General features: G+C 38.9%; 5 protein-coding genes and 1 pseudogene across 5 annotated transcripts; 4 read left to right on the top strand and 2 right to left on the bottom strand.

Moving 5' to 3' along the window:
- The first annotated feature begins 26000 nt into the window (after positions 1–26000).
- On the top strand, positions 26001–33064 carry tent5d (terminal nucleotidyltransferase 5D). Its single transcript, XM_028460428.1, has 3 exons — positions 26001–26300; positions 28163–28477; positions 28670–33064. The coding sequence occupies exons 2-3, from the start codon at positions 28172–28174 to the stop codon at positions 31955–31957; spliced, it is 3594 nt and encodes a 1197-aa protein (XP_028316229.1). The 5' UTR covers positions 26001–26300; positions 28163–28171; the 3' UTR covers positions 31958–33064.
- On the bottom strand, positions 32554–32671 carry LOC114471705 (uncharacterized; annotated as a pseudogene).
- A 15614-nt stretch (positions 33065–48678) lies between the features above and the next one.
- hmgn6 (high mobility group nucleosome binding domain 6) lies at positions 48679–51909 on the bottom strand. Its single transcript, XM_028460514.1, has 6 exons — positions 51756–51909; positions 50805–50831; positions 50650–50679; positions 49909–49956; positions 49718–49837; positions 48679–49625 (listed from the first exon to the last, which is right to left on the bottom strand). Exons 1-6 carry the CDS (start codon positions 51768–51770, stop codon positions 49578–49580), a joined length of 288 nt encoding a protein of 95 aa, XP_028316315.1. The 5' UTR covers positions 51771–51909; the 3' UTR covers positions 48679–49577.
- An 876-nt stretch (positions 51910–52785) lies between these two features.
- sh3bgrl (SH3 domain binding glutamate-rich protein like) lies at positions 52786–67222 on the top strand. Its single transcript, XM_028459739.1, has 4 exons — positions 52786–52992; positions 61149–61334; positions 63454–63534; positions 66788–67222. The coding sequence occupies exons 1-4, from the start codon at positions 52948–52950 to the stop codon at positions 66821–66823; spliced, it is 348 nt and encodes a 115-aa protein (XP_028315540.1). The 5' UTR covers positions 52786–52947; the 3' UTR covers positions 66824–67222.
- A 926-nt stretch (positions 67223–68148) lies between these two features.
- LOC114471542 (uncharacterized) lies at positions 68149–71164 on the top strand. Its single transcript, XM_028460388.1, has 2 exons — positions 68149–68342; positions 70241–71164. The coding sequence occupies exons 1-2, from the start codon at positions 68198–68200 to the stop codon at positions 70900–70902; spliced, it is 807 nt and encodes a 268-aa protein (XP_028316189.1). The 5' UTR covers positions 68149–68197; the 3' UTR covers positions 70903–71164.
- Positions 71165–80225: 9061 nt separating this feature from the next.
- Positions 80226–87119, top strand: LOC114471159 (transmembrane protein 182-like). The gene is made up of 5 exons (XM_028459771.1): positions 80226–80527; positions 83081–83204; positions 85003–85101; positions 85292–85429; positions 86366–87119. Exons 1-5 carry the CDS (start codon positions 80357–80359, stop codon positions 86584–86586), a joined length of 753 nt encoding a protein of 250 aa, XP_028315572.1. The 5' UTR covers positions 80226–80356; the 3' UTR covers positions 86587–87119.
- Positions 87120–116309: the final 29190 nt, after the last annotated feature.

The raw sequence follows: 116309 nt of genomic DNA, 5'->3' as shown, positions 1-116309 counted from the left end.
CCCCAAAACAACACTGGCAAAGTGACTTCCCAACACATTTCTGGTGTTTTCACAGACTAAATGTTGTGGCAAAACAATGGAGGATGTTTATTTTGTGGCTTACATGGAAAGATCCGAATCTGGTACAAATTGAATGTCTTGCAGAGTTAGTTGATGTTACTGGGAACAAACTAGAATAAAAAATTGTGGCAAACGAATCGCTGTCTTGCTTGTCTGGCAAAGAAATACAAGAAATCACAGTAAGATTGAAGTGAAAGACACTTTTTTGCATCCATCAATGGGACTACACATCCCATAATGCATGAAACTTTTCCAAAAATGTCAATAAGAGTGTTTAACGTGGAGATGAAAACAAACTTTTGAGCGGTAATTTCAACATTTTACGTCTTTTTTTTGAGCAAATAATCTTCTATTTATTGATCTATGAAGCCTATACTATATCTGATTAAAAAATGTCTCCAGCAGCTTTAAAGTTTTTCTCATGGTGATTTTAAATTGAGCATCATGCTCGGTCGCCCCTGACTGACAGTATGAGCTCATCACGTTTCTCGGTAATTTCTACGGAAGAAGACCCAGCTGCCAGAATTCAGGCATCTAGTTTCCTTTCCTGCTCTTCATTACAAATAATAGGACTAATCAGAGAAGCATGGGGGTGAAAGGGTTACCCTGCCAAAGCCCTGGTGAAGCCTGGAAAAATAAGGCCTATTGTGATACAGCACAGCTCCAGGATCAACAGTGAATTAACATTGCTGAGTGAGGAGCGTTTGGGATCAAAATGTGTAGAAAAGAAAAATCACCAAGAGCAGAAAGTTCAATGAAAACTTCTCACTGCTGCGGTACGGCAAATTGCTGTGTTTTCTTTTGGTCGGTACGAAGCAGGCACACCCGTTCAGCTGCTGATGTGATAATTCCTGCTTTTGACTTTCGACTGCGAACGCACCAAAAACCCTCCCGCCTCCTCCCTCTCACAGAGCCCGGGGGTGAGCGGTTTGGGCAAAGCCAGGGGAAATGGCCTGTTTCCCAACAAACGGTGGTGACCAAGCAATTTTCTTGTCATGGTTGAGCATGGAGGCAAACTGAGGCACAGTGGACGTTGAAAATAGCAGGAAGGAGTTAATTGTGGAAGGAGATGATGCCGCGTGTTTGGACGGGTGGTCACTGGTCAGGTGCATCGGTGATCAAACAGCCAGTCCTTTGTCTGCAGACAGACGTATATATAATCTGTGGCTGTTATTTGATACTGTCAGTCATTTCCATGTTTGCCTTTGCAGGACAATTATTTTAAACTCCCTAAAACACTAAGGGGCTGATTCTCTAACATCTGAAATAAAGGGTGGTAAACCACCTGTGTCCCTAATTCCTTTGGTAACGCAGTTTCCTCACCTCCTACAAGGAATTCACTAAGATTGCAGCAATGATTAGTGCACATGAAGAAGTGGTGGAGACCGCCCTGTTTAAATGAGCATTTTGTTCGTTGAATAGACCCATTTCATGTGATGTGTACATACTAAATTAGGTGCCTGTGCGCGCAGGCTCGGTGCAAAACAACCGGAGAACTGCATTGTACTAGCATCGGCTCGCGATTGAAACACTTGTTTTCCTATGAAAACAACACAATGCCATGTTTTTGCATTGTTGATTGGACAAATAGGAATATCAACAATCCAGGACTTAAACTTTACAACATATCGCTGGTGGGCATCCTTTTCAGAAGAATAGACGAGACTTATGGTTGTGTGCTATCAAACAGAGGCTGACAGCTGACGTATCTGACACACACACAGACGGAGAGAGTGAGAGAGTTGAAACATTCCATATAAAGTAAAAATCAGCCAATTTATGATAGAACTAAACAGATTCACGTTGCCAAATAACCACGTTACGTTTGTTCAGAATCGATCGTGTCAACGTAATCGCTGCTGAGGCGATCCGAGCAGACGGAGCGCTATCTCAGTCTGGATCCAGTAAAAAGTGATCATAAAAAGCTGTAAATGGACTGATATGCAGATGTGGGACAGTTAGGAGGAGACTGTTGAAACTGATCAGAATACGCGGAAATACACGGAAACCTTTGTTTTCAGGAGTGCAGCAGCCCACCTACCTGCCCGTTCATAACAAGTAGTTATAAGCATCTAGAGACTTGTATGCTTTTAGGTTTTCTTTTGTATATACACTGGGTTTTTCTATCAGATATGTATAAATGTCTGGCCATTGAACATAGGGCCAGGAGCGCACATCAGAGGACCACTCGTTTTCGGGAATGCAGCATGGGTCCCGCAATCGTTCACCTGTATTTAAAGTGAGTTTCCTTAAATAAGCGAACTATTTATAAGCCTTAACAGCGGTTCATTCATTGCCATTTTTCAATTTTTCAAGCACGTCAGTCACGTGCAGCAGACGTGCACTCCTGTAAGGCTTATAGCGCGTGGAGTGACGTTTGCACACGTTTTAATACCCCTAAACCTTTAGTAAATCCGTCCCTCAGTCTCATCATTCAATTAGACAAATTGCTCTCATACCAGGAGAGCTGAACTCTGAACCTGTCTCATTTTCATAGACATCATTCTCTGACATGAAAATGGCCTTCAACTGCAGAAAATAAAGGACTGTGAAAAACTGTTCACAACTAAACACAGGAGGTGCTACTGTATCAAAGTCTTTTATTGGTTATTATTGCATCGTATTTATCCTGAGTTCTTTTTTGAAAAGGAATCAATTGCCTCAATTTTTTAAAATTTATTAACTTAAGTCAAAATTTTGCAGAACTTAAAAGGTTGGACAGGCAACTTGTTGATAACAGTTAAATTAAGGTTCTATATGAATTGTGTATAGTTTTAAAGAATCCCCAACAACAGAAATAACAGGACTTTATCATTTTTACCATGTAATTACTGAAATATATTAAGTTGTACTTAAGTTGTGTTTATAAGTTATGCTTACTGATGAACAAATGTAGTTCCAATTACTCAAAAAAATATTAGTAAAAGTAACTCAAAAAGGAAGAACATGTTACACCAACTTGACATAATAAAGTTGGTCGAACTTTTTCTATAACTTTGAACATAAACTATTTCATCTATTTAATTACTTTGAACGTTCTGGTTTACAGTGTGTTCTTGGTCCTCTATATTGTTATTTATCTATCACACAGGAAGCTGCACCCATAAACCGGAAGTAGCAACCGCAGAAATTAGATGGATTGGAGAACAGTTGTTGAAATGATAAAAAGAACATTTTTGCTCTTATTTATACAGATGATTAAAAAAAAAAAAGAATCAGTTCTTAAAATGTGTACGTATATGTTTCGAGGGTTTATTGAGTAAGAATTCTACCAATGACTCCTCTGTAGGTGCTAACAGTTAGTAAGCATCTATTCGGTTTATTTGTAATCTCTTTGGTGAGAATATCCTTTGGTTAAAATTCACATTGCAAATTCACAACATGATGTGTCTGCATAATCATAAAGCAATCGAAAACACGAAAACGTTTTACTTTTGCAATGGCATGACTTTGGTCGGCTGTGCGTTGATTGACAGGCCGTAAAGGAAGAGAAACTTGACACTGAAGTGATTTGTTTCCAATCATGTGTAATGGCATCCTGAAACAGCAGAGACGCTTGGCAGAGACTCACAATGTGTAAATACACTCTGCCTTCATTAGATTATTATGTGTCACATGCACGGCACACACACGACTTTACTCCCAATAATAGTCTGACCTCCTGCACGCACACACTCCTACACACACACACTCACACTCATGCCCCGCAGGCCTACGCACAGCTTTTGACACTGTTTTCTCTTCAAACTCAATAAAAGCTGGTTATTTATCAGCTCAGATTATGGGACATGACTGAGCTCAGCTGTAAAGTTGAAAGTGAAACCATCTGTTACTGAAATTGAATTGCACTCGGTGAGTAATGTGAAAAGCAAGAGCAGTTTAACAGTTATTAAGCTCTGCTTTATTCCTCTATCGAGCTGACCAACAGCTCTTTAGTCACAGTCAAAGCTGGGGCTCCTGTCGCTGTGGCTTTGCTTTAATCCACTTTTGTTAGTGACACTGTTAAAAAGGTACAAATAAGGACTAAATCTGTTCCTCTATATTTAGACTCGCCTCAAATATTGTATGGCAGTTGTGTGTACACAATGTGCAACCAGTCGCATACTACACATTCAATGAGTATATACTGTCTACAATATATATCTATAAATCAAGGACGGTCTGTGTGTTTGCGTGTGTGTGTGTGTGTGCGTAGCACATATCTCCCTGACGCAGTGTCTGATCGACCAGAAACTTTTTGAACAGCTTGAAAATGGCCCTCAGGGTGTGTATCCATTATTTTGGACTTATTTGGTGGTCATGTTTCAAAATGTTTATTTTCATTTTATTTTTAACATGGGTTAGACCGGACGGGAGCCGCACGCACACAGTAGAGAGAGAGTTGCGACAACGGAAGTTCAAAATAGTTTTCGGAAGATATTGGCGGTTTGGGCAATTCGAATCCATTGATTTCGAGTGACATAACTGGGATTTTAGGTAATTTGTCCTCAATAACTGCATTGATTTACGGATGGGACATGAGAGTGGGGAGGGACTTCTGAGCCGCACGCACACAGAGCCGTTGAGAGAGAGTTGCGACAACAGAAGTTTGAAATAGACTCAAATTTTCAAAAGTGTTGCCCTGTGATGGACTGGCGCCCTGTCCAGGGTGTACCCCCGCCCAGCGCCCTATGAGAGCCGGAGATGGGCACCGGCAGACCCCCGCGACCCTGATAAACGGGAATAAGCGGGTATGAAAATGGATGGATGGATAGTTTCCAGAAGTTATTGGCGGGTCGGGAAATTCGAATCCATTGAATTCGAGTGACATAACTGGGATTTTAGGTAATTTGTCATCAATAACTGCATTGATTTACGAATGGGACATGAGAGAGATAAAGAGGACAGAGGAGGTGAAAGAAGAGAGTGAAAAGAGACAGTTTCTTCTTTAGGTCAAAACAACCAGTTCTCTGGTATCTCCTGATTGTCGTGAGTGTTGGAGGTGTGTGCGTGTATGGTGTTTGTGTGTATGAATGGATGTGTATTGGGTGTGTATGTGTGACTATGTGAGTGTGTGTAGGCATGTGAGTGTGTGATGCCTCCGTGTCTGAGGGATAAGATGTGTTTTGGGAAGCTGACCTCAAGAAGAGAGCAGAAAACATGAGACAGCAGAAATGAAAAGTCTCAACTTTTAAAGCCTTAAAAAGAATAAGGTCTATGAGTAAATATATGAGTAAATATGTTAATAAAAATAACTAACAATTTTTGCCCTGACAGAGGGGAGATGCGTACGCACACAGAGCCGTTGAGAGTAGGATTGCGACAACGGAATTTCGAAATACTCAAATAGTTCCCGGAAGTTATTGGCGGGCAATGGCAGAGGCTGTGCTCAAAGCGAACCGCGAAACATGCACATTTCTCCGCGAACATGGCATTATAAACGCTGATATTTTCACCACGTGTTTATAACCTAATGCGCACCTTGGATGTACATGACATCTTTGTGTGTAATTCATTTCCACACTGGGTTTTTTTTCGTTTTTCCTTGCCAAAGGAGGGTCTAAGGACAGGGGACGGTCCAGGACATTTATTATCTATTTGTTTAAGTCCAGCAAACATTGGTGCAAACTTTTTTTATCAATTTATCATGCGCATGTCCCATAGATTTCAACCAGGGAAATCGCACACACTATTGTCACTTTGCACCAGCACTGCACATATACCCTTTTATAATACTACAGAGTATATAGTATGTACACCTCTTTATATACATCCAACCTTCAAACACATACTCATTTGGCCATAATTGACAACTTTACTTAAACTCCCACTATATGAAAACATACTTCCGACGGGCACCTTACTAGTACTATTAGTACAATGAGGATAGTTAGGATGGTGACCGTTCTCACTGAAGTTTACTTCAAAGTTTCTCATTTCGAACCTACAATGACAAAAATCTGAAGCACACTGAGGCTAATCATCTCAGTTAATTCTCCACCTTTGAAAGTTCTGAAAACATTTTGAGTGAGAAAGTGACCAAGTAGAATGTCAACATGTGGTAATTTTGATCCATGAAACTCTCTGCATTTCATGCCAACATTTCGGAGACCCGCCATTCCAGTTAACAAGAGCCTTATTTACAAAAGGGCTAAAAACTAATGGAAGACAAGAAGAGATGCTTTTGTTTTGAAACAGGGATGTTTCCCTTTTGACTTGAAGCCGGTCCCAGTATGATTTTACGTTCCGCTCGTAATGCGTCATGGGACGGTTATGTATGACTAGTGTGCCCACCGTGCATATTTAAAAAATGTCCCGCCATAGTTTCAATTCGAGTATTTCTTGCATACTTATTCTTATACTATCTAATTGGAATGCACTACATACTCATTTTGACGTGAGACTTAACATGAGTAGTACGTCGGTATGTGATTTCAAACACAGCTTGCGTGTGTGCATTCTCTGAGATGTTCTTTGCCTTAAACCCCAGCTCTTAGGGGCCTAAACTGCAAAGCTAGATTTCCTCTAACTTCCAGGATTTAATCAGTGTGTGCTGTCCTACGAAGCTGGCTAATGTCTTGCAGAGCTACTGTAAATCACCTTGGTAACTTAGGCTGAACAACTAACCTGGTCGGGACCAGGTTTTGTTCTGGGATCTGAGCGAGTACTAAAGTCCCGCCTCCTGACCAATCAGATCTCTTGGAAAACGACCAATAAAACACATTGCTGTGTGGATCCAATGTGACAGCTGACAGGAGAGAGGATATTTAGACATTGATGCAATGCTTTCATTTACCAATGACATTCTAAAAGAAATATAGAGATTTTTATCTGACGGACTGATGCGTGCATCGGGCGCTTTCAGACCAATAAATTAATTAATTATTGAATTAATGTATTCTAGGGTGATGCAAAGAGCCTAAGTCCTGTAAGATAATGTAAAATATAAATATATTCCACTTTATGATTTAGGCTGATCTGTATGAATGCAGCATCAGAGCCACGGACAAGGTAAAAGAGAAAGTGAAACTGATCAAAGTGTCTGTTTATTCTCCATTTATAATCTCACTAATTTAAGCATTAACACTCATCAATTACTACTTTAATTCCTCGCTGCTTTTACTGCAGCAACAGTGTTGTTTTTGGTCTGTATAACGGATTTGAACTCTTAACATTTTTAAAGAATTACTCCCCAATTGTGACATAAATTGCTCTCCAGTTTATCTGTGATTGTGATTGGTCTGACGCTGTAATCTCCTCCTTTGTCACAAGAGCGCGAAAGTACTTATTATTTTGACATTTCTTAAAAAATTAATACAGCTGTCCCCAAAATGGTTTACACAAAAATTAGTTATCAACTGGTGGGTCGTGGACCTGTATCGGGTGGATTGCGCACAGCTTGTTAAAAAAATATAGACTTAATGTCTCTTATGTTGGACTTGTCTTTTATTTTGAAAAACACTTCTTTTTACAGACATGCTGTTAAATGGATGGTGCACAGGAAAATATATAGATTTATGATTTAAAAAAATATATGCGTGTGTTTTCAGCAGCTATTTTTGAAAAAATTCATGTGGTTGGTTGAATTCTATAAAAAAACGTGGGTCACAATTTAATGACTGGCAAAATGTAGGTCCCAGGTTGAGAACCCTTGTTCTAGAGTGTGAAAGTAGGCTGTATTCTGTCAAAATGCAGAGATGTGGTAGTGGAGGACCCAAATGCAGGAAGAGATTGAGGCCAAGTTTAATGATCAAAAACCCAAAATGGCACAAGGAAACCAAGAAGCAAGAGACAAAAACACAGCAACACATGAGGAAGGTGACAATGAACCAGCAACCATTAGGTGTCCAAACACAGCTAAATAGTGAGGGAGGCTTGAATGGGAACGAGCCACACCTGGGTGCAAAACATGAGGCAGCTGATCACTCACAACCCAAACACACTGACATCACTGGGAGGAGGAGACATAAATAATAATACCTGGGAACACAAAAGACAAGAGTTAATACATAAAACTAGAAATGAAAACAGAATAAACAGAGACTCGGAAAAACAAAAAGAGGACTACAATAGCTAAACACAACTAAAACCTCTAAGGAAGGCCCCTAACCCTAACTGCTTCACTGTGGCTATACCTACTGATCCTCAGATATGGGTTAAATGCAGAAAACACAATATGTGTTTGTAATGCATGCATGTATATGTCCAATAAAAGTGAATCACTCATTTCAAAACATTGTTACAAGCCTTTTTTTAATGAGAATGTACACTTTTCACCATTTCAGTGTATATTAATCTATTAATGATTTATTTGTTTTGTTTTTAGAAATTACAGACTTCAAATAAACACTTGATCAAGACACAACACTAAATGCTTTGTTAGTGTTAGGAGAGATGCAGCAGATTAAAATATATTCTTATATAAATGCAGCAAAGGATGAAAAATGAGAAAAAAAAAGTGACAGTTTGTTGCTTTTTTCTCATTTGTCATGGCTTACTGCATTTTCACCCAGTTTAAGTGTGTGCATCACATTTGCACTTGTTTTAAGGGTCTTGCGATATTTTAGAAAAAAAAAAATAAAAATCTGCACCAAGCTCCAAATATCCTCTTTGTCAGATAATGGCAGTTATCTGGATCCTTGAATCTGATCTTCGTAGCATGATCATTCACACTTTAAATGCTTGTGAGAAATGTCTATCCCCATTAATAACGATACAAAGCTCTAAATGTTTGGACGCCGTTTTTTTTTTTTTTTTTCATTTTAATTTAAATTTTGTTATTTTTGATGAAATGAACAATCCAGATTCAGTCCAGATGAAACTTGATGGAGTAATTAAGGAACAAACCCTGCTTAACTGACTCAAATCTCATATATATTGGTCAATTACGAACCGCGATATGACATTTTGTTAATGAGAGAGAAGCATTTTTTTTAATTTATTTTATTTTAAAACTGATCCAGAATCAGTATATTGATCCAGATTCCCTCCAAAATGTCATGTAATCATCCATGCAATAAGGTCATTCTTTGATCAAAATGTTGTCAAAATTTGTGAAGTACTTTTGATATAATCCTGCTAACAGACAAACAAATAAATGCAGGCCAGTGAAAATATGACCTTGGTGAACTGGGTGATGGTGTTATTTTTTTTTCCTTTTTTTTGGCTTACATGAGGAGGAGTTTCTGTATAAACACCACCTGTGCCCTTATATCATGATCTGGTTTTTACCATGGTGAATGTAATTGAATTACTGTAACCCTTTTATGTGGAGCTGAGTGTTGTGTCATCAGTGGATCTGTGGGCTTTAGTGTGTGGGGTGGCTGGAGGAGTGCTGTCAGCACTCAGCTTATGACCAACAAACACCAGGCACACTTTGACCTGAGCCGTCCATCACAGAGAACGTGCACTGCAAAGAGTGTGTGTGCGTGTGTGTGTGTGTGTGTGCGTGTGTGTGTGCGTGTGCGTGATAATTCCTGATTCTCCTTCTTGTTTAAAGGGCCAGGAGGTGAAGCGTGTGTGTGTGTGTGTGTGTGTGTGTGTGTGTGTGTGTGTGTGTGTGTGTGTGTGTGTGTGTGTGTGTGTGTGTGTGTGTGTGTGTGTGTGTGTGTGTGTGTGTGTGTAAAACAGGAAATCCACATACTTTTATTTAATACAAAGCTATAAATCACTCCTTCGGAACAAGAGATTTGAGATGTTCCTCGTTCTTCTCGCCCATATTTTGGACAGATGTATAGATGGTTTTCTACTTCTTTCTGCTTCCTGTGTATGACAGGTTATCACTTCTAGGACAGACATAGAAGAAAAGAGTAGGGGGGGTTAGAAAAGAGGCAAAGAGTGATTGAGTGAGAATGATGCTCCGTGGCCGATGTATCAGATGGCAAACTAGGGGACGGGGTTGAGAGAAATGAATGATTTAAGGCTGGCCTGTACTCTCCTCTCCTCTTATGCCTGCCTCCCTGCTTTCATGTCTCAACCGAGGGGTCGACCTGCACGCTGCCCCAGATGGTGCTGTCTGTCTGCACCGCCCTCCACAGGATGTGCCCCTCTCACCCCCACCACAACACACCTATGCTTGCTTAATTGATTTCAGGGGAGAAAGCCTTTGCCTCTCTTTTGTTTTTGAATCACATACACAAGCGTGTGCGCACACATACCGCCTGCCAAGGGCTACGCATGCGGCTGCCGCTGTGCATCGTCAATGCTAATTCAATTTGGGACACGGGAGTGTGACTAACAGCAGGCCTGCAGAGTGTTTTACCATATGTAGCACACACACAAAGAGAGAAACACGTACCAACACCAAAATTGAATAAGAAGTTCCACTTTTATTCATCCTTGAAATGGGTTTTTGTTTGTCAGCACCCACTTCATTCACTGTCCAATGCTGCAAAACCAGAATACGTTGATTTGCTCTCACTTTTAATCGAGTCCACTTCATACTGACGCCCTGAGTACAACTAAATATTTATTACCAAGGTCTTATGATGGAATTTTATGAGTAAAACAGGCAATAACATTTCGGCTTTTGTTTTCCAATGGTTACAAGAACATGTTAAGTTTCGTCACCATGACAGTAGTCACCAAAACAGTAGTTGAATTGCAGTCGAACATGTGTAGACACATATATAGTCACCCAATGAACATAAGTGTTTTTGACAATGGGAAAAGCCCAAGATTTACACAGAAACTCTATGGACCACATGGTGCTCATGTTAGCTTCACTACCTCAACTCTTTTGGAATGTGGATTGCTCAAGTCCTAAGACATAGATAACTGTCTGTAATTGCAATCCTCCACTTTGAACCAAAGGTGCTCCATACACCAGATGTATATTATCAATATCTAGAACTGGCTCACTCTGATTGGCTCAACGCACGGCATCACCAATGCCACTGAGAAAGAGATCCACTGATGTGAAACTGGTTAAGATGGATCAAGTTATCATCATCATCATCATCATCATCATCTATGGGTTGACTGTAAAAAGAATGGATGGGACAAGCTCCCAGGGAAGTGAAGCTTTTATTTTTTTAGCTCCCCCTGCTGACTGGCTGCAGTATAGGTCATGAACCCCGCCTCCTCAATGATAACGGATGGGATGTGGGTCAAACTGTAAAGTTAAAATACTCGTCACATAATTTGCTAATTTTTCTGTGAAGCTTGTTTTAAATAAGTTATTTGAGGTTGAAAAACGGGATTTGACATCCTATATGATGATGATTGACAGCCGTGGATCTTGCGTAGCTCTCTTTGTGAATAGCAGTTACGTCGTGAAGGAAAGCCATTTAACTAAATGAAATATATTGTGGTTTTGTACTAACCTCTATGATCTGAACAAGACGTTGGTAGAATTTCCGGCGGGAAAGATACTCATGTTTGTGACGTAGCTGAGCTTGCGTAAGTCATCAGGGCAGTACGCTAAATGGGCGGAGCGTGTTACCAGGGCTCCTCCCACCGGACTCTGCTGTGGAGACTCTGGCTCCAAATGAAGTGAAATTTGCAAGATGGAAGCACCATTACGTGTCGTATTATGTCTTGAAGGACGTTGAGTGGGAACAGCTACAGTGCACACAAACCGGTTGAAACAAGGCTATTATAATCAAATGGTGCAATGAGAATGGTGATTTGCGATGCTTTGGTGGCTTCTTGTTGTTCATTTATTTATTGTATCTATTTAATATTCATTTAACTAGGCATAAGACAGACTAAGAACACAGTTGTTATTTACAAAACATAGCACCTGTCGACTCTGCAGTTTGTGATTGGAGTGAGAGAATAGTGAATAGAGAGCTGTAATGAGTACTGAGGAGTAGTTACCATCACATAGATTGTTCTTTGGGTATTTTATAGTATAGACTGGGTGTGTCTTTACTGCTCGAGGAGGCCCGCCCATAATCAAGGCATTTTTTGAATTACCAGCCTTGATGGCCATCAGACAAAACCTCAGAGGGTTTTTTTTTATTCTTTAAAGGCTTGTAAGAAATGTTTATCTCTATAAATAACAGTTGGACCAATTTTTCTTTTGAAAAACCGTGATGAAACGTGCAATGCCAATTCGTTCTGGATGAAACTGGGTAGGGTAATTGAGAAACCAACCTGACATAACTGAGTCAAATCTCACACACGTTGGCCAATTACGAACAGAGAAATTATCATTTTTTTTTTTATTTTTTTACCTATGATGAGAAATAGGGATTTTTTTTTAATTTTGCAAACTGATCCATAATCAGTATATTTATATGGGTTCCCTCCAAACTTTAATGGAACCTTCTTTGGTTAAAATTTGGTCTAAATAAATGGCGGTCAAAATATTACCTCGTCGTCAACATCGTCTGAGCAGTGAAATGAAACATTTGCACTTCGCAAAACAAAACCATAAGAGAGGGTGATTGGAATGCAGAGCACAAAGAACTGAATGCTTGGCTTGGCTACGATCTTCTTCGTGATGCGAGGAGATATGAATGAGAAAAAGGAAGAATGGCACACATGCATTCATAGATGTGCAGCAGGAGAACTGACAGCCTGTGTCAAGAGAGAGAGAAATGGATCATCTTTGCTTCTATAAGCTGTTCTACTGTAAGACATATCAGGTTGAGAGGGTGCGGGCTGAGGTGAGGGTTAGGCTAAGCAGGGTTAACAGGGGTGAGTGCAGGGGTCGATCAGATCAGGTGTGTCTGAGGTCGCAAGGTCGAGAGGAGGAGATTGGTTCAATCTTAATGAAGCGTGCTTTGGAAAGCATGGATGGACAGGACCAGCTGTAGCTCGGTACGTGTGCGCATGTACGTATGTGCACAAGACAGTAATAAAACAGATTGAAAGCAGCGTTAACACATATGACAGGATACAATGGTCAAGAGGTGAATGGAAAGAAAGGGAAACTCGACCTGGAATAATTAGACACACTCACACAGCAACAGATGAAGTCTGGGGGAAAGCCCTGAGCCGCAGCGATTGGTCACACATTGATATCCAAGTAAAACCAATCAGCTCAGCTTCCTGTGTTTGACCTGACCTTTCATGGCTCATAATTGAATATTTTAAGCGGGTGGCTGAGGGGCAGAGGGGGGGAAGCAGAGGGAGAAAGGAGTTAAGAATAGCTCCCATTGCAATATGCAATATTATAATGTTTAAAAGATAATGGATTTTTTTAGAAAGTTATAGGTCACAATCACAGGTTGAGCTTTAGATATATCTATGACATCCAAATTATTGCTGATCCCATACTTATGGAAGCCCGTTTCCGCCACATAAAAAAAAAAAAAAATCAGTACCGCAAGTCATAATTCTGAGTTAGTAAAGTCATAATTTTGAGAAAGAAAGTCATAAGTAGAAGATACAAACTGAGCATTTGCAGCTCTCTACCGACACTGACTGTTACCATTCTTAATTACTCTTTGAATAATAATAATAATTCATTCAAAACACATATTTTGCCTGTTTATTCAGTTCTTAGAATTGAACACGTATATGTAGAAAATAGTGGAAGAACATAAATACCAAAGTCACCTTTTTGTACGTTTTTTTTTTTTTTTTGCAAATTTACATTAAAAATAATTTTTTCATAACTATTATTTTACGAATTCATAATTATGATTTGCGATAGTGATTTTTTAATTTGTTTTTAGTGGCAGAAATGGGCTTCCATACACACTAATTTCAAGATCTGATTACTTTTAAAATAATGATATTAATAATAATGATAATGTAACCTTTATTGATCACTGTAGTGAAATTCTTCTCTGCATTTTTACCCATTTGGATTGGGGTTAAGGGACTTGCTCAACATCCCATAGTGTTGGCCGTTGACCCTCTGATTACAAGCCCATTATCCTTAAACACTAAGTAAAATTGCCTCGTTGCCTTAAAAAAAACAATTTAGATCAAATAGATTGAATTAACTTCTAAGATGTTCAAATCTATTTAATCAAATCGCCATATATTTTCTTTTTAAGTAGTTTGCTTTTTTTTTTATTTATTTATTTATTTATTTTTAAGCAAAGTCAATTAATTCTTCTTTACAGAATGGATTATACAGAAAAAGATAGACATATATACCCGTAAACACTTCCAACGTAACAATAGTTGAACCACCATGGTTACGCTAAAGGGACAAAATCTCGATGCCAAAGTGTGGATTTTATGATTAGTTTCCTTATATTTTTAACCTTAGGTTTACAAGGCTTTTTTAGTATGGAATATTAAATTGTGTTTACTTGCATATGTATTACCGTTCGTCAGTGGTTCCCAAAGTGGGGTACATGTACCCCTAGGGGTACTTGAACACCTCTCAGGAGGTACACAGAAAAAATTGTGAATTTATTTTTTCAACATTATATATATATATATATATATATTTCTTCTTCTTTTTTTCTTTTTTTTACATGCACAGATTTTTTTCTTATTCATCAATAATAATTAGTGTCACAACTCTTAATACACCAAAAGGTAAAGTTCAAATTTTAAAATGAGCACAACATCAGAAATAAATGAATAAAAAGGCCTAAATTCAAGGTTCATGTTGGACGAGACACAGGAAAGAGTTTAGACAAGCCTGCAGACACAAATAAATAATGTATAACATGAGCTAAGGGGTACTTGTGATAAGAAAAAAAAAGGCTAAGGGACATGGGGCAATAAAGTTTGGGAAACACTACTGTAAATGACTTACTTTTACTGTGTTGCAACAAACAATCGTCTATAAATTCATGCTTTTTCAACATAATATTTCTATTTAACCGTGGATTAGTTAACCCACAACATCAATGAAGGCAGAGGAAACACACAGCTTGTCTCTGAATAACACATATTTCTGAAAACATTGTTTTTTTCGGTGTCAGTTGTTTTATTTTCAGATGAGCTTTGTGACCAAATGTTTGGGAAATCCACATTTTGTAGCTCTGCCTTCTCTCTAAAGATGGTCCACCAGGGCAAGACCACCGGTGCACTTGATTCTTGGCTGTCATCACGTGCCAGGCCTCCAGGAACAGGTATGAGGAAGTGTTGACGCCACCAGTGGAAAGATCAACTGGGTATCAATGCCTGACACGCATGCATCTAAACATGGGTTTCACCTCACCGCGGTGCTCATGGAGGAGTCATGTCCTGCACATCTGGTGGAAGCATCCCTTCACATGTGGTGGGATGCTCACACATGGAAAAATCAGCCATGACAGTCTCTCTCCCATAGCTTTAATCATGATGAAAGCAGAGAAAAGACCAAATAGAGGAAATAGATTTAAAACAAGACGTACCAAATGGATGTTGAATCTGGAGCTGCACGGGGACATGGAGTTTTCATTTCAGAAATAACCAACTTAACAACCGACATTTTAGAATAACCAACAGTTAAAATAACTGACAGCTGCTGCCGGATCACAGGGGTCGGAGGCGAAAAAAAAAAAACAAAAACAAAAAAAACATGTGCGTCAAATCCGTCAAAGTAGCTTGTAATAGGAAGAATCCAGACTCGTGTCAGTCTCCGGGCGCTGATGATGATTGTAGATGTAGTTAAGTGTGTGCTGATGATGATTAGCAAGGACACAAAAAGGGGTCAGAGGTGGCTGAGTGTCACTCTGACGAAAGTGTGTGTGTGTGTGTGTGTGTGTGTGTGTATGTGTGTGTGTGTGTGTGTGTGGATGATACCAGTAATGGCTCCCAGCTGAGACAGGTCTTCCCTCCGCTCTTTGAATACGCTGAGCTGTGAGTGTGTGTAATGAGAGACTGGCATGCGAATGGCAGAAGGCTGCTTCCTCTACAGGTGACACCTTTAACCTCTCATCTGTTCTCTGTTGGAGGAGCGAGAGGGGTCGGCAGGGGGGGGGGGGGGGAGGTGGGTGGGGGGGGGGGGGGGGGGGGGTGAGATGACAAAGGGGGACAGACAAGCACACGACAACCTGCAAGTTTCCAGATAAATCAAGAATCAGAATCAGAAGGACTTTCGTTATCCCAGGGGGAAATGACTTGTGTCACAAACGCTTGAGTATATATTAGAAATTAAAAAGAATAAACACTATATAAAGAAAGAAAATGAAAAAAAAAGAAAAACATACATGAGTTAATACAAGTGCACACGTTACAGTAGAACTAATAAAATAAAGACAAAAATAATAATACAAATGTACAAATGTAATACAGATATATTCAAAAATCAAAAAGCCGTGAGGATAAAGTAGGGAGTTGTACAGGTCGATCGCCACAAGGTGTTAAAACTACTTTAATAGTTTTCTGGGCGTGCGTAAAAGTGTGCTGTGTCAAAGGCCTTAGGGCATGGTGGGCTACTTCTATCAGTGGGGGCCACAAACATGTCTTTGCTTGATGGAAGGGCCACATTATCAACATTCATGTCAGCATTTAAATAATGACGGGTCTGAGCGTTAACACAGGAAAGAACAATGAGTTTTCATAGTATTTTTGTGTGTTTTTGTGTCATTCTGTGTGCGTTTGTTGTTGTCTTGCTCGTTGTGAGGTATTTTGGGCATTTTTGTTGTCCTTTAATGTATTTTTTTCTGTAAATAGTGTGGTTTTTTTTTTTGTTTTCATATTGTGCATTTGTGTTGTCATTTTTCTTTTTTTTGCCGTATTTTTTTATTTATTATTTTTTTTGTATTTCTGTTGTGATTTAGTTGTGTTTTGTGTACTGTTGTTGTCATTTTCTGTAATTTTGTATATTTTTTTTAGTCATTTTTATTGTTGTTTTATGTTATTTTGTGTATATCACTGTTGTTGTTGTTTTGTTTATTTTTGTCGTAGCTTTGGGTGTTTATTTTACTATTTTCTGTTTTTTTTTTTTTTTTTCCTGCAATGTTGTACTTATTTGTATTTTATAATGTATTCTTGTTTTTGTTTTGTCTATTTTTCTGTCATTTTGTACATTTACTTTAGGGGTCACATAAAATTAGACAGAAATGTGGACCATTTCTAACTTAGGGCTTTTACCATAAAGACAGAAACCATGATGCACACACATTAAACAGCTTCATTTAAGCAGAAAAGACAAGAAAGTGAAATGAAATCATTAGTTCTTTGCATACAACATACATGATTTTCTTGTTTTTTCTCTATTGTTGAACTACTGAGCAGTATTGAGCAGTATAAGTAAAATATGTACACCCTTTTTCACACAAAGGGAAAAAGGAATAGATGAATAGATCTTTTCTTATGAAATACTAGGAAGGCTTTTGAATTATTTCTAAAATGGGTGGGAAATATGAACAGTTAACTGGTTCACCATGACTTTAGTAAATGCCAGGAAGTGGTTGTCCACAAAGGCTAATGTAGGTCTGTGTGTTAGCATTAATGCGTGTTCTGATATAAAAGGGTCTGAATACACGTAGCATTACAGTGTGTCTCCTGTAAATTAGCTGACTAATCAGAAACTCCATGCTGACACTTGGAGAATGTCCTTTTCATTAATACAAGTGGTTCTAAAATTAGAAATTAGGGTTTGCATTGCAACCACTTAGGCAATGAAAAGCACAGAAGGATATATGAGTTATCAAATTGTCTGTTAAAAATGCACACACACACACACACACACACACACACACATAAAAATAAAAAATCTCCTTTTAGATATTGTTTTAATATTTTATTTATGTATATTTCGTGTGTGTGCCTTAGCATTAAATACTTGATACAATGATAATGATGATAGATGTGAATACAGGATAACGCTTTACATTAAGTCCTTATTAAATACCTCTTATTAATATTAATACAGCTATATGAGAGTTAACAAAAAATCATTAATATATTTATTAATGTTATTGACACACTGAAACTTCTCAATAAGGTGTTTTTAGGAGGCTTTTTAGCCTTTAATTTCTGCTTTTTAAGGCTTATACAAGCACCTTAATGTAAGGTGTTAACAAATTCAGTTATGATCATGATGACAATCATTTAAAAATAAATACATACATAGAACATTTGAATATTGTGCATAAATAAGCTACCAAATTCGTTGAAAAAATGAATAAAAATACACAAAAGCCAAAACACACACTAAGACATATGGCTATATAAGTCCTCCTAATATAAATTTGAAAGCTTTATTACAATTAAAGCATGAATTATTACTCTGAAGTCTGAATTTGTATCGAACAGAAACACAGCATTTCATCCACCGCTATCCCTAAAAACTTCCGCTAGATGTCACCTTAGGCACTTTACCTGCTAAAGCCTCTCCAAAAGTAGTTTAAAGTTTAAACAGGAATCTGACATCTGTTTATCTAATGTAGTAAAAAGTTACAAAATGCACACACACACACATAGTTTACAGTTTACTTTAGTTTCTGTTGGTCTGTTTTCTTCTGATCAATAAGTTTAGAAGCGGTGGCTCGAGAGCAGTGTGAGGAGGGACCGTCTACAAAGTGCAACGCCGAAAAGCTCATTTAAATGTGAAACGTTTAGCCATCCGGATAATACTACAAAAGCTATTAATGTATTGATACAATATATATATATATATAAATAAATAAACATTAAATGTTTTTTTAAATGTTAACAATAGGTTACTGTATATTTTTTCCAATAGCTTCGACAAAAAAAACAAGGGAGAAACCTGAAAACCACAGAAAATCATAATTTTGCATTCTTGTATATACTACAGGAAAGACATTCCAAAAAAAAAAAAAAAACACTTTTGTGAATTTTAATTATATTTTATAAGTCGGTTTTCATCAATTTCGTAATATTTCTTTCAATAGCTTCTACAAAAAACACAGGAGAAACCTGAAAACCACAGATAATCTTCATTTGGTGTTCTTTTATACTACAAGAAAGACATTTTGAAAAAAACTCTTTGGGGAATTTTAATTATATTTTATAAGTTGATTTTCATTAATTTTGCTACAGAAAATGTTGAAAATCAACTTGTAAAATATAATTTAAAAGTGTCTTTTTTTTTTGTTTTGTTTTTTAAATGTCTTTCCTGTAGTATATACAAGAACAACCATTGAAGATTATATGTGGTTTTCAATTTTCTCTTGTGTTTTTTGTAGAAGCTATTGAAACATATACTATTGAGGAAAATCAACTCATAAAATCTAATAAAAAAAAAAAAAAAAAATCACCAGGGTTGTTTTTCAAAATGTCTTTCCTGTAGTACATACAAGAACACCCAATGAAGGTTATCTGTTGTTTTCAGACTTCTCCTGTGTTTTTTGTAGAATTGATTATTAAAATAAATATTGTAATATTTAATAAAAAATTATCAAAGGGTTTTTCCTTTCATTTTGTCTGTTGAAGTAGATGGAAGTGGACCTAATAAAGGTTAACTAATGTTTTCAGATCATCAAAGTGCTTTTCTAAAAAGTTATTGAAAATTAAAAAAAAAAACTAGGAATAATAAATATACATATAATCAAAAATATACAAAATGATATTTTAGCTAAATAAGGATTGTAGTTTGACCGAATGAAGACCATCAACGTCCGCAGTAAATTTGGTCACGTTGTATGATCACAAACTTATTGAATATTCAGTATTTATAGAGGGTTTTCACCTACGTCACTTTCTGGGCAGTAACCCAGATGCGCGGCCATGTTGGAGGCAAGCAGATATTGACACTACATGTTGGAGGCTCATGGAGGTGTAGTCTGCGATGGATAAATCACATAAAAGCTCCTCAAAATGCGTTACAGATGCAAAGGCACACAGGGAAGGACTTGGTCCGCAGGAAACGTAAGCGGAGTGATCGGATGCCGAGCGGGGCTAGCAACCAAGCTAAAAGCTAATCCTCACAGAACACTGCTTCCTTCCATCCTTTATTTTAATGTCCTCTCCCTGGAGAACAAACTGGACGACCTGAAGCTGGAGTTAAATGCAAGATGGGAGATGAGGGACTGCTGCGCTATATTTCTCACATGAAACGTGGCTGAAACCATTGGATCCAGATGAGGCGGTTAGCACTGAGGGGCTGTTTTGGTCAGACATCAGCAGCAGTGAGCTAGTCTCATGTCACTGCTCTTCTGATGTAGAACTACTGACCATAAAACGCAGACATTGTTCTCCCTGATTTGTTATACGTTTTTGAAATCTATAAACTCCAAATGTTTTTCACGGTCTGACCCATTGGTTCAGCCAAAAAACACGGCAATATTTCACCATTTACTCTCGAAATTTGGGATTTGCTTGTACGTGTGCCGTTTGTAAACCTGCTGCATATCTCCAAAAAGGTGACCTCTTGCTTTGCTGACTAAAGTCTCTCCCCCTTAAAATACATCTTAACAGCTTTTAGTTAAAGCTGCATTTTCATAAATGATGCTTGAATTATATTTTCACAGTGGATTCTTGGTGAGTAGATGAACAAAACTCATAGTGGAGTTAGTTTAACGTCAAAGAACCCTAAACCAAGTATTTAGTTACAGGCCAAATTTTTGTACTAAAAGGTACATTTGATTAATATTGTATTTACATGTTATAACACCACAATGTCTAATAGATGCAGAACTGCGTGGTGCCCTCCATGAGGAACTAAGTTTGACACCAATACTGTATAGTAACACAAACTATATGGTTTTCATCAGTAAAGTGGATTTCTCTACAAACACTTCTCTTCACAATAAGAGGCCAGTAGATCGAGAAGCTGGAACTTATTTTACCCTGAGTCAAACAAAAACGTTTGGGGACACACAACCATTTGTCTAAAGAAATTTCTAAAAGGTTTTTTTTTTTTTTAAAAAAAAAGGTCAAGATTCAAATGTGATTTTGTTCTTTAAGTTTGAAACAAGGATATTGATCATGTTACAACCAGTAAAACACACGATAAGTAGCCAGTAGCAAATAGAGATATTGGTAAGGTTTTTTTTTAAGGTTGTTGTTGTTTTTGTATCATTTTAATATTAATATTATTTGTTTATTTATTTTTACCATTTTTTTTCTATTTTCTTTATCTATTTTCTTTTCTTTTAGATGGTTATTTGTTCCACTCAAACAGTGCTTTTTTTACACAATATTGGATCAAAGTAGTTCAAAAGAAACTGTCACGAAGCTAAAAGCATGACGTTAGAGCACATCTAATGACTTTACATAATGGCGTCTTTCTGTTCTTTTAATGGCTTGAAAGTAGTTCTATGTTGATGCTTGACAGACTGTGAAAATACATTGAATTTGCAAAAAGTGCACTAGTGATACAGTAATCGTGCCTATATCTAACAATGGAAAGGAGCCTATATGATCATAACAGGTGCTAGGAAACATTTTGTTGCTTTTCAGTATTAAAAATATTTGTCATATTTCATGATTTAATGAGTAAACATGAAAAATAACAAAGTGGAATTTCATTATAATTCAATGAAGTTAATGTATAATTTCTTCATTTAAGTAAGGATGGAAGCTAATGAAAGTTCCACTGAGCAGTTTGGCATCTATTCATTAGAGTACAATTAAGTATTTGGTGCTGATTCATGTGATTAGTGTCCTTTCATTACATTGAAGTCAGCCGAACGGTCTCAGAACCAATCAGATACAACCTATTCAGTTGTATTTGCCGATTAAAATACTGTTTTAGAGTGAGGAAATATTTTTAGTTAAATTAAAACCTATATGTTTGCTTGTTTTGGTTTTTTCATATTTCGTTCCATAATTTTACATTTAATTTCATTATTATTTTAGTTTCACTTATGGTATATACTTATTTATATACAGCAAATAAAACCAGTACTTATTAATCAGTTTGGGTGCTCCGCCTCCATTGGTTTTATTCTAATTGTTCCGAGTTAACTAAGACAATTTTTTAGTTAATTTGAAGCATCATAATAGGAAACGTGAGTTGAAGTTATTTGTTGAATGAAGTGTACACAGGGCTCTTGTTCATTCATTGCAACAACAGGGCATAAAGATTCACAAAAGTGACCTGGTATTGAATAAAAACAAAAAGTGTAATGTATGAAGTGATAAAGAGAAGTGAGTCATCAGTTCCAATGAAGCATCTGCAGTTTATGACATCTCTTATCATGCAGGAAGTTGCACATGATATGGACGTGCTCAGCTGCATGATGGGAGGATGTTGCATGTAGTTAAATAGATTGCTGGTACGAACATATATATTACTATTATTCCAAGCCAATACGACTGAGCACCTGCTTTTTCTGCTCTTTGAACACTATATCGTAGAGCTGTGTTGTGTATGACTTGCTTATAAATGACACTTTGAAACCCTATAAAATACAGGTCTCATTAAACATTACCATAACTCACGAGTGTTCACTTGTTTTTTTTTTTTTTTTTTCTCCTGTAGTTTGTAAAATTTGTAATAAAATAAGCATTAAGTTATCCCTCCATTATAGCAACACTCCTGCCCCCCCCCCCAAAAAAAACATGTTATAATATAATTATAATGTCAAAATATCAGAAAAGTATTAACAGTGAATTTTTTTCTTCATGTTTTCATGCATTAATTACGGAAGCATCGAGCTGCCTCAGTGGAAAATATCATTTTGATCACTATACTGTATGAACAATATGATTATATTGTACCAACAATATAATATACTGCACAAACAATATATTTATAGTGTACGAACATATGGTTATATTGTACAAACAATATATTATCACATTTGTACTGTATAATTATATTGTTCGTACAATATTGTAGAACAATATACTATATTGTTTGCACAATATACTATCAAGTTTGCACAATATAATTATATATTGTTCATACAATATTGTGATCAAAAAAAATATATTTTCCACTGTGGCAGCTATTCTGTAGAATACAATATGATCAAAACATAAAAAAGATGTTTTTCTCTTCTACAGCTCTCTGTCATTGTGATCTTTGTTCTTTCTTATCTTTCTCATCTCTCAGACCAATAACAGTTACTTCACGTCACACGCGGTCACGAATTCACTCGGCGTGCTCGCGCCTCCTACGTCACGGTTGCTGGTGAAGTGACCGGGTGCGCGTGTCCCAAGCAGACCACTATAAATAGTTTTGTACTCGTTGTCGGAATATAGGCTCAGTGCACGTCCAGTGACGTCACTTGTCTGTTTTATCGCATGCGGATGTGAAGGAGTAGCGCGTGACCTTTTGTTCAAATCCACGCGTTGTGTTGCTCGCGCTCACATTCACCCCCCCCCCCCCCCCCCCCCCCCCCCTTGCTTTGTTTTTGATACACAAACAACAACAGATATGAGACGTTATTGTTATGGTCGCTCAGGGAAACAGGGTGGGATTTGGAGGCAGAGCAGAGGTGGACACACTGGTGATGCTTTCATGGAAGTGGGGCAAGGCAGGATCGGGTTTTGGGGCAGAAACTAAAAAAGATTATGTGGTGTGGAAGGGAGGGTGGTGGGGGGGGCTGACGGTTGGGTCAGTGGGAGGGAACAGCGTGGATGACTCATACTCTGTCTGCTGTAAATCAATGTGGACACAACATTGTGTTTATATTCATGACAAAGGGCATAAAAAAAACTCCCAGGCATCCTGACTTGAAATTTTAGTGTCTTTATTTATCCTGTTTAATTATTATTGTCCAGGTTACACGTGTCAGCTGCTGCTATATGCCACGTGACACCCATCAGTGCACCCTATTATATAGGGAAATTGTTTTTAGGCTCACATTCATGCATAGAGAGAACACGCAACCCCATAAAGCAGTGGTTCTCAAACTGCGGGGCGCACCCACTGACGTCAGAATAGGGAAATGTGAAACTGTAAATATTATTATTTTTATTATACTGTCAGAAATATGTTATTGCACATTGTTATTTTTACTAGTTTTAAAGAACAGTCACAGTTCGTACCTTGAAGCGATCATCCATTGTTTTGTAGCTAAATTGTGGATATTTTAATGATGTAAATAGCCTCAATGTTAGTGTTGTGTATTTTGTTGTTTTGTGAATTGGTTCAGTGTTCTTGTTTTATCCAGGTATTTGTGTTTACGATGAACTCTGGACTTTGTACTGTATCTTTATGTACACTTTGTGCCTCGCTGTATGTCTTTCTCGGTCTTAGTGTGTCACATGTAAAATGTTGAATATCATAAATAAATTGGGGGGGGGGGGAAGAAGAAAAAAAAAACAGCGATTATCCGCAGGGTGAAAGGAGAGAAAGAAAATTAAAAAGCAAATGTCTCGATGTCCCTCCCTAAACTGCTTCCTTCTTTCCTCCGTCTCTGTGAATCTAGCAGAAGCCACGCCTCTACTCCGTGCATATAGCGGAACATAACAAGGTTGCATTGGGTCGCATTGATATAGGTCATCGTTATTCTCCTCCATGATGCTATGCTACTCACCTTGTTTCCGTGCACAGTTTACGCACGCGCATTCACTTTGATTGACAGTCTCCGCGACAGGAAGTCGAAGCCTATTGGCTGGGTGATCACGGCGCGGTTTGCAATTTGTATAGGGGTCTATAGGATACTGGCGCCCTGTCCAGGGTGTACCCCCGCCCAGCGCCCTATGAGAGCCGGATATTGGCACCGGCAGACCCCCGCGACCCTGTTAAACGGAAATAAGCGGGTATGAAAATGGATGGATGGATGGTCTATAGGATGAAGGCAGGACTTACATACATTGACGTATATGAATGACCACAAGCAGTAGACCATATAAAAGACGAGTTAGGCTTTTTTTTTTCGCATTTCAAAAGAATCGTACACATGAACGTAGATTTCTCAGAAACTCCGGATATGAGCTTTAATGCTACTACCCCAATATTTCTTATTAGATAAAATCTTAGTGTATGCCTCAAAGAGCAAATGAACATTATTTACTCCAAACGAGAGGCATAGTGTCATAATTGCTGCTTGCAAGTTTGTTCTCATCTTCACCGTAAACACTCAGCTTGTTGACATTACCCTAAGAAAGGCGCGAAACCTAAATAGTGCAATAAAAACTGGCGATGGAAACACCTGAATTTCAAAAGAAAAAAAAGACACTCAATAATTGATAAAAAGATTTTACGCTTTTATGAGGTTTTTCAGAGGTTTTGATACTGAAATCTATCGTAAAAGTGCAATGGAAACACCGTTTCCACAGTTACACGTTACAAGTCGAGATGTACCTGGTCATATGACTACTTCTCTCCGATTAAACATGGCGCGGTACGTATGGACAGAAGAGGAGACCGAGACATTTATTAGCGTTATACTTAAAAATCATTACAACCACATTGGACAGCAAACAACAAAGGAATGTGTGGTGTTATAAGGACGTTTTGAGCTTATATCTTCCTGCAACAAAGTCTCGCGGGATGAGATTTCAAGAGATTTACGAGGCTCCTGCCCAAACAACACATTCAAAGCGCAATTATGTCAAAACTTTAGAAATATAGCTTTTAATTTGCGAAAAACTGCAATAGAAACACAGCCACTGTCGCGCATTGCATTGTGGGATGTGGTGGAGTCACGTAAAAGGATGCATAGAAGTGTTTTTACTTCATTCTTAGTGTTCATAAAGGAAGTTCATTGTTCCACAAACCTGTGAAGTGTAGCAAACTGTCAATATTGTTAGCATATAATACATTTTACACAACAGTAGACAAACAGGAAGACAATAGTGGGTGGCTCAGAAAGATTAAGGGCATTTCAAAAAAGTCAACGCGTTGTCATGATGGAGGATTCCTTATGGCTAAAGCTGTGTTGAGGCTGTTTGAAAGACGAATGTGACCCCCACATTGTCTTAATATCCCATCATGAAGATTTAACTGACCTTGTAAAAGGTAAAGGCGGGACATACCAACTGAACAATTCCAGGAAATCAAACCTTTATTTATTTATTTATTTGTTTATTTTATTTATTCTTTGGGAACTGAATTATTGCTTTAAAACAAGGTTTCTTGTGTACATTCTATAATAAGATGATGGCAATAATAACAATGGTTGGCCGAGTATGTATTTGCATAACGTGTGACACTTGTTAACGCCCATTATTCCCACCACCGTCACTGTTGTGTACACACAAGGAGTCTCGCACATGCACACGCTCCCCAGTCATAAGTGAATGACGGCACGTCGCTATGGAAACTGTGTTACGCTCCGAGCGGCCGTAGGAGAAAACAACAGCGCGAGGACTTGGTTCATTCATTTCAGCACCACGCGCCTCCCGGACAGCGCCCGGATGAACTCGCGCGCATGGTTTGAGCACCGCACGCCTCACACGAGACAGACCAGCATCAGAAAAGGAGAGTCACGTCCAGAGCAGCCAGCAGAGCTCTCCGCGGACAGGCGGTAGAGCAAGTGGAGAGGGTGTGGGTTTGATTCCGCCAACCAAACAGGAGCCAGTAGCTCCAGTGGAAGGCACAGCAACAGGTAAGAACCGTCCTGTGTGCATGGTGGAGTTTCCCCACCGCCCTTGTTTTATTGCTGCGTTCCATCTTAATCAGGGTTGATTGTTTGCACCTGATGTCTCAGGTATAATTGGTGATTGGGGGACATGTCAATGATGTATATGTCAATTATATTTCAGGTTTTTTTTTTTTTTTTTTTTTTTTTTTTTTTTTACATTTAATTGAAATAACAAAACTTAGTGGTTAAATAAAACGATAAATAAACCCAACGTCATTTTTTTTTTTTTTTTTAATTTACAAACAGTCTAGATAACGACCTGGAAACAGTGCTTATCTTAAAGACTTGTAATTGACAACAATCTAACATGTTCCAACTCAACAACCAGGATTTACACAGTCATTCTGTTATCAACTTTATCTTACATGTATACCCCTGTTCTTTTAAAAGACAGAAATGTTGTCTTACATAGATTATGTGTGAGCTCATACGCCTGGATGAGTCACTCAGGCTGCAAGTTTGCAGAAGAGTCCTAAAGGGGCTGGGTGTAGGGTGGGGGGGGGGGTACAGGAGCTGGATAGCAGTGCTGCTGTGTGCCACCGTCACACTATTTTAATGTTTCTGTGTGATATATATAACCGCATTGGTTCTATTTATATGTTTTCAGCAGATGTTTTGTAACTTAATCCAACTGCAAAAGAGACAGGACAGATTTTTTTACGCCCCATGTTCTCAGACTCCACTTTGTTCATAAAGGGTAAACAGGTTAAGGACTGTTCAAACTTGTGGTTTTTCCAGCTTTTACATATGCTTACATGAGAATAGTGCTGTTTAGTGCTTGTTAAAATGCATGCAACTTGGCAAACAACATTTCTAACCCCGCTTCTAAAAAGTCTTTTTGTTGGTTTTTCATACTTGTGCCATCCTCAGACGTCTGACAAAATGATTCCAGAAAGCATCCCATTAACGTTCATTAGTATCCCTGCATCTAGCCTTCCAATGTTGGCAAATTGTAGCAATCTGCTGTGGCAGAGAGTGACAACTATTGATTAAAGCAAACAATAGATTATGATGGGTACCCATAAATCATAGTTTCTCTGGTTTACATAATCTAAAAAAATACTCAGCCACACACAGTCTGAAAACAGAAACTCCACAGTGACCTGGTTTTGAAATTTGACAGGGTTTGGTTTAAAGAAGTTGAGGCTAAACACAGAAAGGACGCTGATAACATTAAGGAGGATCAAACAAATATTGGAAGAAGAAAAAAAAAAACATGTTTGCTAATATTACAGTCACCTTACTTTGCGTGTGCACCATTAGGGGCATGTAAAGCAGCTGTTGACTAAAGATACACACAACATGGGCTTCGCACACAAACAGATGTGTCTTTAATTAGTGACGTTGGAGTGATTAATGCAGTCTGTTGGTGATGACTCATTCCGCTTCACCCGTACTCCCCTGATGGAAACAGCCAATGAAAAAAATATTTTGGCAGCTTAATTTTATCCATGTAATTACTATTAATGTTATTATTATACAAAATAACAATAGGTTATGAAACTACATTAATTGGTGTCATTACATACAATCAAATTTCTAGAGTAAATAAATTCCTTGTGGCTTGAATTTTTGTGGTCAGTTGAGCATCATATATTTAATCTATTTGGAAAGATGGGCTTTCTCCATGTGTCAGTTTGGCAGCACAACAGTTCCATTAGCAATGTGGAAAAGCTGTCAGCCAAGCTGTGACTTGCAGACTGGCTGAGAGAGTATATGAGTGTGTATGAGTTAGAAAATGTGTGTGAGTGAGCGCTAGTTAAACAAACAGTGGCTTTTCCTAAAAAGTTATGATCAACTCTTCTTGCCTCCCTTTCTCCCCTTAGGACATCAGAATGTGTGAAAGGAAATCCAGCCAGCGTTTTCACTCCCTAAACACTGAGCAGGTGGAGGTCCTCCATCAAGTACTTTCAGAAGTTGTCCCCATCCACGGCCGTGGAAATTTCCCCACTCTGGAGCTGCGTCCCCGTGACATAATAATAGCTGTGCGTGCCAGGCTGCAAAAAGAGGGTATCACAGTTCGAGATGTTCGCCTGAATGGCTCCACAGCCAGCCACGTTCTCATCCGAGACAACGGCACAAGCTACAAGGACCTGGACATCATCTTTGGAGTAGAACTGCCCAGTCAGGAGGAATTTCAGGTTTGAATATGCTATTTGTTCTAAAAAAAAAAATTTAAAAAAAAACTTTTCTGGTGCCAAAAAAAACAAAGACTCCCCTAACCATTTTTCAGTCAAAGTAAATTTTACAAAAGGCCAATTTAACACAGGAAAATTAATCCAAGACTGTGTCATTAATTACAGATGTGGTGCTGATGAACTCTCTTCTTCCAGGTGATCAAAGAGTCAGTGCTGGGCTGCTTGCTGGATTGTCTGCCAGCAGGTGTCAACAAGGAGCGCATCAGCTGTGCCACAATGAAAGATGCCTATGTCCAGAAAATGGTGAAAGTCTTCAACGAACATGACCGCTGGAGTCTCATCTCGCTCTCAAACAACAGCGGCAAAAACCTGGAGCTGAAATTTGTGAGCGCTTTGAGGCGGCAGTTTGAGTTTAGCGTAGACTCCTTTCAGATTATTCTGGACCGTCTTCTCGAGTCCTACATGCAACAGAGCTCACTGCACAAAGTCAATACTGCCGAGCGCAAAGACCAGCCAGCTGAAAGTCAGGCCACAGCTCCACAAAGAGAAAGCAAATGTTCAGGCAAAGATCCTGTCAGTGAAGGTGCTTACACTACTCAGAAACAGGAGGGAGATGAAGTGAATGAAACAGAAGTCTCACAGATATCAGAAAATTCAAGACTGACAATAAACTCCCCACCAGAGAAAAAACTAAGAGAAACAATACCTGAGGAAATTAAAGAAGAGTCAGAGCAAAAAAAAATCATGAGTGAGATTGACCAGGCAAACCTTTTGTCAGAAAAGAAACAAATCTCTCAGAAAGTTGAGCCACAAGCTCAGACTGAACATTTAAAAGACGTAGAAGACTTGGATGAAACCAAAACCCAGACTAACAAATCAGATATAAAGCCGCTCTTTGATGTTCAAAAGCCAGCACAATCAAATCAGGAACTGTCTGTTGAGACTAAGAATACAGAAAACCCAGACAAACTGAAAGACCTTACAGAACAGGTAGAGATGCCTAAAACCCAGAGCCAAACCCACGGAGAATGTCTACACCTGGCCGGAGAACTTCAGATTGCAGAGCAGTCAAATAAAACAAATGAATCTGAGTGTTATTGCGGAATAGATCCGAAAGGCAAAGAGGAAGATGAATCTCATGGTTCTGCTCAGTCATCTTCTGAAACGAAGTTACAGCCAATAAAAGAAATAAAGGCAGACCTCAGGAGCAGTCAAGAGGAGCAAGGGCAGGCAAAATATACCACTGAACACAATAAAACCACACAAATGATTTTGGCATTAGATCCCACACATGTCACAGACACACAGGATACTGAATGTTCCTGTGTCACAGATTCCACACATACATTTTGCAACCTACATCACACACCAGATAACAACAGTAACAACACAGAACACAGCAACGACTCAGAAAAAGTGCATAACACAGCTGACACTGTCAGCCTTCTAGATACTCAGGATGTTTTATCCACACCACTTAGCCTTGTTACGGATAAAAATACCTCAGCTGCCCTGACATGTAAGACCTCAGAACGACTGTCCCACATGGTGGTGCTTAAACACTCATCTCCCAAACCCCCTCGAAGGATGTGCAGAAAGATAGCTCACAATCCAAACCCCAGCCCAGTGTCAAACAGTGAACTGGCTTCCTGTCAAGATCCAGGCCTTTGTGTCAGCAGTGAATTGCCCTCTGCCATGAACACAAAGTCTATATCTCCTAATGCTCCAAATCTCTTTAGCAAAACACTCTCTGGGCATGAACTCATTCCAACCAATAACCTGTCGACAAACCTTGATTATACCTCAGCTCCTGATCCTGATCCTGCCTCAGATGTAATGTCCATATCAGCTGTGGATGACTTAAGTGCTTCACCTAAGGAGACAGCATTCCCTTATCTGATCTCAGAGGACTCTAGTGAAACAAGCCTGAAGAGCCTGGAAGAAGCAGCTTCGGAGGAGCAATCTCAGTCCTTCCCTGATGAACCTGGCTCTGTAGCTGTACATTCAATGCCCTTTGACTCAGGGGACACATTAACTCCATGCACTAATGAGTTCAGCACCGACACTAATGGACTTGTAAATACCTCAGAATTCCAGCTTGGTGCCAAATCCGTAAACACAAATGATCATAATATCCAAAATATGGACTTGGATCCATTAGACATCAATCAGCAAGAGGCAGGGCTTATTTCAACCTCTCCATCCCCATGTTCCACCCCTCCTAATCCCTCTCCCGCCCCTCCTACCCTCAGTCTTTCTCCCGCCTGCTGTAGTCCCTCTCCCCAAAGCCTAAGCCCACCCCCATGTCTAACTCCTCCGACTCACTGCCTTTCTTCTCCAATGTTAAGCACCATCAACCCTGTGTCAAGCTTTAGCTCTCCACCTCTTAGTTTCAGCCCTACCTCATCCTGCCTCAGTTCACCTCCTTACCTCACGCCTCCTATGCTCAGTCTGAGCCCTCCTCCACTCTGTCTCACTCCCCCTTCCCCTAGCCTCAGTCCTCCTCCTCTGTGTCTCACTCCCCCAGTAAAGTCAGAGATCTTTGTATCTCAGGTATCTCCTGACATAGAGCCTTTGATACTGAATACAGACTGTGATGAACAGATAAAAGAGTGCTCCCCTCAGGCGGCAGTTTCTTTTTTACCAACAAACGATAAAGAACACAATTTTATCTCAACATTACCTCAGGTTGCTAAGCCTGCCTCATTTCCAATCACAATCCCAAATTCTAACTCATGTGTACTGCCCTATTCCCAGTCTGAAGGCTCAGGGGAATCAGCTCCTCCTAAAGAGGATGAGGCTTCCAATTCTGAGCCTGTGATTAAAAACGCCCCTGGGGTGGCTGCAGAACTGTGCTGTCCTACCCAGACATGTGGTTTAATTCCTGATGTTGAGGTGTTGGCAGAGAGCATGTACGGTGACTTTGAGGCAGCGATGGATCACCTGCGCTACCGTCTGATCGCTACCAGGAACCCCGAAGAGATACGAGGTGGTGGCTTGCTGAAGTACAGCAACCTTTTGGTGCGAGACTACCGACCAGCCAGTGAGACTCAGATAAAAACACTAGAACGCTACATGTGCTCGCGCTTTTTCATTGACTTTCCTGATGTACAGGAGCAGCAAAGGAAGATTCTGTCCTACTTGAAGAACCATTTCATTGGCGAGGAAAGGAGCAAGTACCAGTATCTGATGACGCTTCGACGTGTGGTAGATGACAGCACAGTCTGTCTAATGGGGCATGAGAGACGGCAAACGCTAAATATGATCACAGTGTTGGCACTAAAAGTTCTCGGAGAACAAAATATTATACCCAACACAGACCAGGTGACATGCTTCTACCAACCTGCTCCATACCTTGCTGAGCACAGCACACCCTACATTGCAGAACCTAGTTACTGCAGTTACTACATACCACAAGGCGGCTCTACTTTGCTCTACCAACCGTATCCATTACACCTGCATCCGCAGACCGGACTAGTCTAAGGTCCGCATGAACATACATGCATCTAAAACACCTACTTGAACAAGGAGATGGCGCGAGCCATCAGGAAAAAGCTGTAATTAAAATCTTGTGATAAACTGTTTGGTCTATAATAGACCTACGGGGTGGAATTGAGTAGATTTGGAAGTAAACTCACTGAGTACTCTGTAGAGTTCTAATATGATTATATGTAATTATCTGGGTTTTGTGGAAAAACAGTATTCTTCCAATGGTGTTTCTAAACCAGAAAATGATGTATGCACTGCATGAATCATTGGCCTTTGATCTCCATGAGAAATCGACTGTGCTTCTTAAACACACACACACACACACATGGCCCTACAGAAAAAGGAAAGGAATCAGGGATTAGCATGGATGCTGTGTTTGGTGTGGGAACAACTTCTTGTAATTGACTCGAGTCAAAATGTGTATTGTAATTACTGCACATAAGATAATAATGCATACATTTTTACATACATACATCACTTAAGGGATTATTCTTTCACTCAAGTGAGGCTGCCGATATGCGCCATCAGCCCCTCCGACCACCACCAACACTCACTCACACACTACATTCATACTAGGCAATGCGGATACCCCACTGTGGCACCTGGAATTCTCAGTGGTCTCCCATCCACTTACTACCCAGGCCCAGATCTGCTTAGCTTCAGAGATCTAACAGGATCAGGAAATGACAGGCTGGTATGGCCACACAAGATAAGTGCAGACCGGTCCCCTGTACAAAGAACACACTTACCCTCATGATAAAAAGTACATGAGCATGCAGACCCAATGACACACATACTTCCAGGTTGCTAAACTCGTGCGTACAATTTTCATGTTTTTACTGTGTTGTTCTTCATGGATTTGTTCAGAATGTAGACCCCACTTGTGGTTAATATTGTGCATGGATATGTTAGGACTGTTCTCTCACTGCCAAATACTGTGTGAATACTATGCTTCTTAAATGGTTTAGTGTAGTTTAGTTATTCTCATTTGAAAGGGGTACATTCTTGAAAAAAAAAAAAACGAGTGGCAAGGCAACTGGCATGTTCAATATTTTCATCAAAACATGCATGCACTCACATACAGAAGGTACTTACACAGAGCTGTGTAATACGTTATGCACATTTGACCAGAATTGCATGAGTTGCTAAACAGAACCTATCACAAAATTAAAGCAAAAGCTTTTCATTTATTTGAAAAAAACAAAAACATATATATATATATTTTTGCAAGCCTTTCCAAGAGAATACTCAGTGGTCATTTAGACTGGTGAGTACTTTCAAAGATGCCAATTACGATGCCTTTGAAATAGACTGTACAAAGTACTGTTTAAGTATATTGTCTGTTTAAGCACTTTGTCGTTTTCAGGTAAAGTTATGTTTGAATATACTGCATGATTATTTTCCCTTGTGGAGTCCTTTCTTGGTGAGATTGGCACCGGCAGACCCCCGCGACCCTGTAAAACAGGAACAAGTGGGTCTGAAAATGGATGGATGGATGGATGGATGGATGGATGAGTCCTTTCTGTAATTATGTAAAGTATTGTACCTTCTGATGTTTTTTCATTCACGGTAAAGTTTACGTTGTGGAAGTGGTCAGGTGATAACCATCATTGGCTTATTTCTAAACACGCAGATGCAGAACTGTCAAATTTGATGGAAATCGCATTAAAAAACTGGTGACTCATCTCAGACAGGATCTCTATCTTTCAAATCAACCCAGGACCAAAATAAAGTCATCTACAATTCAGAGGAAAAAGTCAGATGAAGCTATACGAAAAGCCCTGAAACGGCAACTGTGACCAAAGTTGGATGGGTAGGGAAATTAAGTGCCTAAATGTGAGAAATGGCTAGTATGTCTTTAGCCCAGTGTACTGTGGCTGTTAATGACGTAGTCGGTGATTGATCTGAGTCTGTGTTCAGTTGTTGCCCCTGTTATTGCTGCCCATTTTGATGTCTTCTTTAATGTAGTCCTTTGTTGTAACTTAGTCATGTACATTTTGATAAAATAAAGGTGCATTAAACAATCTAAAAGGAGTTCATGTTTTTTTTTTAATGCTTTATTCTAACTATCCACCTTCATTATAAAGAAATAGGCTACACAGTTTTAAACAACTGCCACACACAAAGAAAATCACCTCCATTTCCAGGATTACACAACAAGAGCAACTCATGGTAAATGGTGTAGCATTAAAAAACAGCTACAATTTGATAGAAAATTCATGCTTGATTATTGATAGTATTTAAATTATAATAATAAAGAATTGAGTTGTACCGTAATTGACTAGCTTCTCACTGTGTTTTTTTTCTTCTATCACACAGAAAGGTGGGCCCATGAACATATCTGCCAAGAAAAACATATCAATAACAAGAGCACACAGAGAGTGCAAACCTCCACCAAGTGCAAAATATGCTTTTTGCCAGATATTGGCAGTTATCTGGATCATTGATCCTGATCATAATACTATGGCCATTGACACTTTAAAGGTGTGGAAGAAATGTCTATCTCCAATATTAACCATACAGTAGATCCAAATGTATGGGCAACACCACATTTTAGAAAATTGACTTATATCTGGATCCGAACCAAATCAAACTCAGTGGGTTAATTGAGGAACCATTCTGGCATAACTAATTTCATAAAGATTGGTTACAAATCGAAATATTAAATTTAAAAAAAATTCGCTAAAAAGATATAGGGATCTAGGAATCTAGATCCAGATCTCCTGTGGTGTGAGGTCTATCATTGAATAAAATGTAGTTAAAATCCATTAAGCGCTTTTGACGTAACCCTTCTAATAGTCAAACAAAACGCCGGTGGAAATATTACCTCCTTGATGGAGGTATACATTCATAGGGTAAACATAGCTCCCCTAAAATTGTGTGCTGACCATTTTTCATGTCTTTGTGTCACTCTTATTCTTTCACAGGTACATCGAACATTTTCCCTCAAAATGACATGCTGGGTTGCTTACGTATCCTCTCTATGATTGAGCTCAGCAGTGATCCACTTAAGCATGACAGAGCCCAAGAGGGGGACACAGCTCTCTGACACATTGATGATATAAGGCCTCTCATCACAAATCACTTGTCTATCAGACAGGTTTGGACCCGATGACGCATAAGCTACGAAACACAGCAAACTCAACAAGTGCAAATATGGTAATAACCTGATTTGTTACAAAACGTTGTCCTACTTTTTCCCTTCTTATAAATTTGGAGCCCTCTGTAGTATAGAATATTAAATCTCATACCTTGGTCTGCGGTTGCTTCCGCCCTTGATTTCATCAATAATGAATTATGAGCATAATGAGGATGTGATGGTTTTTTTTGTTTTTGTGGAATCGAGGGATCTAGTTGGGGATTTTTTAGGTGTGCACAAAGTTGAATGCCTGCATATATATTAGACAAAAAAGAAAAAATGCAAGTGTTCTAATAAGGTCTGTATCAGTGTCTCACACACCTTCGAGCTACTCTTGTCCACTCCAGGTTTCCATAGAGACACAGAGCATAGGGAGCACTACAGGCGCTGAGAACCAGAGGATAGGAAAGACCCACACACTGAGTCAGGGGGAGACAGAAAGAATAGGAAGGACTAAAATAGTGTGGGTGAAAAAAGAAAATCATGAAACGTGTTGATTGAATGAATCACGTTAATCGCTCCCTGGGAGAGGATGTGTCTGAATAGACCCAGGGCACTGGATATACATTTGGCCCTGGAAGTCAACTGAGGGTCCCTGCCCCTTTGGACCTTCTTGAACCATTACAATCACCCTGAAGATCAGCTCAAAAAGCTGTACAGGGATCTGGTACAATATCCATTCATTTCTGGAGGTTTAGTAGGGCAATGTGGTTGATCCAACCCTAGAGAGGTATCTACCATGCAGCCTGGCCAGGATAGTGGAACACCCATCTCCCAAGTGACTCCCAATAATTCTGCAAATACACAAGGACGCAAAGCTACAGTGTTTTCCAGCCGAGTTGTCGTCTATTGTGCTCATAGATACACCTACTGGCCTAAAATCCAGCCAACTTCTATATCATAACAGACGAAACAGATAAAGAACCCCCTTACCAAGGTTGCTGGTGTAACAACCACCTGATCCACAGTCTAGAACCAAGCCCTCCATCCCTTCTATTTTCTGACACTCAGTGACATCATCACCTAAGGCAGGGATGCAATTATGGGCTTAACAGTCACTAGAGCGGCCAGGAACAAGGTAGAAAGGCGACTGGCTTGGACTGACAATAGTGCACGCATCCATGGACAACAATGCATATTTGTTGTAATTGCCCCCATGATCCAACGGTTGATCAATCAAAAGAGGCACAACTAATTGAATTAATGGGCAGTCACACTCATATTCAAATGCTGATATGACTTACACTTCTGCGTATTTCACCCAGAATTTTTTTGTTTTGCCGATTTCTGCCTATGGAAAATATCAATCAATCAATCAATCAATCTTTATTTGTATAGCGCCAAATCATAACCAATGGTATCTCAAGGCACTTTACAGTAGAGCAGTCTTAAGGATGTACTCTTCATTTTATGGATACACACATATGCATATATACGTATATACACATACATATGTATCCCACACCCAACATGAATTCATCATGGCGGCAAGGAAAACCTTCTGTTAAGCAGCAGGAACCTTGTGTGGATCCCATTCCTATGATGAACAGCCATCCACGTTATGCTGTGTTGGGTGTGTGCAGAGAAAAGGGTGGAGACAGAGCCGCTGAGTCTCTGTAACTCCACACTGAGGATCCCACGGACCTGCAAGACAAAAGCCAGAAGGAGTACAGGAGCAAACACACAAGGGAAGAAGCAGACATAGAGGGAGTGTTTGAAAGAGGAATGGGACCCTCTCCGGTCCCTCTCTAACCTAAATGACCTCTCTCTTAACGCCCTCTCCAACCTCTCTCCAACCGAGCATGCCAGACCCCCCCCCCCCCCCGGCAGTCTATGCCTATTGCATCTTAATTATGAGCTATGAGCTGGTTCCTAACTAAAAGCTTTATCAAAGAGGAATGTTTTGAGCCTAACCTTAAAGGTAGAGAGGGTGTCTGCCCCCCGAACCGTGGTTGGTAGATGGTTCCAGAGAAGTGGGGCCTGATAACTGAAAGCTCTTCCTCCTATACTACTTTTAGAGATGAATGGAACAACGAGTAGTCCAGCATTTTGAGAGCGTAGTGTTCTGGGGGGATTGTATGGCACTACAAGCTCCTTGAGATAGACTGGTGCCAGTCCATTTAGGGCTTTATAAGTGAGAAGAAGAATCTTGAATTCTATTCTATATTTTATGGGAAGCCAATGCAGAGAGGCTAATACAGGAGTAATGTGATCTCTTCTCCTAGTTTTAGTCAGTACACGTGCTGCAGCATTTTGAACCAGCTGAAGTGTCTTAAGCGACTTGCTCGGGCAGCCTGCTAAAAGAGAATTACAATAATCCAGTCTAGAGGTAACAAAAGCATGGACTAGTTTTTCGGCGTCGCCCTGAGACAGGATAGATCTGATTTTAGCAATGTTACGGAGATGATATAAACAAACTCAGCAGATAAAAAAGTTGTCTAACCCTGCTTATTAGTGACGTGCAGTCAGGGTAGGCAAGGTAGGCACAAACAAACTGATGCTGCCGTGTCATGAGATATATCTTGTTGGGAGAGTATGGAGGCTATAGTGAATTATTTATGTTTCTTTAGTGGTGTTTTATGATGATCATTAGATTGTAAGCCTTTAATACTGAGTTTAAAAAAGCAAAGCACTGTGTATATTTACTGCCATTTCATTGTTATAGTAAAAAAGAAGAATAAAGAATGCAGTATTGTAATAAAAACAGGACAGCTTATATCTAATTGCTGTAAAGTGTGTTTAATAGTGAGATCTAAACGAGTAAAAGAGAACGTGTTATTTGATCTGAAAAACAACAGTAGGATGATTTAGAGAACAGCATGGTTTCGGTGATACTTTACCTGTAATAGCGAGCTTTATTTACAAGCTCTATCAAAAAATCAGATATAATACACGAGGTTTTGTCAGGTATTGTTTTTAGTTCTTTAGTAAGGTGAAGTCCCTGTGAAGCAGACAGGAGTAAGAAAATACCTGCACATATAGAGGCACATTCCGAGCCATCTTATCTTCTTTATAAGCTAGTAGAGACGCAGCAGTTTCCTCCTCAGAATCACTAGAAAATCCACTCTTTCTCCTCCACCAGGATGCTTGGCCTCTGTGATGCTTAATCCTGTTTTGCAGAGGCATCAGCAGCAGGTCCTGACCAGAGGCTGATTCATCACCATTCTCAACATTATTTGTACCCCACAAGGTGAGATCTCTTCTCACCAAGCTGCATGTCTATAGTAGACTGGCTCATCCCAGTATAAGCCTTTTCACACTCTTGGAAATCTCGCTCTCGTTCAGTTCTTGCGCGTGAGTTCAGTGGTCAAGAGGGATGAACTCACCTTGGCTGACAATGAGTCTGACAGAGGTTTAGATTATTTTTACTGTTAGAGCATTGATTCCTTGAAAGATGTTTTGAGTAAACGTGGTATCTGTCTCCAAGGCAGAAGTGCCAAGTTAGCTGCTAAACCTAATGCTGCACACGAGCTGAAAATTCTGCTTTTTCTTGACTTTTTATACAGTGACTAATCATCTGATCAGTGCGGTTTCACTTATTCATCTGTTTAATGTGCATGTTGTGCACTTCCTTCAAATTTATAAATTTAAATAAAATAGCTTAATAAAAATAATCATTGACCTGGTTAGTGAATGGTGTACCTCGTAAATGTGCAAACTCATATTGTCCTTTTCACACTCGGAAATCTTGCTTGTCCCATTAATAATAATAATAATAATACATTTTATTTATAAGCATTTTTTTTTAAAAACTCAAAGACACTACAGTTGTTAAAACAGTTACACAAATAAATAAAAAAAAATAATAAAGGTTAATACAGAAAAAAAAATACATAACAATCACAAGTTAAAAGCTTGGTAGAAGGAATGTGGAAACAGATGAGGTTTGTCGCTTTGATACTGCTTCTCTCATCGGTTTTACAAAAGTGCTCGGATATGTGCATCATTGTTGGGTAGAGGTGGAATTCCATACGCTGGAGACGGTAGTCTGCATTTTCGAGCACCAGAAGTAATCTGTGTGGAAGCGAGGAGACTGCCTTACTTCAATACTGCTGCTGAGCTGCTCCCGTCAGCTTTTAAAAGTGCTCAGATCGGCCGAAAGTGGCTCCAGCAGAAAACCCTGGTCCCTCCTCGAGTCCGAATATGTGTCATGTTACTCATATGAACACTATTAAAACACCCTCTGGAATAAAATTACAAACGCTGTTAGGTTGGAAATATCAACAGACTGAACATGCTGGTTTACGTTTATATCCCTCTCGACCTATGACTCCCCCCCCCCCCCACCCCCAGGTCAAGCATTCACAGTTCCAGAGTGTGAAAAGGCTTATTGTGCAGGTGTACAATTCCGTCCCTGGTGACCTTATACCAGTGACGTGTAGTCAAGGGTAGGCAAGATAGGCAGTGCCTACCCAAGGGTGAATTGATATTTTAATTATTTGTTTAGATTATAATATAATTATAAATTTTTTTATTTTTCAATTTCCGATAGCATACAGTACCTATAAGTTTGAAAGTGTCAGCATTTTGTGCTTTTCATAGCCCAAATGACTAAACATCGCTATTTCCTGGTACAGCAGACGCTGCACAGTCTCACTCCGCTGTAAGGCAGGAGGAGGCCACGCCCCCTCCCAAAAGCACATTGCTGCTCTACCTCTGTTCCCATAGCGTGTTTTTATATGTTTACGCATGCGCAGTCAGATCCCCAAGATGACAATCATTTAGGTAAAAAAGGCAGCTCTCTATGCTACCTTTGGACGAAACCGTGCTTTGCTAAATGTTATACGTGAGTTCAGAGTGCATTAGTGAATTGATATCACGTGGCCGCTGCTGCTACGTTCTCTAGCTAGAAGCGGGATGACACTACAGGTAGAAGGACAATAAATAAACTTTCTTTTGAGGAAAAACGACAGCTTTTAAAAGATGGGAAACCAACACCTGAGCTACCAGACCTTCAGCAAAGGGAAGGTCAGAACATTGTTCATATTTTCTCCATGTTGCTGTGATCTTGATTTTGTTAAATGGCTAAATGCTTGTTCATGTGGATCTTGTTGGGTTTTTTCTTCCTTATTATAAATTTTTATATTTTGATAAGCACATTGAGATGACTTTGTTGTAAATTGCGCTATACAAATAAAGTTGAATTGAATTAACAATTGCCAGCAGAAACATATGGAACTGTCATTGTTGTTTGCCCACCTACCCAACCCTAGTGCTCACGGCACATCACTGCCTTAGACAGCTCTCTGGTCTTGGCCATGGTGGAGGTTGGAGTCTGCCTTTTAAAGGTGTGGACAGGTGTTTTTTTTTTAGATAACGAGTTCAAACAGGTGCCATTAATACAAGTAATGAGTGGAGGATAGAATAGTTTCTTAAAGAAGTAACAAGACTGTGAGAGCCAGAGTTCTTGCTTGTTTTTAGGAGCCAAATACTTATTTTACACAAGAATTTACAAATACATTCTTCAAAAATCATACAATGGGATTTCCTGGATTTCTTTTTTCCACGTTCTGTCTGTAAATAAATGTAAATAAAGATGAAAATCAAATAAATACATACCACATTACATCAGGCCAGAAATGGCTGCTCCCAACTGGTTGTATTTCAAAGAATAAAACTGTTCATAAAAGTACTTTGAAGGAGTGTTTTTTTTAATGAATGAATAGGGCTGGGCAATATATCTTGATTCAAGATATATTGAGTATTCTGTTATGGCGATATAGAAAATGACAATATCGCCTTTATTGATATATATATATATATATGTATTATTTTTTAACTTGTTTTGATTTATACAATCACACAGTACATCTTACATCATACAAGTATTTAATATTATTCATCGAGTGCAGTCAAACAAACAGTGTCTATTAAAATGTTTCCATATTTTTGAAATATACACTCTATAGCTCATTTTGTATTAAAATACTCTATTTTAGGAATCGCTGCTTTCGCTACTTCTCAGAACAGCATGAAAAGCAGAGTGTGATGGATTTCTGAGTGCGCCCTAACCCAGACCTTCCCCATAACAAGCCACACTACAGAACTCACTCACACGTGCTGTCCCTTCAAGGAAAAAACGGCAAAAGTAGCACAAATAATGCAACTGTTAGTTAATTAATATGCTCTGTGACATTTTTCATCAGCAAATTTAACCCAGTATTGTCTTTCTGGTAAAAGTTTATTAAGTAAAATATATTGAGATTATTATCATATATCGCCATTTGGAAAAAAATAAAAAAAGAAATATGAGTTTTGGTTCATATCGCCCGGCCCTAAGAATGAAGTCTTTTGTTATTTTGATAATGCATGAAACACAGTTGTTCTTGTAAACATAACTAATACAGGTACTTATTTAACTGAGGGCATTGTAATATAAACTTCATGTCTTTCATTGGGAGGGTTTTTTGTTAAAGCCAGGAAAGAGGGGAGTTGATGGGGAGAGCGTGGGAGGTTGTCAGGGCCTTCAGCCACAAGGGAGTCACCGTGAGGTGGCTGCAGTGACGGCAGCAGTGATGTCAGAGCGGGGAGCAAACATACACACTCACACAGAGAGAGAGAGAGAGAGAGAGAGGATGAGAGGATGCACAGGGACATACACACACATATTTGCATGAACATCAATTTATTTAATGGTCTGTTCACGCCCTTTCAAACCCAATGAGACAAAAACAAACTCACCCACACACATTGCCTTACCATTTTGTTCCCCACTCGTCTCCAACACACTCTTTGTGATCATTACACAGGTCGGCCTGACATCCCTGTCAGTTTGTTCCCATTTTCTCACTGATTCCAAACTCAGTGTAAGTATCTTATGGGCATGAACAGCTTCAGACATGATAATGAAAACAAATGCTTTCCCATTTAAGTTGGTTATAGTCTTTAGCTAAGAAACATCCTGATCTGGAGCAGACAGGAAGGTCATCATATCATCTCTGCATATGCATCATGTCATGCCATGGCTTTATACAGCTTGTTTCTGTAACTCACGTGTCAAACTCATAGCCCGGGGGCCAAATCCGACCCTTTGGAGCATCCATTTCGGCCCACAGGAGAAAGTGAAAATGACAGAGAAAACATGAATCATTGTGTGAAGGAAACTCAACAATATTTACAAGGGCTCACAGATTTCCCGGTGCTTATACCACATGTTTGCAGTCATGTTAAACAATCCTTCAATTTTCCTTAAATTATTACATAATATTTCCCTTGATTAGATAGAAATTGGTCACACAATCGAGGAAACTCAATGCATTTGATTTTATGTAGCGCTTAATCATAGACACTCAAAGTTGCTTTACAGAATTAAGGCATTATTCTTTCACTCCACATTTAGTGGTGGTAAGCTACTATTGTACCCACAGCTGCCCTCGGACAGACTGACAGAAGTGAGGCTGCCATAGTGCACCATCGGTCCCTCCGACCACCACCAACACTCACTCACACACTACATTCATACTAAGCAATGTGGGTGAAGTGTTTTGCCCAAAAAGACATAATGACAGATACCACTGGAGTGACTGTCCCCCACTGTGGAGCCTGGACTTTACAGTGGTCCCCCATCCTACTACTAACCAGGCCCAGACCTGCTTAGCTTCTGAGATCAAGCAATGACAGGCATACATATTTTGGTTTCTTTCTGTATATGTGGAATCTAGGGCACAATGATGTTGAAATTACTTGTTTTCCCACCTATAATCTGTGGCCCACTTGAAATAAAACTGGTCCGTATTCGGCCCCTGAACGACACCCCTGCTGTACCTGATGCACAGCAACAAGCTATACACAACGGACGTATAGTATTCACCATTCATGATTTTTTTTAACCATCCTCTCTTAGCCTCCACTATCCACGTCGCCGCGACTCTTGTCAACCCCCACCCTCCTATCCACAGCTAACCACACACCCACCTGCTTCCTTGACTGCTATGACTCAGTCCTCTTCCAGCTGAGGATATGTGAGGATAAAAGCTTTAATGAAAAACAGCCAAGAAAACCATTTCACTCAAATATAGAGCAATTGGCACGGCAAGAGGCTGCTGCCTTCTTAGCTTATACCACCCACTGAATTCACACACTCCATTACCCCTTATTTGAACTACACGCACATGCCGCCCCGACGCTGAAATCAATGCAGCCGCACTTGATCTGCTAATTCATCCTCAGACGTAGAAAAAAGAAGGTGGTGTAAAGTGTTTCAAAAATAGTTTTTTCATTCCTCTGGATAGAATTATGTGGCGTCACGTCTCTGTGATGGGGATGAGTGATCTAATGATCTCCTAAAGGCAAACTTGACAAACATGGGGGCCTAAACCAGGAGACCTTAAAGACTCAAAGCTGTCAATTTCACCCTTTTGAATGTCTCGAACTCTTAATAATCTGCCATCTGTTCTTTTTAGAACTCAGAAAGTGCACCCGCTCTTCACATATTGGTTCTAACAAGTTCTAATAAGTGGGGACAAGTTGTGTTTCTTGATCAGTGTTGCTGCCTCCTGTCTGTATGTGTTGCTGATGCTCTCATGAATCACAATCATTGACGTAGAAATACCACATAATAGGTCAGTTTTACACACCTTAACAACAGGTGATCAGTCAGGTAAACAAAGGCAGAGTTAAAAGGCCAGCACAGCTGTAAAAGCAGCTGGATTTCCAAACTTTTTACAACCTAAATTAAATGATCTGCTGTAATGCTAAACTATATTTCAGAAAAAACTGACAATAAAACCATGAGGGAAAAAAACACCAATGGGTCACAACCTTTTTTCAAACTGCTTTAGAAGAACTATCTTGTGATCATGTAATTTGGACATTTCACACTTGACAGTTCCTGACAAAAATCTTCTTGTCATCTCACAGATGTCCCTGAACTGGCAGATTTTTTTTAATTTTTTTTTATCAAGTTGAGTTACGTCTTTTATTTTGAATCTTAGACATTTCTCTGGTTACAGATTGTACACAGGAAACTTTGAAATAATAACGTTTTACTTCTGGACACCTTTCTGAAAGTACAGCACCATTATTGCCTTTATGTCATTCTGATTTTGGTTAAGTTTATTATCAACACAAGAATTAATTATGTCAAAGGGCAACAATTGAGATATGTGTCACTTTAATGAATGGCATTTGGTACAGGTGGGACAATATATCGTGCAACAAGATAACAAGATAATAAAATGTTAAGAGTATGATTGGTATCAAGAGGGTGGGGGGTCAGATTAAAAAGAAATCGGTAACACTTTATTTGAAGTTTTATACATAAGGCTGACTTTATGGTGTCATTATTTGTCATTAGCATAAATAAGGAGTCATGAAGGCTTTCATTACAACCTAGTCTCACTCCCAACTCGTCACATATCGACGTTCCGGAATGACCCTTGGCGTCACGTAGTCATGTAGTGACGCCAAGTTCACCTCTTCGGAGCCACTATGTGATGCTAAGGGTCCGTAAGATTTTTATTAACAGCAACTTCTCAAAATAAGACTTCTAACTCTAAACATAACCTAACCCTAACCCTAACCCTAACCCGAACCCTAACCTAAACCTAACCCTAACCCTAACCCTAACCCTAACCCTAACCCGAACCCTAACCTAAACCTAACCCTAACCCTAACGATAACCTAACCTAACCTAACCTAACCCTAACGAAACAAATCCACAGACTATAAAAGGAGCAACACAAAATGAAACCACAGAAAATGGGAAAGATCAGAAGGGAACAGTTGGACACATGGAGGTTAACAGCAGAGGAAAATCCTTGGGACACAGTGTGATAGAAAGGCAAAGCAGCCACACACACTCACACACATAGTCTAGAGCGCCTGAGAAAGGCCAAAGAGAGCTGAAACGTTGCACAATAATGACCATTAAAGGCAAACTATGCCTAATTTTTTGAACCCCTGCCACCTTTGGGTGGTGGGATTATCTTGAGTTTGGGGGAACCAGTCCTGGACTTTTGATGTACCGTGCACCACAGGCCTCTGCTATTAGTGAAGGTCTGGTATCTTTACCCTAGCTTAACCATAAGTTATGGGTAAATTTCTCACTAGAAATGTCATAAAAACAATTGTTTCCACGAGTCACATATGACGCTATAGGTATGTCAATATATACCGTTTATATGCCTTCATATTTCTATTGAGTTAAAAACGTCATACCTAGAGTAAGTATGAGTTACTTATATCACATTGTATTGTTATCGCGAGCCCGTTATCGTCCTCTGTATCGTGAACTCGCCAAAATTTAACATAAGGAAGATATGACCAGATATTGAATGACCAACGGGTGTGGGAATTAATCAATCTTTCCTTTTCTTCTGGGTGTATAAGTCAAACGTATGAGAGGTCGGCATCATGGGTCAAAGTCAAAGAGGATACTTTGTCTGTCTGGATTTGATGGTGTTTGTGCTGCTGTGCTGCACTGATACATGTATCAGCATGGGACTTAGGACGAGGATCTATGTGTGTGTGTGTGTGTTTGACGTCACAGACGCCCACTCATCTCCATCTCGTCTGTGCGCACAAAGAGAATAGATCCCCATCTGCAATCAGATACCCCCCACTACACACACACACACACACACACACTAGGGTACTTTTCCATGTCGCCTCCATAAAGTGCAGCCAGTGTAGCAAATAGCAGAGCACCATCTCATCAGAACATGTCGAGCATCATCACTGAGACGAGCTGTACGTGGAGGAGGGTGGGGGGGGGGGGGGGCACACGTGGTACAGGTTAAATCCACATGAAACGTGCATCACCCACCCCTCCCTCCCTCCCTCTCTCCCCCCTCCCTCCTCATCCTCCTCTTCCTCAGGTGTGACGCTCTTCTCTTCCACAGTAATTGCACATTCGCATTCACACCGAGGCGCCCCTGCTGACGACAGGACATCATTCAAATGAGTTCTTTTGTAAAAGGTCAATCTCGGAATAACTCCGCCCCCCTTCCCGTGCTACAGCGATGCGGCCGTGGATGAATGAGCGCGCGTGGGTAGAGGTAGAGGACCTACGAGGACAAAAATGAAAAAATGAAAATAAATAAATAAATAGAAATAAAAAAGACAGAATTGACCATGCACGTCTAAAAAAAGACATGGGCTCTCTTAGTTTGCATATCGGTAAATACAGGATGCCCCCCCCACCCGCACCCCTCCCCATTGTGATCACTCACAGCAGACACAGGCAGATGCTCAAGCAGACTGAATATCTTGCAAGTGTCCACCAGCTCAAGCAGAAAACAAGGTAAAATAATAGGGACTAATTAGCACATTGGTGTCCAATAAGAGTGTGATCATCCACGTCATTAAAGAGTTATAGGGGCTGATCGCAGGAGACACAGTAAACAGGAGGATCAATGACAATGACTTCACAAGATGAAAGGTGGTGTAGAGTAGAACAGACAGACCACCAAGGCTGGAACTGAGATTTCAAAGGTCCTGTCTGTGGGATCAATAAGGTATTTCCTTTAGTTTCTCACACAGCATGCACTTTAAAGATGACTCTCAAAGGATGGAAGCTGTTAGTGGTATGCTGCTTTTGATAAACTGTCTGAATGGGAAAATCAATTTTAAACAGGCTACATGGTATTTGTAATGGATGGATGAGATTAGTTAAAAAAAAGTGTTTTTTTAATATGTATGTGTAAACGCACAAAATGGCAGAAAATTATACAAAACAGCAAAAGTACAACAAATATATATACACACAAAATAAATTGTAAATATACAAAATAACAACAAAAATACAAAATACTATATACTGACAACAAAAATGAAAAATACACACAAAATGAGTAGAAAACAAATAAAACAACAACAAAATGAAAAAAGGGCCTACAAAACAACACCTAAAACACACAAAATGGGATACAAATGTACAAAATGACAACAGTATACAAAACAGCAAAAGTACACAGAATGACAGCAAAAATACACAAATTGACCAAAAAACTTGGAAATATACAAAATTAAACATAAATAAATACCACAAAAATAAAAAAAAAACACAAAATGGAAAACAAATGTACAAAATGATAGAAAAAGTACACAAACTGACAACAAGTATACACAAAATAACTTGAAAATATAAAAAATAACAACAAAATAATGAACAAAAATGACAAATCATTAATGAAAATGAGAAAAAAAAAAAAAAAAAAAAACACACACACAATGATTAGAAAAAATATAAAACAACAAAAATACACAAAAGGACATACAAAACAACACCTAAAACACAAAATGGGATACAAATGTTTAAAATACCTCCAAAAACACACACAAAGAAACTGCAACATAAACATGCTAAAGGTCTTTGTTCTTCATGTATTAATCCTCAGATTGGTCTTTATTCTAAATGCTGTCATGAATGTTGACAATGTGGCACCCAGATCAGGTAATTACATTTTTGTGGCCCCCAGCTGTGATAGAAGTTGCCCATCTCTGTATTATTAATGATTACTGTATTAGACTAATCAGTCTAATATTACTACTATAACAGTGACAGTAACCACAGCAGCTCTCCAGGCTGAGAACTCTAACTCTCTGCTGCCATCTAGAGGCTGTGGTGGTGAACAGCAGCATAGTGCACAACACAAATATCGACAAAATGGAGCCCGGTGCTCGGCCATGACAATGCAGGTCAGAAGGGCCGACATAGCTCCTCAATGCAGAGCAAGAAAGGTCAAGCACAAGCACCTAATGGATTCCTGTCCAATTTACAGTCAGTGATTCCCAAATAAAGGAGCTTCGATGGGAGAAAAAAAACACACTGCCCCAGGCCTGCTGCTGTCTGCCAGACAGAATAATTACTTGCATGTGTCATCTTGCAGGAAAATGAGTTGAAAAACAATTAGGACCACACATTGATTCTGTGGTTGCTGGAGGCGACGGTCTTTGAATGCATCAAATAATCAAAGTAGTCTCAGTGATGCTGTAAAACAGGGAGATTTGGAGGCAAATGTGGGACACAGCACTTCACATGTATAACATGTCTGATGAGTGAGAGCAGGTTGTGATGGAAACCATCAGCGAGACACATGATAGGAGTAAAAAAAAAAAATATACATCAGAATTCACACAAAAGTTCAAACATTATCCCTTTTATACGAGTGACACACTGGCCTCATCTACATGTGTGAGCTTAAGCTGACCTACGTTCTCTTTGGGTTTGTCCCAACAGCTATCTATAGTCCATTACACTGATTTAAAGCGTCAGTCAACAGATGCAGACTACAGCATTAAGAGGATCTAGAAACCTCTACCGTGAGATTTGATGTTAGCTTTGGGATCGGTGAGGAAATCAGGTGTTTTGATGGTGTAAAATCATGTGGTCAGAACAGAAAATTGAGTTATAAATGACAATCTATCACACAGTTACAAAAGATTCATGTGAAATCTTAAGAAAATGTAGTATTACAATTAAAGAGATCACTTGCAGTTATCAACACAGCATTTGTATAAAATCTAATCCATTTCCCCAATAGGAAGACAAGAAAGAAATGGTAAAATGTAGATATCTGTGGTGGCTTTGGTTCCAACACCAGGGCTTCACAAAGTCACAAATCAGAGACAGTAATTTGAGGAAAATTCCCAGGACTTGTTTTTATTAAGAGAATTTCAGAACATAAGAGAAGTACCAGACACCTGCATTTGTCAGTGTTTTTTTTTTTTCCAAATCCGATTGTTTAAAAATAAAAAACAAACGATACGTTTAGAAAAGCCGACATGACAGCGTGGATGTAGCAGGAGCTGTTTTACACGCAGGGTCGTCTAGGAGACAGGTCGTAGGCATTTTGCTGTTCCCGGAATGTTTCACATGTTCGTCTTCCTCTTTCTCTTTTTGGACAACACTCTTTCTTTTTTTTTTTTTTAGGTTTTTTTGTTTGTTTGTCTGTTTTAAACACAATTTCTATGAAAAACACAAGATCATGAGACAGAAGCAAAAATAACTCACTGCACATTTAGAGGTCTAAAAGAATCCTTCATGTTAACACGGATGAATCTTTAATAAAACATGGATAAAGGCTGAACTGTTGGGGAGGTCTAATCTGTGAAGGAATAAGGGAAGAAGGAGGAGGAAGAGGAGAGGAAAAGGAGCAAAAACACAGTAATACACAACTCACAACATAGCCAATCAGACAGGGGACACGCTTTCTACACCGAACGAGCTTTCAACAATCATGAAATGCCATTTAAAAAAGATTTTAGTGTGTTCATCTTGCTTGCAGACACTTGATATGACCACTGCAAATCTGCAACGCGCTCCATTATCAGCTTTGCGTTTTGTGCTAAAAATCTGTACGGATACTTATAAAATCATTGATAAAAATATTCCTCTGTTAACAATACGCCTTGGAGGGAAACCATGTGAGAGACTGGGGGTTTTTAGGGGTGGGTGGGGGCTGGCTGGCTGACAGGGTTGGGTGGAGGGGGGCGACAGGATCTGCAGAGGAGGAGGAAGCGTGGGCAGTGGTGCTACTCGGACTTGGCCTCCTCCTTGGCCTCCTCGGGGGCATCCTCCACCTGTGGACGTAAAACACACACACACACACACAGTTGAGTCAAAACCTGCCATTCATTTTTTTAAAAACGTGTGATATCAAACATCCTCTCACCTCGTTGGTCTTGGCCTCTCCGTTCTCAGAGTGGTTTTCCTCGTTGGCCTCGGCCTCTGCGTTCTCTTTTGCCTTCTTGGTCTTCTTATCTTCCTTTTTATCATTCACAGCCTTTTCTTTCTGTAGGTAAAATAAAACAAAGAAAGTCACCAAATGATCCATGCACATGATTCAAAGCTACTGTCTCATACCTTTGCCGGCTTCTTGACCTTTGGTTCCTGCTTGGGCTGAACCGGTTTCTGGGAAGGAAAAACAAAGATTTAACATCACATTTCACACGAATGCAAATGTATAAATGAGTTTGTTTTTTTAAATTATTTCTGCATTTTGAATGTACTCCTCTAATAGAGTTAAGACCAAATAAAGCACTTTCATCTTTAGTGAATTCTTTGAAACAGTACTTTGATAGTTTAAAAACACTTCATTACTTTATATTTATACCAACAGTGGGAATATTTTAAAGTTCAATTGGTTTTTGCCTAAAATAAGTTGTTCGTGCCTCTTACAAATCTTTACTTCACCCCTTATACCTACGCATCTGCAGGATTTAAACTTTATTCATGCGTGAATGACATTCTTGTTATAATTTTTCTTGTTATTTTAATGAACAGCTGTGCATTGTTGCTATGTCTGTTTCGTGGAAGCTCGAATGCATGTCAACGACATATTTATTTGTACGTACATTCAAAGTCATGTTGTATGTGCAACTTTGAAGGCAAATAAGTTTCCTCATTAGGGATTATTAAAGTTTATTTAAACTAATCTAATCATTTGAATTTATGCAGAAATTAAAACTTGTGTAATTTTTTTTTTTTTTTGGATAACCTAAGAACACAATACAGTTCAGTCTGAGAGTGTGACAAATAAAAATAGCATGCATGCTTTCCAGGTTGATGAGATGCTGTTAAATGTGTGTGTGTGTGTTTTCTTACTGCCGATAACCGGGCTGATCTCCTCTGGGGCTGAAAAAGACAACAAATATGATTATAACCAGGCTTTTAATGTCATTTTTACATTTTTACTACACTTTATAACAGCCTGCAATGCTTTTTAAAAAATGTGTGTGTAAAGTGATTCCCTAGCTTACCTCCTCCTTTTCTGCTCCCTCTATTCCCTGTGAGGAAAAAATAGACATTGAAAAATGTTAGTAATTATTTTTAACCAACATCACACAGTTTTCTCATGTTTCAAATGGTTATTATGTTTAGTTACAGTCAGATTAAGAAAACTTCTCCACGCCATGAGAAAAACAAAAAAGCACACCCAGATTCAGTAGGATTTAATAGATATAGGGCCCTGAAAGCGTGGAATGTGGGAGTGTTGAATAGAGACTGTGAGATCCTGGCCATGTGGGTCTCTTGAGGCCACATTTGGAGGGTCAAGGCCCTGCTTTTCCTTCTTTCTCCTAACTCCCTCTCCCATTCAAAGCTCACATTTGAAAGCTGGCGCGGGAGACTTGGAAAAAAAAAAGGGGAGGGAACTGCTGGGACTCACGGTCGCCACCACGCGGCAGAGCCACGCTATCGCAGCCATTTGGGACTACGAACAAAGACGGAAAAAATTATAATTTTATCAATACGCGAGGACAAATGTTTGCTTTTGTTTCCAATATAAAAACTAGAGGCATTAGTGCATTTTTTGGCGTCCCTTCCCGTCGGTTTGGTGGCGTAACCGCGATACAGAGGCGTTTTTCTCTCGGTAGGTCAGCGACGGAGGTGGACAAGAGCTGCAAAGCATGGCTGCTGCTTGTGCTTTAACTGCATGGACACCGAGGGGGACTTCAGGCTTCCCAAAGGACAGCGACTCACACGGGAAAATGCGTTTTAAAAGGCGCACGCGGGCGGGAAAATATTCATTCTGACACACAAAAAATGCACATTATATCTAGAAAATGGGCAAAAATTCCCAGCGACGAAAATGCGTTATACACGGTGTTATAATTAAGTAATGTCTAGGAGGGATGTCTTCCCTGTCGTTTGCATTGCATTAAAAGCCCCAATCTCCCTCTAGTAATTTTTATTTCATCAATAATACTCACCTTTCTCTTGGGCATGTTGATCTCCTGGAAGTTTTCCTCACAAACGCGGCTAAGAACGGCTTTTCTCCGTGGGTTCAGTTCATATGAAGACGAGTGTCTCCGCTATGTTCGGCAGTGTAGTAAACACACTGGAACAGAGAGGAGAGTGGTTGAATGGGGGGAGGGGTGCGGCTAAGCGCGTGATTGATAGGCGCTCCACCAATCAGAGCTCAGCATTTGGGGCTGCGGAACACTTGGAATTTTGGAGCCGGTGATGTTCTCCAAAGGTCTGCGAATGGCTTCTTCTGCTTCAAATCTCCATGCAGGCGCAGATGGGAGGAAGCCTGACGCGAATAATAATAATAATAATAATTTAAAAAAAATAATAAAGCATTGAGGGATATGATGCTTTTATGCAACTGAGGGATGACACATTTATAGAAAGTAAAGACAGGTTCTGCCTGCTGGTTATAATAAGCCAGGCCCTGGAAGGCGGGCACCGTGGCCAAAGCATTGGCCGCTTATTAATTTAGGGGCTCACACACACACACACACACACACACAGTCACATCTGCAACACTGGTCTGCTTCGCGTTTCAGTCCAACATGGCGCCCACTCTTCTCACTCCATTCTGGTTTTTTTTTTTTTGTGTCCCTCTGCTTCCCCTAAATTGGTTTCAGGGGGTGAAAGCCGTGGCGTCCTGTGCTGCAGACGCCTGCAGGGGGCCCACACGGCCCGTCTATCTAACACACACACACACACACACACACACACACACACACACACACACACACACACACACACACACACACAAGACTCATTAAAATCACAACACATTTTATTCTACACATAAAACCCACAGTTTAACCACAGGAGCCGCAGACATGGGTGAAATGATGAGATGGTTCTGACCAAAACGTGCAGATAGTGACATAATACGAGCATAAACTGGCTTTGTTGCCATCTTGTCAGTGTGTGTGTGTGTGTGTGTGTGTGTGTGGAAAGGGGCGGGGAGGTGGAGGAGGAGGAATGTGGAGCTCCATCAGTGTTTTCTCTCATTTGCGCAGATCGTCTGCGCTGCTTCAGTCCGCAGTGGGAGTTTTTGCTCTTCTACTTTTTTTTCTTTCTTCTTCTTCTTCTTCGTCTTCTTCTTCTTCTGTCTGCAGAGCAGGAAGCCCCGTCTACAAAGCGGTGACAGCATCAGTCTCTAACATGGTGATCAAAGTCTACATAGCATCGTCTTCCGGATCCACCTCGGTAAGATGACATGGCACAGCTTTGTATCAGTTGTATTTTGTTAGCAGCATCCATGGCCTGTGAAAAAGGACAGACAGCTAAACTTAGAGTGAACTCACTGTTCTCTCTCTGCTTTAACACTTTGAATCCTGTATAAGAGTATTTATATTTTTCTTGTTTTTTTTTTTGTTTTTTTTGCACAGAGGAAGTTTGATCACTTGCCATTCTTGTTGTAGTTGTTTCAGTAACACCTTTAACTCCTATATTTAAAACAGTTTTGTCCATGTCCCAGGGCAAAACCAACATCTTTGAGGTCCTCACAGGAAGTCAGTGTTTGAAGAATGGGTCCATTAAGATAAGATCAGATAACATCAGATCAGATCAGATTATTGCCACTGTGCAGAGTCATCGATAGAATGAAAAGAGGAAATGGACTTTAGTAATAGAAAGAAATGGTTGTACACCCTGGGAAAGCTTGGGAAGGAATGATGGTGATGCAATGCTCCATGGCATTTTCAGATGTGCTGCTGCAGCCCATGGTCAGTGTGTTCATAGGACTGGGTTCATGTAATGCTAAAAATCTGATTGGTCATCATAATGAATTGATCACAACGTACTTTAAATTTGTGCTGATCCGTTAAGAAGTGCCTACTGTAACAGCAAGTGAAATTTTTACTGCTTATTTTTGTTTCTTAAGTTAAAATTCAAATTTAGGGAGTCCCGGTCCAATATTAATATCAGATATCGGTCCGATACCAGCAAAAAATGAACATAAAAAAGACTAATGTGTATATATCTGCCTGTGTCTAAAATCTCAGATATAATATATGTTGTTTTTATTGGATTCATTTGAGTTATTTTTCTTGGTCTTCACATTTATTATTAGGATCTCTCAGATCTATGGACACAGGTCAGGTCAGATAGTGGAGCCCAGAGTTCACATTAAACATGGTAATGTCGCTTTTAGTTGTTATGCTGCAAAGAAGTGGAACAAACTGCCAGCAGAGCTGAAGTCAGCATCCAATGTAAACATCTTAAAGTTAAAGGCACTCTTTTTGTCTACTGCGTATGACTGAGAGTTATTGTTTATTTAATGTTTTTACATGCTGATTTTATTTGTTTTTATCGCTTTTTAAACTGTTCAATGTTTTTTTGTTGTACTGTTTCTCATCATGAAAAGCACACTGAATTGCGTTGTGTATGAATTGTGCTATACACATACATTTGCCTGGCCTTGCCATTACATTTATTCAACTGTTAAATATTCTTAAATTTTAGGTAAAAAAATGATGTCAACCATTGGTTAATAATAAGTGTATCAGTTTTTCTCCTATCTACTATTGCTGACTGATATAACTTGATCAAGCATTTTCTAACATTAATACGAAAAGTAATAAAAGTTTACATTTGTGCACATATTGTATCGGAACGATATTGGTATCGGCACCAGCAAAAGTCACAACAGAAAAGAGGGGGGATTATTTTCAAAATAAAATACTCTGTACCGACCTTCCGGGGCCTCCAGCGAGCCCATTTCAGACTCTAAATAGTACAGTATTTTCTAGTTTTTTTTCGCAAAAAAATGAAGGAATACTTTTCAGTCATCATCTATGTACAGTCCCATTTTGTAAAATAAATCGTGAGAGAATCATATCGTGAACCCAGTATCGTGAATCGAATCGTATCGGGAGTTGAGTGAATCGTTACATCCCTACCTAGAGGAGCTGCAAACAAAACGCTACCTTATTCACCATAAGAAACCACCACACCACTGAGTGTGGCTTTTGTTGGTGTGTTGCGGCTTTTGTTGGTGTGTTGCGACTTTTGTTGTGTGTGTTGTTACTTTTGTGGGCGTGGCTCTTCTTGGCCACCGGAAGTTTATGATTATTCGATATCAGTAAACAGAAGTTGAAGTTATGTTATTGTTCCGGGTGGAAGTTCCGTCTATAATCAGGTAGTGGTAGATGTGCTATAAAAATTTAAGTACTGTCATTGTTGTTTATACAACTTAAACAGTGTATTTAAATTGGATGTCACAGTTATTCATTCTGATATTCATAGCAACACATGTTTTACATTTAAAACCTTTATTTATATATCTAAAGTCACATGATCGGGGTTGGCATTGAGTACAGAGCGTCTATTCATTTCTACAGCCCTGATAGGCTTTATGACACTTACAGTTAATGACATTTGCCAACGCTCAGCCTCAGTTTTAAAGGACAACGAGAGTTTCCTGCACAGTCAAAGCAAAATGTAACACCATTAGCATGCATGGCTCAGTCCGTCAACATGCTTCAACACACATTGATCTGTTGCAATGTGCATGGCCTGTGTTGTCCTGTGCTGGATTCAGACCATAGTACCAGTTTGGAGCGTAATAGCAGTATAAATTGATGGCGAAGACTCATAGTTATATTAGGCTTGTTTAATCTTGGTCCCCTCTTCCATGGTTTAGAATATTTGTTGAATATGTTGTTAAAATATTTTCCAGCATCTTTTAAACCTAGAACTCCCTCACTGGCCTCATTAAACGTGGTTGTTGTTTTAGCAAAACAATGGACTTTAGCAGTGCTGACCTATTTTATACGTGTTATTCCTGTGACTAATCATGGTTTGCATGTTCTCTTGTGTGAGCTTTGGCTTTGTCCAATTTTTTGGAGTACTCAATGTTTTGTGCAACACTAGACAAACATGATAAACAATAGACTCAGTTATGGAAGGAAAGGGACCTGTGCTTTACGCCCTTAGTCATTTGATTTTTTTTAGTAAGTTTTTCACTAAATGTTAGATTTGAAGGGCTTTATTAAACTATTTCTCAGATATTCAACAGTAAATTAGCATTGTATTTTCATAGAAGACTGCACTCATAAATAAGTTGGAAGGGGAAGCAGTTATTGGGCAATTTTACTAATGCTATCAAATGAAGAATTGTAACGAGTTGTATTATCTTGATTTGCCCTATGAAAACAGTTTAACCATCTGCCTTTTGAGTGAGAATTTATTTCCTGAAAAGCCACTGATAAATAAAAAAGGAAGCTTATGCAAACTGTATTTCCTGAATACAGTGTAAAAACAGATTTAAAAAAACAGTAAACATGGATAAATCGAAAAAAGGGGAAACAATGAACTAGTGCACTTCTCCTACTCGCTGCTCATAATGCAGAAAGCACAACAAAAAGCTATAGAATTTCCACATTAACACATCAGTTACTTATTAGATCCCGTCTGATTTACTGGCCGGGCTTTTGACCGATGTCGACTCATCGGTGATAGCTAAAATCAACCCAAATAATCGTCTGCAATGATTAATAGGTCGGGCTACCCTGTTGTATTGAATACATTTTTTAGGGATACTTAAATTAACTATTCGGATATAATAAAAAAAAACCCGAACATGAACACAGACTTTTCAAATGATGCCTTTGAAATGAATCAGCCTATGACATGTTTTAGAAGTGGCTTTGTTTTCTAAATCCAAACCAATGTTAAATTTGATTAACAAAACACGGTTTTACGACATTTGCACAACAACATCATCATTGTAGAATGTTGCCTCCTTCATTTTCATTTACTGCATGTGCAGCTGCCACAGGCCAACATCATTTCCTTATTGGTCCAAAAATGCTACTGTTGTGTCTCAGAGACGATGAGTATATACCTGGTCAGGCCTAGACACTTATCTCATATTCTTTCTGCTATTTCTCCCTTTATTCTACTGTTGGTGTGATGTTGATTTAGTTTGTTTTCAGTGTTTCTTTCTGACCTTTTGTTGTGGCCTTAGCTTTACACAGCCAGTGTAGCATCATATGCTGACTGAGCTCTGGGCTCGATGGAGCTGATGGGGAAATACCAGTAGGAGGCTTTGTCCAGCAAAGGTCCACACAAAACTTAATCCCTTAAAATCACACGCTGCACATTAAATGATCCACAGCGGATTTCCCTACATTCAAATGTGGAGCTTCAGCAGGAGAAGAGTCTCTGTTGTCTCATCTGTGAATAACAGTTTGATCTATTACGATATGTCAAATTTACCTTTGATTGAATCAAACTTGAGCTGAGTCACCACGCTATTGATCTACTTCTCTGTTGTTGTTGTTGTTGTTATTGTTCTTCCACCCAATCATTGTCATTGTCTGGCAGACTCCTGACCTTTTCAAACGATTGATTAGGTCTGGATCGTTTCACGCCACCCTGCTTCACTGGCCATAAGGAATGTAAACCTGAGCAGTGGCACACGTGGAGCACATTTTCTTACTCACAAGAAATAGGGTTGACTCAGGTTCAACTTAGTCAAATATGACTCGGCCAACGAAATGTGTCTGTGAAATATCTGCTTACTGCCTCTGATACAGAAGACAAATAAAAATATTGTACATCTGGTATCATGATGCGAAGATCAATTCCTAAAGATACACAAAGCTCAATCTCAATTAGAGAACTGTTGTTTTTCTTTTATTTCACCTACGAAAGAATGACTTTTACTTCTACAATTATGAATGAAGAGTTGATTTTACATTTTTATTTGGTTAATTTTGTTGTTCTTTTAAAAACACTAGTATAAGTTTTCAGTGAAATGGTCCCAAACTTTTGAGACTTTAGGTTGGTTCTTCTTCTGTTGCGCAATTCTTCTTCACAATGTAAATGGTGAAGCAAAACTGCGCCCAGCAGTTCACATATGGTACTGCAGCAAAAATGAAGCGGAACGCCTGATTTTATCATGATTTTACAACATTGAAGACACTTCGATGCAAATTTTTGTAGTCAACATTATCAATAATGTTACTAATCATTTTTGCATTATTGTATATGTTACACACATTGTGGTTGGCATGAATCTCGCCCCTTTAGTCCATTGAGTTCTATAGGAGAGAAGGCATTCAGGATCATTTAGCAACTTTTTCAGTCAAAGTGACAACTTGTGCTGCTTTGGGTTGCTCTAAAAATCAGTAAAAGTTAATGTAAACCTCTTTTGTTTACCGAAATTTGATAAACAAAATCTGTGTCCCAAAAAAATCTGTGACCGCAGGGGGCGACAGCTCCAACTCTGCTGTTTCGTAGACGGCATGAAGAAGAGAAGAAGTTCCCGGTGCGTGTAAATACAAGCAGCCAGGATGGACTGCTGCTCTGAACTCTTGGCGTGACACCATCAATTTTTTTCGGCTCACGGATTTTATTAATCAAATTTTAGTAAACAAAGGTTTTTTAGCTTTTACTGATTTTTAGAACAACCCAAATCAGCACAAGTTGAAAAAGCTGCTAAATCATCCTGAATGCTTCACCTTCCGTAGAACTCAATGGACTAAAGGAGCGATTCGCATCATCAATGACATCATTTAAACATTTACCGCACAAACTCGAAAACGGTAAAGACGTCCATTTTTAAAGAGTTAATAAAACTAATATGGTGCAAAATAATGCATTTTGTTAGGCATAGATCTTCTGATGAGGACATTTCAAAGGTTTTAGGCCACATTTGTAAAACCAGTGGAGGATCCCTTTAAGTCACATATCATTACCATTTATTAAAAATGGTCATAAGCAATTCTTAGTGTTTCAATAAAGAACCTGTGTAGGAACATCCCATACATCCCCAAAACAAAGTCCTTCTGCAGTCTTTTATTACAACACCATCTCACTTTCTGCTTTTTGTTTCTTTGTGACAATACAGACAGCAGCATTATCACCCTCTGTGCTGCTTGTAGAAATATGAAAAGACCGGGCTGTGAGAGCAGCTAATGTTTCTGTGAGGAAATAGTTTCTTTGGAAAAGTGACACTGGGATCATTCCCTATCCAGCCTTTGCTCTATATCTATCTATTAACCAAGCTTATTGAGAAGCAGTCAATCCAAGCTGGTGGGGACTCAACAATGTATCAGTGCATGACAAATGGATATTTCATTGACTGAGTTAAACCATGGTAGATCGGGCAATTCGTAATGAATACAAAATATCTTTAGATCTCAGTGAAAGTTGATTATTGCTACAGCGAGGGTGCATGTAATGGTTTACCAAATAATAACCTTCAGTAGGCTACTGATAGCACGCAAATTGTTATCAAGTGAGTCACTAACTTCCTTTTGTAGCCACAGTTCCAATGTTACAGAAGTCACCGTCTGTTGCTGACTGTTCCTTAGAGGAGAAAAAAACTAATAGTGACACATATCGTAATAAATGTATCATTGTCTTTCTGCTCATCCTTTATTCAGGTAAAAATATTGAGATTTACATCATTTTGAGAAAAAATATCAAGATATGAGTTTTGATCCATATCGCTCAGCCCTAGAAGAGGGTAGAGGAAAGATTGAAAGTGTGGAATCTATTTTATCCATTAACATTGGAGTGCTTCTGTTGTGTATATGTAAATGCATGACAAATTGAATGCATTAAGAACTTGTATGTGGTCAGATTTTGTGAAAAACAAAGTGTTTTTTGCGAAATTTGAGCTCATGTTGTTGTGCCATTCTGCTTCACCCGTCACTGGTTTCTAGAGCAGCTGGTCACAGACAGGATCAGCTGGTTCAGGGCTTTCTCCCCTTTGCAGACCTTTTGACAACAACATTTTAACTGTATGAATGCAGACATCTGACAAAATCAACCCCGTCACTGCTTCAGCAGGTGGGCGTAGAAGTGTCCATCTTATTCACGTGTATGTGTGTATCCTCATTGAGAACCTTATTTGGCTCGTGTTTGACCACTTACCTCCTCTAATGTCCCAGAGGAGGTTTAGTTTCCGTCTGGCCTTGTAGGGCCATCCTCCCTCTTACACACACCCACTGACAGCTCATTGGACCAAAACAACACACACACACACACAGGCACCAGAACAAACACATTTCTTATATAGCTTAGATATGAAAAGTCTGAAAGGATACCTCTGTATCCTCCAAGCTGTACTTTTATTTTGTTAGTTTAACTTCAGCATTGAAACAGGAAGAACAGACGTGATGGGCACTGATGTTTAACACAATCCTGATTGACATATCAACTTTATTAGACATTATTAAACATTGCTTGTTACAATCAATTGTTTTGAAAATGAGTGAATACCAAAAAGTACACACAGTAACACTTAAGTGACAGTCCACATTACTCATTTGTAGGGGTGTTGAAAGAAATAATATCGCAATATTACTTCGCGCGATTCTCGGATCGATTCAAAATGCATCAATCGATTATTTATTTATTTATTAATTTATTTTTACCTTTATTTAAACAGGAAAGTCTTTTCCACTGCAGGAGACATTATAACTACACAAAGAAGTGCACTGAAACCTGGGAATGTTGACCAGCTTGTATTTTTTTAATAAAATCTAAAAAGAAAGAACTAACTTTCTGCATTTATTTATTGTTGTTCTAGGCATATACCTCAGTTAAGTTGCACTAAAGTCATGTTGCACTAAAGTCAAAGTTGGTTTAAAAGCCACAGGCAGAATGTATTTAGTTATTTTTAATTATTGTAGTTATTTTTAGTTATTTTTTTATTTTAAGTTGTTGGCACATGGCACGTTAAAGCCAATGTTTTGAGCGTAACATATGCCAATACAATATATTTCATACATAATGTTCTCATGAAGGTTTACAGATTTACAGATTAGTTGTTTCTTAAATCATATATTAAAAAAAAAAAAAAAACTCACAATAATCGTCTTATACTATAATATCAGGATATATTGTATCGTATCGGGATATGAATCGCATCACCAGATGCCAGGCAGTACACACCCCTACTCATTTGTTATATCACTTTCCCACTTTTAATTAGGGGCTGTTTTAACTCTGTAGCTTGGAAAGTGTTTTCGTAAAGCTCAGTCAATGTTATAACAACCACAAAGTTGCATTTATGCAGCAGTCATCCAGTAGATTCATTCAAACTTCTATTTTACCTTTGCATTCCCTGTCCCTCTCATGCTCTTGGGGCTCCAGGATTAAGAACCGTCTTAGGAATGCACACTGTTCTTTATTAACATTTATTACACAAAATTATATCAGTCCATTTACCTCCATACCATGTTTTTTCCCCTCTAAATCAAACTTTTCACAACCTACATGACTAATATCTCACTTTTTTTTTTTTTTGCAGCAGACTGGGAACAGCTTGGCAAACCCACGTCCCGTATGTTTCCGAAAGTTAACACATTTCTAACTGACAACTTCCCTTTCTCCTCCGCTTGCAGATTAAGAAGCAGCAACAGGATGTCATGGGCTTCCTGGCAGCCAATAAGATTGAATATGAGGAGTGTGACATCGCGTCTGATGAGGAGAACAGGAAATGGATGAGAGAGAACGTCCCTGAAGAGTCCAGGCCGACTACTGGGAACCCCCTCCCCCCACAAATATTTAATGAAAGCCAATATTGCGGGGTGAGAAACAAACACATCCAACACATTCTACCCTTCCCACAGTCCAAGAACATGTGTGTTTGTATAACTGGAGCATCCAGGTGGGTACAGAACATAAAGTGCGTAGTAATTACTTAACCCATGAAACGTATTATTCAAAAAGAAGAGAAAAAGAATCTTGGCTGGTTTTTATAGGAGGGGCGGAGCCAACTGTTGTGGTTTGTGATGTAAGAAGCCACTGAAATGTCACAAACCTCCATTCTCAGCCAATAGCAAAATTTGATTGTAATTGCCAAATTTCAACCCATAGAGAGCAGTCATTCTTATGTTTTTAAAACTAAATGGTAGAGATGCACCAAAATGAAAATTCTTGGCCGAAACCAAAAATGAGAAAATCAAGGCCGAGAAAATGTATGCAAATTATTAGTACCATTGCATTTATGGGTATAAATAAGAACTAACCTGACTAAAATTGCAAGTGTATACATTAATAATACATCATCAAAAAATAAATTAATTTAAAAAATGGAAATATTTATTTAGCACTGACATTCCAACAATGTACAATATAAAATAAAGTAATGTTTGCTCGCATTCTGTTTTGGTCGGGTGGTTTCAGTGAGAAAATGGCCCAAAAAGTGCATTTTTGGTGGCCGATTTTTCGGTACATCACTATCGTATAGTTTTCGCCTACCAAAAGAACAGTGGAGGCTGAGCTGAGTGGGATGGGTCTATCATGGGGTCAAGCAGCTGCATTAGCTCAGAATGGAGAAAAGTGGTGAGAAGTGGAGAAGCCAAAGTCAAGTCATCGTCTATCACACCGTTTTGTGAACTCTCTCGTCCCACCCCTACTAAACAGCAATATCCACCCAAACCCCTTAACAAACTCGTACACTCTGTTAGTAGCTGCCACATTATTGGCTGTAAAATGAACTCTTTGTGGCTTGTGCTCGTCATGCTGTCGCTAATGGATGCCTGGAAGCAAGGTTGTACATGCAGGATGGTTTGTATTGAATGTCTCAGACAAAGAGGACAGCCTTTCCCAGGACACTCACAGCAGCTATAGACACAACCTAATTATGTCTGTGTGTGTGTGTGTGTTCTGCGTCTGTGTGTGTGTGTGCGTACATGTGTGTCAGTATGAGAGTGACAGGTTGGGAATGTGTGCCACTCTGCAATTAATGGGTTAATGGGTGAACACTTCAGCTATAGTTTACTCTGGGCACTCAGGGCTGCGTTCTCACAGACAATGCCGTCCAATCAGATCGTCTCCAGAGGTCTGTCCATGAACAAATGCCACAAACTCCACCGTCTCCCTCAAACTGCTCTCAATACCGTCAGTGGGCTGCAGATTAGTGCTGGGCGATATATTGAGATTCATATATATATATATATATTTTTTTTTTACAGCTTATTTTGTATTAAAATCCTCATTTTAGAAGTCACTGCTTTCATTACTTCTCAGCATTAAAAGCACAGTTGGAAGGATTCCTGAGTACGTCCGAATCCAGACCTTCCCCTTAACATCCACACTGCAGACCTCACTCACACATGCTGTCCCTTATAGTCGTCTGGTCTGTTAGTGGAAGAATTCTATTTTGTCTACAAGCATGAAATTTGGCATAGTTGCATTTTTTGACCTGCTTAATTCAAATCTGGCGAGAGCCAGAGCAAATTGTCAACAGGGTCGTCATATTGGACAATTCAATATGGCGGCCACCCAAAAACAGGTTTTTCTGTTACTAGTCAACCAAAAGCCACTTAATTAAATTTAAAAACACTTTAATAAGGTTCCGGACCTCTACATATGTCTAAATATGATGCCTATTTGGCAGTAGCCATATTGTATTTTTCTTTGTACAGTGTTAGACATTCACAGGTGGCCATATTGAATTTTACATTATATCCACCTGTGAATATCTATTTTCTTGTCAGACTTTATTTGAATTAAAATGATAGAGATTTATATCGTATATAGCCATTTAGAGAAAAAATATTGAGATATGGGTTTTGGTCAATATCGCCCAGCCCTACTGTAGATAACATTTGTTTCATGTTATCATTTGTGGAGATGATGTCATAGTTATTCTCTGCTAATTATTCATTAGGTCTCTGTGTTTGTGTTTTATCTCTGTGATAGAACTATGAGGCCTTTTTTGATGCCAGAGAGGACAACGCCGTGTATGCATTTCTGGGTCTGACTGCTCCCCCAGGCACTAAAGTAAGCCATAAGAACACATGTTGGCATATGTCTTCTATAAACTGCGTTCATAAAGCCAGAAAAATAAAACATATTACAGAGCCTGAATATCAGGGTTGGGGTCAATTATAATTGTAATTGATAATTTATTACAATTATGGCATAATTATAATTGTAATTTTTAAAAAATATGTTAAATAATTGACTTTTTAATTGTAATTGCTATAGAAATTCTATAAAAATTGTCAATTGTAATTTAACACAAAACTGGGGAATCATGTAGTTCTACACATATGTAGTTAACAATTATTAAAATGTGTTTCATATCAATATACTGTATATACTGACTCAAAAAGGCAGTAAATACCATTGATTAGGAAGGCTAACAAGGTATAGCAGAGTAACCAATCAAACCATGAGTGGACCTGACGACAATAGCGCCACAAGCTTAGTTCTTTTTCCCTAAACGGAGCCAGCAGACGAAAACAGCGTGTAGTACGGTACAGACTAGGGCTGGGTGATTTTGCCTTGTGTTTTGATTTGATTTTTGATTTTTTTTTTTTTTCCAATGCACTTAAAAATGACTGCAGATATCAGATATATTGTCAAAAGTGCAACTTTATTGCTGTGATTGTCCTCAAGAGTTAAAGGGAACATATCATGCTAAATCCACTTTTTTAGCCCTTAAATGCATTTTGATGTATATTTAGAGTGTTTAGAAGTACAGAAAAGTTCAAATTAGTCTCTTTCAATCTGTTTCGATTCTCTGTTATGTTTTTTGAACAATGACGTCACAGTATTTGCAGCGGAACTGCCAAATTAGGACATCGACTCCAGGCACAACACTTCGAGCAATCCGCCATTTTCATTTCTCGCTTTTATTTTGTAGTCCAAGCTCCAGCATGCCGAAGTTACGAGAGGATAAGTCAAAATGTTCGGTTGTTGGATGTAGAAACCCACACGCTTCATTACATCGTCTCCCAGCATCAGAACCTTTTCAAAGTGCCTGGTTGAGTTTTATTTTTCACGGAAATGTACCCACATCTGTGGGTAAGGTCATTTTTGTGTGCGCGAAGCACTTCAAGGATGACTGCTTCTGCAACCTCCGCCAGTATAAAGAAGGATTTACTGAACGACTTCGTCTGATTGAGGGGTCAAATCCTTCTATCTTTGGAGACGACGAACAGAGCACAGTGTGATGATAAGATGTCCCTGTCATTGTTTTGTTAGCATTAGCAGTTGCACCGTCTTCATATGATCCTTGATGATATGGCCTACGTGATTTAATTTAAGTCTAAAGTTTTCATTGATCATTTCATTTTGCAGTTTTTGTCTCCAAAAAGACTGTATTAAAATGCATTTCGTGACGTTAGCTTGGCGCTAGCGTTAGCTCGATGCTTGTGTTAGCTCACTTGTTAGGGTTCTGCAGGTTCATCATCTTCATTTTAATCTTGCTCCGCTGGGTCAGACTCTGGCTCAAACATGTAAGGCTGGATGGACAAGTATTCTGTTGTTGACATTTTGTAAATAACGTGTGAATAAACATTTTCTGCACCGCTACATAGCCGTATCTCTTCTATCAAACTACAAAAATAGCCGAACAGGGTGGAGTTGAACCGAGTGTCACCGCTACAACCTGGAGAGGGGGTGGAGTATGGAGTGTCTCATTTGCATTTAAAGAGACCGCACCAAAACGAGTTGCTCTCAGAAGCACATCAGAAAAGGGGTAGAAAAGGGGTGGAGCTATAATAATGAGGAATTCAGACCCAAGCATTGCAGTTCTGCTTTATATAGACCACAACTGTATGATTTATGTAAAAAAGGAAGGATTTAAAAGCATGATATGTCTCCTTGAAAATACATAGAACAATCCCAAAATAAAAAGTAAATGAGGCTCTGTTTTAAGCTTTAACACAGGTTTAAGTAAAAGTGCAACAGCATCTTCACAGTAGATTCAATTTTCTGATTAAGAAATCAGATAACTACATAATTTATAACATATAACACTACAATTAAAAAATAATAAACACTTCCCTTAGCATCTCAGCATAGGGTAAATACAAAATGAAACATGCCTGTGGCACACATATAGTCACTCAAAGGGTAAACAAATGTAAACAACTCACATCTCGCTACGGTAACGCACAAGGACGGAACGCAAAAAAAGTCCAAAAAAACTGTGCCGGAAAAAAAAAAAAAAACTTGAATTTGCTAAATAAAAATCATTTTTATCTACAAATTTGATAAATCGATTCAATTGATTTTTTTGCCCAGCCCTAGTACAGACTTACAGTTCTAAAGCCTCTTCTTGTTGTGGTTTCAACAATATATCCAGGTCTTTTAAAACAGCAGAGCACAGTTTCAAACGTCTTCTCCGTGTCGGCCGCCATGTTTGTTTTGGTGCTGCTTGGTGCACGGGATATGACGTTTTTTCCTGTTCGGCTCTCATTGGCTCGACCAACTCCAGGGCGAGGAAGTGAGCGGAAACGACCGCATTACTATTCCTACTTTCTGACAAAAAGTATGGAAGTGGGTGTGGCTTCACCAAGCTAAACAACGTAACCAATAGGAAACAAATTAGATGATAGATATTTGTTTTTAGCTGATTTAGGACCCGTTATCATAAGAGATGCTAACAGAAAGCTAACATGAGAGGAAGGTTAACTTTTATTAGGTTATTCATTTCAGGCTCAGTATTTGTGATTAATTGCAATTGAACTTTAGTAATTGAGAACATAATAGTAATTGACTTAATGAGGATAAAAAATCATTGTCATGAAATTGTAATTGGAAAAAAAATGCTGGTCACTGCAATCGTAATTGAACATGGGTAATTGAAAACGTAATTGAAACTGAAAAATGTAATTAACCCCAACCCTGCTAAATATACTTGTCTTCACAGTGTGACTCCCTCATTCATAGCACACACATTACATAATACGTTTTTTCATGATAACCTCACACACCCAAGCAGTCCCTTTCCCTCTCTTTATCCTTTCATTCCTGCAACCTGGCACCTCCTCTCTGCCACAGCAGGGACTGCAAGGAGGTGTCACAGTTACCATAGGAACAGAGGGGGCTTCCCTGTCAGGAGATAATGAAAGTGATATCCTCCATTTTACGGTGACAATCATGTTCTACCACCATGACCATCTCTCTCTCTCTCTCTCTCTCTCTCTCTCTCTCTCTCTCTCTCTCTCTCTCTCTCTCTCTCTCTCTCTCTCTCTCTCTCTCTCTCTCTCTCTCTCTCTCTCTCTCTCTCTCTCTCTCTCAGGAGGCTGAGGCTCTTGCAAAGAAAGCACAGCAGTAGCAGTCGGATCAGACCTGGAGCCACGCAGAGTCACTTGGATATGACCCAGAAATACATTTAAAAAGAAATGCACATTTCGGTGGACAGTTGTTAAGTGTTTTGTTTGTGTTTGTTTTTTGCTTTACTGTCTTTTTTTAAACCTTTTTTTTATTCAGCTGTGCCTTGCAAGTTGTAGTGTTACTGTTAAAACAGGCTCTGCTGCCTCCCTTTAACCTTAGTCTGTCATTTCTATTGGTCTAATCTCATGTCAGTCACTATTACTGTGACGGTGTAGCATTTTGGAAAAAGCAGTTGTAATCAGAAAGGAGAAAATGTCTGTATTAACTTCTTCTCCACTAACCATGAATGGTTTTGATAATAAAAACAAACTGTGTATTTAATAAAGATCATTAAAAAGAAGTTTGGTTGCTGCCAAGTAGTCACAGCAGATCAGTAGCACCTTTTTGAAAAACTACCCATTACAGTTCGATACATGTCTTTTTTTACTGTGTTGTGTCTTTAGTTTGTTTAATGCTGCTTTATAATGGCAAAATATTTTCTACGTGATGATACATGTTCAAACACACACCAAATACACATTCCTGCACAAGTGAATGTAAAATAAAACTTTTGTGGGAATTGATTATTGCTTGTTTAGTATAGGAGTTCTTTTTTATAATGTGTTTGCATCATTCCTGTTTTAAATGTGTTGGTAAACTTTTCCATATGTATTATATTGTTATATTTATATTAATGCCTCATTGAAACATTTTTACAAAAGAAAAATAAGTTTTAAATAAGGCTGCACAATTTTTACTTTGAAAACTCGATTTTTGATTCCAATTGAATTTTTTTTCTTAAAAAAAAAAAATTTAATTATTATTGCAAGTATTTTCCGTATTGGGAATAAAGTGCAACTGCAAAGCTTTAACAAATAATGTTAAATCCCCTGTGGGATGGATAAAATAATAGTTGTTGGGTTGGTTCCTCAATTACCCAACCAAGTTTCATTAGATCCGGCTCATGCATTTTAATCAAAATTTTTCTAAAATAATGGGGTTGCCCAACATTTGGACCTATACTCTATCGTTAATAATGGGAATATACATTTTTTTCTTTGCCGAAGAGAATTTTTGGTGCTTGGTGGCATTTTGCGCTCTCTACGTGCTTTTTCTTTAATCGCAAATTGAGTAAAGAACATATGAGCTCCTTATATGACCATATCTGTGCATGTGATGCACTTTTCTTTTCACAGATTTTTTTTAGTGTAAAAAGGAAGTTGGAGGGTTTCCCGTTGCAGAATAGAAACAGAGGAACTTGACTCATGTTACACTTAGTGTTCAGTCAGACCACTGACACTCTTCTAACCAACTCGACACCATTACAATAACAGTCATGTTGGCTGAAGGTTTTCTCAGACAGCTTTGCTTTAGAGAAGAAAGAAAGTTTGTCTCAACAAGCTCATCTGAAAACAGGCAGACAACAAATTGTCGTATTGATTTGGATGCTACAGATCTGCGGCGTAACTCATTTGGATTAGGTAAGTAACTAAACCGTAAAATGTGTGCGAACGCGTCCCAGTTGGTCTGTTTTTCCTTTGAACATTAAGATAACATAAGAATCAAAAGAAGAACTCAATAGATAAGGTATAAGTTTTCACGCTATTCAAACTTGACTTTTATGTTGCATGAATTCTAGCATTTTGCATAACAGTTAGAATCAATTATTTGTACAAATAAGTGAATCCTAAGAGATAGAAAAGAGGATGTTTTTCCATCCGATGCACACACACCATTATACTACCGTATTTGGTTATTATTTCCTACTCAAGTAGAAGTACTGTTACTTGATTGAACTTGTACTGAAGTACAAGTAAGTCACACATAAAACACATAAGTACAAGTAAAAAAAAAAATAGCTCAATTAACTAATCAAAGTAAAAGTTACTGGTTACTTTCACCTCCCATGTTTTTTTTTCCATACATACACTAAGCATCTCATGTATAAACTAAAAAAGGAAGAGATGAAATCTTGCACCATTGGAACTTGATTTATATTTCACAAAAGAATCTGTATAAAATAAAAGTTTTGTCAGATGTAAAAAAAAAAATTATAAAAAATAACACCAATTAATTTAATTTAAAAAAATTATATATATATATATAGCAAGCACTAAGTACAGCTACATTTGTGAGCTCTAAAACTGAGAAAATAATAAAATAACAAGTTTAATTTGGCCGTTCATCTATGTTGTGATGCATTTGATTGTTGTTTAGTCATTTTATTTTTTGTAGTTTAACAATGTCCGTTAGTCATTTTAACCTTCCTCTTGTGTTAGATTTCTGCTATCATCTCTGATGTTAATGTATTAAATCAGCTATAAAATACACTAAAAACAAAAAGCTAGCATCCAAATTGTTTCTCATCTCTTTGTTAGCTTGTTAGGCTTCCTTATCCATAAAAATGTTGGTTTTATTTTATTTATTTACTTGTTTTTTTTTTTATTTTAAAATTAACTTCAAGAGAATAATATTAATAAATAAATGGTTGTCGTATTGTGTTACCTGAATATTAATGAGGAGTATAGAACACATCTCTTCAATCAATTTGTTTTCTTTTTAATATTAATAACTATAGTAACATCTATGGTGTTACGGGTCAATTTCGACCTATATATATGTACATCAAGAAAAAGGCAAAAAGTATTATTTTCATTAATAGAACTTTAAAACTTGAACCAAAACTGAAATAAAAAAAAAATTGAAAAGCAGGTTATGACACAAATTATAGATTCGCCAGGTCAAATAAACAACAACCGAGCAAGCAAGTCAAACACATAGAAATCAATTAGTTCCAAAACTAATACAAAGCTAAAGTCACTGTGTGTAAGAATATTCTTGTGTGTGTGTGTGTGTTCTTTGCAGAGGTATTTCTTGCAGTTGAAACACAACACATTTGTGGCTGTGGCTGTTCTGGTTGGTGTTGAAGAGTTAGTGTCAGCTGACAGTGCACTTATGATTTCAGTTTTGGCTCTAACTATTGCTTCATAATCTTCTTATTATTATAACTGGGTAAAAACCGACCCTAACAACAGAAAGGTCATCATTTCAACCAGCGTATTTTATAATTGAGTGAAAACTGTTTATTTTTTTTATTTTTCCTGGCAAAGTCAAAAAGCCGTAATGCAGTAAACACATTTATGTGACTCTTTTAAGCATTTAAAAACTAAAAACGGGCCGGTGCCAACCCTAACACAAAACAAAGGATAAAACAAAAATAATAATAATAATTTACTCAGTAACGGTTGGGTGTAGAAATGTAACAAATTACTTTTCTTCTTTTAAAACGTACTTAGTACAAGTACCATAAAAGCAACTCAGTTACAGTTACGTGAGTACTTGTAATCCATTACTTTCACTTCCTGTTATTTTCTTGCAGGGGTTAAGCAAAAAGACCTTAAATCCCCTGAAGTCCATGGACCGTGGGTGGTTCCTCAGCATCCTGCAGCTCTTTCTGTTCCTGGATGTCCTCCCACCCTTGCCCACAACCTTGTTAGTGTTCACTGCAGCCTCTTGGATCAGTACCCTGACCTGCAGGTTGCTGATTCCGCCCACATGCCCAACCACCTTTTGAAAAGCAGTGAGCTTGAGTTCAATACTTACTCGTGCTTTTCTGAAGGCCAACAGGAGCCACAAGCTGATTCAGCTTTATCATTCCCAGATCAGGGTTATCTGGCAATGGGGGCCAGTGCGAACAGCAGCCTTGAACTGGGACGAGGGTTGGAGCCCATGTCTAACTCAGTGCTGAATGGGTTGTTGGAGAAACAGCTGGAGGAGGTGTACATGCAGCACCTGACAGACAACCTAGCACGATGCCACTCCTGTCTAGAGAACAGCCTCCTGAGGGGCCTGGTGCCTCCACTGCAGCCCAGGAGCCGCCGACCAGAGGCCGACTCTTTAGAGGCCAGTCTGGAGCGAGGCATGGAGGACAGGGGCCATAAGAAGAGTTACCCGAGCACGCAAAACTTTTTTCCTTGTTCATCTAATTTCAGCTCTCCTATGTTGAGAATTTCTGAGGCTGTTGACACCCATCAGCAGTGAGACTCAAGCAGACATCTGTGACTCCTTTTATATACCACATTATCACACAGTCTGTGATGCACCAAATTATCTGTGAAGTATTTAAAAAAACTATTTTCCTATCATGTCAACATCATTTCAACTTGTATCTGGTTTTCCATATAATGAAACCTTGATTCAAACATAGCTGAGTTCTTATACCCCCTGCTGGTCAAGTTAAATACAACCATATAAAAGTTGAATGCATCTTTGACTTTATCTAACTCTCTGAATAAAAACTAAAAACCGGTTTCAATATTGTTTTTTTTTTTTTTTTTAACCTATTATTATTGCCTAATATGCATTGTTTTTAGTTAATCATTTAATGACTTCTCTTTGAGCTTCATCCTGGCTATGTAGGGTCTGCTATTCCAGGGTACATTGGGCACATGGAAGGATACACCCTGTAGGTCTAGAGGACGCCAGTCTGTGACAGGGCCCACAAAAAAATACAGCCACATTCACATGTACTCAGACAATTTAGACATTGCAATCAGACATGCATTTGTGGACAGGCAAATGAAAGTTGAGAAAACCCAAACAAGCATAGGGAGAACATGTAAACAACGTCTAAACTATTTTAGCTGTGTTGAGAGAGTTTTATATTTTAACAGAAATTCATTGTAAAACTACACTGAAAAAAAAATGTAAACGCAACACTTTTGTTTTTGCTCCCATTTTTCATGAGCTGCTTTTTCTATATACACAAAAGACCTATTTCGCTCAAATATTGTTCACAAATCTGTCTAGTGAGCACTACTTCTTTGCTGAGATAATCCATCCCACCTCACAGGTGTGGCATATCAAGATGCTGATTAGACAGCTTGATTATTGCACAGGTGTGCCTTAGGCTGGCCACAATAAAAGGCCACTCTAAACATGTTCAGTTTAGTCACACAGCACAATGCCACTGATGTTGCAAGTTCTGAAGGAGTGTGCAATTGGCATGCTGACTGCAGGAATGTCCACCAGAGCTGTTGCCCATGAATTTAATGTCTATATGACTATAAGTCGTCTCCAAAGGCGTTTCTGAGAATTTGGCAGTACATCCAACTGGCATCACAACCGTAGACCACGTGTAACCACACCAGCCCAGGACCTCCACATCCAGCATGTTCACCTCCATGATCGTCTGCGACCAGCTACCCTGACAGCTGCTGCAACAATCAGTTTGAATTTCTGCACAAACTGTCAGAAACAGTCTCAGGGAAGCTCATCTGCATGCTCGTTGTCCTCATTGGGCTCTCGACCTGACTGCAGTTCATTTTCGTAACTGTCTTGAGTGGGCAAATGCTCAAATTTGATGGAGTCTGGCACGTTGAAGATGTGTTCTCTTCACGGATGAATCCCGGTTTTTACTGTTCAAGGCAGATGGCAGACAGCGTGTGTAGCGTCATGTGGGTGAGCGGTTTGCTGATGTCAACGTTGTGGATCGAGTAGCCGATGGTGGCGGTGGAGTTATGATATGGGCAGGCATATGTTTTGGACAATGAACAGAGGTGCATTTCATTGATGGAATTTTCAATGCACATAGATATTGTGACGAGATCCTGAGGTCCATTGTTGTGCCATTCATTCGCGACCATCACCTCATGTTGCAGCATGATAATGCATGGCCCAATGTTGCAAGGATCTGTACACAATTCCTGGAAGCTGAAAACATCCCAGTTCTTGAATGGCCAGCATACTCACTGGACATGTCACCCATTCAGCATGTTTGGGATGCTCCGGATCAGCGTATACGACAGCGTGTTCCAGTTCCTGCCAATATCCAGCAACTTCGCAGAGCTATTGAAGAGAAGTGGACCAACATTCCTCAGGCCACAATCAACAACCTGATTAACACTATGCGAAGGAGATGTGTTGCACTGAGGATCCTGTTTGTGGACTTCAGCTCAGCTTTCAACACTATAATCCCAGCTCTCCTTCAGGACAAGCTTTCCCAGCTGAACGTGCCAGACTCCACCTGCAGGTGGATCACAGACTTCCTGTCTGACAGGAGGCAGCACGTGAAGCTGGGAAAAACCATCTCTGCTCCCCGGACTATCAGCACTGGATCTCCTCAGGGCTGTGTTATTTCTCCTCTGATCTTCTCCCTGTTCACCAACAGCTGCACCTCCTCTCACCAGTCGGTCAAACTCCTGAAGTTTGCAGACGACACGACCATCATCGGTCTCTCTCTGATGGAGACGAGTCTGACTACAGGTGGGAGACAGACCGGCTGGTGTCCTGGTGCAGCCAGAACAACCTGGAGCTCAATGCTTTAAAGACAGTGGAGATGATAGCAGACTTAAGGAAGAACCCAGCCCCCCTCACCCTGGGAGACTCTACAGTGAGCTCTGTGGAGTACTTCTGCTTCCTGGGGACCATCATCACTCAGGACCTCAAGTGGGAGCTGAACATCAACTCCCTTATCAAAAAAGCTCAGCAGAGGATGTACTTCCCGCGGCAGCTGAAGAAGTTCAGTCTGCCAACAAAGATGATGGTGAACTTCTACAGCTCCATCATCCAGTCCATCCTCTGCTCCTCCATCACCATCTGGTACGCTGCAGCTACGGCCAAGGACAAGGCCAGACTGCAGCGTATCATCCACTCTGCAGAGAAGGTCATCGGCTGCAATCTGCCCTCCCTCCAGGACCTGTATGCCTCCAGGATTTTGAGGCGTGCAGGAAAGATTGTGGCCAACCCCTCCCACCCCGGTCATAAACTGTTTCAATCTCTCCCTTCTGGAAGGAGGTTTCGGTCCATCAGGACCAGAACCTCCAGACACAAAAACAGCTTCTTTCCGTCTGCCACCATCCACATGAACACACCCCAAGTCACCCACTGAACCCCCCCCCCCCCCCCACCCAATCACCACCTCCATGATGACATTATCTGCTGCACTGTATGTATATATATATATATATATATATATATATATACAGTCCTTGGCCCCAACCTCTTCTCGATCTATATGTCAATGTCAACTTTATTTATATAGCACATTTCAAAACACCTACAACTGCCCAAAGTGCTGCACAGCAGACATTATAAAATACAATGTAAAAGCAGTCACAAGATATACAGCATAAAACAATAGTAATAAAATACATGAGATCTGCTCAACTTGTGTTGAAAGCCTTGAGAAGAGTAAGGGTCCTAAGCAGCTACCTTGTGGAACTCCACAGTCCAGACCTCTGCTACTGGACAGGCTGCCATTCAAATACAACTTCTGTGATCTGGAGGACAGGTAGCTTTTGATCCACTTTAATGCTGAATAATTAAACCCATAACATGTAAGTTTCTCAACCAGTAAAGAATGGTCAAGAACATCAAAAGCAGCACTAAAATCCAAAAACACAGCACCCACCATCATAGAATTATCAATGGCTTTTAGCCAATCATCAGTCATTTGTATCATTGCAGTAGAGGTAGAGTGGGCAGCTCTGTAGGCATGTTGTGAGTTTGATAAAAGCTTGTTAGTAACAAAATAATCTTGAACTTGTGCATACACCAATTTTTCCATGATTTTGCTCAAAACAGGTAGAATACTTATAGGTCTAGAGTTCACCTCGTCAAAAGCACATTTAGTATCCTTAGGTAAAGGAATAACTTTAGCCTCCTTCCAGGTCCTTGGACATAGGCCCAAATGCAAACATCTATTAAAAATGTGACAGATAGGAGATGCTATAACACCAACAGTCATTCTCAGTAGTTTACTGTCCAGGTTATCTAGTCCAGCTAATCTACTATAAGGGAGAGATCAGAGCAAGCACTACATCTATGCTGATGATATTCAGCTCTATGTCAGGTTGGAACCTACATCCCCCACATCATCACTCTCCACTCTAACTGCCTGCATGGATGAGACAAAGGCATGGATGACTGACAACTTCCTTCAGCTAAACAGCTCCCAAACTGAAGGTCTCCTCATTGGGACCCCACACCATCTGCGATCCTCCCCCTGACCGTTTACTCTGTTCCTCTCACATCCTCTGTTACAAACCTGGGGGTTCGATTTGACCCCCACCTACCATTTAACATCCACATCCAACATATCGCTTTCACCTCTGGAACATCTCCAAACTCTGTCGCTCCCTCTCCCTTTCCGATGCAGAGAAGCTGGTTCATATCTTTGCCTTCTCCCGGCTCGACTACGGCAATGCACTCCTCATCGGGATCCCTGGCAGGACCCAGACATTCAGAACTGCGCTGCCAGGGTCCTGATGAGGGTGCGCAAATCTGAACACATCACACCCATCCTCCATAATCTTCATTGGCTTCCTGTTAGGTTCAGGATTGAGTATAAAATCTGCCTCTTGACCTATCAGTGTGTCTATGGCAGTGCACCAGTGTACCTCAAAGAAATCATCAGTAGTCACAAACCAACCCGACATCTCTGCTCCTCTGACAGTCATCAAGTTTATGCCCCCAAGACAAATCTCCACGCTATGGGAGATAGGGCCTTTCAGGTGGTTGCGCCTTGAATGTGGAATGCTCTCCCCAACCACCTGAGGGCACCACAGTCTATCGAGGCTTTTAAAAACAAACTAAAGACTTACTTATTTTGTATCGCATTTTCTTAATGTTTCATGCTGTTTTTACTGTTCATTTGTTTTGTGTTTTACCTGTAGCACCCGTATCACTTTGAGATGTGTTTTCATGTGCAGAGTGCAATACAAAAAAATGTATTATTATTATTACTAATGTTAAATTATTGCTCTGCGATGGACTGGCGCCCTGTCCACCGTGTACTACCGCCTAATGTCCAATGAGACCTCCGCAACCCTGAATAAAGGAGCAGGTGGGTTAGAAAATTAATGCATGGACATTTGCTCACCCAACAAGTCAAGTTCAAGTACCATAGATTTACCAGGTTAGGGTTAAGAACTAAATATTTTAGTGTATTTTAGAGATGGGCAATCATTCCTTTTTCAAACTTTGGGGTGGGGAAAAGTCCACTGGGCATTTGTCTGGTGAGCAACTGGTGGAAATATCAGCAACTTTCATGGGGCTGTTGTAGCTTAGCTTAATTAGCCAACATGCTAACCGTTGAGGCTGCTAAAGGGTGAGTTGTTGTTGACTAAACAGCCTGCAGGTAGTAGTGCTAAAAGAATGACCTTTGGAGCACAAATCCTCTCAGGTGCACCATGACTTACTCTGTGAGGGCAAAGAACGTTTTATTGCTTTGTGTAGGATGACAAACAGAAAGCCACCTCAGGTTTCCTCTAATTAAAATATCAAATCTGGCAGTCTAATCATTCTTTGTTTCATCAGGATACTATGGCAGGTAATGACACATTTCAAAGGTACAATCAAATCTCAACATGCATTTATTATTATTATTTTTTTTATTATTTTATTAAATTATTATTTTTTTTTAAAGTGCTGTGTAAACATGTCTTTTAAATCCAATATTGGTGCACCAGATTTTGCAATAAAAAGACATGAATTAAAATGAGTAAATGAGTAAAAATAATACATGAAAAAACAATCTATTATTGCATGGGAGTGGGAGTCAATGGTACCCACTGGTAAATAATTACCACCATGCCTAATAACATGTAGATCCACTCTGACCCGTGACTCGCCTGTAATAAGGTTGTCATCTCCCCTAATGCTTCTTGTTAAAAGTTCAAGAGCTTCGACGAGACATGTCATTCACTTTGGAGCTCAGACTGTTATCTTAAATATCACCATGTTGTTTCTTGAAAAAAAGTTGACATTTTTCAACAATAAAATTGTGTAATGACTTTCCAAAAGCAGCAAATTTTATACCCAAACTCAGGAGAAGATCTTCACAGTCCATCTGTTCAAGATGATAGTGATACAAACAAGTGCCATGTTGTTACTCAACATTAGTGTTTACTCTTTATTTGTGTATTTTATTTGGATCATTATGGCATAATTCTTAAATAATTAATGGTAAAACTAAAATGAATTAGTGAAGTAAATGGGAGAATGTGCCATGAGATACAACATTTGTTGTGTTTTTAATAAAGTGGACAGCACTCCTCCTGACGAGGTTCAAGTAGTGTTTGGTTTAAAAAAAAAAAAAAAAAAAAAATCGTTATCAGTTTTGCTTTGTATATAATTGTCTTTGTAGCCCTTACGTATTTTGGGCATTCATATCTTCTTTCCTCAAGATTAAATTCTTGGTTCATTCAAGCTCTTAATTGTGAATACAATGCAGTTATCAACCAACATTTACAAAAACCTCAGACCTTTGATGCAAATAGTGTCAAAACCCTTTAAACTGTGCTCAAAACTAAACAGTTCTGTCAAAATTTTTCCCAACAATCTAAATAAAACACCACAGAAAAAAAGCACAAATCACAACAAAACAAAACAAAAATAAAACTGTCAAAATAATTTGTATTGATAGTAATAAACAAAATGTATTTTGGTCAGAAACATGCAACAGATGCAGTAAATGGAACAGCGATCTGCATCCTGAACATCCTGATAATATTAAGCATTATAAAGCATGCTGTGTCTTTGGGTATAGAAAGATCTCCTCATGACATACCAAATTACATATCCATACAAATAAGTCATATTTTGAGTACTTTAAATTTATAAGGAAATGAGAATGAGAAGTTGTGTTTTTGATAACCTGAATTTACCAATAGGTGGCAGCAAATACCTTGCAGTCATGAAATCAACAACAATAGGGCCACTTTATCAGCAGTTGTTGAAAAGTGATTTGAGGAAACTACTTCAAGTATAATCAAGGCCCTACACAAATGCATAAATATCTCATTTTATCTTTGACTTAAAATCTCTAGCTCTGTCTCAAATCCTTTTATTACTTATTTTCTGTCTAAACACATGGGGAAAATGATTACTAGCATCTGACCCTTATAAACTAAGCTGCAATAAGGTGATCAGAAAATATTTTATTTCTGTGTTTTATCCTTTGACGTAATAGCCACTTTGAAACATTTACACAATGCCATGAATCATGTAATGATGGTCAGTGATGCAGGTTAGGTTATCAATTCTCCTTCAATAATAATGTCTCTGAGGTGTTTCCAATTTAACGAGTACGCAGATATTTGTCTTTAAACTTTGACACTAAAAATACCGACGTACATGACATAATATTAGACAGTTAACCCAAGTCGTCTTGTGGTTAAGAAGTCATTGATCTTCGTACATTTGCAATGTGTTAAAAGTTTAGAGATGGAGAACAAGCACAGAATGTTCACCGTATCTGTGCTATGATGAAGTTTTATGAGGCGCATTATGTTGGCTTTTCATTCAAGTTGTAAAACCACATGTTTTATAGAAGCCAAAACGTTTAATCCAGGGGTCTGCAACCTGGGGCTCTGGAGCCTTATGTGGCTCTTTGACCCTTCTATAATGGCTCCCGATGTCTTAAATATATATATATATATATATATATATAAATAAAGAATTGTTATTTTCTTACAGAGGGTATGCATGACTAATGACATTGACAACAAATAAAATCATGATATAACATTTTGTCAACATCTACAGACCATCAACTTTCTTTGCACCTGTGGTTAGCTTTAAGTTTTAAATCCCTGGTAAGATAACTAAATCAACTAAAAGACTATTCTGGAAGAAAATAAAGATTTTAATTGTTTGGGGACAGATTGTTAACCTGACAATATGGCAGTAATATGCATGCTTGATATATGGCAAGAAATGAGCAATTAGCATGTGTTGACCAACATGATTGTGTTATTATAGCCCTTCAACCACATGATTTAAAAAACAAGATATTTTTTTACATAATATTGTTTGATAAAATTTCAATTGAATAGAATTTTATACACTATATTGTTTCTATTGATGAGAACGTATTTTTTTGGACTCTGGAAGGACTTTAATCCAGGTGAGATTAGGTAAAATGGCTCGTTTGAGATTAAAGGTAGCAGACAGGTGGTCTAATGGCTTTTTTCACTACAAATGCGGCCAACATGATCAATAATTCTGCATGTTTTTTCCACTACAGAAACTAGATCAGTATCGGTTTTCAGCCAACTGAGTTGTAAATCATCACCATGTTGGATATCGGCTAAAAAAAAATCTATATCGTGCACAACTACTTTTCTCTTTTCTCGTATTGTAATTCTTATCATCTTGGTTTTATCTACTTTTTGATGGAAAACATCATGCAGGTTTTTTCTCTTATTGCTTTTTGAAAAGTGAGGCGTTCATAGAAACCACAGGTGTATTTAAGGCCAGCATCTGTAAAATGCTGCTTTTGTTTTTCTTAGAAAGTGTCTATTGTACGGTTGCTGTACAGCAACCACCAGTGCTATTGGTACAGGTACCGAAGTACAAGTACGTAGCGTCTAAGGTTTAGGGTTATGGTTGGGTTTAGGGTTAGATTATAACCCAATATTGCAACAATTTTTGGGGTTAGGCTTAGGTCTAGGGTAAGGTTTAGTCTTAGGTCAGTCATTGGCCAGTTTATGAAGCGTGACTATCTTGACGTACCCTGGCCAAATAGGGGCGCTGCGTACGGATAGAATGTTGGTATATTGATACAGCAACCGTACGGATAGTCACTGCTTATTTCTTATTAAGAGAGAGATTGAGAGAAAAAAAAACGGTCAGGTAAACAAACATCAAAACCAAGTAAACATGACATCACAGGCAGGGAGAGGAAAGAGACTTCAGAAACTCACGTATAATGACAAAAGTGTGTACAAGTACTTAAAACCCATTGATTTTATGGTTTGCAATCATCAGAGCTGTTCTTTATCACCGTATCACTTTTGTTTTACCCTCCTGGCTTCATTTTTGTGTACTCATGAACCCCAGACTCACTGACTGTTCAGTATCAGCCGTCTTGATGTCATTCAGCTACTATGAAAAAAAAGAAGATAATGTTGAGTTCAGTGTGAAACAATAGGAACACAACGATGGATTTCTGTTTCAAAGATAAAAAAATAAATAAATTTAAAAAAAGCAATCCTCAGGTTATATTTGATCATTTCCATCTGTTTTCCAAACGTGTGTTGTCGTTTTATCATTAAAATGTTTGTTAGTTTAAAACAAAGCTTCTCCTGCGTCCTTGTTCTTTCTCTGCTGGAGGTTTGAGGATCATTTGCATCTCCAGTCGAACTCTTTTTCAAAGCGACACTTAAAGACTAACGCCTAGCCGAGAAATGCCTTGCTGTCATAAATGCAGGTGTCCACCGTCTGTCCACGTTATAAACTCACAGCCTGGCATCTCCCTGCTTCCTTCATCAGTGCTCAACACACCCACTGGTAATTTGACGAGGACAGGCTTATACAGCCTCCTAAAATAACTCCTGTCCCACTGTCTGACCTCTTTAGCGACTGTGCCTCCCAGCATGCCATGGAACAGCCGCAGGGTTTTCTTTACGACCAGAAGTTGGGAAGAGGCTGCACAAGTGTGGACTCACTGCTCTGAGGACTGAAGCTAAAGAGGGAAAAAAGGTCTGCCATTATGAGAATAGGTGCTGCAGCCTTGGCTGGGGGGTTTTTTGGGCTGTTGGGGACCTTGTGTTTCTTCCTGGCCTTTGGCACTGACTACTGGCTGGTAGCAAGTGACAACTGTGGACCATATTCATGGCCGACCCAAACATCAATAATGATGAATGGGACCAATGGGACTGAGGTAGGAGAGACTGAATGAATGTGCTCACAGTGGGTGTTCACTAACATATAATACTGAGAGACCAATGAATGGTTTTCAACTCAAACTTCTGATCTCATTAAATGCACGTTGACATTAGACGGATCCCATGTGGAATCTGATCAGATATACACAGTGTCGTGTGAACTGTGCGTCTAAAGGGTATTTAAAGATGCTGAGGAATGTAATGCTTCCCAAAGGACAGAATAATTCCAAGAGACAGATTTAAATCATGATTCCATCCAGAGCCCATACTAAAAAATAAAATGACACTGAACATATGACTGAAATATTATGAACATGAAGTACAGAGAAAGCGTTAAAAGACAGCAAGATAATCCTGCAAGTTAACATGATGCCACTGCCAGCATTATAGCCTATAGTTACAAGACTCGTGTAAAATGTCAAATTACATTTCTATGTTCAGTTTTTTTGCCATTACTGTGGCCATACCAGCCTGTCATTGCTCTCATTAGAACTCAGAAGCTAAGCAGGTCTGGGCCTGGTTAGTAGGTGGATGGGAGACCACTGAGAATTCCAGGTTCCACAGTGGGGGACAGTCGCTCCAGTGGTATCTGTCATTGTGTCCTTGGGCAAGGCACTTCACCTACATTGCCTAGTATTAATGTAGTGTGTGAGTGAGTGTTGGTGGTGTTCGGAGGGGCCGATGGCGCACTATGGCAGCCTCGCTTCCGTCAGTCTGCCCCAGGGCAGCTGTGGCTACAATAGTAGCTTACCACTACCAAGTATAGAGTGAAAGAATAATGCCTTAATTCTGTAAAGTGCTTTGAGTGTCTATGATAGAGCGGTATGTAAAATCCAATACATTATTATTACTATTACTAAACCCCAAAACCTTTCTGCTGATTATTTGTGTATGAAGTAGTATTGCTGATTGATCTTAATCCCACTCTTGACATTTTAGTGAAAGTATTTCAATTTGGCATATTTTGTTGTAAAAATACAAGAGTTACTGCTGTCTATGGGTTGAAACCCAGCTATTATAATATTAGCTGAGAATGGTGGTTTGTTACATGGCTGGTAATTACCCACCACTGTTGGCCCCGCCCTTTCTATAAAAACTAGCATCTGTCAATACTGCAATCTGTGCCGAGTAGGTTGGATTGAAAGAATTGTGAATAGAGAGGGGAGTAGCTAGTTAGCATAGCATAGATTGTTGTTTGGAGATTTTATAGCATAGACTGAGCGTGTCCTGAATGCTTGAGGAACTCCGCCCATAATCAAAACATTGATGCATGTCAGCATAAACTCATATCTGGAGTTTCTGAGAAATCTATGTTTATGTATGATTCTTTTGAAATGCGAAAAAATACCTAAGTAGTCTTTTACTATGGTCTACTGCCGGTAGTCATTCATATACATTAATGTATATAAGTCCCTCCTTCATCCTATAGACCCCTATACAAATGGAAACGATTGCAGAGTGCTCCCAGCCAATAGGGTTCAATTTCCTGTTTTTGAGACTGTCAATCAAAGTGAATGCAGAACTGTGCACCAAAACAAGGCCGCGCGTCACAACAGCAAACCAATAGACCTATATTAATGCAACCCGATGTGACCTTGTTATGTTCCGCGATGCGCGTGCAGAAAAGTGAATCAGAAAAGTGAAGTGGAGCTGTTTAAGGCGGGAGATCGAGACGTTTCTCAGAAACTCCGAACATCAGCTTTAAATTCGAAAGTTTGAAAAAAAAAAAAAAAACAATAAATCAGGTTTACAAATAAACTACTCATAACAGAGCTAACCATTAGCAAACGCTAACCATTGCCTCATCAATCAATCTCAATGTACTTCATAGTCAGAACTCAGTGTAATATAACGGACCATCATATATCCACAGCAGCTACGTCATGCGAAAAATATTTAAACAAGTGAAAATATTTAAGCCAATGATCAATGTTGTACTTTCAAAGCTTTCCATTACATTTCCTGGTCACAATATTGATTATTTAATTTAAAACAAAGGGTGGGAAACAAAACAAAGGCCCTCTGAGGACATCAACAGCACTGGATTTGACAAAAGCACCAAAGACGTTTCACAACAGCGTTCACAGAATGAAAGAGACTCTATAGCTGTGATCTTTATGTGTAAAAATCAGTCAAGTGCCGCTGTGATTTTCAAACTTATTCACCCTTCACAGCCTTTGTGAGGGAGTTCATAAAGTGCATAGTAATAGCTATTTAAAAAAAACTAAAAAAAACAAATCCCTGGTGAAGTCCTGTGTAACTTCACAGCCCTTAAAAAGCTCTTTCATTTCTAATAAAGGTGGATGATTAAACTTGCTGTTATTCAGCACCATCAATCATATTCCTGACACGAGAGTGGAGAGTTTCACTCAGGCGTGTTTCATACATTCCCTTGGAAAACCGCACGGAGCAGCAGGCCATAATCAGAACCATGTTTGATGCTGCGGCACAACTGAAGTCCACAATCACACAAACCTGACATGTGCCGATGACGCTTCATGCATCTGTAGATATATCTCCATGTGTGTCTGTGTGTGTGTGTGTTTCAGGTCCAGTCGGTGGAAACGATCACTGCTTCTCCTCCATCCCTCATACTGCACCATGAGGGCTTTTTCTGGCGGTGCGTGTTTCATATGGAGCCAACAACTCATGCGTACCTGGCCACTCTCTTCAGTATGAACTTAGGCTACATCTCTATTTTCTGATGCTGTATAATATTTGTTAAAGTAGATGTCAAAGGCAGTTTTAGGCTGCATGCTTAGCTGTGTGGTTGGATTTTATGACATGTTAATGAGCATGATGTAGAGGTCCGTCGCAGAAGAACAAGAGCAATAATAATAGGCTGCAGATTAGGGATGTAACGATTCACTCAACTCCCGATACGATTCGATTCACGATACTGGGTTCACGATACAATTTTCTCACGATTTATTTTACAAAATGGGACTGTTGACAAATGACTGAAAAATATCCCTTTATTTTTTTGGGGAAAATACGGTACTATTTTCCTTTTATTTTTCATTGTCAAAAGAATCCCTTGATAAACTATTCAAAATGATGCAATTTAACTAAAAATAAATCTTGAATGAAATAAATAAAGGAATAATACAAATGAAGAAGAAACCTATTAATTTAAATTCTGGTTCTATAGTAAACAATTCAAAACTGCAAAATAGTTCTTTTTCTTTTTAAAAGTGCAACTGAAAATGTATTTTGTGCCTTAACAATTGGACTTAAAAAAAACAGTCATTTTACTGTATTTACGTCAGATATTTGTTTAGACCAGCAGAGGGCGCTAGTAACCCAGTGGTCGGTTGGCATGCAGGTATTCCACCAGTGAAGAAGAGAAGCTATGCTAGCAGACAGAGCTAATAGAAAAACGTGACTTTTACAGATATTCACGTAATATTACAGATATTCATTCGGTGCTAAAGGGGTAATGAAAAATTTATGAGCATGTTTAACAGTAAATGGCGGCCAGAAAGAAAATAGTAGCAGATTCCGCCCGTAACGTCCGCTTCTGGAAGGATTAATATATAGCGCCCTCTGCTGTTTAAAAAAAGTACTGCGATTCAATTTTCAGAGCATCGATGTGAACCATGGAATCTATGAATCGATTTTTAACTGCCTTACGATTAATCGTTACATCCCTACTGGAGATCAATGAGATGTTTTTTTTTTTTCTAATGTGTCTGTGTTTCTTCTGTTGTTGTTTTTGTTTTCAGTTCAGTTCTATTTTTTTACTTCCTAATATGGTTACAACTTCCTATGTGATAAATAGATATGATACACAAAAATATTGCTGCAACTCTCTTCACTCATGTGCACATAGTTCACTTCTGGCATTTCACAATAAGAGCCCTGGATATAAGCTGTACAGTTCAAACAACAATTACAGACTTCAACTGCTTTTTACTGTTGTCAGTAAAAAATAAAGTATGTTTGTTTAAAATGATTTAAAAAAAAATGACTCACTCAATAAAGTCAGAAAGTGTCGCATTCATCACACATGGAAAAAATACAAAAAATCGTGTCATTTTGTGTGTGACGACAATTTACGTATGTTTCTCGTGATGCTGGACACGACTTTCAAGCTTGTGTATTTCGATTGGAAGTTATTTTGTGCAATTACAACTTATTACAACATTTTATTCAGGGTTAGGTTTATTTTGAAGGTGATAAATCACATTGACATACATTGGTTTGCAATTCAAGCCAAGCAGCTTGACATTAATTTGTGCAGCACAGCATGAAAATGAATTGTGCCAAGCTGCACATCAAACAAATGTTTTTTGCTCTGCGCAAAAAAAAAAGACAAATAATTTTAGTGACAATTTCACAATCCCTGAGACTGGGCTGATCACACAGCAAGTCGTGATCACCATCTCTACAGTTGTGCATACATCGATAACATACAGGAATTCAACATGTTTGAGTCATTTTAATGCTTCATTATTTCTTTCTTTGTCAGCAAACCAGCCACAGTCAAAAGTGTGTGTACATGGTTACCTCTTCCCTCTGCCTGTGGCAATCGGACACGTCCCTCATGCAAATTATGACACAACTGCAGGTAATTCAGCCGCAGGAAAAATAACGTTTGTTTGGTCAAACAACTCCCTTTTTGGAGATGTACAAAGTGGAAGAATAGGCAAAATAATTGATCTTTATATTATATTTCAATAAGAAATTGTTAAAGTCTCCTGACCTATAATTGAAGCAGGTTCCCATCATTATTTATGGTTAATCTGTTTGTCCTGCAGTGTTTCGGGGCTTCTGGACTGTATTGATAATCCTCGGACTGGCCTCAGCTCTGATTGGAGGCTTCCTCCTGGTCTGTGGTGTTCCCTTCATCAGCGCCAGACTGTACAAGCTGGGTGGGGTCTTCCTCATCACTGCTGGTAAAACACAGCTCACTGCGTGTTGGACTGGCATCGTGCAGAGCTACTGTCAGCTGTTCATACCAGTCACATAACATAGACACTGAGCAGCTGATGTCAGTATGTGAGACACTATCACCACGACAACAGCAGGTGTAAATATAATGGACGGCAGCTGCATTCCTCAGCCTTTATAGCTACATTCACACTGTAAACAAAAGTGGCCCGAATCTGATTTTTTTGGGGTCAAGTGATCAGGTCAGATTTTTCTAAATCAAGCCCATATGTGACTTTTTCAAAGCAGATTTTCATCACTTTCATATGTGATCCTGAATCAGATACAGATCAATTTTTTTTTTTTCAAAGCAACCTCAGTGTGAAAGTGGTTTTAATGCACGTTTCAGAAGTTGACATCACTTTATGGCAACACACGTCATCATTCTACCAAGTTGGAGCCTTGCAAAAAAAGGACAATAGCAATGATAGAGCAAGTCAATGGAGGAACAGTTACGTCTTGGATCTAATAAGTATATGGGGTGACACTTCCATACAAGCAAAGCTTGAAGGTTTATATTGTAACGAAATGGAAACGTGCAAAAAGCCAAAACAAACCATTTTTGGCTCTTTTTCATTATCCTTTTCCTCCTCTGCTCATTCATTCTCTGGCTTCCACTGCACAAAAACTTTGGGACAAACGCGAATATGCTAACTTCCTCCATGTTTACATGCGTACAGCATCTGACGTCATTTTTACTGTTCTTTTGCACATGTGGGTCAGTTCGGAGCCGTAAACCATTCACACTTGAATCTGATACAGGTCACATTTTGAATAGTAATGTGAACTACCATACAAAAAAAAATCGTATCTGAGCAAAAAAATCAGAATTGAGCATTGAGGCATGCAGTGTGAACTTAGCCTAAATGTCATTGATAGACTTTATATCTCCCTCCCTGCAGCCTGCTTGTTCCTCTTCATGCTTCTGCTCTACGTCCTGTGGATGGAGGTGGTGGATGTGAAGCGCTACATCCTGCAGGAGAGAGGAGACACCTGTGTGAACGCAGAGGTCTCAGTGCTCTATGGTTTGTCGTTCATGGTTGCAGCAGCTGGTGTGAGTCTGGAGCTGGTCTCTGGCTTGGTTTTTATGGCAGTGGGCCGAGCGCTTGGTACCAGTAAGTGAGCTGTGTCCATGCATCCAGGATAGTATGAGGACTTACCTCATCGTATCCAGCACCTGGACTAAACTATCAGGTCAAAGGTCATGAAAAGCGTCACAGTTTGGGTTGAGGTTCACAATTTCACAATTTTCTTTAAAGAAACAGCTAAACTTAAATGTATCCCTTTTGCACCATGAATGATGTGTTCAGTGAGTATAAGGTGAGACATGTCTGGGTGAACCAGCTGTGTCCCCTGTCCTGATGTTGGCACATGATCAAAGTCTGAGAGCTGCAGCAGAGTGAGGAGTGAGACGGGAAAGGCTGGATGGACCGGAGACAGAAACGGCAACGCTTGGATAGAGGGTGGGGGGTGGAGATAGAGACGAATGAACAAGGAGGGAGGGGATAGAGGGAGAATTGATGTGTGCAGGGGGGCATGAGGGGGCTTTGAGAAATGAACAGCTGTCTTTGGGTTTGGTCGGGGTACAGCAGGCCGGCCACCTGCCCCCTTCACCTCAATTTCACATTTCACTCCCTAATACAGTCCCCCCCCCCCCTCGTTTCTGCCCCGTCTCACACTCTTTATTTCTCCTTCATTGTGTCTTATTTGACAGGCACATTTTCAACAGCTCAGCAAACTCAAAATGTATCAAATAGCCTATAACTCATATTGAAATGCTTTTTGATTCGTGACAACACATTTCAACTTTATTTTTACACTCACACTTGAACAATGAAAAAAAAAAAAAAAAACAAACCTATAGAAATATTCCTAAAATGTTCATTTGGACAGATGTGTATTAAGGGACTTAAACATAAAAACTGAATACTGAATCAATTGCATTACATATTTTTTTTCCCTTAATTTTCCAATAATTGAATTTATTCTTAATTATTTTATAGTTTTCTTTGACTTTTTATGATGCATTTGATGCTTTTTATTTAATTTTATATAATTTCATTCAAGGTTTTAAGGTCAAAGGTTGCCAGAATTATAGAATTCCCTTCCAGTTTTGATGATATGGAATTTAACAGGATTTATCGTTTGCAATTGTAGAAGAATGAGCAGACGTAAACATACACGACACTCAGCTTGTCCTGGGAGTTTCCTTCTTTGTCACCGTGAATGGTGGAACATTTGTGATTACATCATATCGCTACAACATCAGCCTTCCTTTTTGAATGGGCAGCTTTGTGGACTCTCCATCACACACATCACCTTTTATCTGCTCTGCTGGGGAGCGGCAGTCTAAAGGAGGGGGCTGTGTCTGCTTCAAAGGACCCCCCACCCCCCGAATCTGCACTTCCACATCCACACATACTGGGAGCTGATGCATGGTGTGATTCATGGGAGATTCTGTGTAACACTGTGATGTAGAACCACAGTGGTCACATGCTGCAGCTGTCTGTCAGCTGATCATATCTGTCCTAATGCTAACTCCACACTGTGGTCATACTTTATACAGTCTGATTCACTTCTGTTTCTATATATAGAGTTTATTTGTGTCAGTTCTGTCTGTGTCTGTGGAAGGTTTGGATTTCAAAACTGTTATACTTAGATGTTGTAAATGTTCATGTTGAAATAAACATTTGAACCAAACAGTTTGAAGCACACGTCTCACTTAAAGGTTGTCTGTGTGATGGTACGCTATGAAACCGACTTTGTTTATTTAAATGTATTAAAGTCTACTTACGATACAGTAGTGACATCAAAACCATTTTTCTGCATTCACTCGTGAATACAATTGTTTACATTGTATTCTAATGCTATGTATTCTCGAGTAGTACTTTTATTTATTTTTCTGCTCTAAAAATGCTTCAGAAGTAGCCGACTGTTTGCTTTAAGTGTAAGACTTTTTAAAAGTTTAAAGATACAGCTGTGTTTTTTTTTTTTTTAAATTACCAAAAGCTGCTTTAACATTAGTTCTAGCTCATTGTAAATCTATACCTAAGATCAGTATGATTTTTTACGTCTTTAAAGTCCCAATTTAACAAATATCAAAAGAGAGAATCTTCACAAGAGCATCGATCTGCACCGACGTATGATGGAGACATGATGTTGATGTTAAACGTGAAAACATGTTTCTACACAGAAATGATTAAGAATGTGTTGTTTTTGTTATATTTGTGAAGCTCATTTCTTTCTGATTTATTAAAAATGAAGTTAAAAAGCACTTTGGATGTATTTGGTATACTTATTACTTTGTTTTATGGCGATATAAAACTTTTCACCGCTGCCTTGCACTGTTCCCATTCAGTTATTTAAGTGATTACATGTAAATACAATTGTATATTATTATTCTATTATACCTTTTCAGCCTGCAACCCCCAAAATAAAGGCGCCAGAGACTGGGGACCCCTCACTGTACCTGAAGGTGGTTGAACACAGACATGAACATTGAAGAACAGTCATGTGGAGACAGGGCCATCTATAAAGAGTATGTAAATTAAAAGTAGGAACAAGTAACTGAAATTGGCAAATAATGGACATGGCAAATGGTGATTGTGGTTAAATTGGCAAAAATAAGCATGAAATATGGTGAAAAGAGGAATAAAGTGATGGGTTAACATGTGTCCAAAGTGCTGGAACGGGTTTATAAGTGCCAAAAATGTCTCGAAAATGAAATAAATGTGCAGAAAAAAATAAAATAAAATAAATTGGGAGAAATGTAGCAAAAATGCATTAAAAGGAGCAAAAATATGGCAAGAAAAAGTGAATAAAATATGTTAACATATGGCACCTTAGAGACCTGTGTAGTTGCAGAAAAAGGGTAAAAATGAGCAAAAATTGGCTCAAATTCTTCAACAAATATTCTTAATTTCTTGATGGCATCTGGCGACCCCTCCCAGTGTCTCACGACCCCAAATGGGGTTCTGACCCCAAGTTTGAGAACCCCTGGTTTCAGAATCGGACACAATCGGTGATAAACCATGAGACTCCAGGGGCCATAATCATCAACATGAGCAGAAATGAAGAAGAGGAATTCATCTGTTGTACTATAATAAGCATGAGATTCAGAAATATCCTGTGTAGAAACAAACCTTCACCAGTAAAAGAAGTTGCTTGAGTTGTTTGCAGTTTTCCAGTCAGCCAGCAGAGGGCCCCCCTGTTCTCCACTTTGATGTACAACCACCTCATGGATGGATGGACATAAGGAAGAAAAATGAGGGATCACTCAATGGAAAGAAGAGGAAAGTGAAGGAAAGTGAAGCAAAGGAAGCAATTACTGAGGCTGGTATTGAGCTACCAACCCCACTATGTTCCCTGACTGCAGCCCTTCCTAATCACAGTTAATTAACTCTAGTGTGTCCTCCCCTGTCATCCGCAACAATAGAAACACACTATCACTTCATTTAAGGAAGGAATAATCTCGCTCTTGAAGTATCACCAATTATGCTGTTATTATACAGTTATAGTTAATATTATGCATATGCATACCACATGAATAAAGACCTGACATGATAATAAAGTAATAGATGCTTTGGAAATTAACCCCGACAGACCGCAGCAACCTAAGGAGCATATATTTAGTCAATTAGCAGTAATGAGTGTGTATAATACGCATGCGACTGCGTGGATTGATTTCCTTGTGTTGTACTGGTGGCTGATTTCTCAGCTTATTGTTTGGTTGAGGTTTTAATCCATGTGTGCTGTCGTGTCCTCCATCAGCAGGAAGTGGTTTCACACAGTTGGGAAAATTAACCTGTGCAATGACCCCCCCGCCCCCTCACCTCTTCACCTGGACTGAGTACTGGAGGCTCCTAATCCGGTCAAACAAGGGGATACACTTGGTGAGAGCTTTTACCTTCTTTCCCTGAACCCCATAACTCTACTACTGAGCCGATTACCTACTACTGTGTGTGCGCGTGAGACTTGGCGTTCAAGGCCCCGAGTGTGGCTCTTTGTGAGCATGTGTGTGTGTGTGTGTGTGTGTGTGTGTGTCCATCACACCCAGGGCCAGACGGACACAGGCTCCTCCAGATAAAGGCTTTTTCTGCTGTCAAAAATGACTGGCCTGATAAGAGCTGATGTGAGAGAAAAGCAAGCCTTATGGCATTGCACTTGCTTTTTTTTCTCCTTCTCTTTTTTTTTTTTTTGTTTCTTTTGTAAACCCCAAATCCCCAGGAACAGAAGCACCCACCCACCCCCTAACCCACACACACACACCCACACACACACACACACACACAGCTATAATCTGTACTGGGGGTTAGTGTTGAGGTAGAGAGGGAGCAGGTGGAGGGATAAAGAAGAGTTGCTGTTGTTTCTTTTTTCTATTTAAAAAAAAAAAAAAAAAACCGGGAGCCTGTGTAAAGACATCTCTCCCATTAAAGTGAGACGTGCACACGCACTGTTCACTTCACACAGACAGATTATGTCTCAGACAGTCAGCGCTCCTGCCTTCAATTAACCTCACAAAGACTGGATCACTTACACACACATAATGATGGTAGCAGGAGGGAGGCATTCAGAACTATGAGTGTGCGATTGGCTGTAACATATAGAATGGGCTCTGCACACTGTGAGGCCCGAGTACAACAGAGCTCTATTAGTAAAGAACACCATGCTGTGAGTGAGTTCGCTTCCCCTAAACGCTCCCCGTGTATCTCCCACCTTGCTGAACCTACGAAATACCAGGAGGCTTCTTTAAAAGGCTCCAAATGACGACACATTTTCAAGGTGCATTACAATGTCTTTGGCACACTGGAGTTGGGATGTTAATGGAAACAGCTCGTCTTTGAATGTGGAGGAATATACACCGTGCTACTTTGTGTTTGGATTTGACACACACTTCAGTAAAATCAGGTTTTAAAAAAAAAAGTGTATAAAAATTGGAACAAAGTTGAAAGTGTGGGACTTTTTTGTTTGAAAGAATAAAACCCCCGAAATTCAATTTAATTCAAGTGTATTTATAAAGCACAAATTACAACAATAGTTCATCTCAAAGCGCTATCAAAATATAAAATTCTTAAGAAAAAAAAACCTAATAAATCCACATGAACATGCGTCAGCGACAGTTGAGAGGAAAAAAACTTCACATAAGCGCAATATGCAGGACTGTAACTTCACATAAAATTTGCAAAGTCTTTCCTACCCCTTTCATTGTCATACCCTGACTCCCTCTTCCCTGTTCCCTTCCCCCCTCACCAGTGTTGGCCCAAAGTCACTTTTGACAGTAACTAGTAGTCTAACGCAATATTTTTCTAAAGAAATAACGCCGTATGGTGCGTTTGTCCGTTACTTTGATAGCTGCAGTGTACTTCCTGTTTACAGTGGCGCTACATATTTTCGCAAGACGCCGTGCCAAACACGGTAAAACAGTAGAAGAAGAAGCATTGTCAGCATGTTTCTGTTTACATCATGTGCGGCAATCATGGCGAGCCAAGGACGAGCTTCTCAGAGTGGAAATACGCGTATTATTTTTGTCTCCAAAAGATGCATCAGTGAAGCTAAGCTAACGCTGCGGCTCGATTTTAACAGACTGTGACTGTTATCCGTGGACAGGTCAGCCACACTATTGCACGGTATGTTGTTGTAAATATGCAGCCTGTCACTACTGTTGAGTCACTGCTAACAGCAGCTCATTAGCCTGATATGTTTAGCATTGTGTAGCTGAGGAAAATGCTGTGAATTAGTTTTTCCACATTTATTTTTATAAGTATTTTCAACAGCAGAATGTGCACCTGGAATATGCACAGCTTACTTTACATTACTGTGCTAAGGCTGAAAAATTACTGTTTTAATTTTGGAGCAGCTGTTTTATGCTTGTTTTATAGCAGTTGATCAACAGTGGATTATTATATTATTACAGCACTGATATGAAGCTGTATGAACACAAATGACCCCAAATAAATAATACATTCTTTAATTCTAAGTAACTCAAAAGTTAGTTTTTCCAGTAACGCATTACTTTTTGGTGTAAGTACTCAAAATAGTTACTGAGTTACTTTGTGAATGAAGTAACTTGTAACGGTAACTAGTTACTTTATTTTCAGTAACTAGCACAACACTGCCCTTCACTCAGGTGTAACACTGCCCTCTCTTTTTATATTCCCCTTTTAATAAAGTTTTTTTTCCCCACCCATCCATAGAGAATATAATAATAATAAAACATGCATGGCTGAATGCATTACATGTGAAAAAGAGAGAGAGAATAAAGTATTGCAGTCATGAAGGTGAAGGTGAAAGGCTGTAAAAGGCAAAGTGTGTTTTACAACAGTACACAGGGTCACGCTGGATTCAATTGGTGTAAAGTACAGGGTCTGTGAACCATATTTTTTTTTTTTTTTCAATCTGTACAACATTGTTCCTTTTGTTTTTTGGTCTCTCTCACACACACACACACACACACACACACACACGCGCGCGCACACACGAACACACTCTTTCTCTCACAAAGCCAATTAACCTTCTTTGACACAGTCTTGCCCTCAGGTAACAACACTATTTTGGCTCTAACAAATTGTTTTTTAAATAAAACACCAAATTAAAACTCAGGTGACAGGCGTAGAGACTGCAGAAGCTTTGGGTCAGTGTAAGTGTGGCCTTTTGTGGGCTCGCAAAGTCCTTTTTCAGCCTTTTGCCGCCAGTTTAGACACCAGCTGCTAGCAGAAAGTAAGCTAGGTTTTCTTTTTTCAAACATGTCAACTTGAAATAACTTTGAATGATTTCTGTGGCGTGCTTGAATATGTAAAGTGGTCTGACAGCACGATGTTGTTGATCGGCAACAAAATATTTTTGCATATAATAAAACCAAAAGGTGTGTTCACTAAACTCATACAGTATATGATTCTTCATACACTCGTGTTCTTCTTCTCATACACAGACATTTTCTTCATTTCAGAAGCCAATTACCAGAGGAGTAAAGAGTACTGATATATCCTACTCAAGTAAAAGTATGATTACTTAATCCTACATAAAATACTCACGAACAAGCAAAAATAAGCTCAATTAAATAGTACTCAAAGTAAAAGTTACTAGTTACTTCCCCCACATATATTTGTGGTAATAAATCTTGCCATGGTTACAATTGCTTTTTTTTTTTTTTTTTATAAAACACAAATTAATTCAATTCAAAATAATACAAAAATATCAAGCTCTAAGTATAGCTACATTTATGAACTCAAATATGAAAATAACCCCCATTCAATGCCTTTTTTTTGGTGCGGATACGTTACGTTTAATCTGGTTGGTCGCCCACGATGTGATGCATTTGATTGTTGTCTGGTTATTTCATTTTTTTTTTTTATAGTTTCACAATGTCCATTGATCATTTCAAAACAGAAAATTAAATTTTTACTCCGTAACGGTTGGGTGTAGAATTGTAACAAATTATTTTACTTCTTTTAAAACATACTTAAGTACAAGTAAAATGACTGATTTAGAAATATTTTCAAAAAAGTACCCATAAAAACAACACAATTACAGTAACTTGAGTACTTGTAAGCCGTTACTTCCACCTCTGGTAGAAACCCCAAGAAAGTGGCTGGGCGTTGATCAGAAACAGCACAACTAAGAACATACGGATTATGTTCAATGTGCCATGAAATGGAAATAAATTAAAAAAAAATAGTAATTTACTCAGTAACGGTTGGTGTAGAAATGTAATCAATTACTTCTTTTAAAACATACTTAACTACTACTCACTTACAGTAACCTGAGTACTTATAATGCATTATTTCCACCTCTGCCAATTACTGTAACCTGGTCTGGACTGTGAAAAAGGCATTCTGGGAGAACATGCAAACTCCAGCAGAGAAGCCTATGATTGAAACCTATGACTCTGAGCTGTCAGGCAGCATCATTATTGTTTCAAGCTTCTGTTTGCTCAGCCTGTGGTAGAAGGTTTTTTGCAGTGTGTTATCTAACATCACTGCCTCTCCCCTCATTTCATTATCCAGCAGTGGGGAACACCCTTGACAATTCAGTGTCTTGGAAAGACTGCGGGCTCACTTGGCAGGAAACCAGACGGATTTTAGAGCCACGATTTAACCGTTTTTTTTTTTGTTTTGGTTTTTTTTTTGGTGCCTCTTTCATTCACCTGCTGATTTTCTGCAGGGAAACCAACAAAAAAACAAACTGTTCCACCAAGCTTGTGTTGCTCCACTGAAGCTAGCTGGGTGTAGGACAGACATGTGCACGGAGAGACGACACACACGGATACAAATCTGGTGTGGAAACTAAGAGTACATGAATAATACAGCAGTTGTAAAACAGAAACACAGAGCTTAGCAACAAATGCAGGGATCTCTGCTTGGACAGACAGAACAGAGGCGAAACAGCAGGGGAAGTGGCTATACGTACGGTTGCCGTATCAATATACCGACATTCTATCCGTACGCAGCGCCCCTATTTAGCCAGATAGGTCACGTGATAGGTCAGTCATTGGTCAGTTTAGGTCATGTGACTAAGCCTAACCCTAAACATTGTTGTGATATTGGGTTATAACCTAACCCTAACTGTTAACCTTGATACGCTACGTACTTGTACTTCGGTAAACGTAACAATAGCACTGGGGGTTGTACGTACGGCAACCATACAAATAGACACTTTCAACCAAAAAAAAAAAACAAAACTGTTCCACCAAGCTTATGTTGCTCCACTGACGCTAGCTGGGTGTAGGACAGACATGTGCACGGAGAGACGACACACACGGATACAAATCTGGTGTGGAAACTAAAGAGTACATGAATAATATAGCAGTTGTAAAACAGAAACACAGAGCTTAGCAATAAATGCAGGGATCTCCGCGTGGACAGACAGAACAGAGGCGAAACAGCTTTGGGCTTGTGTCTCAACCATTCAGTTTCCTCTACTGTAAGTCTTTATTTTCCTTTGACATTCCCTACACACACAAACAAGCACACACACACACACACACACACAGAAAAAACACTTGTCTCCACAACTCTTTCATTTCTGCAAAGGAGAGGAAGAGGAGACGCAGAGGAGAAGGGGGGAGGGAGTTGTGGGCTTTGCGATTAGTTTCAGGGTTTTGCCTGCTTGATTGGCAGCTGGCAGCATATGGAGCTGTGAGGAAGGTTTGCCCACGCTCACTTCTGAGGAAACAAATATTTGCCTGAAGGGGAGAGAGAGAGAGAGCGAGAGAGAAAAAAAATATTAATTAGTTTGCAGACACACTGCGAGATAAAAGTCGGCAAGACGCACCCATCAAAAGGCTCCAGCGTTAGCAGCAAAATGAAATTTTTTTTTTTTTTTTTTTTTTTTTTGCCCAACGTGACGAATCTAGTGCTACTGCTACTAGCAGAGCTGAGGGTAAGGAATAGTGGTGTACGAAAAAACACGAGCCCAACATGGAGCCCACATTAACATCTGTGCGAAAGCTAACACAGCCTGAGTGGAATTTACACTTAAGGGAGCTTCTTTCACGCTCCTCTAGACCTTATAATTTCTTTTAATCGTTTTCTTCACATGTGTGGAAAACAAATTACAGTAAACATTAAGAAAATAGACAGAGAACTCAACCAATTCTAGCATTTACTGAAAACACTTGAATTTGAAATATTTAACTGAATATTGTAATTTATAGATGTCATTGTAATATTGGCCACTGCCCTTATATACTGCATTGATCTGGGAAACAAACAACTCAGCCCTGCTTTAACAATGATTTTAGGAGGTTAACGGAAGTTGTAAAATGTAAATTTTTTTCCTGATTTGTTCCAAATTGTCTATCATTAACATGTGGCCATTTCATTTTATATGTGCTTTTGTCTGCATTTGCAATTAAAAACTCATTTGTATTAATAGATAGTAATTCACTCTATAATAATTAATGGAAATATATTTTTAAATGTAGAAAAAAACAATTTTGAAATTATACAAACATGAGACATAATCAGTATTTGTTTCCTTTTCAAGTATAAAGCTTTTTTTTCCAACCTTTTATATATCATTTTAAATAGTGTCATACTCACAATTGTACTACTTTACACCATAAACATAGGATAACGTTGCCATCTAAGTTGTACTGTAGAACAATAGTCTTAAACATTTCTTTGGTTTAAAAAAAACCTCCTAATGAGGAGCAACATCCAACAAAACAAAGAAGAGGACAGAGCGTAGGATTATGAATGTTAACTTTTAATGTAGCACACTGACTTTAACACTAAATAGGATTATCACAATAAATCATTGACACTGTTTTGAAGATTTAATGACTCTAATGACAAAGCATATGATAAAACGGTTGTATATCATATGAAAATCAATCTAACTTATTTGGTTCTGTTCTATACACTTTCCCCAATTGTTACAACCAAGTATAAAAGCTAATCAGTTCCCTGTTAACTCTTTAGTTTTACATTTAAATATATATTTCATTGCATTTAGCTACACATTTTGATGAGGTTATTCTTTTTGTTCAATGACAGATTCTCATAACGTATATAATAAGACCTCCCCATTATCTTGACGTCATATGTACACAAATTACAGCTCTTTGAACCCCTAAAAGCCAAAGAAATGATCGTAGAACATTTAAACTTAAATATTTAAGATTTTTGTAGTAGAAATGAACTTAACCGTATTGTATGTAACATAAAATGTATTTAAATTAATGTATTACCAATAGAGAAATAAGTGCACATTTGATTGAAAATTCTATATTCTATTTATAAAGACAATAGCTATAGACAATGCCGTATATGTAAAGTATGTTTGTTTTATTGGTTCATTAGTCCCCATATGAAGTTATACACCTATGTAATGATACATATTTTTACTCTTTTTTTTTTTTACACATTATTTGACTGGGACCCCAGTTTGAAAACCACTGGTCTACGTAATAACAAAAAGATACATAAGAAACAACATTTGATTTAGCAGAAAACTTCTCAATAGTTGACCGACAATATAAAGTGTCTTTTTCATTAGGTGAGAGATCAGAGTAATCAATGGAGCCAGATTCTCATATTTGGTTTCATTGTTGGGTTTTGCTTTGGTTCCTTTGGTTTTAACAGACAGTAGATAATGATTTTTTTTTTTTTTTAATTTAGATTGTTTGCAGTCAGTGGAAAGAAACCAAGCATACACGTACTGTGGGGGTTTCATCCATATTGGATGGGATATTGGTCAATTCAAGATGAAGTGACCTAACAAGGTTCCCTTGTTTCAAGCTTTTCTGTGTGTTTAAGTCAAGTTTATGTAATTTGGCGTGGATATTGTGGGTTTAGCATTAGCTAATTAAACTGAGTGGATGCTTGTACTATAAATCCAGAAATTCTATATGATATTGTAAAGGAAGGGATGGACACGTAGCATTGGATTGTTATCTTGGAGATGTACAGTTATGTGTGTCCTTCAAACTTTTAAATCAAACATGAGGCGAGCCCCCAAATCTCATTTGAAAATCCATATTAGGTGCAGAGATGTTTCAAAAATGAATCTTCAGATTTAGTGTGATATATCTTAGCTACTCGCACTATCTCAGGTATTAACATTAGGCTAATCACTAATACGTGAACATGTGTCACATTCTTCCATTCCCTCTAGAAATAAGAAATCTAATAATTAAAAATAATTATTCAAATATATTTCATTTGAATTAAACTAAAACTAAATCAACAAACATAGCTTGTTTGTTTTGCTACGATGGATTAACTCTCCAGGGAAATAATTCTAATTAGCTATAGCGTGCCGTTATACCAAATACACTAAATAAAACAAACAAACCAAGTTCAAATCCTCGCAATATTTGCAGTTAATAAAAAAAAAAAGTAAATGATCTAAAAAATCTCACAAACCCCTGAATTCACTAATCAGCACATGAAAGCGCCTTGCTCGGCTTTGATACGCGGTGCTCAGACACTGACCATGGGATTATGCGGCACTGATAAAGTAATTAACAGACTATGATAGTGTAATTAAGCAACATCTGAGAAGAAAAGGCTGCTGGAGTGGCATGCATGTTGGTGTGGGTGCACATCAAAGCCCGTGGCACTGCTTTAAAGACAGACTGGCTGTGCAGAACATTTGGTTTAGCACGGTTCCATCGGCGAAGGTACCGACAAGAACAGAAAGGAAGCCTGTTGTACTATTGAGAATTAGCTGACAGCACCAAATAACTTCATTGTGAGGGAAATAAAATGGTTTTTCTTTTTTGTTTGCAGGGGGAGGGGGAGTTGGGGGAGGCCATTCTCGTGTATAAAATGTAGGGAGATCATATCATGGGAACACAGAGGCAGTAACTGATAGCGTCATTGTTAGAAAGCCAAATGGTGTCTCTCTCTATCAGCACCGTCTCCACAGATTTGGTTTGAATAAATGAAACTTGCATGAATTCACTTTTGTATTCACCTTGCTCCGCTTTATTTAGAATGCATCTTTGTGTCGTCAGGCTGCATTTAGTTCCCTCCCCGACTCCCCCCCCCCCCCTTCCCCACTTTCTGCACTGAACCAGCACAAATTCATTTTTATTGTACTTATTTGTTTATTTACTCTTATCTCTTTTTCATTTCAGAGGCTTCCTATCAGAGACCTGCAAACCCCAAAGCCGAGTGGCAGGGGAATGGCTGGTTTTCATTCGTGTGTGTGTGTGTGCTTGTGCATGTGCGTGTGTGTTTTGGGATCAAATTTAAACGCCGTCAGAAAGAAAATGTCCAAATCGTCACTTTTGTTATCCTGGCTTTTTATTGTTCCCACTGTTAACAAACTCCTTCAGGGTAATGAAACAGAAATCACTGAAATGTGCTCGCTTCATGAATCACAATTCGTTCAGGAAGACCACTTGCCAAGATTCACTGCAGTGACTGTGAAAGTCACGAGCAACAACAATGCTTCCAGTTTTTTTCCACCTGCAATGATGAACGTCTGCACGAAGAGTTTTGACTGTTAATGGAATTAGTCTGACAAAAATCCTGCCGAATCCCTTTAACATCGGAGGATTTCAGCAATAATTTATTGCCTTTTGACACCAAGGTGAGTCCTTGGTCCTATACCAGGGGTGTTTATGTAATATGCCAACGGTATGAGATGATGGGAATAGGGGGTTTGTAGCTGTTGTGGCTATCCATCATCAGGATGCATCATGTTGCAGAAAATACAAGAGTAGCTTTGAAGCTCTATTAGTGATCATTATTTCTTTAACGTTCAAACTGGCCTACATTAATTAACAGATTGGCAGAGACTCGCTCACCAATCTTCTAAATGGGCTGCTCCTGAAGAAAAAGAATATGTTTACACTAATGACCAAAAGTTATACTGAGATTTTAATCATTCCTCAACTAAATAAATGACAAGTAAACCTGGTCCTTCGTGGACATTCTGGGTTTTTGTTGCCACAAACCATTTATGGACTTTTCCACCCATCTTTTTATTCATTCGTCTTTACACTCGTCATTATGTTTGGATCGTACTCAAACTCATGGGTTAAGACAGTCACGTAAGGAAGCCCAGATTCCATCAATCACTGCCTCATTACCACTATCCTCCTCTTCTCATTCCACCACTTCAGTGCTTGTACGTCTTGGGTTTACTGTGGAGGGGAAAAGAGAGAAATCTCAACCAGGATCTGAACTCGCGCTTTGATCTCCAAAAGCTAAACATGGAGAGAGACGCTCGCCCCTCACAGAGAGGATTAAATATCCCTGAGTCGGGACATCATAACTCCCTCTCACCACCCGCCTTCCCCTCCTTCCATCCTTCTTTCCTCCGCTGCCTTCCTCCTCACGTCTACCCTGGTTATCACTGAGTCTCCAGAGGGGCTTCAGGGAAAGGAGAGCGAGCAGCGCAGAGAAGGAGAAAAGAAAGTAAAGGAGAGACTGTGCGGTTTGAAAAGCCAAGAAGACATCTGCGTCCTTAAGGACTTTGTTTCACCCACACAGGTCAAAGTCTGCAGAGGTCACGGTTCTGCCCTGAAGGACTTTGTGTGAATGTATGCAGCAGGCGGAGGGTGTTTGTCTGGGTCAGGAGGGAAAGGCTGGGATCCGACATCGGGCAGGATTTGTTTAGGAGTTAGTAGGTTGTCAGAGTGAAAGGGATTTGTTTTAGAGAAGGGGTGAGGGGACAGACAGATGTTGAAACAGCCAGATGAAAGCGTACATGAGGTCTGAGCTGTTGCGCTAACCTCCGTACTCCCAGCGGTGCCGTTTTTCACTTCCGCTACACACACTTTGTGCTGAAAAAAGTTTTTTAAAAGACTTTTACCTGGGGGGTAAAATGGACCAGATGGCTTGATCTTGTCAAAACGTCTTTATGGTATTTTTTTTTTTCATAGTGTTTAGATTCTTTAATCTTCCTTTCGGAGTCAGTGCAAGGGTTAATGTGAGGGGAATTCTTTTGTCAACACATCACATGGAAATTGAAAATAAACCTAGGAGAACGTGACAAAAAACAGTCAGTATCAGCTGCTGGTGGAGATTCAGGATGGTTTCCCCGTAAATATGAGCGTCCTATTATTTGTCCCACCTACAGGACAAAGAGCCATGTCTATAGTACAGTTTTGATACAGGAAACAGAAGCTGAAATAACTGTATACTTCTATTATAGAATTTTTTGGAAAATTTTTGGTATTTGTTAGTGTCACGGCAAAATTTACGATTGTCCTTGTATGAAGACATGATTTGTGCTCTGGTTGAATGATGAAGTCCAGTCAAAGCAAGAGGATTTTATGAAAAAGGATTTATTATAAACTAAATGAAAAGGAGTACAAAAAAAGGTCTTCCATCCTGTAGGAAGGGCAAGCGGCCAGCAACTAACGGAAAGTTTTCTGAGCGCTCACTTTTACAGATAGGAAGAGCCCCACCCTAGGATGAGAGGGAAAGAGGGGGTGAAGTAGTGGAAAATCACTGTTACAAAGTTCTGCTTATTAGAGTTTTTGGTATGAGACCTTGAGCAGAGACTGTTTGTTGCTGGCACTGTGGATACAGCACAGTCTGTCTGTACTGTACTCTCACATGACTCAGCAAAGGAGCAACGTCTCTGTTCTAAAGTACAATGATATAATGCAGTCATCGTGCATAAACACATGGCAAATTGTACACATGAACACACATTTGATGATATGATGATTAATATATTAATTGCCATAAAATCAGGGTACTGTAAATGTGATAGTGACAACTGTTTGAGCAGTAGCAGTATATAAAGTTTTCTCTACATTCTTCTGGATTTCCTTTGCAGTTGTTGATTAAAAGTAGAGTTTAAAGATTGTTAAATATCAAATATTGTTAATACAACGCTATCAGATCATTCTGAGAAATCACCGATTACTGTTTCACTTGGTTTGATCAGTTTAATAACTAGTCTAATAATGTGTTTAAAAGAGAAAGCAACGTTGTTCCATGGGATTTCTGCAATGTACGATCAATTAGGCAGGATGTGACTGAGGCCATTTCTCAGATGCTGGGTAAGAAAATTCCCCAACAAGCAAAACCTTGTATCCTGAGTGGATATCCGGAAGATTTTGGTCATCAATTTTGAATAATCCGTATTGATTGATTTTGAGATTTTCCAAGCTAGAAGACCGACTGCTCTGTTCTAGAGAAATATACAATTGCCCTTTGGAAAGTTATGGTTGAGAAATATTGCAATATATCGTGAATTAGAAAGACTTACATTAATTGTTAGAGGTAAAAGACAACGTTTTGGTAAAGTATGGAAACTATTTTTTGGATAATAATGTTACAATACCTTGGATGAAAGATTATCACTGCTGCTGCTTTTCCAGTTATTTGTTTTAACTTTATTATCTCATTTGTACTATTTCATTGTGTAATACACATATGTTATTTGCAATAATTTTCATTATTATTTGTATGTTTTATTTATGTAAAAAATGTATATGGAAAAAAATTACAATAACATTAATACAGGGGAAAACAGATGATTTTGTCTGTCATTTTGTGCGTTTACATAATTTTCTACGTGTTTTTGTTGTCATTTCATACATTTTTGATATAATTAATTATTATTATTATTATTATTATTATTATTATTATTATTATTATTATTATTATTATTAATGCCATAGTTTTGTTACAAGTTGCCAATAATAATTTTAACATAATGAGGTCAAGGAAATACTAGTTTGGTAGGTTGCCTATACACAATAATCACGCTGAAAGTGCTTTTCTTTTTGATTTTTCTTTATAAAAAAAAAAAAAAAAAAAATCAGAAGTGGTGATTTGAATAACTTAATAATAATAATAACCCACAAATATTTGGGTTTGTAAACCTCAATAAAATTGTCAATTATCCAAAATCATCAAAGCTTTAAACATTAAATATCATACAACATACTGCAACTATTTAAAAAATAAAGTGATAAGCTACTTTTGATAAAACGCGTTCCAGTTTGAGGCAGTAATGGGGTTTAGTTGGCACATCTGCATTTATTGCAAAGAGAACTCTGGGTGGTGGATGAAGGGGCGAAAAAAGATGAATGAATTAACGTTCGAGTTTGGTGGAGCGTTGTTTCTTTAAGGTTTGTTGGAAAACCAAGGAGACGTTTGAAAATGGTCCCTACAATGACATGAGCATGAAATTTGCCAGAATGTCTTGGAATACGGCAGCATAATGAGTCCCTCTCACTGAAATAAATGAGCCAAAACCAAACCCTGTAAAACAATCCCACATTATAATCCACCTCAACCTGTCAAACAATGCTTTAAGTCGCCCCTGAATCTAATTATTTGGGTTGTATTAACAAGTGTGTAACAAGGACTTCAATAAGGTCAAAGTGTAAATAGATTTTATGTCAATCAAGGCGTATTATACATGTTTGTGTCCATTTCTCTACAACTCAAACATAGAGCACATATTAATGTTTATGTTGTGAGACCCACTTCTCAATATAATGAGATCTTTGGACATTGATATCAGTTAAATGCATACTATTTCACACAGTGTGTGTACACTACTGTAAATCACGACAGTTATCAGTAATGGATGAGCCCATTGTTCAATCCTATGTAAGTCATTAAATATCATTTATGATACAGCACAGCTTGAACGGGAAGATGCTGCTGGGAAAAAATCAGAGGATCTTCACTGTAAACAACACACACGTTTAATAGAAAACAGGGACTTCCTGTATCAGTGTGTATAGCATAATAAATCTTTGTGGAGACATTGATACAGAGAAAAGAGCAACAGAAATCTTTTCTATCATCCGCTGTGTTTAAAGCTGTCTGTTTGTATTCTAGTAAACTGTTAAGAGCAGCCTTTGTGGCTTTGATCACAGTGTTAATTATATGAAAAAAAAAAAAATGGGAAGCATTTATTTTCTGTCCTTTTTTGTCCTTAAGTGTGACTCAGAGTGTGAGTTTTTCTCCTATTAAACCTCGCCGATCAGCAGCAAAGGTCAGAGCTTTTCTACGAGAGGTTAATGCAATCACCATTAGTGCTTCCTGCTGCAGTGTCGGGGCCGCGGAGACGGGGCCGCGTAGGCAAAGTGGGGGCAGGGAGGAGGATGAGAGAGGCAGCCAAGGCAGACAGAGGAAGGGGCAACTCTGACATGACAATGACAAATTGCCTTGTATTTATTCAAATGGTGTAACGCGATCTTTTGGCTGTGTTGTAATGTGTGTTTTCAGATAGTTTGACCCCACTGATGAGTTACTACTAACAAGCTGAAGGTGAGCAAAAGACAATGAAGTTAATGGATGCTCCATCAGCGAGAATAACATTGAAGTGTACTAATGCAGGAGAACAATTCGGAGCCATAAATGCACACGAGGTTAACGGATGTCATTCTAAATTCTCCGCTTTTAGAGAAATGTTTTAGCCACACATGCTAATTAGATAAGCAAGACGTGGGAAATGTGGCCTGTAATTGCAAAATGCTTCTGAGAGAGGCTATCACTGTGGTTACACATGTAAGGCTCTGGAGAACGAGAACAGTTTCCCTCTTCAGCACTCGACACAACAGCTCCACTCATTGCGGCGCACACACAGCTGTAAGTCTGTTTCAGAGCACACCTGCTGTGCTTTGACATACAAATCCCATCTATTCAGCCTTTTAGATCCTGCCTTTTACCTATTTCAGCTTTTTTATTTGCCGTAATTACTCATTATGAGGGGGTTGAATGTTAGTTCACTGTTTACAGGACTGATATTTTTGTCTCGGTTGATTTTTAGCACCTATCCTACAAATCTCATATCATTGTGTGTTCAACTTTTTCTATAAGGGATTCATTCATTTCAATGAAGCAAATCTTACTTTATCTTCCTCTTCAATTTCATACATTCATTATATTCACATTCACACAGCCCTTAGATGAATCCAAATAAGATGGAAGTGGTGAACAGCAATATCAGTGCATTAGACTGGATTAAGAACATGTAGAATAATCTCCTGGATAGAAATCTTGGAAACTATCCATATACATGTATACTTAGATTTACTCTAACCCGTATAGGAGACGATCGATGTAGTGTATAATGGGAGACATGAGATGAAACAAAAGAAGACAGTACAGGGAAACAGCAACAACATTATAAAAGCAATAATAACAGGATCATATAAAGAAATGTCGTGAACTTAGTCTGTGTTAAGTCCGATTTTTTTTTCATATACGTCCAATTCTTGCAGAATCCTCAGCAAATCCTACAAGAGCAGACAGATTCATGACATGATTCTTTTAACACTGGGGTTGGCAGTTCCTGGTCTGTGGTCCGTAGCTCAATACTCTTTCTATCCTGTTCTGTCCTCTTTCTGTCCATGAACCCCAACCAGTCGATGGCTGCCACCTCTAAGCCTGGTTCTGCTGGAGGTTTGTTCCTGTTAAAAGGGAGTCTTTCCTCTCCACCTCTGCTGACGCTCATGTAGAAATGTTCGATTTTTCCATAATAACTCCATATTTTGTGATGAACGCTATGAGATGACTTATTGTTGTATTCGTAACAGCACTTTTGATAACACATACATACTTTTGTTATCAGCAATATGACACTCTTAAATCTATGAGAGACCAAGTAGCGGCAGATTCAAGGTGAACCTATGGATCTCCAAGCTTGACTGTTTAATTAATTAATGTGTACATCTGACCAGCTATACTCTGTCTCACCAAAAACTGCTATAACATTCACGGAGTCACCAAGCCTATGTTCAGACAGCAGGTCTTAATGCATTTGAATTTTGTTGGGAATTCCAATTTTGGTATGTGCTCGTTCATTTTACACAAATTACAACTTAAATTAATAGATTAATTAATAAAACTATAATATAAACTCAATGTGACTTGCAAGCACAAAGGAGGTCCTGAGTAACACATGACCATGCAAGCAATCACTGTGTTTACTGAAGTAAATATGAAGGCATCTCGTCTTGGCGTGTGTGTGACACCGTTTCTGTACAACCCAAGTCAGTACCATAACACTTCTCTCTCCATCCACTGTCCACGTTATCCTCTGCCGTTGCCGTTTGTGCATTTCAATGATGTAAAGGTTGGATAAATACAACCAGCGTTAACATTGCGAAATATCAGACATGTATCTGATTTATGACCATATATCAAAGTGGCCTCAGTCTGATTTAAAAAAAAAATGTGTTGATTTGTGTTGTTCAAACTGTATTTAACAGATGGGGTGCATGTCACGTATGGGCTACAAAATAAATTGAATTTGTCTAAACGTAGCCTTCATTGGCTGGAGTAATATTGTGTGCTTTACACCTAAAAGAAGCAAAAACAAGCTCCAGTGCCCGATAACCCTGAAGCTGATAAGCAAAGGAAGAAAAGCAACAGGTGGTTGATGATTAATGTTGTGCCGATACCAATGCTAGTATTGGGAGGAGTCTCGATTCGGCACTAAAAGGCCTGATTGGTATCGGCAAGTATTAAGCCGGTCTCCCCCGTCTAGCGACGCGAGGACCATGGCGGACTGGTGCGCTCGTAAGGGATGCGCCGGCGTCCGCGGGCACCGCCTCCTTCCTGGCTACAGCCCGCTTTGCCGGTCTCGCTGTGGCCGTCGCCCCGGGTACCCAGCACGCCTCCCTCCTCCACCCCAAATTGTTTCCCAGAGCGCCCACAATATTGTGTCAGACCACTGCTACAAATAGGTGAAATGCAGAGGAAATAATTTCACTGTGATGTGATCAATAAAGTATATTATTGTTAACCATGAACTATTTCTGATTTGATACTGTTTTTATTCTTTACTGGGTTGGACAAGTTGTTCCTTATTGTTAGTTTGATATTGTGCACCAGGTTAAGGCATCACTGGGAGCACAGTAACATGTTTAAGTAGCTGCAGCATCACACACTCAGGTTGTGAAATGAAAATTCATATACTTGTTGAAAACAACCCTGTGAGAAATTCCTAGTAAAGTTCATAAAAAGTAAAAAGTTCATAGAACTAAAATTCATAGAGAGGTTCATGGTTGGCTCAGTTTATTTGATCATGTCTCTGAAAAGAATCAGGAATGATTCAAATCTGATCACAGAACACGTCTGGTTACGGGTTGGCATTTTAGAGCCAAAATTCAGGTTTCAGAAAAGTTTATTCATTTGTCACCTATACCAGGTTAAATAAAAAGTTATCCTGCATTAACTGTGTTGGTATTTTCTTCCTGTTTCACAGAGGTTTAACCAGTGCCAGATCATTCCATGATAGCAATGATTTTTACATCCAAGTGGGTTGGAAGAAAAACAGGTCATGTCTTTTTTTCAACACCACGGTATCGGCCGATACTACTACTCAACTGGATATTGGGACCAAAAAAGGGCATCAGAACGACAGAATTGATGATCAATCCATGGTTGTTTCTTTTTTTTTTTAAATATGTGATGTAATCTTTGTTGGTTCTTCTCAGGATTATTGTTACAGACCTTGACAGGGATTACAGAGGAGGTCTCATCAACCAGAGCTTCCAGCTCACACAAATACACACTCAGTGCACAGGATGAGTCACGGAGAGCTGAGGTCAGTGCAGAGATCTGCAAGTATTAGTGAGGAGAGGAATCACCTGCCATAGCTGGCCTTTGGAGACACCCACCAGCAGCACTGAGGACACCACAGACGTGTTCCTTGTTCCAATGAGTCCTCAAAGGATAAAAGGGAATGTTTATGAGGCAGTGAAAATGTATGTATTAAAGTGATTGAAAAGTTATTAATACATATCCTACGGTTGAATGCGCCACTCTTGTTTGTATTTATCCTATCTCGTCTCAGGAGGGCAAGGTAGCATTGTGGGTAATGTAGGAGTAAAGAAGGTGAAGGTGAGTATGAAGGTCATTCTTTATACAAAGGGCATACGCGGAGTGTGGGGAGCATTCAATACAGCTTTCCCAGATTCATTCGGAAAAATACAATTCCTAATATAATTTGCATAATATACAAACATTTTAAGTGCCATTAAACGCAGTGACTGTAGAAAATATACTGTATATTAATTCATTTGTTGTAGATTGTTTCAAACTTTTTATTGGTTGGTTGTTCTTCTGTTGCGCAATTCTTTTTCACAATGTAAATGTTGAAGCGACACTGCGCCCAGCAGTTCATGTATGGTACTGCCGCAAAAATGAAGCAGGAAGTTGCCGTCGGCCTGATTTTCCAAAATCGAACAGTTGATCGATGCCAATTTTTGCAGTCAACATTATCATTTATGTTACTTATTATTGCATTACTGTACATGTAACACATACTGTGATTGGTGCGAATCTCGAGACAATCTATATAATCTCAAACTTCGCTTATGACAAAGGGTCAAGTTACTGTTTTCCAGACAAACTACAAAAATACTTCATTCAATTCAACTTTATTTATATGGCGCAAAATACAACAAAGTCATCTCAAAACGCTGAACAAAATATAAAGTCCATAGTAAGAAAAAAAGAACCCAACAAGATCGACATGGACAAGCATTTAGTGACAGTGGGAAGAAAAAAAAAAAATCTTTTTTATAGGAAGAAATCTCCAGCTGAACCAGGTGCAGAAGGGCAAACAAAATAAGATAGAAGGATAGTCCATCCGAGTGTTCCAGACTAGTTGAGTCGTGAGCCATCGATCAGGAACCGCCAGCATCAAGACACCACCTGAAACAGAAAAGAGAGCCATCGGAGGGCGAGGAGAAGGCACAGACTGCAGGAAAAACATGATACACCATGCTCTGAAATGCTACCACTACAGACAAGGTTTGGTTTTGTACTGGTCACATGTAATGATATATGGGGTGGACATCAGTGTAAATGGTATGAAGCAGTATGATGGGTTATGCATTGAAGAACCGAAGTGGGGGGGGTTGTCTACAACCCAGCACAGAGGTGTCTGACTGGACATCATCCCATTGCAGCCCATTAGAGCTATGTGTAGATGGTGGATCGTGTTTGAATACAATGTTGGTGTTTTACTATATAATCATAGTTCTTAGTTCCTATTTTTAGGTTTAGGGCTTTTTTCCTCGTGGTTAGGTTAACGCTATTATACGGTATACGTTTTAGCAAATAAGTAGGTTTTGAGTTTACTTTTAAAGGTGAAAAGAGAAGCAGAAGACTGGGAGCTGGTTCCAAAGGCGAGGAGCATGGTAGCAGATGTTTGGCTCCAATTTAGAGTTTGGCAGATGATATCAACACAATTTCCACAAACACACATTGACGCATTAGGAGGGTTTAACTGCTTAATGTTTAACACCTCGCTCTTTATTCTTTCTCGGGGAAAAGGGTTGCATTAGGAATGTTCTCAGTTGACGCCGTAACGTTTTCTCATTCTCCCGCTCCTCCTCTTCCCTCGACTTGGTGTGGTCTTATCAGCGCTCCGGGGATCGACTGACATTCACACACATGGTAATGACACCACAGGTTTCAGGGCTCTTTGCTCTCTCTCCCTATCTGTTTCTGTTTTTCATTTGTGCTACTTTTTTCTCTTGTTCTAGCTTCCTGGGCAATTAGACTGAGGGAGAAGTCCCAGTTGGCTCGCAGTGGTAATCAAACATCTTTTTCTTGTCCGTTTAACACTAGGATTAATTTCCTACAAGGTTAATTAAAGAGGCCCATCAGACAGAACTGATTACTGCAAAGGTTACTGTAAAGCTCACACTCACTGTTCCTATGTCTGCATGCAGAGCCGAGCGCATGGAGTCACAAGTGTAAATGCACACACATTGTCGGGCATGGAGGGCGGAAATTGAACCAGCTTTATCTTGATGCTTTAGAGTTTGAAACCGAGATGAAATTCTCTGAAGTCTGACAGACATATTGAAAGAAGACCAAAAACCAAGTGGTGAAGTAATTCAGCAGTTTCTACAGGCTAAAATAACCAAAAAATGCAGACTGTATTATAAATAGGTTATGTTACTGAAGAAATGGGTCAGATCAAAGGTTTGACAAGCATTTCAAATACATAGACATTTCTAAAAAATGTGCCAGTTACTATTTTGTTAGGCTGTTATATAGTAAGATGGAAATTAAATAAAGATGTATGATAAAAATAAATAAATCCATATAATCACAGACTAATTGAGGATCCAGATAACAGTTAGAATAACCACAAGGGCCATGCGTATCAGGCTGTTTCATTATTCTGGATACGAACAAGAAGGTGGTAAAATTGTAATTTGATAGAAAAAAAAAAATTAAAGGACCGACTACACATGTTTGATCTGAGATCCCAAGTGCACATGACTGCTGTTACATCATAGTTTATGCAGGACAAAAGGAATGTTTTGAGATGATGGTCCTTTTTTCTGTCCCGTACACAAGGTCGATAAATGAGAAAGAAAAAGGTTATTAGAAACAATCTGTCGCTGCAGAGGATGCGTTGTGCTGCGTTATCACAGCAAAATGTAACTTATTTAAAGGGGAAGTGAAACACTTTCACAAATGGACATATTTTGATTAATTTGTAAAAAAAAAAAGAAAAGCATCAATGTTTTGTTGTTGTCTAGGAGTATGATTCTCACTTCGGGTGTGAAAGGTTGTGGGTTCAGGTACCAGACAAGCCCCCAATTGTTACGTTTCACCCCTTTTGAGCTCAGCAGAACAAAAATAATCAAAAGGGTCGGTCATGGGTGAAGCTAACAAAACTGACCACCAAAAAAAAAAAAAAAAAAAGAAAAAAAAAAAGGTCTTTACTCTCTAAAAGGTGACAGTGGGATTGCTCTACACTATCACTAGGGTTGGGCGATATGGACCAAAACTCTTAGCTTGATATTTTCTCTCAAAATGGCGATATATATACACAATATAAATCTGTTTTTCATTCAAATACATACTGATGCAAAAGGCCACTTTCGGCTTTTTCTCTTATAAGGGACAGCATGTGTGAGTGAGTTTTGTATTATGGCTTTTTCCTATTTGAGAAGTAGCAAAAGCAGAGGCTCCTAAAATGAGTATCTTTACACAAAATTAGCTAAAAAATAAAAATGCATTTATATAGGCAATACTGTAAAATAGAGAACTCATATATTAAATCTCAATATATTGCACAGCCCTAACTGTTACTAACCAAATCTATCAATACGATAAATAAAATTGGGACCTAAATTATGATTAGACAGAAGCCAAAAAAACTAGAGGGGAGGTGCTCGCCACAAACAATCAAAAAGGTACGTGTATCAGTCATTCACAGAGTCCTACTCAGACTTTAAAGAACACCAACATAAGGGTCTGAGTTCCATTCCCCACAGCAACTGAACTGAGAGTGCAAACCCTCCTTATATATATATATATATATATACTCCAGTCCAGCTGATTGCTAACGGCTCACAGCCGTGCTCAAATCTGCAGGTGCAGCAGATCTCCATGATGATGAGCTACAACTTGGTTGTGCAAAACTGTAATATTGTTAGTTTCTTTTTTTCTGTAAATCAGAGCAATGCAAAAATAATGAAAGTCGCAACTCTTGTGTGTGACGTCACACGATAGACAGACATGGTTCCGTGTGTAGAAATATATGATTATGTGTCCGTAAACCACCATGACAACATGGTCAACTATATGTGCATGTTTCAATAAGTGCAGAGAGAGAGAGAGAGAGAGAAGGAGGATGGGAGGTGCATTAAAACAAGAACATATATAAAACAGAAACACCAAGAATGCATGGGAGGTGAAAAAGTTAGAAACCCTTACTTATAACTTAAAATATATGTTTAATGTTGCCAAGGCTGCTGCAATGCAACCTGTTATCCAAGCCAATGCATGTATACAATTTACAATTATACAGATGCAATGAGAAGGTATTTACAGCCACCACATTGCATTGCCTTTTCTCACATGTAGTAATTCTTGTTCTATTCGTTGTAATTCTATTGTGTTGTTTGCACATTGTGTTTTTGTTACTGACTAGTAAAACCAAACAGAAAAGTATCCATCTTTTTATTTTAACTTTTGATGGCACTGTTTTGCATTGCTTTTGAATTGTACACCACTGTTGTTGTTCCCTCAGGACATTTGCACTATATACGTAGATGTTATATTGTATTATTTATTATTTATTTTTATTTCAATGATTTGCTGTGTCGCAGAATTGCATTGTTTTTTTTTTGTTTGTTTTTTTTGATATTTCAATAAATAATCATGTGTACACACTGTGAAGACTTTTACTAAAGAAACTATGTAATTTCTATTTATTATTTAAAGTCCACTCTTGCCTAGGGCACCAAATGACCTAAAGCCGATGTAACGTACTGCGTTTACCTTCGTACTGAGATTTTAACCCTAACCCTAACACTAACCTAATCCAATAAACAAATACAACACGTGTACGTTCAATTTGAAAACAAAAATAAACAAAAATGAATTATTATTTTTTAGCAAAAATTCATTTTTGGGTAGTGCGCATGTGCGCGCATGCCCATATATATGCATATACAATCTCAGTACGAGAGAACTCAGTACATGACACTGGCCCTGACGCCAACCAGTCACTGACATCACAGCTAAGATGGAGGAGCAGGTCTTGTAGGTCCATGGCGACGCGAGAACATCCACAAGTATAGGCTCGTGCAGATTAATAAGGATATATTTCTCGATGGAGTACAGGTGTCCACTGTCTGAGGTTGACATGCATGTGAGGATAAGAGCGTGTTTAAAGCTTAGGCCTCCGTGTCCAAGTAAATCCCGTTAGTCATGGAGACCGAGCTGTGACTGGCCTCGTCCACCTCTGAGCAATCACTGAGAACAAAGGTCACCATGACAGGCATACCTAGACAGAGCGAAAACATCCCTATTGTAGCAGTTACCATAACACGACACACACACACACACACACACACACACACACACACACACACACACACACACACTGTCTCAATTGGCAGATCACCAACCATTGCAGTGAAAGCTGCCTGTTTCTGGTTAAAACGAGCCCTCAGGTGACACACACATGCACACGCGCACTTACGCACAGTTGCACATGTGCAGGTTCATTACCATACTAATTGGAGGTGAGGACAGTGTGGTGTGGAGGTGGCACGGAGCAGCCCCAGTGTATTAATCACAGGCTTCGCTGAGACCACCAAACTCCCCCAACCCAGGCTGTCAAAGTAGGCGCAGCATCCCGCTCCACATGTGGGGGATGGAGGGATGGAGGGGGTGGCAGTCGGGGTTGAGGGTCCAACGCTTTTCAGAGCATCCAGCGAAGCAGTTGAGGCAGACCATAAATCCTGTTCCATTCAGCCCCGCCTTTGATCCGACACCTCCTCATACCCTCTGTGCCCACCTTTGACCCGCCTCCATGACTCCTCAGTCAGCTGGTTACAAAAGGAAGGCCGTGTGCACAACGGTCTCTCTTTGAATCAATCACCTATAATGGTTTAATTCCATCATTTGTCACACTCAAAATTAAGCACATCGAATACATTGGCGATGGTTAATTCCCTCTACAATCCATGTGCTTATGCTTTTTAATTGTTCTGTGTGATTTCACATATAGTTCAGCTTACTGATTTATTTTCATGCCAATAATAGCAACATGATTGAAAATATTTTTGATTTATCTATTTATTTTTGCCTTGTCTGCACATGCTGTCAAAGGTCAACACTACGTGTCGTGCAATCTTTTGTGACAACAATGCATGTTTTATTATTGCAATTAAATAAATGAATTTATTTTATTGCATAAGTGTGACCATCAGCATCCCTAAGGAAGAAAATATTAGAGGGAGAATATAAAAAGAGAGGGAAATGTTACACCTAGGTGAGGGGGGAGAGAACAGGGAAGAGGGAGTCAGGGTGGGACGCATCAATGGAAGTAGTGTGGAAGAGTTGACTATTTTAAGGTGGGAGTGCAATGTGATGGTAGGAAGAGTCATTACAATTGCATGTGACTACACATTTAGTGGACATACAGCACCTTCAGTGTTAAAGGGATACATTTAAAACTAAGAGCAAGTGAAAAGAACAGATTCAAAATTAATTGACTTTACTTCACTATAGAAGAAATGATGTATAAGTGGGATTTTAGGTGATTATGAAAGTTAAAGGACAGGAGACCAAAGTTTTGTTTTGTTTTATTTTGATGTTTCTAACTTTGATGCTTTGATGTAGCTGTCCAGTCCTGCTCCCATCCCCATTCCTGACGGTTTCCCTCTTCCACTGCACACCTCCCTGTTTTAATTACAAGCAGAGTCCAATACAAACTAAAAGAAGGTAAAAACACTGCTAATTTTAATAATCTCCTGACTCTGCCTTTTAATCAAAAATCAACTCACTCTCCTTTTATTGACACACCTGTTTCACTGACACTGGCACTTTTTTAAGGTACTTTTGCTGTAAAATAAATCTTTTATTATAAATGATTTGATTTTATACCACAAACTTGATTGTTTGTTTTTAACTGAATCTTGGCTGGTTTCAAACACACCAGTTATTCTCACTGAGGCTTTCCCACTGAATTTTTATTTTCTCTTTTAGCATATGTGATGGAAAGAACGAAGGAGGCACAGCATCCGTTACCACAAACAACCTTGCCACCAAACCTGTTTTATTTGATTCTTCTTCTTCTACTTCTGAATTTAACGCTTTTATTTTTAACAGTCCACCAATATTATGTATCACTGTTTATAGACCCCAACAGGGGACACGCTTTGGACCTGGTCATCACCCATGGCCTGTCCACGTGTGTGTCCTCTGTTGTCGACTTAGCTGTCTCTGAACACTACCGTGTGTTTTTATTATATTACCAGTGTTATCCAGCGGGAGACCTCAGCGTGAACAGTGAGGAGGCGTTACATCACACCTGGAGTGGCTGCAAACTTTAAGGAGGTTTTAAACAAATATCCACTGCCTTGTTTTACCTTCCCTTTGTGGTTTCATTGTGGATAATTTTAACAGTGTAAACTTCAGTCATGCCTCGACTCTGTAGCCCCAACTGTAACAAAAAGAAGATTCATAAAAACATAAAGGACCGTGGAGAAATGAGGAGCTGAACAGGCTTAAAAGAAGATGCAGGGTGGCAGAATTAAGGTGGAGAAAAAAAAAAATAAAACAATAATTAACCAACAAATCCTCTGTGACCAGTTAAAATCATTTAACAAAGCCGTAAGAAACAAGAGAAATTCTTACTTCACTAAAAATAACAAATCACAACAATCACACTATCAGATGTAATATCTGATCTAATCGTATCATGGTTTTTTAACAGTCCTGAGTGTCTATCTTTACCTGAGGAAACACTGGACAGTTTTGTGATATCACTATTATTACTTATTACTTATTTATTTTTGTATAAAATATTTATTGTTTTGAGCAACTGTTAAATGTATACTGTGTGTGTGTGGGTGTGTATGTGTGTGTGTCTATTTATATTTTGTTGTATTTATTATGTTTGAAATATTGAATTTTTGTATTGTCTGCTCTGCTGTATCTGTCATTTTATGTAAGTTGAGGACCCCCTCGAAAACGAGATGTTCCATCTCAAGGGGCATATCCTCCAATAAATAAATTTGAAATAAATTTGAAATTTTGTCCTGGTTGATGCTGAGACGCTTGATTACGTTTTCTCCACAGTAAAACCCACCACTTTATTTTTAGATCAAAACCTAACTTCATTTTTTTAAAAACATTTTATGGATCTTTCAGGAATGAACTTTTAAACATTATGAACTGATCTCTTCAGAGGGGAACCTTCTCTGCAGCAGTGGTGAGGCCCCTTCTGAAGAAGAGCAGTTTAGATTTTAATGATTTGAACAATTTCAGGCCAACTTACCATTTTTAAGAAAAATTTTTTGTAAGTACTTGTTTTTATTCAACTGAATGACTTTTTAGCTGATTTTATTATCTTTGAAAAGTACCAGTCTGGTTGTAGAGTGAAATACAGCACAGAGACTGCCCTCCTCAAGATTTTAAAAGACATTCGGTATAACCTCTGGACACAAAAAGACAAACAGTGTTGGTTCTGCTGGACTTTAGTGATACCGTAGACCACATCATTCTTTTAAACAGACTTAAACACTTGGTGATCCTCTCTGGTGCTGTTCACAAATGGTTTTTATCTTACCTCACAGACTCAACTTTTATGGTAAGTTTGGATATGTTCTCCTCTAAGGTCCATAAAATAACATGTGGCGTGCCTCAGGGATCAATTTTAGGCCTTGTTTTATTTAATCTGTATATGCTCCCTCTTGATGATGTCGTCAGGAGGCACGGAGTGAACTTCCACGCTTATGCTGATGATACACAGCTGTATATCTCCATGTCTTCTGATGACACCAGTCCAATGAATGCTCTTTTTTTTTTACTGTATTTTAGATATTAATACATAGATGGCAGAACACCTTCTCCAGCTCAATCAGAACAAAACTGAAGTTTTAGTTCTTGGCCTTGAGGCTCAGAGAGAGAAACTTTTACC

The sequence above is a fragment of the Gouania willdenowi genome, chromosome 10 (genome assembly GCF_900634775.1).
Source record: "Gouania willdenowi chromosome 10, fGouWil2.1, whole genome shotgun sequence".
In the NCBI taxonomy this organism is placed as follows: domain Eukaryota; kingdom Metazoa; phylum Chordata; class Actinopteri; order Blenniiformes; family Gobiesocidae; genus Gouania; species Gouania willdenowi.
This window is presented reverse-complemented; position numbering and strand designations above follow the sequence as displayed.

Bases quoted from the DNA above. Each gene is read 5' to 3' on its own strand.
- sh3bgrl (XM_028459739.1), top strand. From the start codon at position 52,948: ATGGTGATCAAAGTCTACATAGCATCGTCTTCCGGATCCACCTCG. The intron at 52,993-61,148 runs GTAAGATGACAT...CTCCGCTTGCAG, and splicing joins CGTCTTCCGGATCCACCTCG to ATTAAGAAGCAGCAACAGGA. The intron at 61,335-63,453 runs GTGAGAAACAAA...TCTCTGTGATAG, and splicing joins ATGAAAGCCAATATTGCGGG to AACTATGAGGCCTTTTTTGA.
- tent5d (XM_028460428.1), top strand. From the start codon at position 28,172: ATGTGTGAAAGGAAATCCAGCCAGCGTTTTCACTCCCTAAACACTGAG. The intron at 28,478-28,669 runs GTTTGAATATGC...CTCTTCTTCCAG, and splicing joins CCAGTCAGGAGGAATTTCAG to GTGATCAAAGAGTCAGTGCT.
- LOC114471542 (XM_028460388.1), top strand. From the start codon at position 68,198: ATGTTGGCTGAAGGTTTTCTCAGACAGCTTTGCTTTAGAGAAGAAAGA. The intron at 68,343-70,240 runs GTAAGTAACTAA...ATTTTCTTGCAG, and splicing joins GCGTAACTCATTTGGATTAG to GGGTTAAGCAAAAAGACCTT.
- LOC114471159 (XM_028459771.1), top strand. From the start codon at position 80,357: ATGAGAATAGGTGCTGCAGCCTTGGCTGGGGGGTTTTTTGGGCTGTTG. The intron at 80,528-83,080 runs GTAGGAGAGACT...TGTGTGTTTCAG, and splicing joins ATGGGACCAATGGGACTGAG to GTCCAGTCGGTGGAAACGAT. The intron at 85,430-86,365 runs GTAAAACACAGC...CCCTCCCTGCAG, and splicing joins GGTCTTCCTCATCACTGCTG to CCTGCTTGTTCCTCTTCATG.
- hmgn6 (XM_028460514.1), bottom strand. The intron at 50,680-50,804 runs GTAAGCTAGGGA...TGTCTTTTTCAG, and splicing joins AGGGAGCAGAAAAGGAGGAG to CCCCAGAGGAGATCAGCCCG. The intron at 49,626-49,717 runs GTGAGAGGATGT...TTACGTCCACAG, and splicing joins GAGAGGCCAAGACCAACGAG to GTGGAGGATGCCCCCGAGGA.